The 144,179-nt window shown below is 46.4% G+C and overlaps 1 pseudogene across 1 annotated transcript; it reads right to left on the bottom strand.

Moving 5' to 3' along the window:
- Positions 1 to 40,482: 40,482 nt before the first annotated feature.
- LOC311226722 (elongation factor 1-alpha-like) lies at positions 40,483 to 134,372 on the bottom strand (annotated as a pseudogene). The gene is made up of 7 exons: positions 134,229 to 134,372; positions 126,852 to 127,031; positions 105,914 to 106,210; positions 104,892 to 105,042; positions 68,786 to 69,044; positions 60,341 to 60,575; positions 40,483 to 40,601 (listed from the first exon to the last, which is right to left on the bottom strand). The product of its transcript is annotated as an elongation factor 1-alpha-like (transcript).
- Positions 134,373 to 144,179: the final 9,807 nt, after the last annotated feature.

Genomic DNA, 144,179 nt, shown 5'->3' with positions numbered 1-144,179 from the left:
TATGATGCATGTATTAAGCATCACACTCCCCCACCCCCCTACAAGGACCACAATGGAAATAAGCTCTGAGCTTTTTTGTGTTTTATCCTTGGCAGTATATCCTAACTGTGCTCTTCTGTCACATGTTTATTTTTATATTGTCAAATAAAGTCATTCATTCATTCATTCACTGTCAGAACGCTTAGACGCCTCAGGATCACCTTCTTCTGACGAGCATGGTGTTATCCAAGGAGCAGCTTCCCCAGATCGGACCCCCCGGCGTGCCGGCGCTGCTTCGCTGGCTGCCTACCCTGGGCTAACGCTAGCCGCAAGTAGCAAGCCCCACACCGCATCCTCCTCGGCCTCAGTGGAGACAAAGGGATTGCAACCAAAGAAAAGGAGGCTGACCTCGCCGCAGTTTCCTGATCCCCTGAGACGTGATGAGGAACCTCTTCAACTCCACGGTGAAACGCCACCGTCTCACTGCCCCGAGATTTCTCCAATTCGGCCATATAGCGCCGCTGGACTAGCTGCCTGGTCCAAGACGGTGAAGGGAGACGGGGCTACCTCACGTAGGAAACGCACCTCTGCCGGCAGCAACGTTTCCAGGTCACGGTCTATGTCTCGCTCTCCCTCCGGTAAGCGTACACGAAAATGTTCCCCGCTGGCCCCCACAGCCTTCCTCGATTCCTCACATGCTGATAACGCTGCTACAGCTAGCATAGCTGATGCTAGTCATTTACCTCCTCAGGCTACCGCAAATAATGGCAAGCCCTCTTTCTTTTCTCCTCCCGAATACATCCTCGTGGGGGATTCCATCGTGAGAAACGTCCCGATTCCCAAGGGCATCTCGTACTCCTTTTCTGGTGCAAAAGTTCTTGATCTAATCCAACATATCCCATCCATTGTGGAGCGCTACCCATCTGCTCATACAGTAATCGTGCATGTGGGAGTGAATGACGTCAGCCTCAGGTGTAAACAATCAGTAGACCATCGCGAGACATACGGGCACATAAAACTCACCAAAGACTACGAAGCGCTGGCAGAGCTGATAGAGAGCCTTGGGAAAACCTGTACATTCTCCGGTCTAATTCCCACCCTTAGACGGAGCTCAGAACATTTTAGTCGGCTTTACAGTGCCGATCAGTGGCTGCGACATTTCAGCTCAGCTTGTGGACACGGCTTTATTAGCCACTTTGACTCATTTTGGACTGAGTCTAAACTCTACAAACATGACAATCTCCACCCCAATCACAATGGAATTGCAGCTCTGGCCAAAAACTTTGCATGTCACATCTCCAACATCGTGGCCTGACATAACACCTTCTCTGTGTTGGATGCTCAGCTGGACCAACACCCTTCCTCCCCTGTAATTATTGTGTCCCATGGAAACAGTCGCAGCCTTGCTGGTCATAAAATGGACAAACAAACCATGCCAACTAGACAAAGGAATCCAGTTGTGAAAAGACACAGAAAAACTTAACTTATAGAAAAGCCTACTAGGATAACTCCTACCTCAAAAACTAGAATAGGGGGGCTCCAGTAGCTCACCGCATATCTCGGCGCTATTTCTGTGTCAGAGAAAACCGTGCTGCGTCACAGATCTGGTGGACTCGAGTTCGATTCCCGGACCCGCCGTCATTTACCAGAATGTCTTCCCCTGATCTATATCCCGTTTCACCCTGTATCTGTCGGTCATGCTTGACCAGAAAAGCGATAAACGCTAAAAAATAAAGTAAAAAAAAAAAAAATAATAGAATAGACCTACTGTTTACCAATCGACCGGAAAGAATAACCAAGACCTATAATTTCTTGACCGGTATATCAGATCACAATGAATTTTTTTTTTCAAGAAAGCTAACAAAACAACGATTCTCGAATTCATTCAAATCTAGACCTACTGTATATCAGAACACGGTTCCAAAGAATCAACAGCACCATCTTGAGGCAGCTCTTAAAGAGCAGGATTTGAGTAAAATTCTCCTAAATAAGGACATAGAGAGTGGCTGCGAGTCATTCCTGGCAACAATTAATGAAGTTGTGTCCTCCTTCACCAAGATGAGGAGTCAAAAGAGAAGAAATAAGGACACGTTGCCCTGGTTGAATGATGAATGTAGGAGACAGATGAAAGTAAGAGACCTTCTGCTCAAAACATTTCTGAATCCTGGCCGACAGGCAGACAGACAGACAGAAATTCACTTCAATGAGGAATCAAGTAATAAATACTATGTGAATGGCCAAAGCAAATTATTTCATGGACATGATCAAATATGCTAAAGGGAATGGTAAGATAATTTGGCAACATACTAATAAACTAATTGGTAGACAAAACACATAACAAAAAATTTGAACTCAAAATTAATAATGAATTGGTGAAAACCCCACTGACTCTAGCCACCCAATTCAACTGTTTCTTTTTGGATTCTGTCCAGGAGATAACACAGTGTTTTACCCCATCTGATGCCATCCATAGTACTATTAATCATGCACAACCTATTTTTAATTTAGAGGAAATAACAGAGCTGGAGGTGACCAATATTATTGGTACACTAAACAGTTCCAAAGCTAAGAACGCCTATTGGCTTGATACCAATTTTTTGAAAACCCATATAGAATCTTTGGTCCCCCCAATCACACATCTGGTCAATCTGTCCTTCAGGGAATCAACTGTTCCTTCAGCATTGAAGGTGGCCCCAATCTTTAAATCTGGACAAAAAAATTACATTGCTAACTACCGGCCAATCAGTATTCTCCCGGTCATATTTAAAGTAGCTGAGAAGTGGGTAGTAAAGCTATTGAATGAACATCTAAATAAAAGCTGTACCCTCTTGCACCCCATGCAATTCGGCAGGGACGTGCACAGGACTTTAGAGGGGCAGGTGCTCAAAAGCTGAAAAGGGCACTACACTTGTGTGTATATATTAACCGAGCGTGCATAGCGCTCAAGCGCTATTTTTAAGGGCCCTTTTCGGGCAGGGGGCCCGCTTTTTATACTTTTTGGGGGGTTTTGGTGATCAAATATTGAATATTGAACTATAATAATCAGTGCAGGAGCTCACTTGAGGCAACTGCACCTCCTCATCCATCACCCTCAACATAGGGGCCCCCCAGGGCTGTGTTCTGAGTCCCCTCCTCTACTCCCTGTACACACACGACTGTGTGGCTCAGCGGAGTAGCAACACAATCATCAAATTTGCTGACGACACAGTGGTGGTGGGCCTGATCTCTGCCAACGACGAGAGGGCCTACCTGGAAGAGGTCAAGGTCCTGGCGGGATGGTGCCAGGAAAACAGCCTCTCCCTGAACGTCAGCAAAACAAAGGAGATGATTGTGGACTTCAGGAGGTCGGGGGTCAAGGACTACAGCCCCCTCAGCATCGACGGGGCACCGGTTGAGAGAGTCAACAGCTTTAAGTACCTCGGAGCCTACATATCCGAGGACTTGACATGGACCACACACATTGACAGTGTTGTGAAGAAGGCACGACAACGCCTCTACTTCCTCAGGCGCCTAAGGAAGTTCCAAGTCAGTCAGAAGATCCGTAAGAACTTCTACTCATGTACAATAGAGAGCATCCTGACTGGCAACATCACCTCCTGGTTTGGGAATAGCACTGCACAAGACCGAAGCAGACTACAAAGAGTGACACGTTCAGCCGAACGCACAATCGGAGGGGGGCTCCCCACCCTCCAGAACATTTACAACAAGCGGTGCAGGGGCAAGGCTAAGAGAATCATTAAAGACTCCAGTCACCCGAACAACTGCCTCTTTGAACTGCTGCGGTCAGGCAAGCGATACCGGAGTCTCAAGGCGAGCACAGAAAGACTCAGAAGAAGCTTCTATCCCCAGGCCATCAGGCTGCTTAACGAACAATGAACACTACACAACAACAACCATCAAACGCACATAGCACACACATCCACACGCACACACTCACTTTAAACAAACACACTGTAGCACCCACTCCCCACACTTTATAGCACACACTCACTTTAAACAAACACACTGTAGCACCCACTCCCCACACTTTATATTTATTGATGAAGGATTGCACTACAACTCGTACACCTTACTGTAAATTGTACCTAAATTGTACCTCATCCCATTTCTGCTTTGCACTATATAATATTGTACATTAGTACACTGCATAGTATTGTATATTATATGGTAACTCAGTTACGTCTATTCTGCATCGAACATTGTACATATGTCTATACTGAACACTGTGACCTCATTTTCTACTTCTAATTTACATGCTATACTATGTTATTTGATACTATCTTGTCTAGCACAGTCTCTGGAGCGTAACAGTAAGAAGCATTTTGTATGAAAGTATTCTGTACTTCTGTATGACAACTATTAAAGAAACTTGAAACTTGAAACTTGAAACTTATCCTTGAAAGACACTTTTATCACTGACTTAAAAGGCCCATACATCTCCATAAATGTTCAGGGGGGAGGGAATAAGTGCTTACCCTACAGACCCCAAGAAGTGCTGTATATTCTGTATTGTTTAATATAAATGCATTTTTTCGAGCTGGAGCATATGTGTGTAGGGTTTTAGAAAATAGGTATTATACTATATAAGCATTTGTATAATTGTTAATTTCGCTGGATATACACTGTATACGGTAAAATATTATTATAGACTTTTTTTTTTGTCTTGTTTCTGTACTTGCATGTAATTTTAACCACCTTGACTGTTAGTTTCATTATGCATTATGTGTTGAGTACTGACTTTTAATAATTTCTGTTTTGCAATAAAAAAAAAAAAAAAAATAATGCATTTTTTATTCCAATCCCGATTTGTATTTGAGATTCCCAAATCCCATCGGACTTGACTTCTTCGTGTCCCTCAATGAGTGTAATACCAGCATTCAACAGCGGTTTCTATCATCATCATCATCATCACCACCCACGCTATGCATAAAATATATAGGTCCGCGGAGAGGCACGCTGAGGAGGCTGTGCAAACTGCAATGGAATATGGGGCATCTCTCTCTTTACCTAATATTTTGATTCTATCCTGACATTTTTCAGTTGGAAGGGCAGTATATATGCGTAACGGTAAAAAAAAAAAAAAAAAATCTCTCTCTTTTTTTTTTTTTTTTTTTTTTTTTTCAAAAAGGGCACTTTTTTGATGAGGCTCAAAAAGGCAGGTGCTCAGGCACCCCTTGGCCTCTATGTGTGCACGTGCCTGCAATTCGGGTTCCGCGCCCATCATTCAACAGAATCAGCTAACTGTATGTTCTTAGAAAAAGTAAAATACTCACTGGACACACATTACTGTGTTGGTGCCGTCTTCGTTGATTTGAAGCGGGCATTTGATACTGTCAACCACCAGGTTCTATTGTCCAAACTTAGACATTTTAATTTCTCTGAAAGAGCTCTATTGTGGATGAAATCATATCTATCCAGTAGAAAGCAATGTGTTTGTGTTGATGGTGTCAAATCTCCCTACCTTGACTGTTATACAGGCCTTCCACAGGGTTCAAGTCTTGGGCCAATACTGTTCTCATTATTTATCAATGACCTACCCGATGCATGCCATAACACCAATGTCCAAATGTATGCTGACGACTGTGTAATCTTTACATCTGCTAAATCAATACAAGATGCCTCTGCAACTCTGACATCGGCAATGACCCATGTTCAAAACTGGCTAACAAAAGTCTTTCACTTAACACCAAGAAAACTGTGTATGATGTTCACAAAGTCACCAGTAGAGGTCACTCACTCTAATGTGTTTCTGGGAGAGGCGGAGCTGGACATTGTAAATTAGTTCAAGTATCTTGGGGTCACATTGGACTCTACATTGACCTTCAAAAGTCACGTGAAGAAAGTAACAAATTAAGTAACAATTTATGTTCATATGGCCAATAGAATTGATATTATCGGGTATTTATGATTAATGGGTTATTCAACGTTACCATAGCATTATTCAGAATGGCTAAGCTGAAAACAGACAACAGTTGGCTTGACCGTTGTAACCAACTGAAGTGATCACACACCCACTCTGTCTCACATACACCCCCCTAGAAACCAGTTTCGCCTGATTAACGAGAGACACACACCCTAATGCATGTGACAGAGATTAATGCCGTTAACATTTGAGTGACAGAAACCCCCATCCCAGAGACTCACACACACCCAGACACCCCCACTCAGCCAGAGACCAAACCAGTTTACCCAGGTAGTGATAAACGAATCACATCACAGCATTTAGATTCGGTTGAAACACATATAAGCCACACATCTTTAGATAGAGGGGACACTCGATAGAACCAAACTATCTGTGTCAGGATGGATCACTGTTGCTGTGTAAACTATGCTTGTATGCTGAATTAAATCACTTTCTTCATCAACTGAGCCATTGCCTCTGAAAACCATCTCCAGTCTGAATTCTTCTTGAAACCAGCGCCCAACCCTCATCAAGAATCTACTTCAAATGGTGCCGAAACCAGGGACGCAAAAAGTGCTGTTAAGAACTGGACCCAAATGGATCCAGGCTAGGATTAACAGGTAACGAAGACAAGTTATTATAAGAAAATAGATATGTATATTCAGAGGCCCAGAAACAATGACGTTGGCGGTAATTGAATGAATCCCCGCTTGGACTAACAGGACCAAGTCTGATTGACTAGACCCTGTGTTGTTAGGAAGTGGACGAAGTCTGATAAAACGCATTTCAAGCTCTGTGGATCCGTGCTGTTAAGAAGTGGACCAAGATGGATTCACGCTAGGATTAACAGGAAACGTTATTATAAGAAAATAGGAAAAACATGGATCCATGTATTGTAATACTTATTATGCAGAATAAAGACGTCCGTTCTGTAAATAAGGAAGTGTAAAATGGCACTTTATAATATAGCTTAGGAAACGAATGAATGAAAACGTTAGGTTGTATGTTAAATTACGTTGGAATAAGGTAAATAAACAGCATTAGAGGTATTTCCAGGGTTTACTTCCTGGTACCATGGAGGGTTTGAATGAATGGAGAATGTGTTGTTTGTGCAGTTGACATTGTAGCGCGCGATTACTCTTGGAAAATGCTAGCCTTCCATCAGGGAATCTCGTGTTAATAATGAACTATTATAGTATGTTGGGAATTATATAATATGGATGTAATTAGGCGGAGATTTGCGCCCAGGTTTGAGCCGGAACTAAAGTGGGTGTGTTTTGGTAAAATGTCCGTGCTTTTGAGTACCGGATATACGTGGTGATGCATTTCCGGAACTAGAAATTAATAACCGAAGAAGAAAGCTGACGTTAATATGGAAATATAGCTTGTGATAACGTTAAATACATAGGTTAAACACAACGCCACGCTAGGAACATAATCTTTGGAAACATCATGATTAAGCATGATAGTATGAAAGTAACAAGGTGTGCGCTTAGGCTATGTATTCGACGGAAGAAATGCATATTACATTACAGCTGAAGTATGAAAAGGGTGAGCATATTGGCTAAATAGTAATGTTATATGAGCTGTAATATCTGCATGGTGACGTTCGTAATAAAAAATTCTGAAAGTGGTTTTCGGTAAAATTAGCCATAGTATATTTGTTTAAATGTGGATGGGAGGGGGCCGAGAGGACGTTTTTTGATTATGTGGATAATTAATGTAGGAGTGACATGTGAGCTGATGGGTAATAATTAATGTCATGATGCTGACTGAGTTGAGTATGTGCATTTTGTTGAGACAATATCTATGTAGGCCACTGTGATGAAGTTCAATATTTTAGGCTATGTTGTTTGAATGTGTTTATTTGGTTACTTGGGACATAGTTTATTAAGTTAGAGCAAATAGTGTCATCATAATACACTGCATTAGAACATTTTAGATATACTCAGTACGTTTGACTTTGTGCATATACTGTAGGCTAACAAATCAGCTTGATAGAAGTAAATTTACGTATTAAATACATACATTAAATACATACACATAACACCCATATTTATATTTATAAAACACAAGATACATAAAAGTGTACTCCCCTTCACTTCATCAGTACATTTAACAATCAGAGCTACCATTGGACACACATAAACACATAGAAACGCGTGATTTTGTAAAGTGAGTGGCATTTGGATAGGAACCAGAAGCGATTGAATATATCCTATTTGTTTTTATTGATGGTTTAGATAATGTGTGCTCTTGTTATTTGACTATGTTGTTGTGTAACTGATTTAGTGTTATTTTAATTTTAGATATAATTGTTAGTACTGGATCAAAGTGAATTGATCAATGCAACTATTTAGTTTCACTAAGCTTGTAATGATAGGAGACAGACACAGACTCTGCTATGGTTTGAAAAAATTTCCACCCAAATTGTGAAATAATCCTCACTTGTAAATGAATGGATAGTCCAGTCGGGTCTTCACCGAATTAACTTGTATATATGACTATATTCAATATCCAAACTGTCATAGTTATCATAATCTGAGGAAAAAACATCCTCCAAATAGTTTATTGGATGCCTGTTGTGAGTCCACATCAAATTATGGCATTCAGTTTAAAACAGTAGATAAGTACTGTACAGAGATTGTGATTTACAAATAGATGGAATTATAAATAGATAGATAGATAGACACATAAGTGTTGATTGCAATATTATAATACAGAAGAGATAGAAAACAATCACACAAGTGGTGACTGAGTTGAGAGGGTAACTAATTTACATATATTGACAATAACTACTCCTATGGGAGGTGTGAACACTTACTTATGCAACTGCAGGCTTGACACAAGAGAGGAGAAATTACTTTAAGGAAAACTATATGTCAGATGAAATGTTTTATGATGTGTTCAATAATGCTGTGCTGAATATATACTTGTGACTGTACTAACCAATTATATTGTGCTGATTGTGTGTTTATGTGAAGTAGATATGTTTGGTTTACATTGCATGTCAATGAAGATAATATGCTCAAAATTCCGATTTCTGTGCTCATCAGAAATATAATTCATTTAGAAAAAGATTGTTTTGCATATAGTAAACAATAGTTTAGGTCAGTATAATGTTTTCACAGTAGGAACTTGTGGCAGGATTGACCATGCAAACTATCTATGTGTCATTTTATAGTTAAATAACTGCATTAATTTGGTGACATTGTATACCTTAAGTGTATTATTTTAGATTATTGGAAATGTTTATTTCACATTATAACAGAAGAAATTCTGGCTTTCTTTTAAGTAATATAATACTGTATATTCATATTTTAAGTCTGGCAACAGAAGTGTATACATGACATGAATGGTGTGGAAGTGCTATTGGAGTTTTAAATATTTTTATTTGATGTTATAATGTATGATTGTTTATCCCACTGTGCTAATTAAGCTGGTTCTTGATTTGTTTAGTGGATTATAGTATTCAACAAAAAATGGGGGTAATGGTCCTATGGGATGACTGTTCTTGTTTTGTAAAATGATAATATTATGAGAATATTATGATCAATGCTATGTTTCCAGGTACACTTTTCACGTGTGTTGGGTTGATAAGTTGGTAAGTGGTTGTGACATCGACTTGAAGTCAACCAGGTGTAGACCCCGGATTTTTTTTTAACTGAATATTAAGATAAAATCAAATATTCCCAGTAGGGAAATATAGATACTTGTGTAAGGTAGTAGCCCGTTGTGCAAACTACCAATCATGGATTTCCTTTTTGCTACAGTGTTTCTGATCAACTCTTGCTGTGGCAGTAAGGAAAACGTAAGAGAGGATGGTATGGTGGACAATTTTGATGTCTCCCACCTGTACAGCCTGGCCAAGCTGCACAGATGGGAGAGAGAACAAATTGTCACCGCAATGGCGTTTGTGGTCATGTGGACTCTGAACTAGACAGAGTCAAAGAGAGGATATCAAAATGGACGGTTGATTAATCCGGATGCTTACAACCTGTCAAAATTATGACAACTAATAGACACAGAAGAAATGCAGAAGTAGTCTAAATATTTTATGCTAAATCATTCTAACCTTGAAGAAGCCAGTAAATGGGGTTAAGGGAAGGAATGCATCCGAACGGAAGAGGTGTACTCTAACTGAACGGAGGTTGAAAGGGTCAAAGTGAGAGACTATATTAGGCAAATTCAAACAACTATATGAAATGAATGTTATGAATAACCAAAACATGTGAGTAATTTGTTCTTTTTCTGAGAAAATACAGGTGGAAGTGGCCAGACTAGAAGTATCTTAGATTAGTTTAGAAAATAGGGAACGAAATCCAGGTGCAGAACGAACCAGCATGCTGTATGAACGAGAAGACGACAACGAAAACATTCTATCACAAATTCTCTCAATCAAAATAATGTTAAAAGAACAACATTTATGCTAAATTTAGAAGAAATTGTATCTGAAATTACAGTTGTATATATAGTAAAACATGTCAAGTTTCAAGTTTCAAGTTTCTTTAATAGTTGTCATACAGAAGTACAGAATACTTTTATACAAAATGCTTCTTACTGTTACGCTCCAGAGACTGTGCAAGACAAGATAAGTATGAAATAAAATAACATAGTAAAATTAGAAGTAAAAAAATGAGGTCACAGTGTTCAGTTTAGACATATGTACAATGTTCGATGCAGAATAGACGTCTCTTTTTGCCTTGTTCTGCTTCACAGCGTCTCGCCAGGAGAATGGAGTTTGTGACAACCTCCATCAAGAAAATAAGGTAAAAAATATAACGGATCAAGAGACAGGGAATACAGGCAAAAAACAAGGTCACCTAACTGAAAGCTTGTGTAAGAGAGACAAGGACTATATTAGAAACAATATAAAAACATGCATACATACACACGTACATGTGCACACACAAATTAGGAATACAATTTTTTCTTCTTCTGCCTAATTACAAAGGAAGTCTCTGAAAAACAATCTGAACAGTAATTTGAAAAGGAAATAGGAGAAGCCTACTTAGCGACTACATCACACTTCTGGAGCAAAAAGGAAAATGTTGAGAAATCTCAACTCAGACAATGACAAAGCAGGCCATTAAATCAGCAATGGCAGCGCGCAAATATGCCTCCCCTCAACAAGCGACGCTGTCCCAACGGGTACGCTGAAAACAGGCCGGTATGGAAGAATGATAATGAATTAATTCATTATATAGCCAAAGACGGGTAAGACTGCACGGAGAAACCAGCGGCGACCTAAGGCAGGCACATTCACGATTACAGGAGCCGTAAAAATCACTGTGAGCAAAGACTCACTGAAAGAGTGAACACAAAGAAGGGGAGGTGCAGAGAGTGAAACACCGAATAGTGACATCTCCAGACTCATAGCTCTGAACTACTAATCCACCAGACAAAGTGAATACGAAAAAAAAAAAAAAGCTTGTGGGATGAAAAATGCAAAAAGCCTTCCTGCAATTAGGTTAGCCCTAAACTGGCAAACTATAATCATATTGACTGAAAATGTTTAATGGCAGGAGAAAAAATAAAATAAATACACAACACACAGAGAGTAAGGCCACTTAAGAGTAGGGCACAAATAAAGTAAGAATAGAAACATGACACAGTGAGAGTTGATATAAAAACAAAGTGAACAGGATATTTGTTGCGGACCCTGTTTGCCTGGTGGGAGCTGATGGAAAAGAGTGCACAGGACAAGAGAGGTAAGTACAACGCAAGTGAAATAATAGAAAATTAAGACAAGGTAAAGAAATTAGGAAATATAAACTAACTTAAATAAAAAGCACAATAGACATAGTATACAATTCAAAATAGCATATAATTAGTAATAGGCCAGGGCTGTGCAACTGAGCTGAGGTAATCAAACAGACACTAGAATACACTAATCAGAATAAAATAACACTACAGTGAGAGTCAGCGTCCAGGATGAGACAGATGAACCATGTATTGTTGAAGACGTGTACAATTAATTTTAGAAACAATAAGTAGGAAATAAGAACGTTGAATCAGAAACTTCTATGAGCAAATGGACAACAGAAAAATTGTATGGAGAAATAACTAAAAATATAGATTAATTAGCAAAAGAAATAGTTAAACAGGGCTGAATTCTCAGACTGTATGTTGGTGGAGAAGAGAAACAATCTGGAATAAAAAGTGAAATTATAAAACTGAATATTTAAGAAAGGAAAAATAAATTAAGAAAAAGCACACACACAAGATTGAATCAGAATATGAAATTAGCTGTACTATAGTTAGTTAAGTATTGTTTTTATGAACATAGAGTGAGAGTAGATAGATTAGGGAACAACTAACATGGCCAAGGAGTTTCTACAAATTATGTGTCCACAAGGAAAATACACAGAGCAGAGAGAAGGCGCTCCTCCCAGGCAACCATGCACAGAGACCCAACAGGAGATGACAAAAGCGTGTCAAGAGAGGTGGAGCCAGTGACAAGAGAGGTGGAGCTATATACCACATCGCATCAGAAACTCTTGGGGGCCGAGACGACCTGGTGATCCTGCAACAATTGGCACGATCGCCCACGTGGTCCCAGGGTGGCACACTGCAGGAGGTGGTCCCAGGGTGGCACACTGCACCAGACGACGGATAACAGCAAAGAGGCTGTCATTGAGAGCAGCCCTCAGCCAGAAAGACCATCGGCGGAGAACAACGGTGGAGATCGAGGGCATGGCAGAGAGGAGACACATGACCGACAGCTGTCGGGAGAAAGAGAGGAGGACTCAGACGGAAAACGAGGGCTTCACTACATTGGATTCTGACGACACACCTGTCAGAGTGCAAAGACATCGAGAGGCCATAGGCCACAAAGAATGACAACTAGACCCAAAAGATACAGCGAGCCTTGATGAAAAATCAAGGAAGCCTCTATCCCGATTGATTGGGGGGTAAGATCCACCTCTCAAGAAACAAGAGAGGTAAAAAAATATATATATTATGAAATTTCATATTTCATTAAAAAATATATATTGTTATGAAATTTCATATTTATATATAAAAAAAAAAGAGAAAAGCGCCAGTCAGGGCCCAACAATGGGGTACCGCATCGCCACATCGGGTACCAAGGGACCAGGGAGGAAGCCCAGCTCTCACAGATTGAGAGCTCCGGCCAACGCACTGGCCAGACGGAGGAATCAGGGGGAGGCATCACTGAGGCCTGCGGTCATCCAACCGGGGTTCCGAGCCCCGCCCACAACAGGCTGCCATCCAACCGGGGTTCCGAGCCCCGCCCACACAACAAGCTGTCATCCGACCGGGATTCCGAGCCCCACCCAACATCAGGCTGACATCAGACAGAGGCACCGCACCTCTCCCACCTGCCCCAAGAGAGGAGGAAGTTTGTGGGCCATGAGACGGTGATTGCCTGCATGACAAAACACAATGTAAGAGAAACAAAATACTATATTTCTCTTAAAGAGAGGAGATGGACAGATGAACTACAAACACTACAAAATGAATGACAGATGACCAGCAAGACCAGATCGTGAAGAAGATCAACGGCAAAGATCGACCACAAATTTTTACTTTACATTTTTACAAATTCAACTTATGACAAATGGACTATAATTCGTTTACTAAGGTTTTGGACTATTATTTCTTGTATTATTTCTATTGTTAAACATTCTTTCTTTATTTCCTTTCTTTATTATCTTTCCCGATATTATTCTTAGTATTATTAACTTGATTGGTAGTTCCTTCTGTTTATTTTTTATTATTATTATTTCTGTTATTATGAATTTTAGAAATTACTCTTCTGATTAATATTAATTTTCATTTAAAAAATGTCTAGGAAAACTGAATATAAATGTTATCTTACTATTGATAGGTTACATACATTGAAATATATTAATGGTTTAATTTAGTTAAGCTAAATATAGGAATAACTTAAAAATAACAGTAACCAATATGGAAAAATACAAATTAGGATATGAGATTAAAACTATTGATCCACAAGAGAGGAATGAAGTAACAATTTATGTTCATATGGTCAATAGAATTGATATTATTGTGTATTTATGATTAATGGGTTATTCAACAGTATCATAGCATTATTCAGAATGGCTAAGCTGAAAACAGACAACAGTTGGCTTGACCGTTGTAACCAACTGAATTGATCACACACCCACTCTGTCTCACATACACCCCCCCTAGAAACCAGTTTCGCCTGATTAACGAGAGACACACACCCTAATGCAGTGGTCACCATACTTTTTAAGCCCAAGATCACTTTTTTTTGGTGAAGGCAAGATCTACCTATTGAAGCGTTGAGAGAAAAAGACAGCCAAGATTGTACTTTAAACTAAATGACTTTTATTTGCCTGTATTGTGAGGTTTCTGTCCTTGCCTTCTCACTCGTTCTGTTCCTTTAACCACCCTCGCTTTGTTTTCATTCATTTTTTCTGTCAAGTATTTAAATTCCCTCGTTCACACGTTTCTCCCCGCTGACGTCATCTGAGACGTCGCTGATTGGTTCCCTCACTTCCCCACGCTTTTCAATCACATTCCCCAGCTGTCACTGCCTTTCAATCAATCGATCCCTCATTATTTATACCCCGTTTTCCCCACCCTAAGTTGTTTGGTTCGTCTTGATTTGTCGCTGGATGTTTTTCCCCGTTGCTTCTGTTTCACTGTGCTATTCTCCAGGAAATTCCTAGAAGCCTTCGCTTGGATACCTGCTCCGTGGCGCGCGCTCGCCTCCACTGTTTGTTCCTGTTCCTTTACGCAGCTCGTCTGGGTGAGTTTTTCTAGATTGACTGTCTTGACCTATTTCCTATTTTCGTGTGTAACCTTTACACTGAAGTCTACCACCTTTTTGTCAGACAGTCACTCACCCAGCCATTATCGTTTTTGCCCTTTCCTTTATGGAATAATATTTCGGGATCTTCCACCTCCCACTGTGTATTTACACGAAGATATTATTTCACATTTGGACTGTGTTGGATTTTTGCTCACTGTGTATTTACACGAAGATATTGTTTCACATTTGGACTGTGTTTGGATTTTTGCTCACTGTGTGTTTACACGAAGATAGTATTTCACATTTGGACGGTGTTTGGATTTTTGCTCACTGTGTGTTTACATGAAGATATTTCACTTGGGCTGTTTTTGGAAGATTGCACATCACTGTGTTGTTTAACACGAAGAATATAACACCCTGTCCTCCAGCTCGTTTCAAGTCTGCTCTGTCACTGACCCGTTCCCTCTCTCCCTCTCTCGGTCTTGCACAACATCTGAGAGGTCCGCCGTGAGAGTCTGCAGAGCGGTACAGAGGTCTGCTCCTGCTTCCCAAGACTACCCTTCCGGGAGAAGCTGCAGAGCAGCAGAACTTTGCCCCTTGTTCTTTGTACCTGTTCTTGTTGACCTGCTTTCCCTGTTTCACTTATTCCTATTATCAAATAAACAAGCCCTTGTATTTGGCAACTCTGAATCCAACTCTCTTGTGTCGTTAGCGTTTGGGGTCGGTGTCAAACCATAACATTACGAACCAACCATGACGACCCCAGCCGACACAGAGGGGGTCAGAACCGCACTTGCATTTCAAGTCGAGTTGACCAGGGATCACGGTCTCCAACTAGAGCGGTCTGCGGCTGCGGTGCAGAACCTCAGGGACCAGGTCCTGCCTATGCAGGGTTCAATGGCCGCTATGGCGGGACAACAGTCCGAGATTCTCGCCCAGCTTAACTCGCTGGGCGACGCCGTTAATACTTTTCATCTCTCACACCCTCCAGGAACATTCCCCGCAGCCCCAGCAGATCTCGCACCTCGGGAACCCCTTCTCTCCGTCCCACGGCTGTTTGACGGTAATCCCGAGGAGTGTGCCACATTCATCATGCAATGTGAGTTGGTTTTCCGTCATCAGCCAAGCCGTTTTTCAGCTCATGGGTCCCGAGTGGCTTATATAACCAACCTCCTTTCAGGCCATGCTGCCCAGTGGGTCACATCCTCCTGGGCAATGGAAGCAGATTTTTTGTTCTCCTACCCAGACTTCGTGGCGGAGCTCCGCAGAGTGTTCCACCATCCAGCCCGAGGTCTGGACCCTGGAGCCCGGTTGGGGACCTTCCGGCAAGGGAGCAGCAGGGTGACGGACTATGTCATGGAGTTTCGACTGGCGGCGGTGGAGAGCGGATGGAACGAACCTGCTCTTCGCCTAACCTTCATAAGGGGGCTCAGTGACGCAGTCCGGGACCAGCTCGCTACCAGGGAGGTGCCCGACTCCCTCGAGGAGCTGTTTAGCCTTGTCATCCGTATTGACGGACACCTCCTGGAGAGAAGGCGCGAGAGGGCCCGACTGTCACCTCCTGAAGCACCCCGGACTCCTGGACGCCCCGTCCCCAACACTACTGTGGGTAACAGGCTTCCCCGTCCGGTGCGCGAGGAGGAACCCATGCAGCTGGGACGCTCTCATCTGAGCCAGGCGGAGCGTCAGGCAAGGCTCAGGTCCGGTCTCTGCCTCTACTGCGGAGGTGCGGGACACCGTATCGCCGACTGCCCTACCCGGCCAAAAGATCGGGCTCACCAAGACCCCGGGAGATCCTGGTGAGCCGTTTTTCCCATTCCCAGCGCCGCGCACCACCTGACCATCTGTTGAGCGTCACCCTGGCCTGGGGGGACCAACGTGCCACGGTGGAGGCCCTCATCGACTCTGGGGCAGACGAGAACTTCCTCGACTTCGAGTTTGCCACCCAAGCCAACATACCTCTTGAGGCCCTTGTGAGGCCCTTGGAGATCTTTTCGTTGGACCAACACCGCCTGGCCGACATCTCTCAACGGACCGGCCCAGTCTTGCTGACCATTGCTGGGAACCACGTAGAGAGGATCCAGTTCCTCATTACCCAATCCCCCCTTGTCCCGGTGGTCCTGGGTAGGCCCTGGCTCGCGCTGCACGAGCCCCACATCGCCTGGGCCTCCGGTACCATCAGGGGCTGGAGCTCCTCCTGTCACGCCCGCTGTCTACAGGCGGCGTCTTGTCCCCCGCCCCGGAGACCGGCTGGTGAGTTGCCCCCGGATCCCTCGTCCGTTCCTCCCGAGTACCACGACCTCATGGAGGTATTCAGTAAGACCAGGGCTCAGTCCCTTCCACCTCACCGCCCCTATGACTGCGCCATCAACCTCCGCCAAGGGGCTCCCCTTCCCGGCAGCCGCCTCTACAGTCTGACTGCCCCGGAGAAGAAGGCGATGGATCTCTACATCTCTGAGTCATTGGAAGCAGGACTCATTCGGCCTTCCTCCTCCCCGGTGGCGGCCGGGTTCTTCTTTGTTGGAAAGAAGGATGGGGACCTGCGACCCTGCATCGACTATCGTCAGCTCAACGAGATCACCATCAAGAACAAATACCCCCTACCTCTCATGAGCTCCACCTTCGAGCCACTGACCCAGGCCTCGTTCTTCACCAAGCTGGATCTCCGAAGTGCCTATCATCTTGTCCGTATCCGTGAGGGCGATGAATGGAAGACCGCCTTCAAGACCCCCAGGGGCCACTATGAGTACCTTGTGATGCCGTTCGGTCTCACCAACGCCCCGGCGGTATTCCAGGCACTCATGAACGATGTCCTCCGTGACATGCTGGAGGTGTTCGTGGTGGTGTACCTGGACGACATTCTTATCTTTTCCAGGACCCTCGAGGAACACATCCTGCATGTCCGCCGGGTGCTGGAGCGCCTCCTCCACAATCGGCTCTTCGTCAAGGCGGAGAAGTGCCGTTTCCACTCCAACTCCGTCGACTACCTGGGCTTCATCGTGGAGAAGGGCTTGACCCGAGCGGATCCTCGCAAGATCCAGGCTGTGGAGGATTGGCCGGAACCCACCACTCGGAAGGAGCTACAGAGTTTCCTCGGGTTCGCAAACTTCTACCGAAGGTTCATCCGGAACTACAGCCAAGTGGCGGAGCCTCTTACCAAGCTGACCTCCCCCGCTCTGCCGTTCGACTGGTCCCCAGCGGCATGCGCTGCGTTCCGCTCCCTCAAGAGAAGGTTCACTTCCGCTCCTATCCTGCTCCACCCTGACCCCAAGAGACAGTTCATCGTGGAGGTGGACGCCTCGGATTCTGGCCTGGGCGCTGTCCTATCCCAGCGTTCTCCTTCCGACCAGAAGGTACATCCTTGCGCCTTCTACTCGCGTCGCTTCCTCCCCGCCGAGAGGAACTACGACACCGGCAATCGGGAGCTACTGGCGGTCGTGGCGGCTCTGGAGGAGTGGCGTCATTGGCTAGAGGGTGCCGAGGAGCCTTTTACCATCTGGACGGACCACAAGAACCTAACGTTCATCCGCGCTTCCAGGCGCCTCAACGGTCGGCAGGCGAGATGGGCCAGTTTCCTCAGTCGGTTCGACTTCTCGCTGACCTTCCGCCCCGGTTCCCGCAACACGAAGGCCGACTCCCTGTCCCGGATGCACTCCAAGGGGGCTCCACCCTCTGAGGACCCATCTCCCATCATCCCGGAGGCCCGAGTGGTTGGAGCCATCACCTTGGGCATCGAGGGTGTGGTGAGGCGTGCCCTACGCTTCCAACGTGCTCCAAGCAACGTCCCTAGGAGCCGTCTCTTCGTCCCTGACTCTGTCCGGTCCCAGGTACTGCTGTGGGGCCATACCAGCCGGTTCGCCTGCCACCCAGGCGTCCATCGCACGTTCTCCTTCCTGGCTCGTCGTTTCTGGTGGCCCACCATGCGAAACGACGTCAAGGAGTTCGTATTGGCCTGCGCGGTCTGTGCCCGCAGCAAGGCCTCTCACCAGGCACCCTCCGGGCTCTTGCAGCCACTTCCCGTTCCAAGCCGTCCGTGGTCACATGTGGCGCTCGACTTCGTCACTGGACTACCCTCCTCCCAGGGGAACACCTGCCTTCTGACCGTGGTGGATCGATTCAGCAAGGGGGTCCACCTCGTGGCCCTCTCCAAGCTTCCCTCAGCAGCCGAGACGGCGGACCTCCTGACGCACCACGTGTTCCGCCTTCACGGTTTCCCCCAGGACATCGTCTCTGACCGGGGGCCCCAGTTCACCTCCCAGGTTTGGCGGGCTTTCTGCAAGGGATTGGGGGCAACGGTCAGTCTCTCCTCCGGCTACCATCCCCAGACAAACGGGCAGACGGAGAGGATGAACCAGAGCGTGGAGTCTGCTCTTCGGTGTGTGGCAGCCGAGAGGCCGGCATCCTGGAGTCGTTTCCTTCCCTGGGTTGAATACTCGATCAACTCAATGGTCAGTTCCGCCACCGGCCTCTCCCCCTTTGAGGCCTCCCTAGGCTACCAGCCCCCTCTTTTTCCCGCACTGGAGACGGAAGTGGCAGTTCCCTCCGTGCAGGTCCACCTCGACCGCTGCCGTCGCGTTTGGGAGATCACCAGGACCGCGCTGCTCCGGACATCTGAGCGCGCCTGTCGTGGTGCCGACCGGCGCCGGGTTCCCGCGCCGACTTACCGCCCTGGGCAGAGGGTGTGGCTCTCCGCGAAGGACCTCCCGCTACGGTCCTCGGCCAAGAAGCTCAACCCTCGCTTCGTCGGTCCTTTCGAGGTCCTGAAGGTACTCAGTCCGGCGGCCCTGCGCCTGAAGCTTCCTGCATCCATGCACATCCACCCCGTGTTCCATGTCTCCCGGGTTAAGCCCGTCTCCCTCAGTCCCCTTATGCCTCCGGCTCCTGATCCACCGCCTCCTGTGCTAGTGGATGGTCACCCCCAGTGGCAGGTCCGCCGGTTGATGGGCGTTCGTCGGCGGGGCCGGGGATTCCAATACCTGGTGGACTGGGAGGGTTACGGCCCTGAGGAGCGTAGCTGGGTCTCCCGGCAGCTCATCGTGGATCCCGGCTTGATCACCGACTTCCATCGGGCCCATCCTGACGAGCCGGGTCGGCCTGGTCGCCGGGCGGCTCCCGTTGAGGGGGGGGTACTGTGAGGTTTCTGTCCTTGCCTTCTCACTCGTTCTGTTCCTTTAACCACCCTCGCTTTGTTTTCATTCATTTTTTCTGTCAAGTATTTCAATTCCCTCGTTCACACGTTTCTCCCCGCTGACGTCATCTGAGACGTCGCTGATTGGTTCCCTCACTTCCCCACGCTTTTCAATCACATTCCCCAGCTGTCACTGCCTTTCAATCAATCGATCCCTCATTATTTATACCCCGTTTTCCCCACCCTAAGTTGTTTGGTTCGTCTTGATTTGTCGCTGGATGTTTTTCCCCGTTGCTTCTGTTTCACTGTGCTATTCTCCAGGAAATTCCTAGAAGCCTTCGCTTGGATACCTGCTCCGTGGCGCGCGCTCGCCTCCACTGTTTGTTCCTGTTCCTTTACGCAGCTCGTCTGGGTGAGTTTTTCTAGATTGACTGTCTTGACCTATTTCCTATTTCCGTGTGTAACCTTTACACTGAAGTCTACCACCTTTTTGTCAGACAGTCACTCACCCAGCCATTATCGTTTTTGCCCTTTCCTTTATGGAATAATATTTCGGGATCTTCCACCTCCCACTGTGTATTTACACGAAGATATTATTTCACATTTGGACTGTGTTGGATTTTTGCTCACTGTGTATTTACACGAAGATATTGTTTCACATTTGGACTGTGTTTGGATTTTTGCTCACTGTGTGTTTACACGAAGATAGTATTTCACATTTGGACGGTGTTTGGATTTTTGCTCACTGTGTGTTTACATGAAGATATTTCACTTGGGCTGTTTTTGGAAGATTGCACATCACTGTGTTGTTTAACACGAAGAATATAACACCCTGTCCTCCAGCTCGTTTCAAGTCTGCTCTGTCACTGACCCGTTCCCTCTCTCCCTCTCTCGGTCTTGCACAACATCTGAGAGGTCCGCCGTGAGAGTCTGCAGAGCGGTACAGAGGTCTGCTCCTGCTTCCCAAGACTACCCTTCCGGGAGAAGCTGCAGAGCAGCAGAACTTTGCCCCTTGTTCTTTGTACCTGTTCTTGTTGACCTGCTTTCCCTGTTTCACTTATTCCTATTATCAAATAAACAAGCCCTTGTATTTGGCAACTCTGAATCCAACTCTCTTGTGTCGTTAGCGTTTGGGGTCGGTGTCAAACCATAACATGTATTCTAATTACATGCAATGCTTTGGTCCAACATTAAAACGTCAAAGTAGAACTGTAATATGTACTTTCTCAATCAGTGTTTTCACACCAAAACAAAAGTAGAACTGTAATGTGGACTTTCTCATATTATTAACATTGACAAACATATTTACAATTAGCATTTTATAAAGTAGAACTGTAATGTGTACTTTCTCAGTCAGTGCTAAGTGCAGTCATCTTATGCAGCATCACTTTTCACATCAAAACAAAAGTAGAACTGTAATGTGAACTTTCTTATATTATTAACATTGACAAACATATTTACAATTAGCATTTTATAAATTAGAACTGTAATGTGTACTTTCTCAGTCAGTGCTAAGTGCAGTCATCTTATGCAGCATCACTTTTCACATCAAAACAAAAGTAGAACTGTAATGTGGACCTTCTCCTATTAATTAACATTGCCAAACATATTTACAATTAGCATTTTATAAAGTAGAACTGTATTATGTACTTTCTCAAGCAGTGCTAAGTGCAGTCATCTTATGCAGCATCACTTTTCACACCAAAACAAAAGTAGAACTGTAATGTGGACTTTCTCATATTATTAACATTGACAAACATATTTACAATTAGCATTTTATAAAGTAGAACTGTAATGTGTACTTTCTCAGTCAGTGCTAAGTGCAGTCATCTTATGCAGCATCACTTTTCACATCAAAACAAAAGTAGAACTGTAATGTGAACTTTCTTATATTATTAACATTGACAAACATATTTACAATTAGCATTTTATAAATTAGAACTGTAATGTGTACTTTCTCAGTCAGTGCTAAGTGCAGTCATCTTATGCAGCATCACTTTTCACATCAAAACAAAAGTAGAACTGTAATGTGGACCTTCTCCTATTAATTAACATTGCCAAACATATTTACAATTAGCATTTTATAAAGTAGAACTGTATTATGTACTTTCTCAAGCAGTGCTAAGTGCAGTCATCTTATGCAGCATCACTTTTCACACCAAAACAAAAGTAGAACTGTAATGTGGACTTTCTCATATTATTAACATTGACAAACATATTTACAATTAGCATTTTATAAAGTAGAACTGTAATGTGTACTTTCTCAGTCAGTGCTAAGTGCAGTCATCTTATGCAGCATCACTTTTCACATCAAAACAAAAGTAGAACTGTAATGTGAACTTTCTTATATTATTAACATTGACAAACATATTTACAATTAGCATTTTATAAAGTAGAACTGTAATGTGTACTTTCTAAGTCAGTGCTAAGTGCAGTCATCTTATGCAGCATCACTTTTCACATCAAAACAAAAGTAGAACTGTAATGTGAACTTTCTTATATTATTAACATTGACAAACATATTTACAATTAGCATTTTATAAAGTAGAACTGTAATGTGTACTTTCTCAGTCAGTGCTAAGTGCAGTCATCTTATGCAGCATCACTTTTCACATCAAAACAAAAGTAGAACTGTAATGTGGACCTTCTCCTATTAATTAACATTGCCAAACATATTTACAATTAGCATTTTATAAAGTAGAACTGTATTATGTACTTTCTCAGTCAGTGCTAAGTGCAGTCCTCTTATGCAGCATCACTTTTAACATCAAAACAAAAGTAGAACTGTAATGTGGACCTTCTCCTATTAATTAACATTGCCAAACATATTTACAATTAGCATTTTATAAAGTAGAACTGTAATGTGTACTTTCTCAGTCAGTGCTAAGTGCAGTAATCTTATGCAGCATCACTTTTCACATCAAAACAAAAGTAGAACTGTAATGTGGACTCTCAGGGAAAGATAAAAAAAATTACATTTATTTTTTTCAGGGAAAGATCTACAGGGAAGGTCTCAAAGATCGACCAGTCGATCAAGATCGACGGGTTGGTGACCACTGCCCTAATGCATGTGACAGAGATTAATGCCGTTAACATTTGAGTGACAGAAACCCCCATCCCAGAGACTCACACACACCCAGACACCCCCACTCAGCCAGAGACCAAACTAGTTTACCCAGGTAGTGATAAACGAATCACATCACAGCATTTAGATTTGGTTGAAACACATATAAGCCACACATATTTAGATAGAGGGGACACTCGATAGAACCAAACTATCTGTGTCAGGATGGATCACTGTTGCTGTGTAAACTATGCTTGTATGCTGAATTAAATCACTTTCTTCATCAACTGAGCCATTGCCTCTGAAAACCATCTCCAGTCTCAATTCTTCTTGAAACCAGCGCCCACCCTCATCAAGAATCTACTTCACAAACACAGTCAAGTTTAACATCGAAAACTTCAGGCAGATCAGGCCCTGCCTACCAGTTAATGCTGCAAGGATGTTTATGCATTCAATGATTTTATCACACATTGAGTACTGTTTTATCAACTGGTCTCTTTCATATGTCACTACTCTTACACCAATAGAATTACTCTACAAAAAAGCCATAAAAGTATTTGATAGGAAACCAAATTAATTTCACCACTGTAATATCATAAAAACATAACATGCTAAGTTTCGTGAATTTCCAAGTTTTTAAATATACTTGCTTCATGTACAAGGTTCTGCATGGACTTGCCCCTCCCCCATTGAATGAGTTCATCCAACAAAAAGGAGACACTGGCATTACCACCAGGGCCATCAGTAGAGGGGACTGTAAGGTGCCTTTTTGGTATACTATCTTTGCAAAAACTGTGTTCTCTGTTAAAGGTGGTAACTACTGGAATACCTACCTGTTGCGATTAGAGAGTGCCCCACATACTCCATGTTCAAGACCCATCTTAAACTGCATAGAACTGTGATAATCTTTTATCTAATTTAGTTATGTAACTTGTTTTTATTGTTGTTTTTATCATTGATTGTCACAATGATTTTACCTTAAGCAGGCTATTTATTTATTGAAAGAGTTTTTTATGTCTCCTGTTTAGGGACTACGGGTGTAAATTAGCTCTTGCTACAACCCTGCATGTCTACATTTTGTATTTTGCACTTGATGTTCATTGACATGTGTTGTCCCTACCAAATAAACTATCAAATCACAAAGCAAAGAGGCCTAGAAGCGTGGCTAATGCTAATGGCACACATACCAGCGAGGCTAACTGCCTAAGAAAACGAGCACAGAGGCACTGCAAGAGGATTTCACACACTAGACATATCAAGATGTATCCATCAGTGGACAAATTGCATGCTTTCGCAGAGGACAAGAAGCCTTCAGTTGACTTCTTCAGACATTAACTCATTGACTGGCTACAAAAATGGTCAATCATTTTCACCGTCAGCAATCCGTTCACCGGGAGGTGAAACCAGATGCAGTCACTTTTTCCAAACTGACGCTTGTTGGCTGTTGGGTCTTATAACCCGAAATTGGAAGCAGGTAATAGGCCAAGTATGGTGTCAATCAAACAGTGGCCATTTTAGCTTTCAAACAAAGTGTTGGTTCATAGACAATAACACAACCTTGACGCCGACAGACGAGGGCAAATGTACTGCGACGTGCGACGGCCCGCAGGCTGCTGCTCGCATCTAATAAATCACCACACAACATATTCTGGGAATCATTTTTATTGTGGTCTGGAGACAACCAGTATTTGATTAGAGATTACATATATCGTTTATATACAATATGCATAATTGTGTGCAATATCACAGTTTAGCTTGGAAAGGAGTACAGATCCCAGAACACATTAGACCTATGGCTAAACAGACAAATCCAGGCCTGGGCCCTCATTCATCAACGTGGACGTAGAACTTGACCTACTTCCACACGTAAGCACGGAATGTAGAACTAGCGTACGCACAGGGAAGTCGGCATTCATCACACGTGCGTACGCAGGCTCTATGGTCCTCCGTGTTGATGAATACCACTTTGTTCTACCGTCAATGCTCGTGCATGATTATCCATATATGGTCATGAAAATGAGGAAACACCCCCCATGGGATGTGAAATAATGGACGGACCCGAGCGGAACCCTGAGAAACTCCACGAAGATTGTTCACTGCTGTCGAACCAAGAAGACACTATCGCGTATTGTGGGATAAATAAAAGGCGGACTCGTAAACGGTGATGTCAGATATCAACGGCTCCCTAAGACCATTGCTGCAATTCTGCCTGGACAGCTCAAAATACTAATAAAGACCGTTCGTTGACCACTGTTTGGCGTTGGTTGTGTGTCATTATAACCGTGCTGTAATATGAATGCCTTTATTAGTTGTGTTCGATTGGCTATATGATTTTTAGATGCATCTATTTTGTTGTCGGCTAATAAAGACCGCGCTGGAATATGACTGCCTTTTCCCGTGTTGTTTGATTAATACCCCAGGGATTAAAGTTCTCCTCAATTTTATTCCAAATCGCGATGGATCTCCCGTCAATTTTCTACCTGCTGCATATGATTTCTAGAGGCATACTACAATATATTTTGATGTCAGTATTGGGTAGCCTATATAAACAATATAATACGAGAGCATATACAAGAACAATGAATCTCACTGCATGTATGATAGCCTGCCTTTCAATACATGAACTTGAATTCCATCATGTTTGTGTGCGGGACTCACAAGGCTGCTGTCACAATGGGTGGTACCGGTGTACAGTGATAATAACAGTCCACACAATATCACGATCCATGCCATAGCCTATGTTCTATTAGGACATGATCTGTGACGACAAATGTTCTGACAGCATGCCTATGAGCAACAAAAACGCGAACTTGAATCCCATCATATACATAATCTGTCCACTATAGTGTCATTGCAATGCGTTTTCTATTCTTTCTTATACAGTAAAAAGGGGGAAGAACACTATATTCATATGACTTGTATTCTGCTTACAGCTTCGAAGTTCCACTTGTTTCGTTTAACGTAAAGCCTTTTAAATATAATCAAAACGTTCCCGTGTTTCTGCGGTCTGCGCAGAATAATAATGAGTTGAGCTTTATGATTTATGATGAATTGAAAATGGGGGACCCTGATGTAAACAAGACGAAAGTTGGTCTGCATCCCCAATTAACAATTGTATGTACTGAGCTGTACTGTACCCATTCTGCAATCTGTTAATAAACTTTTCAATCAATCAAGCTACGCGGAGCGCAGTCAGTCAGTAGCCTACACCCCGTATATTCCGATAACGCTATATAAACCATGCTGCATTCATTCTGAGAGAAAGATCTATTATTCCAAATGCTATTTATAGGGTTTTGACCATAATTACACTACTGTTGCTATTTTACAATGAACTATAATGAACTACGGTTCGTACAGAACGTGCCAGTGTTATTATGCACAGAAGCTCATTTCCTTGTTGTAATAATATATTCTACCACTGGGCGCTAGGTACGCCAGGTCTGACCTGTGCGTAGATGTACGCACGAAGTCAAGTTCAAGTTGAAATTGATGAATCCCACTCTTTGCTTAGAAATGATCGTACGCACAGGGTAAGCACAGATCTGTGCGTAGAACACGTTGATGCATGAGGGCCCTGGTTCCAGTTCAGCAATCCAATTGTAATGTATGCTATGTGTTACAAAGGGTCAGATTAAATCGAATATATATATTTATTGCTTGAGATGCCTTGTATAATATTTGTATATCGTTTGATATCCCTTGTATATTCTTTGTATATATACACGGAATATCCCTTTACCTGGGTACAAACCAGACCATAATATTCGCTCTCCTATTGGACAGCGACCCCTAGGCGCCAACGACCATACCGGCAAGTTCAAAGGCAACGCCAAGGCATGTCTCAACATGTCCAGGTTTGCGCAGTAATACGAGACAGAACTGAGGTTGGCACTAGATAATTCACCTTACGTATAAATACGGCGCAGGTGGAAACAGCAGCAATTCGTTCATTACTAGTAAAGCCTTCACCATGAGACAACATGCAGTGAAGTGGGCAACTTTGCCTCTGAATAGAGCCTTGAGAACCGCGTGCGAATAGATTGCTAAAGTGTCAGAGTTTAACGCAGTACCGTTGAGTTCGACTTATTCTAATGTGAAGTAATAGTCTATCATTTATAGTGTATCGTGCGGCTACCGTTCTTCAGTGACCAGCATTACCACCGGTTCGTCGTGTATATAGCTAGTGCACTTATCCAGGCTGGGCGGCCTAAACTCGTGCCCCCACCCGAGGAGTCCTAGACGAGAACCGTTGGATATGTACACCGGAGAACCTACACCGGCGACTGCAGAACCTTTTCTGGTTGGATTATATTGCTTTGGTACCGTGACTGCTGGAGCAGAGAACCGTCTACCCCACTATCGTGTGGGATCTACCCCCCGTGAGGAGCATCCCTCGAGCCCGCCTCTAGGAAGAGGCTGGCTAGCTTTCATCCATGCTGTCGAGCATACTGGATTATAGCTGTTGCTTTGTCTACTGATCAAGGGAGTACTGCACTGGCTCCTGTATCTGGAGCCTCGTTATTCCGCATTGACGCAGACTTTGCACCCAAACATTCCTCTACCCTGCCGGCCTTACACCCGGAGGGAACCCCCCAGTGTCTCCAGCTGGTACTAGTGTGCCTTATGTAATTGCTATGCTACGGGTGGCGTCAGTTTAGACCAATCTTACTATTCTCATTGACTTACGCTCTTGACCTACTTTACGTGTGTTCTTCGCCTTACAAGCGCAAGTATAATTCTCAATCTGTAACCTAACGTTGCTTGCTCTGATAATAATAAATACCTTCCAAATAGAACTTTATGTGTCAATGCCGTGTTCTTGTGTGGGTGTTCACCATATATATTCATGTACTGTATGGCCAGTAATTAAAGTACATAACTAAGTAGTGGTTTAATATACCATACTCTCAATACAGTCAGGGAATTGTACCCCTCAGTTACAATTGGTCCTTCGAGCTGGAGGGTATCAGTGTAATATCTAATATAATATTGATATTAACCATGGCCAGCGGTGAACACTCCCCAAGCGGCTCTCCCAAGCTAGAACGCCCGCAGCGCAGACATCAGCCACCTCCCTATCTGGAGGAATACGCTGTCAGTCTAATACCTAGCTTTAAACAGACGTTAAATGCGGATAAAGCGGATAGTCAAAGCATGTCAAATCCTACCGACCAGGCGACCCTGCCAGTAGAGACCCTAGTGGGTTCTAACGAAACTGACCAAGCTCACGGGGGGGACCAGGGGGGGCATGACATGGCTATACCCCCAGACAACATCAACGGTATAATTCCCGGAGAGCTCCAGGATAAAGAAAGCGCTCCAGGGACAGAACCCGACACACGACCAGAAGAGAAGCGCACCCAGGAGATGGACCTCGGGGCGCGCCAAGAGAACAGATCTCCAACGAGCACTGTCAGAAGCCGATCACCTCCGTCAGTGTCATCCCCCAGCGAAGCGGACCGGATGCTGGCGCAGGCATTCATCGCCACCCTGGCAGCCTCCACTGAACGCGATCGACTCCAAGCACAGACGCTTAGTGAGCGCGAACATTCTTCCATGGAACAAGAGCGCCTCCGGGCGCAACAACTAAGTGAGCGCGAACACTCTACCATGGAAAGAGAACGCCTTCAGGCTCAACAGACGAGCGAGAGCGAACAATCTGCAGACCAACGAGAGCGCCTTCACGCGCAACTCCAAGCGCAAGCCCTTAGTGAACGCGAACACTCTGCAACCCAGCGAGAGCGCTTCCAGGCGCAACAAAGGAGTGAAGACGACCGCATACGACTGGAGACCAGACGCCTCCAGACGGAAGAGAACATTGAAAGAGACCGCGCCGATGCACAGCGCGCCGCGGCCAATGCACAGCGCGCCGCCGCCAATGCACAGCGCGACGCAGCCCATGCCCAGCGCGAAGCAGAGCGCGACGCAGCCCACGCCCAGCGCGAAGCAGAGCGCGACCGGCTGCAGGCGCAGATAATAGAACAATTTATTGCCAGGGCGACACCCCCTCTCTCCGCACGGAGCTCCAGGACATCATCACGACAAGGGTCTAGGGCACCTTCCCCTACCCGACCAAGTGACCCGGAACCCGGCCAACAGAAGGATCCTATCTACGTCTCCGAACCCCCTCCCCGACCGGTCCATACGAGACCCAGCAACCGGGAAGAACCGGCCTACGCAGCCGAGAGACTGAATAGAAGACTTCAAGACCTAGAAGACCTAGAAGAGGAAGAGGAAGAGGAGGAAGGTCAAGCCCACCAGCAGCAACGTACTCAGGACCAGGAGGCCCAGTACAGCCCAGACTTCACCCCCGAGTCACTGCGCTACAAACCCCCGACTCAACTCACGGGTGAGTTTGACGCACAGTCAGCACCGAGGAACAGCACCTGGATACCCGGCCTCTGGTACCCACCAAGTACCAGCCCACGACAACACATACGGGGAGACTCGCCCAGGAGGCCTCTTCCCCAACGCTCACCGATGTGCCAGCCATCCATGGCATCGTACCTTGGCACACCGACGTTCCCAGACTTTACGCACGAGGACAGAGCACAGTACACGGAATTACGGATGTGCTTAGAGACTATGATGTCCGACGTCCCTGATGAGTCGTACAAATATGCCATCCTCCTCAAGCATCTCAAGGTGCCCAGAGCGCATAATATAGCGCTGGCATATTCCAACTCAAGCACCCCATACTCCGCGGCTCTAGTGGCCCTCGACCAGCGTTATGGACGCATATGGGACTACGTGATACAAGAAATAAGAAATATTGACCGTCTCCCCCCAGCCAAAGACAATAGAGCATTGGATGACCTCTCTATCAAGGTACAATCCCTGGTAGGGATGCTGGGGTCCCAAAAGGAAAAAGGGAGACATGAACTAGCTAACTCTAATGTAGAACGAATACTAGAGAAGCTCCCTCCAGCCCGCCAAGAGCGCTTTCGGCGGCAGAGAGACCACCGTGATCCAGACGGTCCCGAGCCATCCCTCCTAGACCTGGCCGACTTCCTCACGAGAGAAGTCAGCAGCCTACAACTGGATACGTTCGTGTGGAGTGGACCAAGCCCAAGAGATGGACCTCAGAGATCTAATGATAACCGCCGGTCGGTGACCGTTATGCACCAAGCCGAATCAGTACCGCAGCACAAGAACCACAACACCCCCTCGACGAAAGAGAAGTGGAAGATTGTATGCCAGTACTGTGAGAAAGTTCATTGGCTGTCGCAATGTGACACTTTCAAGAAGATGACCGCTGACGAGGTGAGTCAGTGGATCAAAGCCAACCTCCGCTGCGCGCGCAGCCATATGGCAGCCGAGTGCCGTTTAAAGAAGAAATGCAGCAAGTGTGACGACGCCCACTTGGATGTCTTGCATGACAGCAACTAGAAGAAACTCGCACCCCCAAGTAGCTCGAGAGTGAACGTCATGTATATCGACCCCGCCAGCAGCGGGAGCTCCCGAGTGCTCTTGAAAGTGGTCTGAGTGATATTAAGCTACGAGGACAAGGTCATGGACACTTACGCCGTCCTGGACGATGGGTCAGAAAAGACTCTCCTCCTCGCATCCGCCGCAGCCCGGCTGGGTCTGCGGGGGAGCGAAGAAACAATGACAATCCGTACTATAAGAAGAGACATGAAGACCATAAAGGGTGAAAATGTCTCCTTCACGATCGCAGCAGTCGGGCAGCCCGAGAAGCAGTATAGGATTACTAACGCCTTCACCAGCCAAGACATAGGCCTGTCACAGTACACCTACCCCATCCCCAAGCTGATGGAAAGATACGTGCACCTACGTCAACTACCTATACCGCTCATCGACGGCGCCACCCCGACCCTGCTCATAGGATCCGACCACGCACACCTCATCGTCCCAACGGACCGGGTCCACATCGGGCCCAGAGGCTGTCCAGCAGCAGTCGAGACCCGCCTAGGATGGACACTACAAGGCCCCCTCTCCAGGTCTCCCAACCGACCAGCAGCCACTCGCTGCCTCCACTCAAGAATAAAAGAAGAAGACACCACCCTCTTACAGCACGTCGAGAGGCTATGGACATTAGACGCAATGCCCTTTAAGAATGAAAACAAACTCGTTCGATCAAAGGAAGACACTTATGCCATAACCCTCCTCGAGCAGAGGACAAAGAGAGTCGAGGTCAATGGAGTGATGAGATACGCAACTCCACTCTTGAGGCGAGAGGGTATGCCCACCCTCCGCGCCTCAAAAGAAGCGACGGAGCGATATCTACTGAACACCGAGCGGCGTCTAGCCAAAGACCCCACTCAAGCCACTGTGTACCGCGCTGAGATTGACAAGCTAATCACAGCGGGACACATAAAGAAAATTGACATTCAAGAGGCCGACCAGACGACCGAATCATGGTACGTGCCCCACCACAAGGTCCACCACAACGGCAAGGATCGTATTGTGTTCAACTGCAGCTACCAGATCGGACTACAGAATCTGAATAAAGAACTCTTGCCCGGCCCAACACTCGGCCCCTCTCTACTAGGCGTGTTGCTACGTTTCCGCCAAGACAAGGTGGCCATCAGCGGCGACATCAAAGGGATGTTCCGGCAGGTGCGACTAGTGGAAGAGGACAAGCCCCTGCTGCGGTTCTTATACTCAGGCTCCGCGCCTCCCTGATCAAAGGCGGCTTTGATCTCCGGCAGTGGGCCAGCAGCGACCCTCAAGTACTGCGCAGCCTCTCCCCAGAGAACAAGGCAGCAAGCAGCGAGACCTGGATGGCGACCATCCCAGGTGAAGCCCAAGAAATGACATTAGGACTAGTCTGGCGCTTCAAAACAGACTCGCTCCATTACAGATACACACCCCTGACCACGGAGCAGGGAAGGTCGACTTCTCTACCGACCACCAGACGGAGTGTATACAGAACACTCGCCAGACAATATGACCCGTTGGGATGTATCCTACCTTACACCACCAGGGCAAAAATGATTGTACGAGAGCTGTGGGACAAGGAACAGGGCTGGGACGACCCCATACCCGACCACCTCGCTTCCACCTGGAGAGAGTGGGAAAAAGAACTCAACTCGCTCCCAAATGTGAACATACGCCGCAGCTACTTCCCACCCACAGTGCGGCTGGAGACGTGCCAGATGGACCTGCACGTCTTCAGCGACGCCTCAGAAGTAGCCTACGGCTCGGTGGCCTACTTGCGGGCCCGAGAGGAGGGAGGAGAAATACACACAGCCTTCATCCTGGCTCGCTCAAGGATAGCCCCCCGCAAGCAACAATCGATCCTGCGTCTAGAGCTCTGCGCAGCCCTGGTAGGTGCGCAACTCGCCACGTTAATCCAACGTGAACTCACCATCCCGGTGCAAAGAACAATCCTGTGGTCAGACTCCATGACCGTACTCACATGGATCCAGTCCGATTCGTGTAGATACAAGGTCTTCGTGGGAGTCAGAATCACAGAGATCCAAGACTTAACAGAATCAGCATGCTGGAGGTACGTGGACACGAAACAGAACCCAGCAGATGTCATCACACGGGGGATGTCCCTAGATGACCTCACACGTCACAATATCTACAGTGACGGTCCCGAGTTCCTCAAGCTCCCGGAAGAAGAGTGGCCTAACCCCACCCCACGGGAGGCTAGTCAAGAGGAGGCAGAGATGAAGAAATCTATGTTCTGTGGGTTGACGCACACACCAGTCCCCACCGACCCTAACATAGACGACTGCCCCACCCTTGAGAGTGCGCAGTTGGAGACATTCCTGTGGCACCACCCTGAGGTTCCCTCCACTACTGACATTAACGCCGCTAACTACGAAGAAGCAGAACTCCTTCTGCTACAGCGAGCCCAAAGAGACTCGTTCCCCGAGGAGCTAGACTGTCTGCAGGGATCAAAGCCAGTCCCGTCAGACAGCAGACTGCTCCACCTGGCTCCTGAGCGCGACGCCCATGACCTCATCAGAGTGGGTGGTCGTCTGAGACGAGCCCCGGACTTAACGGATGACGTCAAGTTCCCTATAGTCCTCAACAGCCGACACAAGGTCACCGAGCTCATCATAAAGAAATACGACGAGGATGTGCACCACGCTGGGGCAGAGAGAGTCTTCGCTGAGATCCGACGTCGCTATTGGATACTGAATGGAAGAGAAGCAGTACGACGCTTCCAGCGGACCTGTCTAGACTGTCGCAAGTGGCGAGCACAGCCCAGTATACCCAGGATGGCTGACCTGCCTCCCTGTCGCCTCCGACTTGGCGACAAGCCCTTTCACTCCACCGGCATGGACTGCTTCGGCCCGCTTTACGTGAAGAAAGGAAGAGGGACGGAGAAAAGGTGGGGCATTGTATTCAAATGCATGACCACCCGAGCAATACACATAGAACTCCTTCCGACCATGAGTACGGACTCATTCCTCATGGCCTTCCGGAGATTCACAGCGCGAAAAGGAAAACAATCTATATTATTGTCTGATCATGGGACAAACTTCAAAGGCGGAGAAAGAGAGCTGAGAGAGAGCTTCCAAGCCATGGGCCCAGAACTTAAGACCCACCTCGCTCCCTCTCAGATTGACTTACAGTCTAACCCCCCGAACGCCCCTCACTTCGGGGGAACCTGGGAACGAGAAGTACGTTCAATAAAGACAGCCCTGTACGCCGTGCTTGGGGCCCAGACCGTGGCTGAAGAAGTCCTCACGACAGTCCTCACAGAGATCGAGGGAGTATTGAACTCAAAGCCCCTCGGTTACGTCTCAAGTGATGTAGCTGATGTCGACCCAGTCACCCCCAACACTCTCTTGATGGGGCGGCTGGACCCCGCGCTCCCACAGACGGTGTACAGACATGAAGAAGCGAACGGCCCAAGAATGTGGAGGTACAGTCAAGTATTGGCTGACAAGTTTTGGAACAGTTTCCTCCTCCACTACCTACCGTCTCTACAAACCCGCCAGAAATGGGTAAAAGATAGAGACAACTTGATGGAGGACACAGTCGTCATGATCGTGGACCAATCACTACCCCGAGCTATGTGGCCGGCCGGCCGCGTAAGCAAAGTGATCACTGGTGCCGACGGAAAGGTCAGAGCGGCAGAAGTTCTTGTCCAGGGACGGACATACACCCGACCCGTGGCGAGGCTGATAGAGTTGCCAAGGCTCCCTGACTCCCTTGATGACGATCATGACCCACTGACTTTGTGAATTGCCCTACTCCCCACAACAGACATTGAGTAGTTGACAAGACGATTAATCTGTCTTTGCTTTATCTAATTAGGTGCGGACTAATTAGGAGGCGGCTGTTACAAAGGGTCAGATTAAACCGAATATATTTATTTATTGCTTGAGATCCCTTGTATAATATTTGTATATCGTTTGATATCCCTTGTATATTCTTTGTATATATACACGGAATATCCCTTTACCTGGGTACGAACCAGACCATAATATTCGCTCTCCTATTGGACAGCGACCCCTAGGCGCCAACGACCATACCCCCAACGGCAAGTTCAAAGGCAACGCCAAGGCATGTCTCAACATGTCCAGGTTTGCGCAGTAATACGAGACAGAACTGAGGTTGGCACTAGATAATTCACCTTACGTATAAATACGGCGCAGGTGGAAACAGCAGCAATTCGTTCATTACTAGTAAAGCCTTCACCACGAGACAACGTGCAGTGAAGTGGGCAACTTTGCCTCTGAATAGAGCCTTGAGAACCGCATGCGAATAGATTGCTAAAGTGTCAGAGTTTAACGCAGTACCGTTGAGTTCGACTTATTCTAATGCAGCAGCGGGAGCTCCCGAGTGCTCTTGAAAGTGGTCCGAGTGATATTAAGCTACGAGGACAAGGTCATGGACACTTAGGCCGTCCTGGACGATGGGTCAGAAAAGACTCTCCTCCTCGCATCCGCCGCAGCCCGGCTGGGTCTGCGGGGGAGCGAAGAAACAATGACAATCCGTACTATAAGAAGAGACATGAAGACCATAAAGGGTGAAAATGTCTCCTTCACGATCGCAGCAGTCGGGCAGCCCGAGAAGCAGTATAGGATTACTAACGCCTTCACCAGCCAAGACATAGGCCTGTCACAGTACACCTACCCCATCCCCAAGCTGATGGAAAGATACGTGCACCTACGTCAACTACCTATACCGCTCATCGACGGCGCCACCCCGACCCTGCTCATAGGATCCGACCACGCACACCTCATCGTCCCAACGGACCGGGTCCACATCGGGCCCAGAGGCTGTCCAGCAGCAGTCGAGACCCGCCTAGGATGGACACTACAAGGCCCCCTCTCCAGGTCTCCCAACCGACCAGCAGCCACTCGCTGCCTCCACTCAAGAATAAAAGAAGAAGACACCACCCTCTTACAGCACGTCGAGAGGCTATGGACATTAGACGCAATGCCCTTTAAGAATGAAAACAAACTCGTTCGATCAAAGGAAGACACTTATGCCATAACCCTCCTCGAGCAGAGGACAAAGAGAGTCGAGGTCAATGGAGTGATGAGATACGCAACTCCACTCTTGAGGCGAGAGGGTATGCCCACCCTCCGCGCCTCAAAAGAAGCGACGGAGCGATATCTACTGAACACCGAGCGGCGTCTAGCCAAAGACCCCACTCAAGCCACTGTGTACCGCGCTGAGATTGACAAGCTAATCACAGCGGGACACATAAAGAAAATTGACATTCAAGAGGCCGACCAGACGACCGAATCATGGTACGTGCCCCACCACAAGGTCCACCACAACGGCAAGGATCGTATTGTGTTCAACTGCAGCTACCAGATCGGACTACAGAATCTGAATAAAGAACTCTTGCCCGGCCCAACACTCGGCCCCTCTCTACTAGGCGTGTTGCTACGTTTCCGCCAAGACAAGGTGGCCATCAGCGGCGACATCAAAGGGATGTTCCTGCAGGTGCGACTAGTGGAAGAGGACAAGCCCCTGCTGCGGTTCTTATGGAGAGAGAGGATCGGGGATGAGCAACCATCCATCTACCAATGGGAGGTCCTCCCTTTCGGAACAACATGCAGCCCATGCTGTGCTACGTTCGCACTGCAAAAACATGTCGCAGAGGACCCAGCAGCTGACGAGGAGGTCAGACAAAGTGTAGAGAGGAGTTTCTACATGGACAACTGTCTGCAAAGCGTCTCGACGCCAGAAGAAGCCGAAGCCCTCCTACTCAAGCTCCGCGCCTCCCTGATCAAAGGCGGCTTTGATCTCCGGCAGTGGGCCAGCAGCGACCCTCAAGTACTGCGCAGCCTCTCCCCAGAGAACAAGGCAGCAAGCAGCGAGACCTGGATGGCGACCATCCCAGGTGAAGCCCAAGAAATGACATTAGGACTAGTCTGGCGCTTCAAAACAGACTCGCTCCATTACAGATACACACCCCTGACCACGGAGCAGGGAAGGTCGACTTCTCTACCGACCACCAGACGGAGTGTATACAGAACACTCGCCAGACAATATGACCCGTTGGGATGTATCCTACCTTACACCACCAGGGCAAAAATGATTGTACGAGAGCTGTGGGACAAGGAACAGGGCTGGGACGACCCCATACCCGACCACCTCGCTTCCACCTGGAGAGAGTGGGAAAAAGAACTCAACTCGCTCCCAAATGTGAACATACGCCGCAGCTACTTCCCACCCACAGTGCGGCTGGAGACGTGCCAGATGGACCTGCACGTCTTCAGCGACGCCTCAGAAGTAGCCTACGGCTCGGTGGCCTACTTGCGGGCCCGAGAGGAGGGAGGAGAAATACACACAGCCTTCATCCTGGCTCGCTCAAGGATAGCCCCCCGCAAGCAACAATCGATCCCGCGTCTAGAGCTCTGCGCAGCCCTGGTAGGTGCGCAACTCGCCACGTTAATCCAACGTGAACTCACCATCCCGGTGCAAAGAACAATCCTGTGGTCAGACTCCATGACCGTACTCACATGGATCCAGTCCGATTCGTGTAGATACAAGGTCTTCGTGGGAGTCAGAATCACAGAGATCCAAGACTTAACAGAATCAGCATGCTGGAGGTACGTGGACACGAAACAGAACCCAGCAGATGTCATCACACGGGGGATGTCCCTAGATGACCTCACACGTCACAATATCTACAGTGACGGTCCCGAGTTCCTCAAGCTCCCGGAAGAAGAGTGGCCTAACCCCACCCCACGGGAGGCTAGTCAAGAGGAGGCAGAGATGAAGAAATCTATGTTCTGTGGGTTGACGCACACACCAGTCCCCACCGACCCTAACATAGACGACTGCCCCACCCTTGAGAGTGCGCAGTTGGAGACATTCCTGTGGCACCACCCTGAGGTTCCCTCCACTACTGACATTAACGCCGCTAACTACGAAGAAGCAGAACTCCTTCTGCTACAGCGAGCCCAAAGAGACTCGTTCCCCGAGGAGCTAGACTGTCTGCAGGGATCAAAGCCAGTCCCGTCAGACAGCAGACTGCTCCACCTGGCTCCTGAGCGCGACGCCCATGACCTCATCAGAGTGGGTGGTCGTCTGAGACGAGCCCCGGACTTAACGGATGACGTCAAGTTCCCTATAGTCCTCAACAGCCGACACAAGGTCACCGAGCTCATCATAAAGAAATACGACGAGGATGTGCACCACGCTGGGGCAGAGAGAGTCTTCGCTGAGATCCGACGTCGCTATTGGATACTGAATGGAAGAGAAGCAGTACGATGCTTCCAGCGGACCTGTCTAGACTGTCGCAAGTGGCGAGCACAGCCCAGTATACCCAGGATGGCTGACCTGCCTCCCTGTCGCCTCCGACTTGGCGACAAGCCCTTTCACTCCACCGGCATGGACTGCTTCGGCCCGCTTTACGTGAAGAAAGGAAGAGGGACGGAGAAAAGGTGGGGCATTGTATTCAAATGCATGACCACCCGAGCAATACACATAGAACTCCTTCCGACCATGAGTACGGACTCATTCCTCATGGCCTTCCGGAGATTCACAGCGCGAAAAGGAAAACCGTCTATATTATTGTCTGATCACGGGACAAACTTCAAAGGCGGAGAAAGAGAGCTGAGAGAGAGCTTCCAAGCCATGGGCCCAGAACTTAAGACCCACCTCGCTCCCTCTCAGATTGACTTACAGTCTAACCCCCCGAACGCCCCTCACTTCGGGGGAACCTGGGAACGAGAAGTACGTTCAATAAAGACAGCCCTGTACGCCGTGCTTGGGGCCCAGACCGTGGCTGAAGAAGTCCTCACGACAGTCCTCACAGAGATCGAGGGAGTATTGAACTCAAAGCCCCTCGGTTACGTCTCAAGTGATGTAGCTGATGTCGACCCAGTCACCCCCAACACTCTCTTGATGGGGCGGCTGGACCCCGCGCTCCCACAGACGGTGTACAGACCTGAAGAAGCGAACGGCCGAAGAATGTGGAGGTACAGTCAAGTATTGGCTGACAAGTTTTGGAACAGTTTCCTCCTCCACTACCTACCGTCTCTACAAACCCGCCAGAAATGGGTAAAAGATAGAGACAACTTGACGGAGGACACAGTCGTCATGATCGTGGACCAATCACTACCCCGAGCTATGTGGCCGGCCGGCCGCGTAAGCAAAGTGATCACTGGTGCCGACGGAAAGGTCAGAGCGGCAGAAGTTCTTGTCCAGGGACGGACACCCGACCCGTGGCGAGGCTGATAGAGTTGCCAAGGCTCCCTGACTCCCTTGATGACGATCATGACCCACTGACTTTGTGAATTGCCCTACTCCCCACAACAGACATTGAGTAGTTGACAAGACGATTAATCTGTCTTTGCTTTATCTAATTAGGTGCGGACTAATTAGGAGGCGGCTGTTACAAAGGGTCAGATTAAACCGAATATATATATTTATTGCTTGACATCTCTTGTATAATATTTGTATATCGTTTGATATCCCTTGTATATTCTTTGTATATATACACGGAATATCCCTTTACCTGGGTACAAACCAGACCATAATATTCGCTCTCCTATTGGACAGCGACCCCTAGGCGCCAACGACCATACCCCCAACGGCAAGTTCAAAGGCAACGCCAAGGCATGTCTCAACATGTCCAGGTTTGCGCAGTAATACGAGACAGAACTGAGGTTGGCACTAGATAATTCACCTTACGTATAAATACGGCGCAGGTGGAAACAGCAGCAATTCGTTCATTACTAGTAAAGCCTTCACCACGAGACAACGTGCAGTGAAGTGGGCAACTTTGCCTCTGAATAGAGCCTTGAGAACCGCGTGCGAATAGATTGCTAAAGTGTCAGAGTTTAACGCAGTACCGTTGAGTTCGACTTATTCTAATGTGAAGTAATAGTCTATCATTTATAGTGTATCGTGCGGCTACCGTTCTTCAGTGACCAGCATTACCACCGGTTCGTCGTGTATATAGCTAGTGCACTTATCCAGGCTGGGCGGCCTAAACTCGTGCCCCCACCCGAGGAGTCCTAGACGAGAACCGTTGGATATGTACACCGGAGAACCTACACCGGCGACTGCAGAACCTTTTCTGGTTGGATTATATTGCTTTGGTACCGTGACTGCTGGAGCAGAGAACCGTCTACCCCACTATCGTGTGGGATCTACCCCCCGTGAGGAGCATCCCTCGAGCCCGCCTCTAGGAAGAGGCTGGCTAGCTTTCATCCATGCTGTCGAGCATACTGGATTATAGCTGTTGCTTTGTCTACTGATCAAGGGAGTACTGCACTGGCTCCTGTATCTGGAGCCTCGTTATTCCGCGTTGACCCAGACTTTGCACCCGAACATTCCTCTACCCTGCCGGCCTTACACCCGGAGGGAACCCCCCAGTGTCTCCAGCTGGTACTAGTGTGCCTTATGTAATTGCTATGCTACGGGTGGCGTCAGTTTAGACCCATCTTACTATTCTCATTGACTTACGCTCTTGACCTACTTTACGTGTGTTCTTCGCCTTACAAGCGCGAGTATAATTCTCAATCTGTAACCTAACGTTGCTTGCTCTGATAATAATAAATACCCTCCAAATAGAACTTTATGTGTCAATGCCGTGTTCTTGTGTGGGTGTTCACCATATATATTCATGTACTGTATGGCCAGTAATTAAAGTACATAACTAAGTAGTGGTTTAATATACCATACTCTCAATACAGTCATGGAATTGTACCCCTCAGTTACACTATGAATACAGGCCTTGAAACCAGGAGGCAAAAACGAATTGGTCATGACTGTTGGCAGGCTGGCGAGGTAACTGCGTGACTTGTATAATTCAGCGCTGTGGGCTTTGAATCTGGTCACCCTCTCCACTCCCAGTTGGACTACCTAGAGCCAAACAAAATTGCATAAAAATTAATGGCCAATTACCAGTCTCTTGAACAGTACTAGGTGAGTACTGTGCAGGTTCTGTGTTTATGTTTGGTAATACATGTGTTTTTGGTGGGCGTGGCCACTGACAATTATCCATTTGTGTTTGCACAATTCATGTAGCATATATTCTACAGCACTCTATTATATTATATTATATTCTTAAACCTACAATAATCTCTGTTACATTGCCAAACAGATAGCCAGTTTACTAAATGATTACAATGTTAATTCCACCACCCTCCATTTGGGAAGAAAAGTACCACTTTTTGGTCAGCTGTCAAGAAAATATAATTTTTAGCTGAGTCACAGTGTCAAGTAGTTTCAAATTGTCGCTCTCATTTGCCCTTGGCCTTTATGGGTGCCTTGGTGCCTTTGCCATCCTTGTTCTCAAAATCCACAGACTTGATGACACCGACAGCAACGGTCTGCTTCATGTCGCGCACCGCAAAGCGGCCTGTAGGAAAGAGAGAGAGAAATTATCAACCTATTAAACATAATACCTCTCCCTTTCTTGTCTCTCAAAATGTACTGTAACACTTGGTGACGTATAACAGATGCACACATGTCATGGCCTGTGAATGGGGAGGGAGGTTAAGCCTACTGGCCTCCTGGGGCCCATTTACCAGTGCTGCTCCTCTTTACCGTAACTCTTGGAGTATTTACCACTGCTGTTTCTCTTTACCGTAACTCTTGGAGTATTTACCAGTGCTGCTCCTCTTTACCGTAACTCTTGGAGTATTTACCACTGCTGTTTGTCTTTACCGTAACTCTTGGAGTATTTACCCCTGCTGTTTCTCTTTATCGTAACTCTTGGAGTATTTACCACTGCTGCTCCTCTTTACCATAACTCTTGGAGTATTTACCACTGCTGTTTCTCTTTACCGTAACTCTTGGAGTATTTACCACTGCTGTGTCTCTTTACCGTAACTGTTACAAAGGGTCAGATTAAACCGAATATATATATTTATTGCTTGAGATACATTGTATAATATTTGTATATCGTCTGATATCCCTTGTATATTCTTTGTACATATACACGGAATATCCCTTTACCTAGGTACAGGCCAGACCATAATATTCGTTCTCCTATTGGACAGCGACCCCCCTAGGCGCCACGGCCATACCCCCAATGCCGAGTTCAAAGCCACCGCCAAGGCTTGTCTCAACATGCCCAGGTTTGCGCAGTAATACGAGACAGAACTGAGGTTGGCACTAGATTATTCACCTTACGTATAAATACGTCGCAGGTGGATACAGCCGTAGTCTTGTCTTATCCTAAAACGTTCGTTCAACGTATCGTTCGTTCCTTACAAGTTGAAGCCTTCACCACGAGTCAACGACCAAGTGAAGTGAGCAACCTTGCGTCTAAATAGAGCACTTAGAACCGCGTGCGAATAGGATAGTAAAAGTGTCAGAGCTTAGTGAAATAACGTCAAGTTCGACCTAGAAGTACCGTGCACAGGAGAATCTACACCGGTGAATGCAGAGCCTTTTCCGGCTGGATTATTGCTTTGGTACTGTGGCTGCTGGAGCAGAGAACCGTCTACCCCACTGCTGTGTGGGATTTACCCGTGAGGAGCATCACTCGAGCCCGTCTCTAGGAAGAGGCTGGCTGGCTTTCATCCATGCTGCCGAGCATACTTGGATTATAGCTGCTGCTTTTGTCTGCCGATCGAGGGGAGTATATGTACCGCCTCCCGTAGCTGGAGCTTATTGATTCCTTGTTGATCCAGACTTTTGCATTCGAACATTCCTCTCCCCTGCTGGCTTACAACCGGAGGGAACCCCCTTAGTATCTCCAGCTGACCTACGAGTGTACCTTATATAATTCTTATGCTACAGGTGGTATTAATTACCCCCATCGTAATATGCTTATGGACTTACGCTCTTGACCTATTCATGCACATTCTTCGCCTTACAAGCGCAACTCTAATTCTCAATAATATGTAAGATAATCTTGATGCTCTTCTAATAAATATTACAAACAGGACTTTCTTTGTTAAGCTGTGTTATTGTGTGGGTGTTCATCACATATACCTGCGTACTGTATGGCCAGTAGTAATGTACATAACTCAGTAGTGGTTTAATGATACCATACTTATTCAATACAGTCAGGGAATTGTACCCCTCAGTTACAATTGGTCCTTCGAGCCGGAGGGTAATTAGCGTAATATTAATATAATATTAATATTGACATGGCCAGCGATGAACACTCCACAAACGGTTCTCCTAAGCTAGATCACCCGCAGCGCAGACGGCAGCCACCTCCTTACCTAGAGGACTACGCTGCCAGTCTACTACCTAGCTTTATACAGACGTTAAACGTGGAAAAAGCGGATAGTAAAAGTATGTCAAACCCTACCGACCAGGCGACCCTGCCAGTAGAGACCCTAGTGGGTTCTAACGTAACTGACCAAGCCCACGGGGGGGACCAGGGGGGACATGACATGACTATACCCCCAGACAACGTCAACGGGACGGTCCCCGGAGAGCTCCAGGATAAAGAAAGCGCTCCAGGGACAGAACCCGACCCACTACCAGAAGAGAAACGCGCCCAGGAGACGGACCTCGAGGCGCGCCCAGAGAACAGATCTCCAACCAGCACTGCCAGAAGCCGATCACCTCCGTCAGTGTCTTCCCCCAGCGAAGCGGACAAGATGCTGGCGCAGGCATTCATCGCCACCCTGGCAGCCTCCACCGAACGCGACCGACTTCAAGCGCAACAACTAAGTGAGCGCGAACATTCTACCATGGAAAGAGAACGCCTCCAGGCTCAACAGAGGAGCGAGCGCGAACACGCTGCAATCGAGCGAGAGCGCTTCCAGGCGCAACAAAGGAGTGAAGACGACCGCATAAGACTGGAGACCAGACGCCTTCAGACGGAAGATAACATTGAAAGAAGCCGCGCCGATGCGCAGCACGCCGCCGCCAATGCCCAGCGCGACGCCGCCAATGCACAGCTCCACGCCGCCCATGCCAGCGCCAATGCACAGCGCGCCGCCGCCAATGCCCACCGCGAAGCAGAGCGCGACCGGCTGCTGCAGGCGCAGATGGTAGAACAATTGATCGCCATGGCGACACCCCCTCTCTCCGCACGGAGCTCCCGGAGATCATCCCGACAAGGGTCTAGGGCACATTCCCCTACCCGACCAAGCGACCCGGGACCCCCGCCAACAGGAGGATCCTGTCTGCGTCTCCGAACCCCCTCCCCGGCCGGTCCATACGAGACCCAGCAACCGGGAAGAACCAGCCTACGTCGCCGAGAGACTGAACAGAAGACTCCAGGACCTAGCAGAGGAAGAGGAAGAGGAAGAGGAGGAATGTCAAGCCGACCAGCAGCAACGTACTCTGGACCAGGAGGCCCAGTACAGCCCCGACCAGCAGCAACGTACTCTGGACCAGGAGGCCCAGTACAGCCCAGACGTCAGCCCAGAGTCACTGCGCTACAAACCCCCGACTCAACTCACGGGTGAGTTTGACGCACCGTCAGCACCGAGGAACAGCACCTGGGTACCCGGCCCCTGGTACCCACCAAGTACCAGCCCACGACGACACGTACGGGGAGACTCGCCCAGGAGGCCTCTCCCCCAACGCTCACCGATGTGCCAGCCATCCATGGCATCGTACCTTGGCACACCGACGTTCCCGGATTTTACACGCGAGGACAGAGCACAGTACACGGAGCTACGGATGTGCTTAGAGACTATGATGTCCGACGTCCCCGATGAGACGTACAAATATGCTATCCTCCTCAAGCACCTGAAGGTGCCCAGAGCGCATAATATAGCGCTGGCATATTCCAACTCAAGTACCCCATACACCGCGGCCCTAATAGCCCGGACCAACGTTATGGACGCATATGGGACTACGTGATACAAGAGATAAGAGATATCGACCGCCTCCCCCCAGCCAGAGACAACAGAGCATTGGATGACCTCTCTATCAAGGTACAGTCCCTGGTAGGGATGCTGGGGTCCCAAAAGGAAAAGGGGATATACGAACTGTACGCTAACTCTAATGTAGAAAGGATATTAGAGAAGCTCCCTCCCGCCCGACAAGAGCGTTTTCGGCGGCAGAGAGACCACCGCGACCCCAACGGCCCAGAGGCATCCCTCCTAGACTTATCTGACTTCCTCGCGAGAGAAGTCAGCAGCCTACGACTGGACACGTTCGTGTGGAGTGGACCAAGCCCAAGACCAGGACCTCGGGGATCAAATGATAACCGCCGGTCGGTGACCGTTATGCACCAAGCCGAATCAGTACCGCAGCACAAGAACCACAACACCCCCTCGACGAAAGAGGAGTGGAAGATTGAATGCCAGTACTGTGAAGGGGAACATCGGCTGTATCAATGCGACACTTTCGGGAAGCTGACCACGGACGAGGTGAGTCAGTGGATCAAAGACCACCGCTGCTGCTTCCGCTGCGCGCGCAGCCATATGGCAGCTGAGTGCCGTTTGAAGAAGAAGTGCAGCAGGTGCGGCGGCGCCCACTTGGAGGTCCTGCATGATATCAACAGGCGTCCGCCAGGACAACAAAGTGGGCCCGTCACGGTAATGTACCAGGCCGAGGCGGTGGCACCAGTACCGAAGAGCCACCAGACCGCCCCCTACTGTACCTACTGCGACGGCGGACACTGGCTGGCACAGTGCGCCGAATATAAGACACTGAACCCCGTCCAAGTTGACCAGTGGCGTGAGGCGGCCCAGGCGGGCGCCGCTTACCGCGCAGCACTGTGCGGGGCCCACCAGCAGATCCAAGGCAACCGACCAACAGGAGTGCTCCATATAGACCAGCATAGCGGGACCCCCCGAGTGCTCATCAAAGTGGTCAGAGTGCTCCTGAGCTACGAGGACAAGGTCCTGGACACTTACGCCGTCCTAGACGATGGGTCCGAAAAGACTCTCCTCCTCGCTTTCGCCGCAGCCCAGCTGGGTCTGCGGGGTGCCAAAGGAACAATGACCATACGTACCATCAGAAGAGACCATAAAGGGTAAAAATGTCTCCTTCAAGATAGCAGCGGTGGACCAGCCAGAGAAGCAGTATAGTATTACCAACGTCTTCACCAGCCACGACATAGGCCTATCACAGTACACCTACCCCATCCCACAGCTGATGGCGAAGTATGTGCACCTACATCAACTACCTATACCGCTTATCGACGGCGCCACACCGACCCTGCTCATCGGCTCCGACCACGCGGACCTCATTCTCCCAATTGAGGCGGCCCACATCGGACCCAAAGGATGCCCAGTCGCGGTTCAGACCCGACTGGGGTGGACGCTCCAGGGCCCCCTCTACGGACTTGACAGTCAACCCACGTCTACACGCTGCCTACACACAAAGGTGAGCGACACCGGCCACTCTCCCGTACAGCCCGTTGAGAGGCTATTGACATTAGGCGAGAGGCCTGTGAGAGAACCGTGGGCACAAGAGGGAGTTCGGAATTCCACCCCCCTCAGCTGCGCTCCAGACGTAGCTGACCTCGAACCCAGCACCCCAAGCGACTCCTTGATGGGGCGGCCGGAACCGGCCCCTCCTCAGACGGGGTACAGACCAAACAAGAGAAACAGACGGAGGAGGTGGAGGCACAGCCAAGCACAGATCAAAGCAATCTCAGGCCCGCTTCCTCCTAACCCCCCCTCCATCCCTTCCAGCCCGTCAGAAGCGGGTCAAGGACGGGGACAACTTAAAAGTGGACACAGTCGTCGTGATCATAGACCAGTCACTACCCTGAGCTGTGTGGCCGGCCGGCCGCGTAAGCAAAGTGATCACTGGTGCCGACGGAAAGGTCAGAGCGGCAGAAGTGCTCGTCCAGGGACGGACATACACCCGACCCGTGGCGAGGCTGATAGAGTTGCCAAGGCTCCCCGACTCTCTTATTGACGACCATGACCCCCTGACTTTGTGAATTGCCCTACTCCTCACAACGGACATTGAGTAGTGGACAAGACGGTTAATCTGTCTCTGCTTATCTAATTAGGTGCGGACTAATTAGGAGGCGGCTGTTACAAAGGGTCAGATTAAACCGAATATATATATTTATTGCTTGAGATACATTGTATAATATTTGTATATCGTCTGATATCCCTTGTATATTCTTTGTACATATACACAGAATATCCCTTTACCTAGGTACAGGCCAGACCATAATATTCGTTCTCCTATTGGACAGCGACCCCCCTAGGCGCCACGGCCATACCCCCAATGCCGAGTTCAAAGCCACCGCCAAGGCTTGTCTCAACATGCCCAGGTTTGCGCAGTAATACGAGACAGAACTGAGGTTGGCACTAGATTATTCACCTTACGTATAAATACGTCGCAGGTGGATACAGCAGTAGTCTTGTCTTATCCTAAAACGTTCATTCAACGTATCGTTCGTTCCTTACAAGTTGAAGCCTTCACCACGAGTCAACGACCAAGTGAAGTGAGCAACCTTGCGTCTAAATAGAGCACTTAGAACCGCGTGCGAATAGGATAGTAAAAGTGTCAGAGCTTAGTGAAATAACGTCAAGTTCGACCTAGTTAATGTGAAGTACCGTGCACAGGAGAATCTACACCGGTGAATGCAGAGCCTTTTCCTGCTGGATTATTGCTTTGGTACTGTGGCTGCTGGAGCAGAGAACCGTCTACCCCACTGCTGTGTGGGATTTACCCGTGAGGAGCATCACTCGAGCCCGTCTCTAGGAAGAGGCTGGCTGGCTTTCATCCATGCTGCCGAGCATACTTGGATTATAGCTGCTGCTTTTGTCTGCCGATCGAGGGGAGTATATGTACCGCCTCCCGTAGCTGGAGCTTATTGATTCCTCGTTGATCCAGACTTTTGCATTCGAATATTCCTCTCCCCTGCTGGTTTACAACCGGAGGGAACCCCCTTATTATCTCCAGCTGACCTACGAGTGTACCTTATATAATTCTTATGCTACAGGTGGTATTAATTACCCCCATCGTAATATGCTCATGGACTTACGCTCTTGACCTATTCATGCACATTCTTCGCCTTACAAGCGCAACTCTAATTCTCAATAATATGTAAGATAATCTTGATGCTCTTCTAATAAATATTACAAACAGGACTTTCTTTGTTAAGCCGTGTTATTGTGTGGGTGTTCATCACATATACCTGTGTACTGTATGGCCAGTAGTAATGTACATAACTCAGTAGTGGTTTAATGATACCATACTTATTCAATACAGTCAGGGAATTGTACCCCTCAGTTACAGTAACTCTTGGAGTATTTACCACTGCTGCTTCTCTTTACCGTAACTCTTGGAGTATTTACCACTGCCGCTTCTCTTTACCGTAACTCTTGGAGTATTTACCACTGCTGTTTCTCTTTACCGTAACTCTTGGAGTATTTACCAGTGCTGCTCCTCTTTACCGTAACTCTTGGAGTATTTACCACTGCTGCTCCTCTTTACCGTAACTCTTGGAGTATTTGCGCTATCGAAAAAAGCTCAGCGCCGTCTGAGTAGGTAAGACACTGGAGAAGCGTGATATTCTTTTTCCACTTTGACTTGTTAACACTATTCAATAATAAGACAAAAATAAGTTTTTGTTTCTTCCATTGCCACGTACATAACTGTTAGGGTTTGAAACCGACCTCAAACGCACGGCACAGACAGGTAGTTCAGAGTTAGCCAAATACTAGGGCGTATTTATTTACAGAGTCAAAAAGGAGTCAAGTAACAATTTCGAAACAACAAAAAAGGAGACTGCCTTCGGCAGAGTATCTGCGGCTCTGCAGATCCTCTTGGTGTTAGAGGTGGGGAATCGGCGTTAACGCCGTAGCGGCTCTGCAGATACTTCCAGCTTCAACTCTTGGTGGAAACGGAGAGAGAGAGATCAATAACAGTCCAACAGTACACAGAGGCAGTGCAGTTCCCTCCTCCCTTAGCAGAGTCCAGTGCAAACAAAAACGATACTCTTCAGTGTCTCCTTTAAACACACAATTTAGCTGAGTCCAGTGCAAACAAAAAATGATACTCTTCAGTGTTCTTCAAACACACAAAACAGATAATCCAAAAAAGGGTTTGGTTCCAACTCACCAAAGCGCAAACGTGTAAAGCGGGCAATGAGGCGCAGCTCCAAACGGGGGAACAAGGTATTCACCAGCGGCAATCCACAGATGTCCTGGAGGGAAAGTAGACGAGGCACAGCAACGAGGGAAAAGCAGGTAGAAGCAGAAGTACTCAAAACGACCCGACATCAAATGAAAGAAGGTCCCAGTATAAGAAGCCTCTGGGGCGCTAATCACAAACTATGACAGGTGCGTGCTGGAATTGATACTTGCTCCAGAAGCGTGTGGCGGGGAATGCACCAATCAACACAGTACCTTAAAGGAGCGTGTGGTGGGGAACGAACCAATCCTCACAGTACCCCCCCCTCCACGGGAGCCACCCGGCGACCAGCCTGACCCGGCTCGTCCGGATGGGCACGATAGAAGTCGGTGATCAGGCCGGGGTCCATGATGAGCTGGCGGGAGACCCAGCTCTGTTCCTCCGGGCCGTATCCCTCCCAGTCCACCAGGTCCTGGAACCCCCGACCCCGCCGTCGAACGCCCATCAACCAGCGGACCTGCCACTGGGGGTGTCCGTCCACCATCTCGGGAGGAGGCGGGTCCGGAGCAGGAGGCATCAGGGGACTGAGAGAGACAGGCTTAACCCGGGACACATGGGACACAAAAAAAAGGACCGACGAACCGGGGGTTAAGCTTCTTGGCCGAGGACCGAAGCGGAAGGTCCTTTGCGGACAGCCACACCCTCTGCCCAGGGTGGTACGTCGGCGCAGGGACCCGGCGCCGGTTGGCCCCACGACTGGCGCGCTCCGATGACCGGAGCAGCGCAGTCCTGGCGATCTCCCAGACCCGACGGCACCGGTCGAGATGCTCCTGTACGGAGGGAACTGCCACCTCCGACTCCTGTGCAGGGAAAAGAGGGGGTTGGTAGCCCAGGGATATCTCAAAAGGTGAGAGGCCGGTGGCGGAACTGACCATGGAGTTGATGGAGTACTCGACCCAGGGAAGGAAACGGCTCCAAGAAGCAGGTTTCTCGGCAGCCACACACCGAAGAGCAGACTCCACGCTCTGGTTCATCCTCTCCGTTTGTCCGTTAGTCTGGGGATGATAACCAGAGGAAAGACTGACCGTTGCCCCCAATCCCTTGCAGAAAGCCCGCCATACCTGGGAAGTGAACTGGGGCGCCCGGTCCGAGACGACGTCCTGGGGAAACCCATGGAGGCGGAACACGTGGCGTGTCAGGAGGTCCGGCGTCTCGGCCGCCGAGGGAAGCTTGGGAAGGGCCACGAGGTGAACCCCTTGCTGAACCGATCCACCACGGTCAGTAGGCACGTGTTCCCCTGGGAAGAAGGAAGTCCCGTGACGAAGTCCAATGCCACATGGGACCAAGGGCGGCTCGGAATGGGAAGCGGCTGCAAGGGTGGTGGGAGGCCTTGCTGCGGGCGCAGACCGCGCAGGCCAGTACGAACTCCTTGACGTCGTTCCTCATGGTGGGCCACCAGAATCGACGAGCCAGGAAGGAGAATGTGCGATGAACGCCTGGGTGGCAGGCGAACCGGCTGGTATGGCCCCACTGGAGGACCCAGGACCGGACTGAGTCGGGGACGAAGAGGCGATGAACCGGTACATTGCCTGGAGCGCGATGGAAGCGTAGGGCACGCCTTACCACCCCCTCGATGCCCAAGGTGACCACTCCCACCACCCTGCCCTCTGGGAGGATGGGAGTCGGGTCCTCAGTGGTTGGAGCCCCCTTGGAGTGTAACCGGGACAGGGAGTCGGCCTTCGTGTTGCGGGAACCAGGGCGAAACGTCAGCGAGAAGTCGAACCGACTGAGGAAGCTGGCCCATCTTGCCTGCCGGCCATTGAGGCGCTTGGAAGCACGGATATACGTCAAGTTCTTGTGGTCCGTCCAAATGGTGAATGGCTCCTCGGCCCCCTCTAGCCAATGACGCCACTCCTCCAAGGCAGCCACAACCGCCAGCAGCTCCCGATTGCCGATGTCATAGTTCCTCTCGGCAGGGAGGAAACGACGTGAGTAGAAGGCGCACGGATGTACCTTCTGGTCCGTTGCCGACCGCTGAGATAAGATAGCCCCAGTCCGGTATCCGAGGCGTCCACCTCTACGATGAACACACTCTTGGGGTCTGGATGGAGCAAGACTGGGGCGGTAGTGAACCTCCTCTTGAGGGAGCGGAACGCAGCACCCGCCGCTGGGGACCAGTCGAACGGCAGGGCGGGAGAGGTTAGCCTGGTAAGTGGTTCCGCCACCTGGCTGTAGTTCCGGATGAATCTTCGGTAGAAGTTGGCGAACCCGAGGAAGCTCTGTACCTCCTTCCGAGAGGTGGGTTCCGGCCACTCCTCCACGGCCCGGATCTTGCGAGGGTCAGCCCGGGTCAAGCCTCTCTCCACGATGAAGCCCAGGTAATCGACGGAGTCGGAGTGAAATCGGCACTTCTCTGCCTTGACGAAGAGCCGATTGTGGAGGAGGCGCTCCAGCACACGTCGGACATGCTGGATGTGTTCCTCGAGGGTCTTAGAGAAGATGAGGATGTCATCTAGGTATACCACCACAAACTCCTCCAGCATGTCACGAAGGACGTCGTTCATGAGCGCCTGGAATACCGCCGGAGCGTTGGTGAGGCCGAACGGCATTACCAGGTACTCGTAGTGGCCCCTGGGAGTCTTGAAGGCGGTCTTCCACTCATCGCCCTCTCGGATACGGACCAGATGGTAGGCACTCCGGAGGTCCAGCTTGGTAAAGACGGTAGCCTGGGTGAGAGGCTCGAAGGTGGAGTTCATGAGAGGAAGAGGGTACTTGTTCTTAATGGTGATCTCGTTGAGCTGGCGATAGTCGATGCAGGGTCGAAGGTCTCCGTCCTTCTTCCCAACAAAGAAGAAACCAGCCGCCACAGGGGAGGAGGAAGGCCGAATGAGGCCTGCTTCCAAGGACTCAGAGATATATCGATCCATCGCTGCCTTCTCAGGGACGGTCAGACTGTAGAGGCGGCTGCCGGGAAGGGGAGCCATTGAGCGAAGGTCGATGGCACAGTCGTAAGGCCGGTGAGGTGGAAGGGCCTGAGCCCGGGACTTACTGAAAACCTCCTCGAGGTCGTGGTACTCGGGGGGTATAGTCGAGAGGTCCGGAGGCGGCTCACAAAGGGGGCTCCGGGGCGAGGGACAGGACGCCGCCTGAAGACACTGGGCATGACAGGCGGAGCTCCACCCCCTGATGGTACCGGAGGACCAAGCGATGTGGGGCTCATGCAGCGCGAGCCAGGGCCTGCCCAGGACTACTGGGACAAGAGGAGATCTGGTGATGAAAAACTGGAGTCTCTCAACGTGGTTACCAGCAATGGTGAGAAGGACTGGACAGGTGTGTTGAGTGATGTCAGCCAGGCGGTGTTGGTCCAACGCGAACACCTCCAAGGGTCTCACGAGGTCCTCTAGCGGAATGTTGGCCTGGGTAGCAAACTCGAAATCCAGGAAACTCTCGTCAGCACCCAAGTCGATGAGTGCCTCCACCGTCGCCCGTTGGTCCGCCCAGGCCAGGGTGACGCTCATCAGACGACTAGGTGGTGCACGGTTCTGGGAACAAGAAAAACGGCTCACCAGGATCTCCCGGGGTCCCGGCGAGCCTGGTTTTTTGGCCGGGTGGGGCAGTTGGAGATACGGTGCCCATCCCGGCCGCAGTAGAGGCAAAGGCCGGACCTGAACCTGGCCGCCTGTACGTTAATGCCAAGCAAGCAGTGCAAAAATGCTTCCGCATTCGTCACCGCACGCTAGTGCGGTAAAGCGCCCTTCTTTTCAGACAAATGCTACCGTGCGTGCACCGGCGGCGGCGTGCTCGCTCAGGTGCGTGCGTGCGCCGGCGTGCTCGCGCGAGGTGCCCGCGCATGCGACACGAGCGGAGCTCAATATATATAAGTCACCGCCCCTTATTCAGTATCCAACAAATAGCTCAATTGGCTAGGACACATGGCTGTGGATCCTATGGCTTGTTTGCTGGCGAGTTCGAATCCCATCGAAAATATTTTTTAACGTGATTTTTTTTTAACGTGTATTCTTTCGCCGATTAAGGTTAGGCATTGTTTTGGAGTTGGTTAAGGTTAGAACGGTTAAGTTTAGGCGCTGTTAAGGAGCTGGTTAAGGTTAGAGTTTGTCAAAGAGAATGGCAATATAATTTCTATGGTTAAGGTTAAGGTTAGGCATTGTTTCGGAGTTGGTTAAGGTTAGAACGGTTAAGTTTAGGCGCTGTTAAGGAGCTGGTTAAGGTTAGAGTTTGTCAAAGAGAATGGCAATAGACAGCCTATTTCCGCGAAAATGAAAGGCGCATTACTGCATGCCACTACGGTAAATTTTTGCACTGCTTGCTTGGCATAAAGCTACACGCAACCTGGCCTCTCGTTCAGCCGGGCTAAGGTGAGAGCGTCCCAGCTGCATGGGTTCCTCCTCGGGCACCGAACGGGAGGGGAAGGAACCACCAGTTGTGGTGGAAGCAGGACGGACTGCAGTTCCGTCACGAGTGCGGGGGGTCTGGGGAACCTCTGGAGGTCCCAGTCGGGCTCTCTCACGCCTTCTCTCCCGGAGGCGTCCGTCGATGCGAATGGCGAGGCCGAATAGGTCCTCGAGGGACTCCGGTTCCTCACGGGTCGCGAGCCGGTCCCTTACAGCGTGGTTGAGCCCCCTCATGAAGGTGAGACGAAGCGCTTGGTCGTTCCAACCTCTCTCCGTTGCCGCCAGTCTGAACTCCAGCACGTAGTCGGTGACCCCGCCACTGCCCTGCCGGAAGGTGCCCAACCGAGCTCCTGGGTCCTGGCCACGGGCTGGGTGGTGGAAAACCCTGTGGAGCTCTGCCACGAAGTCTGGGTAGGAAAAACAGAAATCAGCCCCCATTGCCCAGGAGGCAGTAACCCACTGTGCTGCCCGGCCTGAGAGCAGGTTAGTCATGTAAGCCACTCGGGCTCCCTCTGAAGTGAATCGGCTGGGTTGATGAAGAAAAAACAATCCTCGAAGTTACCATTGAACAACCGTGGTTCGGAGAGACGGGGCTCCCGAGGTGCGGGATCGGGAGGCGCGTGGCCTGCCACGGCTGCGGGTGGTGCTCTGGCCGAGACTCCTGAAGCAGGTGGGGTTACAAGCAGGGCGGTAATTGTGTCACTCAGAGTTCGCAATTGGTGAAGAATATCAGCCTGCTGATTACCCTGGGCTGTCTGCAGGGTAGCCAGAGAGCCAAGGGACTCCTGAATAGGCAGGACCTGGTCTCGGAGCTCCTGTACAGCAGCCGCAGCCGCACCTAACTGTAGGCTGTGGTCGTTGGTTAATTCAATCTGGACCGCCAACGCGGTTCTGACACTGTCTGTGTCGGCTGAGGTCGTCATGGTCGGGTCGTAATGTTAGGGTTTGAAACCGACCTCAAACGCACGGCACAGACAGGTAGTTCAGAGTTAGCCAAATACTAGGGCGTATTTATTTACAGAGTCAAAAAGGAGTCAAGTAACAATTTCGAAATAACAAAAAAGGAGACTGCCTTCGGCAGAGTATCTGCGGCTCTGCAGATCCTCTTGGTGTTAGAGGTGGGGAATCGGCGTTGACGCCGTAGCGGCTCTGCAGATACTCCCAGCTTCAACTCGAGGTGGAAACGGAGAGAGAGAGAGAGATCAATAACAGTCCAACAGTACACAGAGGCAGTGCAGTTCCCTCCTCCCTTAGCTGAGTCCAGGACAAACAAAAACGATAATCTTCAGTGTTCTCCACAACACACAATGTAGCAGAGTCCAGTGCAAACAAAAACGATACTCTTCAGTGTCTCCTTTAAACACACAATTTAGCTGAGTCCAGTGCAAACAAAAAATGATACTCTTCAGTGTTCTTCAAACACACAAAACAGATAATCCAAAAAAGGGTTTGGTTCCAACTCACCAAAGCGCAAAAGCGTAAAGCGGGCAATGAGGCGCAGCTCCAAACGGGGGAACAAGGTATTCACCAGCGGCAATCCACAGATGTCCTGGAGGGAAAGTAGACGAGGCACAGCAACGGGGGAAAAGCAGGTAGAAGCAGATGTACTCAAAACGACCCGACATTGAATGAAAGAAGGTCCCAGTATAAGAAGCCTCTGGGGCGCTAATCACAAACTATGACAGGTGCGTGCTGGAATTGATACTTGCTCCAGAAGCGTGTGGCGGGGAATGCACCAATCAACACAGTACCTTAAAGGAGCGTGTGGCGGGGAACAAACCAATCCTCACACAAAACAATGGTTGTTATGTTACAGGTAGCCATGTTGGAAGACTACACAAACATGGGCTCAATCTCATTCCACCCTCGTCTTATCCACTCTGTTTGAGCGTTTGTGTGGAAGGTTCTCCATACTGAAGGGCATCACCAAACCGGGTAGCAGGGAGAGGGAGTGGATGATAATTAATTTATAAATGTTTAATGATAGAAGCCTCTGTCAGCGAGTGATGCATCGATGCTGACTTCTGAAACACCACTACTCCTTAAACAGTTGACAAACAGAAATGCAGGAGGGTGACGGAAACAAATCCTACAAATGTTAGTTCCCTGTTGACTGTAATTTAGTCAAATAATATTTTGTGAGGACGTGCATATAGGTAACTTGACTAATTGCCGTTCATCTTCCTTTGTCTTAATTTCATGTGTTTAATTTTCCATAAAGTGTCTTTGTTTCTTGTATATATATCATTTCTTTTATGGTTTTTGGTGGTGTTTTTTTAATTGCCGGTAGACATGGTGATGGGCTCCTTTTTGTTCCAGTAGATTCAGTTCAATGACAGTAGTGTCCCAAAGTTTGCAGTTTCTTTACACCCCTCCCCTTAATAAGGAGTACCCTCCCCTATGAGTGTGGCTTCATACAAGGATGACATCTTTTCGGGATTCCCACAAGATGGGAGTCAATTTCACTTTGAATCCCGTGATTGGGCAGGACCGGGAGTAAAAGTCAATGGGAGCAGAAGGGAGTGGGAACTATGACAACAAAATCAACGGGATTTGGATGGGAGTGATACATTGGTGCATCACTAATGTAAATGTTTGGTGGTTGTATATTTAACTAAGGCAGACATCAGGGCTGTACAGCGTGCTATGAAAAAATCGGTCTGTGCAATGAATGAATTTCAGTGATGGGAATAACGGCGCTATAAGTAACAGCGTTACTAACGGCGTTAGTTTTTTCAGTAACGAGTAACGGATTACTCTTCCAAACTTAATAACGCTGTTACCGTTACTGCAAAAAAATGCGGCGCGTTACTATGAATGAACCTGTTTATTTCATCAGACAGATCTCTGTGCTGAGAGGCATTTTCTGTCCTTCCTTGTTTAGTGGGCAGTGCTGACGATTGGCTGAGGTTGAGTAAAATGTCATGGTAAGCCAATCAGAGGTAGAGGTGGGCGGGTGCCTTCAGAGTCTGACACACGAGCGACTCAGTCAGCGTGAGACCGCGGGTCCGTGTAGTGTACGTTTTGAGCCCAAATAATCCAAAACGAATCCAACGGAACAACATAATAAGCGAGCAGTCAGCGTGAGACCGCAGGTCCATGAGCGTTTTTTGTTCACTCTTGTTGTGTTGCAGCGCAGGGCAAGTAGTAGTGGCTCTACTGCTGACAGCCTTATCAACAGTGCTGCACTTCCTGGTTTAATAGCACAGTCTGGTGCGCAGAGATATATATATCTGTATGTCATGCATGTCTTAAATGTCATGATTCGATTAGTTTAGATGATTAGATTAGATTCTTATATCTGTATGTTGTGTATGTCATACATGTCATGAATTGAAAATGGGGGACCCTGATGTAAACAAGACGAAAGTATTTCTCTGATCTGCATCCCCTTAACAATTGTGTGTATTGAGCCGTACTGTATTGTACCCATTCTGCAATCTGTTAATTAAAATGTTCAATCAATCAGTATATATTTGTTATTTATTTTTGGTATAGTGCTTAACAAGCATAATTTAATGTTGCCCAGTTGTGGTGGCCTGTTGAGGGGCAATACATATCAAAAGTTCCAAAACATCTATTGTGTTTGTATTTGTATGATCCACTATATAAACATAGTAATTATAATATCTACATACATGGCATTTGATTGGAGGCTAGTCTCACTTTGTCCCACAGCAACATTAAAATAGTTTAGATTTGTGTATGTTGTTTATGTAAAACGCAATAGTTACTTTCTGAAGTAACTAGTTACTTTTATCATTTGTAACTGAGTAAGTAATTTAGTTACTTTTTGGAAGAAGTAACTAGTAACTGTAACTAGTTACCTTTTAAAAGTAACTTGCCCAACATTGAATTTACTGCACTAGCACCCGTGCGATAGGCATTCGGTTCATATCGATACTCTTATTTTGAAAATCCTGTGGCAAGTCTCATTTCCGCCCAAGCGCAGCTCCAGCCATAATATCTATGGCTCCGGCAGCTAGCAACGTTCGGTTCATATCGATACTCTTATTTTGAAAATCCTGTGGCATTTCCTCCCAAGCGCAGCTACAGCAGCCCAACAACAACAGCGTGCTATGTTATGTTAGAGTGCGCATTTTGCGACCAGGAAATACGTCCCTGCCTGTTTTTCCCTGCAACGCTTCCAATGCATCTTACATGCTTTGCATCCTCACCAAAACTAACTAGTTAGCTGCTACCCGTAACTAAACTAAGCTAACCTGGGTCAGAGGCAGAGAAAACAGTGAGGAAAGGGAGGGGGGGGGGGGGCCTCAGCCTCTCTCTGTCCCTGTCTCTACGTCAATGATTTTATGTAGGTGAGGTCAAAGGAGTTTGATAGTATTTACTGAGGATGGCCAGATAATGTTGATATTTAAACATAACAAATATAATACATAATAAATGTATACATGATCATGCAACATAAAAAAAATTAGGAACTGTTTAGGAGTGGGAGGTAGGGAGGGGTTTTAGGTTGTGTGTTGTGAGTTCCAAAAAGTTATTTCAAGTTTAAAGCTCAATATATCAAAACGTGGTACTTTACAGTGAACAGGAGGTCTATTTCTATTAAAACAATAGATTGTTTTTCATTTAAATGTCTGGAAGAGCTACATTTATTTCTTTCAAATTATATTTTCGTTACCTTTTTTGAGTTGATCTAAAAACCAAATTACAAACATCTCAAAACAAACTAGTCAGACTACTGCTTGACCTGACTCCTAGAACCCACCTCACCCCTGCCCACTTTACCAACCTAGGATGGCTTAGAGTAGACGACAGAGTACAGCAACTTGCAATGGGCCTGGTCTACAAGATATACTACACGACCAAGGTACCCATGTACATGTCAAAATACTTCCCAAAGGTCAGTGAATACCACGATCACAACACCAGAGGGAGCTCCACAAATCATGTGAAACCCAGATTCGGCTCAAACAAGGGACTAAACACGTTTCGCAATTATGCCACATCAATGTGGAACGCCCTACCCAAAGCTGTAAAGGAATGTGAATCACTACCCACTTTCAAAAACATTCTCAAAGAACACCTACGGGAGATTGCAATTCGAAACTGGCCCCTACAAATGTCCTAACCCAGTTGTACAGTAAAGACCAAGTATGGCTTTGTCAGTATTCCAATGTACAGTGTCCCCCCCCCCTACCCAACCCCCCCCACCTCCAATGTACAGCCCCACCCAACCCCACCCCACCTACCCAACCTCCTCCAATGTACAGTTTTTATGTCAAATGTATGTCAGTATTCCAATGTACAGTGTACAGTGTGTCCCCCCTACCCAACCCCCCCCCCCACCTCCAATGTACAGCGCCACCCAACCCCACCCCACCTACCCAACCTCCTCCAATGTACAGTTTCTATGTCAAATGTATATACACTCTTTTTCTGGATTTTTTTGTATCACAAACAGTACTGTATTTGCAAATCTGGTATGTCATAAATGTATAGATGTAGCAGTACTGTCTATCTGTATGTCGTGTGTGTCATATGATGAATTGAAAATGGGGGACCCTGATGTAAACAAGACGAAAGTCTTTCTCTGGTCTGCATCCCCTTAACAATTGTATGTATTGAGCTGTACTGTACTGTACCCATTCTGCAATCTGTTAATAAACTTTTCAATTAATCAATCAATCAATGTTACTGATTGTGTTGAATGGGCTTATGATATTGTCTCATATCGATTGCAGGCACCTGCATCGTATCGTATCGTGGCAGACTTTGTGATATTGGCAAATATCGTTGTCCAAAGAATCGATATCGTATCGTATCGTGATGAAACTGGTGATTCCCACCCCTAGTAGAGTCCATACATCCAACACCGAATCCCATAATTCCTTACACGTAACGTGTCTGGCTGTGTGACGTCAACTTGTCAGCATGAAAACGACAGCCAAACATGGCACTGCAACTAAATAACACAAAACAATAGGCACATTTGTGACTGTTACAAATATAACACGTTTTATACTTGTGCTACAAGATTTTGGCCTGTGCTACAAAACTATCAACCTCTGTAGCACCAGTGCTATGTGCAAAAAAAGTTAACGTACAGCCCTACAGACATGATGTGACCCATGTACTGCATATTTTATACTGAGGAAGAAAAACAGAGCAGGATTGGTAAACGGAGTGGGATGGGAGTGGGATTCTATAAAAGTTTGGCTCGGGATTGGGACGGGATTGGGATCAGTCCTCTGTGGGAGTGGGAGGGAGTGGGATTTTTTTCGAAACTCTCATTTGGGATTGGGATGGGATGGGATTATTTCTGTGGGAGTGGGAAGGAGCGGGAGTCAAAATCCACTCACATGTCAGCCTCTATTATGGAGTGACCTAGTGAAATGCTACTGGGGAGGGATCGGTTTGAGAAAGGCCCATTATGTGCAAGGCCTCCATCCCTACATCAAACGCCCCATGGGATTCCTGCAGTAGCGGCTCGTGAATTCTTCACGGGGGGGGGGCGGAATTAATTAGTATCCCCCTCTATCCCTCCTTCTCTCTCTTTCTCTCTCTCACACACAGCGCGATGTGGAATCGATTCGTTACACAATCAGACCTAGTGTATGTGTAGTATTATATACCAAGAATAACTTCAGTATGAGTACAGGGCTGTACACATATTTTGCATATTGTTAAACGAGCCAAGGCTAGAGAGAGAGAGAGAGAGAGAGAGAGAGAGAGAGAGAGAGAGAGAGAGAGAGAGAGAGAGAGAGAGAGAGAGAGAGAGAGCGAGAGAGAGAGAGAGAGAGAGAGAGAGAGAAGAGAGAGAGAAGAGAGAGAGAGAGAGAGCGAGAGAGAGCGAGAGAGAGAGACCGAATTAACTCACTGTTTACGTGGTCGAGACTGCATCCAGCTATTAGCTTGTTAGCATTGATCAAGTATATCCACTCCACTGTTCAGACTGTGTTGATGTCCATTGTCCATGCATGTCCACACTGCATCCATATATAGCTATACTACCTGGTGTTCCTATCGCCATGCTCTAAGACAAACTCTAACCTTAACCAACTTTGAAAGAGTGCCTAAGCTTAACCGTCGAAAGAACTTGCCGTCACGCTCTAAGACAAATAGCTGCATCACAACAACACAAGTCAGCTACAACAGAAACTGACGTCGGCCAATCAGAGAGCGTCTCCGCGAAATGCGGCTACGGAAATTATAGACGCTGCTGCTTAGACCGCTTCAAAACCCGCCCGTGTTCCATCATAATACATCATATTTCAACGCACAGCGCGCTACGCACTGATTGGCTGCGACGGATACAGCGATGAAACAGTGCATGGCGTGCATGCGCACTCAGAGCGCTATTGCGTCTAGCCCGAGAGAAATACGGCGAGGAGAATGCGGCTACGGTAACGGAACGTATTCTCTATCAGACAGTGAGTCACTTCCTGTTCAGGAAAACGATTATTTTTATTTGATATATTAACGTTATATTGTGCATTGGAAACACAAACATACTTAAAATTTAAAATGAGTAAATATTATTCATTTTAAACATGTTTATATTATTTATAGGGCTATAAAACAAAAAAAACTAAAAAAAAATCTTATTCTCCTCTCTTTTAACCAGGGTTAACCAGGGGGGTCGGCGCCCGAGCGCCCCTAGTAGCCAGCCGCCACTGGATTCCTGTGTAGTGTAATTCTGTTGCTCAAATGATGGTAATTATGAGCTTTAAATTTGATTGAAATACAGACTCACCCAGTGGACCGAACTCGGCAAAGGCTTCCACCACCATAGGTTTGGAGGGGATCAGCTGAACCATACCGGCATCCCTGCTCTTCAGACACTTAGGGGATTCCTCCAACGTTTTGCCACTTCGCCGATCAATCTTCGCCTGAAGTTCGCTGAACTTGCAGGCGACGTGAGCTGTGTGGCAGTCCAACACGGGGGTGTAACCTGCATGGATCTCGCCAGGGTGGTTCATGATGATGACCTGAGGAGAGCCAGGGCAGACAAAAACAGTAATTTCCGCACTCTGCTGCACAAGAGAATACAGATGATTTAGAAGCTCTGAGATCTGTGTCTTTTAGTTGGGTGTACAAACATGGGCACATTGCGCAGTGAATTCATATCTGAATATCAAAACTATTATTGCTAAATGCATTTAGAAACCTAGGAGCAGAGCAGATCTGGTAGATTCTTGCAGAAAATACAATATAACAAATATTGCACTTGCCAAGAAATGTACCTAGACTTACCTAGTCTTGTATCTAGACTTACCTAGTTACCTAGTCTTGTACCTAGACATACTACCTAGTTACCTATTATTGTACCTATACATACCTAGTCTTGTATCTAGACTTACCTAGTTACCTAGTATTGTTCTCTTCTGCTTCACTCATTGGATATGCTCTCATTTAGATAATTATGTGTAAAACTGTATTCTGTATAACAACGGGATCACAGGAAGAATATGCCAACTTGGGTTTAGGCTAGATAAATCACACTTGAGCAAGATATCATGTATGACAGACGTGCGGTGCATTATGACATTGATAGCATTACATTTTACTTTCAGAGCTATTTACAAATAGGGCTTTAGGTCGGACCTCAGTAGGTCTGACAATTAATTTATCTCACAAACCGTTTCAGAAGGCAACATCTTTAGGCAGGAGTCGGAAAATAGCTGTTAAAACTATAACAGCAGACCCTGCACACTTCTGTGGTCCAGTCTAGTTAATGCCTGCACCCTTTGTTAAAGCCTTAAGCAATTATTTTTGTTTGGTTTTGTTTCCTAGTCATTGCGCCCAGGGGCGTAGCTGTAGAATCTGGGCCCCATGAAAGAATGTATTTGTAGGCCCCCGGTGAATGCAAGTGCGCTCAAGCGCTTAATTATTTTTTTGGCCATTTATTTATTGATGAAAACGCATAATATGGTTTTTACCTATACATTCGGATCAGCAGTTCAGCACCTGCACTGTTGGTGGGTGAGCCTAGTAAAGGATGTCGCATTGCGTTCATCTTCAATGAATGGACCAATGCAATAGTCTACCAAAGCCCCCCCTCTCTCTCTATATATCTCTCTCACACACACACACACACACACACACACACACACACACACACACACACACACACACACACACACACACACACACACACACACACACACACACACACACACACACACAGACACACACACACACACACACACACACACACACACACACACACACACACACACACACACACACACACACACACACACACACACACACACACACACACACACACACACACACACACACACACACACACGTCAGAAACAAACATAGTATCAATGAGAGCATCAATAATACACCTGAGTGATGTCTAGTAAAAACAATTTTTTTGGGCCCCCCCCCCCCAGTGTTGGGCCCTTGGAATCATCCCTGATACACCACTGTGATGCAGTAATGTGCTGACTGATACACCACTGTGATGCAGTAATGTGCTGACTGATACACCACTGTGATGCAGTAATGTGCTGACTGATACACCACTGTGATGCAGTAATGTGCTGACTGATACACCACTGTGATGCAGTAATGTGCTGACTGATACACCACTGTGATGCAGTAATGTGCTGACTGCACTGTGATGCAGTAATGTGCTGACTGCACTGTGATGCAGTAATGTGCTGACTGCACTGTGATGCAGTAATGTGCTGACTGCAATGTGATGCAGTAATGTGCTGCAGTAATAGCGTGTAGTCGTTCAGTATTGACATTACTAAATGAGATGTCATGCTAATATGTCATGCCAATATCACTTCGATATGACAGACATCCGTGGAATTAAATAATTATAATGATAATAAATACGACACTATTTGTATCATTAACAATTATGTTTTACATTTATAGTCATGACTCAACGAACCATGTCCGAAAATAAATAAATAAGACTAACTAAACCAGATCGCTGTGGATATAGCTATAGTGGAATAGACTATTAATATTCCATATACCGTGTTGTTATTATGATATTATTTATTGTTGGTTTTATTTATTTATTACATTGCTTGCGCACATCTAAGAGCCAGTGTAGAAACGTCTTGATTATATGTTACTATTGTACTTACATTTGCACTCTGGTTGGATGCCAAACTTATTTTCGTTGTATTGTACTTGTGCTGTATGATGACAATACATTTGAATCTAATCTAATCTCATTTTGGGAGATTATGGATTATTTGTATAATTTGGAGTTGCAAATCATTGTCACGCTACAGAGTGTGCACGCATGCGTGTGTGTACAGTACAGTATCAGCTGCTGCATCGTTAATGAACTATAGATTTATATGGAATTCGTTCATCTATTCTTAACAGTGGCTGGGTACTTCGCCACTAGGGGCGCTATACCAAACGTTTGGTAAAAAAAGCCCAACACAAACACGCACAGCTCTCTCTCTCTCTCTCTCTCTCGCTCTCTCTCTCTCTCTCTCTCTCTCTCGCTCTCTCTCTCTCTCAGATGATGTCAGATCCATTCAATAATAAACACATTTGTAAAGCTCGTTATTTTAAACAAGTTACCATTCATTGTCTGAGTGGTTATGTCCCACATGCGGCGAAATTAGAGAGAGAGAGAGAGAGAGCGAGAGCGAGAGCGAGAGAGAGAGAGAGAGAGAGCATTTTAGTAAAGTTACATTTTCAACAATATTGCTGCTATTTAAACACTTCATGGAAACGGGGTAACGTTAACCTTATGTCGACTGTAGTATTGTATGACCTCGACATAACGTTTAAACGTTAACGTTACTCCGTTTCCATGAAGTGTTTATAAAAGTGGCCAGCTAAGATGACGGAGCTAACAGCTAGCAGTAGCTGTAACGTTACAACGTTATGCGGCATCAGTAGACAACGTATCATGTATTAAACTAGAGTTAAGATCGCTAATCTACCTTGTTGTTGTTGGCTTGTTGATAAAGTATATCCACTCCATGGCATTGTCCATCCAGCCTGTGTTGATGTCCATTCATTGTTGTCCCTCCGCATCCATATAGCTTGTTGTTAGCCAACAAGCTGTGTGAGTGAAGAGCTGTGTCTTTGTCCATTTCCGCCTCGAACAGCCTGCAAACTACCTGGCGTTCTATCGCCATGCTCTAAGACAAACTCTAACCTTAACCAACTTTGAAAGAGTGCCTAAGCTCAGTGTAGTTGCTGTTGTTGTTGACGAGTCGACTGAACTGCTGTTGCTGTGTTGCATTAAGCCAACCCGAGAAATGCGGCTATGGAAAAAAACTGGCATCGCGTCGGCCAATCAGAGAGCGTCTCCACGAAAATGCGGCTATGGAAATTCTTCACGGAAGTTCACGCTGCTGCCTAGACCGCTTCAAATCGCGCTCGGATTCCAACATAATAGTCATATTTCAACGCACAACGCCGTATGCACTGATTGGCTGTGACGGAGACAGCGATCAAACTGTGACGCGCACTCAGAGCGCTATCGCTTCTAGCCCGGGCGAGAAATACGAAAAAATTAAAAAAAAACGTCACTTCCTGCTCATGAAAACGATGTTTTTTTAATTTAGATAATAACGTTATATTGTGCATTGGAAATACAAACATACTTAAAATGAGTAAATATTATTCATTTCAAACATGTTTATATTATTTATAGGGCTATAAAACACAAAAACGAAAAAGTTTTATTGTCTTCTTCTCTGATTTAACAGCAGCTGGCCAGCAGGTGGGTCGGCGCCCTTGCGCCCCTAGTGGCAGAGCCGCCACTGATTCTTAAGGTGCTCCCATAGTCGAGCAGACTGTACACAGAGCAGACTCCGCGGAGGTCCGCGCGGCTCTTTGAGCTTTCATAGTCGAGCAGATCTCAGCGGACGTCCGCGGTCTATTTCCTACATTTCTCGCACCAGTTTTACTACATTTCCCACAAAAAAAGTTTTACGCACTTGAATAACAGGTATATAGGCATCGAGATGCAATGTACCGTATAGGCTTGAGGTGGACAGCGCGTGGTGCTGAAATGAAACAGCATTGCATGAAATAAAAGCACCAGTTTTATTTAAAAATATTGGAAACGGAGATAACATTCTATGTTATCTCCGTTTCCAATATTTCGAAATAAAACTGGCAATTTTACACACCATTTAGAAAAGCCATTCAAACATCTCTCTTGGCACGGAGCGAGTGGTCAGAGTAAAATGCAGATCGGCGTCACATTAAATGCAGTTCGATGTCAACCAAAACGCCGAGCAGCGTTTTGTGTGACACCAAGTCAGCGGCGCGGATGTCCGCGCGTCAGGAAATAGGAGCTTCGCATCTGTGGGTCTGCTGTCCGCTGAGATCAAAGCTCAAAGAGCCGCGCGGACCTCCGCGGAGTCTGCTCTGTGTACAGTCTGCTCGACTATGGGAGCACCTTTAGTCTATCCATTTGTTTACATTTGGATTACAACTTGCACCTTTAAGGTGGGGAAAGCCTTAGCTAGATTCACACAGTTGCACTCTTTCACACACATATATATATATATATATATATATATATATATATATATATATATATATATAAGTACAATACATTTGTAACTAACCTGAGAAAGGAAAGACTTGGCGGCACGGGGGGGGGGGGTATTTTTCATGTCCCCCGCCACGTTTCCACGTTTGATGTCCTTAATAGCGATGTTTTTCACATTGAAGCCCACATTGTCGCCAGGAAGTGTTTCAGAGAGGGATTCATGGTGCATCTCCACCGTCTTCACCTCTGTAGTGGTCATCGGAGGGGCGAAGGTCACCATCATGCCTGGCTTTAGAATGCCACTCTCCACTCGGCCTACAGGGACAGTTCCAATACCTACAACAAAAGCCATGGAAGTTAGTGTACACCTTGCATTTAATGAGTCACTTTTATCTTCCAATTTGGTTTAAAGATGTGTATTCTATCTACATAAAGGTGTTTAATTATATATATTTTTTAAATCTTTTTATACATTTTTTGCGCTCCTAGCTTAATCTGCGGTTCACAGATCAACTCATTCAGTGCCAGCTATATAGTCTTGGCCTTGTAGCTAATGTGCCAGGTTTCCATTACATATTTTCACTGTGTGTCACTATGTTTGGAGAGCTATATCTATATTCTATATTATAGCTATGGGGACAATACTATGGTCATTTGACAGTGACTTTCTTCCGTCCAAGATGCAAAAAAGAGAAAAAAATGTCATGCATACGTTCGCGAGTTATTCCGTGGTGAGTATAGTTTAGGAGTGATCCGGGATAATTCATGAAACGCTGAGTTATAGGGCGCTACGCGTATTCTACTATAAGCGTTTCTTGCCTGGACACGCTACTATTTCCAAATCAAATATATATAATAGGTATTATGTTTCATCATGAATGCATGAAAGGCGGGGGGGGGGGGGGTCGTTTCTGATACTTTGATTGCCAGTAACGGCATTCGTTTTGAACACTAAAAACACTGATCAGCTGGATCGGTATGAAAACATTGCGCGATCAAGCTGGAATTGATGTCAGATAGTCCTTACCTCTGATCGGGGGTATTCCAAAAAGAATATTCCAATAGTTTGATCGCCATCCAGTCCATCTGATGTCCATCTTGTCCACGACATAACCCACCACAACACATGCATCGGGGGCATTTGACGCCCTTCAATGCGATCGGGCAAACCGCTCGACTCGCCTGACCCGGAAAACTGCACCCGGAGGGATTTGAACGTAACACAGGGTAAGATATAAGGTTTCTCGATACTGCCGTCTAGCAGGATGCGGCCGGTATTGCACTTTGGCGATCTCAGACTAATTTCCTATGGTAACACCGAGGTCCATGGATGAATAATGAATAAAAATATTGAATAAAAGAATAAACGACCAAAACCCGAGATATCTCGGGTCTGGCAGCGAGTTTACCCGACTTATCTCGGGTTTGGCAATTAAAGAGTTAAAGACATACTCTATAAAATATAAAATGTATTCCTCTCATGGAAATGTTTTTTTTTTAACGAAAGGTTATCTATAACCTAGTTATATGAATACTGGCTGAGCGTCTCGCTCTTCGCCATAATGAGATCTCTTATCTCCAGTACCTACTGTACTCATGAACAAAACAATTGCACTCTCATGCACGTGACCAGGCCACGCCCCCGCGTCCTACTATATGACGCCGGACATGGTCACACTCCCCCTAAATTTATTTATTACATTGCTTGCGCACATCTAAGAGCCAGTGTAGAAACGTCTTGATTATATTTTACTATTGTACTTACATTTGCACTCTGGTTGGATGCCAAACTTATTTTCGTTGTATTGTACTTGTGCTGTATGATGACAATACATTTGAATCTAATCTAATCTCATTTTGGGAGATTATGGATTATTTGTATAATTTGGAGTTGCAAATCATTGTCACGCTACAGAGTGTGCACGCATGCGTGTGTGTACAGTACAGCATCAGCTGCTGCATCGTTAATGAACTATAGATTTATATGGAATTCGTTCATCTATTCTTATGGCGCTTTTCCACTGCATGGTACCTACTCTACTCTACTCTACTCTACTCGGTATTTTCGGTTTTCCATTACCAAAGTACCTGGTACCAGGCTGGTACCAGGTACTTTTTCGGTACTTTTTTAGTCCCTGCTCGAGTCTGGTTCCAAGCGCGAGCCAAGCGGGTAGAACTGGTACTATAAAAGTCACGTGAAACACTGCAGACCACTGATTGGTCAGAAGAGAGACGCGTTGGAGAGTCTGAACTGGTCTGAACGAAAACAACGCCGCCATCTTTAATGTCTCGCATAGGATTTCATTATGGTTGCAGCAGGCACAAGTTCAATAAACAAATGATACAGTCACTGTGTATTCTGCCTCATTTATTGATTAAACAAAACCGACATCAACACAATTTGCCACCGAGCGGAGAGTTTAGTCTCGCAAAAAGATCGCTGACTTGTTAAGGCTTAAGCTCCACAACGGTGGACGGAATGTTCTGTTGTGCTAGCGTTTTAGCATGGCTATCGTACATAGCGGGATCAATATAACTCGCTATTGATTGTTTGTATGAGTAACGTTAATGCTAGTAGAATAGACACAACGCGAGGTAATCACCATCCATTTTAATCCGGTTATTACCTAATGCTAACGTTAGCAAATAGACGCGACTGGTAACGTTACAGCGTTGTTGTTAGCCTAATGCTAACGTTAACGTTAGCATATATAGACAGCCTAGCTGACGTTAACGCTTGTAGAATAGACACAATGAGGGGTAACGTTAGCGTTAGCAGAATAGACACAACGAGAGTCTCGTTAATGTTGTTATTGATTGATTGAAAACTGTGTTTTACTCTGGCTTGCCAAGCTCATAGCCCCTTTCGTGACTGTGATGCACCGAGTGGATCCACAGTCACTTGCTCCTTAATAGGAAACCAACCTAGATTTACCATGAAGGACTGGTTCTGGCCGAACCGTTCGTTATACAAGTATCACAGAGACATTTCAAAGGTACTCACAGTTGCACGAGGATTTCGGACAGAGATACGGGATGGTTTGAAAGCTCGGCGTTGCTAATAAACATTTTAAATATTTTTTATAAACTGCTCAACACTGCATTATTTCCGGCGTTGGCTGCCTGGTGTGATCACAGCGCATGCGCATCATGCACCCAACGCCGGAAATAATGCCGTTTTGAGCAGTTTATAAAAAATATTTAAAATGTTTATTAGCAACGCCGAGCTTTCAAACCATCCCGTATCTCTGTCCGAAACCCTCGTGCAACTGTGAGTACATTTGAAATGTCTCTGTGATACTTGTATAACGAACAGTTCGGCCAGAACCAGTCCTTCAGGGTAAATCTAGGTTGGTTTCCTATTGAGGATCAAGTGACTGTGGATTCACTCGGTGAGCTCTCATGCTGATCACCAGCAGCCCCGCCTCCCCACACGGAGACAAACTGAGTACTTTATTTTAGTACCTGCAGTGGAAAAGCAACATGGTACCAGGTACCTAAAGCAAGTAGAGTAGAGTAGAGTAGAGTCGAGTAGGTACTATGCAGTGGAAAAGCGCCATTAGTCTATCCATTTGTTTACATTTGGAATACAACTTGCACCTTTAAGGTGGGGAAAGCCTTAGCTAGATTCACACAGTTGCACTCTTTCACACACATATATATATATATAAGTACAATACATTTGTAACTAACCTGAGAAAGGAAAGACTTGGCGGCACGGGAGGGGGGGTATTTTTCATGTCCCCCGCCACGTTTCCACGTTTGATGTCCTTAATAGCGATGTTTTTCACATTGAAGCCCACATTGTCGCCAGGAAGTGCTTCAGAGAGGGATTCATGGTGCATCTCCACCGTCTTCACCTCTGTAGTGATCATCGGAGGGGCGAAGGTCACCATCATGCCTGGCTTTAGAATGCCACTCTCCACTCGGCCTACAGGGACAGTTCCAATACCTACAACAAAAGCCATGGAAGTTAGTGTACACCTTGCATTTAATGAGTCACTTTTATCTTCCAATTTGGTTTAAAGATGTGTATTCTATCTACATAAAGGTGTTTAATTATATATATTTTTTAAATCTTTTTATACATTTTTTGCGCTCCTAGCTTAATCTGTGGTTCACAGATCAACTCATTCAGTGCCAGCTATATAGTCTTGGCCTTGTAGCTAATGTGCCAGGTTTCCATTACATATTTTCACTGTGCGTCACTATGTTTGGAGAGCTATATCTATATTCTATATTATAGCTATGGGGACAATACTATGGTCATTTGACAGTGACTTTCTTCCGTCCAAGATGCAAAAAAGAGAAAAAAATGTCATGCATACGTTCGCGAGTTATTCCGCGGTGAGTATAGTTTAGGAGTGATCCGGGATAATTCATGAAACGCTGAGTTATAGGGCGCTACGTGTATTCTACTATAAGCGTTTCTTGCCTGGACACGCTACTATTTCCAAATCAAATATATATAATAGGTATTATGTTTCATCATGAATGCATGAAAGGCGGGGGGGGGGGGTCGTTTCTGATACTTTGATTGCCAGTAACAGCATTCGTTTCGAACACTAAAAACACTGATCAGCTGGATCGGTATGAAAACATTGCGCGATCAAGCTGGAATTGACGTCAGATAGTCCTTACCTCTGATCGGGGGTATTCCAAAAAGAATATTCCAATAGTTTGATCGCCATCCAGTCCATCTGATGTCCATCTGGTCCACGACATAACCCACCACAACACATGCATCGGGGGCATTTGACGCCCTTCAATGCGATCGGGCGAACCGCTCGACTCGCCTGACCCAGAAAACTGCGCCCGGAGGGATTTGAACGTAACACAGGGTAAGATATAAGGTTTCTCGATACTGCCGTCTAGCAGGATGCGGCCGGTATTGCACTTTGGCGATCTCAGACTAATTTCCTATGGTAACACCGAGGTCCATGGATGAATAATGAATAAAAATATTGAATAAAAGAATAAACGACCAAAACCCGAGATATCTCGTGTCTGGCAGCGAGTTTACCCCGACTTATCTCGGGTTTGGCAATTAAAGAGTTAAAGACATACTCTATAAAATGTATTCCTCTCATGGAAATGTTTTTTTTTTTAACAAAAGGTTATCCTATAACCTAGTTATATGAATACTGGCTGAGCGTCTCGCTCTTCGCCATAATGAGATATCTCTTATCTCCAGTACCTACTGTACTCATGAACAAAACAATTGCACTCTCATGCACGTGACCAGGCCACGCCCCCGCGTCCTACTATATGACGCCGGACATGGTCACACTCCCCCTTCCTCAGAAAAGTTTCCAACACAGAAAACCCAACCAAAGGACCTCAGGGCGCTAAGAGCGAGACGCTCAGCCAGTATTCATATAACTAGGTTATAGGATAACCTTTTGTTATATAGCATTACTGGCAATCGCGTCTCTCGCTGTTCGCCATAATGAGATATGGGGCAGAGCAGACACGTGGCCTGACAAGTGTACCCCCTGAGGACCCGCAAGCCCTACTATCAGGGGGGAGGGGAGTCCCGTCCACGCGCCCGTCCTAGTGAAGGGGGGGCGGGAGTCAACTCCACCAAAATGCGAAAAAGAGGGAACCAGAGACCCCTAAAAATGCACAGTACAGGCGGGACCACGTGTGACACAACACCCTATGGCACACACCCCTGCTAACCCACCGAGAGGCAGGACGCAGGGGAGGTCCCAGACCTCAGAACCGCCTGGGAGACAGAACCCCCAGTCATGTCCATGATGTAAAACTTGACGAAAGGACCCGGGGAGGACCAGGAGGCCGCAGCACACATGTCCTCCACCGAGGCCCCCCCTAAAAAGGCGGCAGAGCGCCACCCCACGAGTGGAGGGCGCCCTGACACCCCCAGGGGGGGCCTGTCCAGCCAACGTGTAGCAAAGGTCAATGCCCTCGCACAGCCAATGCGACAGGCGCTGCTTGGACAGTGCCTTACCAGCACGAAGGCCAATGTAACAAACAAAAAGCTGATCGGCAGCCCTGAGATCCCGAGTCCGACTGAGGTAAACCCCCAAAGCCCGGACGGGACACGACAGGTGAAGGCTCGCCTCTAACCCACTAGCGTGAGTAGGCGGATGAAAACGCCTGAATCACAATATCCCTGGAGCGAAAAGAGCTCAGGATATTTTTTGGCACGAAGACTGGATTAGGCCTCAGAGTCGCACCGCTATTGGCATGAATAGACAAGCACTCAGGCTGCACCGAGAGAGCACACAGCTCACCCACGCGCTTAGCGGAGGTGATGGCCAGCAGGAACGCAGTCTTGAAAGACAGCTGCTCCAAAGACGCCTGCTCAAGAGGCTCAAACGGGGCCTCAGACAACCGGCCGAGGACCAGTTGGAGGTCCCAACTCGGAGACAGAGAACGTTCCACCGGCCATCAGGCTGCTAAACGAACAATGAATGAACACTACACAACAACAACCACCAAACGCACATAGCACACACATCCACACGCACACACTCACTTTAAACAAACACACTGTAGCACCCACTCCACACACTTTATAGCACACACCCACTTTAAACAAACACACTGTAGCACCCACTCCCCACACTTTATATTTATGGATGAAGGATTGCACTACAACTCGTACACCTTACTGTAAATTGTACCTAAAATTGTACCTCATCCCATTTCTGCTTTGCACTAGATAGTACTGTACATTAGTACACTGCATAGTATTGTGTATTGTATATTATATGGTAACTCAGAACATTGTACATATGTCTATACCGAACACTGTGACCTCATTTTCTTCTTCTAAATTCATGCTATATTATGTTATTATGTTATTTGATACTATCTTGTCTAGCACAGTCTCTGGAGCGTAACAGTAAGAAGCATTTTGTATGAAAGTATTCTGTACTTCTGTATGACAACTATTAAAGAACTTGAACTTGAACTTGAACTTGAAGCCGAGCGCCAAGCAGGAAACGCTTCACAAGAGGGTGGCTGAACAACGTACCGCCCTCAAACCCCACATGACAAGAGGATATAGCCGCGGCATATACCCTCACCGTCGAGGCTGACAGTCTACCCAAAATAGACTGTAGGAAGGAAAGGACAGCGTCCAGGGGGCAGGACACCGGGTCCCAGCCCCCCACCTTACACCACTCTTGAAAAGTATGCCACCTACCCGCGTAAACTGCGATAGTGGAGGGAGCACACGCATTTCGGATGGTGTCGACCACAGAAGGGTCCAGACCCATCCCCTCCAGACTCACCCTCTCAACAGCCAAACCATCAGCGGCTGTCCCAGAACAGGGAACAGCCACAGAGACCCATGTGCCTGAGAGAGGGCCCGCGATGACCAAGGAACAGGCCACGGCGGGGCTACCAAGAGCTGGATCAGGACCGGGAACCACACAACCGTGCCCCGGTCCGGCGCGATCAGGATCAAGGTCCTGCGCTCCCGACGTATCCGCTCCAACAGCTGAGCTATCAGATGTATGGGGGGAAACGCGTACAGAATCCCGGGCGGCCATGGATACATCGAGAAGGCATCCACCCCGACTGACCGAAAACCATAAGGGGCACTGGTGAGACTGTCTGCTCGCAAACAGATCCACCGTGGCTTCCCCGAACCGGTCCCAGACTTGTCTGACTATGTCTGGACGTAGTCCCCATTCGTCGGAATGTGGACCGCCCCGCACCCACATTCTGCTTGCCAGGGATGTGGAGCGCCCTCAGGCTGCGCAGATTGAGAGACGCCCATAGCCAGAGCTCGACCGCCGCCTGATGCAGACGGATGGAGTGTACTCCACCCTGTCTGTTGATATACAAAGCTGTCGTCGTGTTGTCCGTCCTGACCAACACGTGCTTGCCCACCACCAAGTGGCCGAGCCGCTTGAGGACCAGAAGGACCGCCTTCAATTCCAACACATTGATATGCAATAAGACCGGGCAGCATGGCACGTCCAGCTGCCCACTACTGCGTTGGTCCGACATGTCCCCCCCTATCCCGTGAGGGAGGCGTCGGTGAAGACTGTGACGTGTGATAGCCTGTTGCCCATGGAGACCCCGCTGGTGAGGGTACCAGTCCTCCCCCAGTGGTCGAGATCCCCCAGTATTGACATGGGAACCTTCAGACGTTTCCACTTGCCTCTCACCAGGTCTATTCCCATACTGGAAAACCACCTCTGTATCCTCCTCATGAAGAGGAGGCCAAGAGGGACCACAGAGTGAGCAGATGCCATCATACCGAGTAGGCGCATCACGGACAGCGCCGTAACCGTCCTGCCAGGACGGAGCCCCCTGAGTGCCACTCGCCGCCGCTCCGAGAGGGTTGCCCTCATGGGCCTTGAGCTTAGAACCTAGCCCAAGTACTCCACCTGTTGACTGGGAAGAGGAGTACTCTTCTCCCAGTTCACAGCAAAACCCAGATTATTGAGAAATTCCACCACCAGCCTGGTATGAGACCTGGCGACCTCCTCCGACCGGCTGAGGAGCAGAATGTCGTCGAGATAGAAAATAACTCGTATCCCCTGGCGACGTAGAGGCTCCAGCGCGGTCTCTACGCACTTGGTGAATGTGTGGGGGGCCAGAGAGTAGCCGAACGGCAGCCTCTGGTTTTCGTACGCCACACCCTGAAAAAGGAAGCAAAGGAATTTCCTGTGAGGAGGGAAGAAAATACGCATCCTTCAGGTCTATGGAGGTGAACCAGTCTCCCACCCTGACAGAGTTTATCAGGTGTTTGACATCCTGAACCGCCTCATCACAATCAGCCAATTGAACGCAGACAGATCCAGAATAGGTCTGACACCTCCCGATTTCTTGGGCACCAGAAAATACCGGGAGTAAACACCACACATCGCGTCCTCCCTTGGGACCACGACTATGGCTTGCTTCGCTAACAGAGATTGGATCTCGTCGGCCAGAGCTGTCACTGCTGCTGACCCTGACAACAAGGTCTGCACCAAACCTGAAAACGGAGGGCGGGGCAGCGCAAACTGCAACACAAGCCCCAGCCTCAACATTCTCTCCATCCACCTCGACATACGGCACTTCTGTAGCCATATGTGATGATAATCCCAACGCGCACCCGCCGCCACTTGGCGCTGGTCCACTAGGAACCGTAGATAGGCGGCCAGGTCCCACCCGCTGTGCGTTGCCAACCCTGGACTCGCTAACCGCGCGAGCAGGGCGTCTCGTGGAGTCGGGATATTGGACCCTGACACTACCAACGAGGCAATCGCACCCAAGGGGGGACCCCGACAGAAAGAGCCGGTTTGATACGGGGGAAGCTGACATCACACTGGGTGACAAAAGCTCCCCCACTGAACACCTCGCCAGCATGGATTGCCGAGGAACTGTTCTACAGCTGGACATGCAAGGTGGTAGGCCCCCACACTGCCCGATAGGGTGGGTTCCTACACACCGTAGCCCTGCAGTGATATTACTACCACCTAACTCACGCGCGCCTGCCAGACCACTGCCGGTCATCCGGCCGTGGGAGGCACTAATGTGATACCCGGCCTGGCGAAGGCGAGGTTGGGGGAACCCAGACTGTGCCTCAAGAGGCCTCGAGCCCCCCTGCTGACATCCTTTGTTGTCAACAGACGTAACACCAGGATCACCAACCACAGACGCAGAACGCGTGGCATGGGAGCCGCTTGACAGCACAACATTCTCATGGACAGACCCAGGCCTAGCCATCAACTGGGTGTCAGCCCCTGTCCCCATGAGAAGCGAAACGTGGGGCCGCTTGCGCTTCATTGAAAGCATGCGGCCCGCAACCAAAGGAAACAAATCAGAGCCCTTATCCCGCTGGTGTTTGGGGGGGGGGGGGGGGTGACCGGAGAGCGAGCTAGACACAGCTAGACGGCGACAGTTTTTTAGGGCGTGCTCATCTAATGTAGCCGATCCCTCGGCCGCCAAGGCTGTCGGCCTTGTGGTCACCTGTTTTCGTTGTGTCCAGGGTACCTCAGGCGGGGGAAACATGGCCGCTGGTTGAGGGCCTCGCCACAGTCGTTAACGAGGCCGCGCTCTCACCTCTGGCTGCATGGTGCGAGGCGGTGTGGGGCCCAGGTCAAATACCGCCTGCGAATAGTCCATCTGCGGAAAGGGGAGCCCTAAGGAGGAGACACCTTTTCTCCTCCCCAAGGGAAGACTGCTCCAACCAGAGATGCCTGTGAATAAGAGTTGATAGCATCCTGATTCTCCCTGCGGTTATAGCCTGCGACTGAGTTAAAAGTTCTATAACCCCAAAAACATGTGCGATGTTTTCGGCGTCGGCTGGCCCTACAGCCCCACTACCCGACACCAATGTGGACAGAAAAACAGTCAACTGAGCAATAACACTGGCCGCTGCTAAATTCCATCCTGTGGCGGTATAAACATCATCAGCCCATACCGCCACCTGCCGGGCCGACTTGCCCTCAGGCGTCGGCTTCCGGGTGGGACACCGTTCAACCATGCCAGGGCAAAGGATCGATTCTACCTGGCTCTCAAGCCAGGGCACACCTGCCTTGCGCCCTGTTGTCAGCCCATTCACCCATAAAAAGGGTAAATAAGCCTCAGCAAAACCCCCCACATTAGCTACCGACTGACCTTCATCAATGAACCGGTTAAGAGGAGGGAAAAGTGGTGACCGCTCACGGCGGGGAACAAATGAACAGTGACCCAGCATCGTAGCATTAGCATTAGCCACGCGCTCCAGGATAGCTGGGAAAACATCCAACGGGACAACGAGCAGTATCACAAATGCTAGCATTGATGCCTGGTAGCGCAGGCCCTACCTGTGCGCGACCTAGCCTGACAGCTAGCCGCCGCGCGACGTCCCTCGATCCGCTGTCACGAGACGAGGAAACCCCAGGACAGGCCCGATGCGCTGTTAGGATGTGCCGAGAAGATTCCAGGGGCTGGCGAATCTCCAGCGAAAACCCAACATTGTTCAATTTCTCTCTGCATTTCATAACAACTAGTTCATGGAGTGCACTGCAGCGTCCATGTTGGAAGCAAAAAAGAGGAAGTGTGACCATGTCCGGCGTCATATAGTAGGACGCGGGGGCATGGCCTGGTCACGTGCATGAGAGTGCAATTATTTTGTTCATGAGTACAGTAGGTATTGGAGATAAGAGATATCTCATTATGGCGAAGAGCGAGACACGATTGCCAGTAATGCTATATAACTTTTATTTTGAAGCAGCAATTCAACTTTTGAAAATGTTTTAAAATGACATTATTACATATTTTAGCAGCAGACTTCCTATTAAGCGCATTTGAAATGATAAAGGAAAAAAAAGTTATAATGGAAGGGCATGCTGTTAGCGATGTTTGCGAGCAGTTGAACAAATGAACCACTTAGGTATTAAAAGTTTGACATGCTAAAAGTGCTCTGAGAGAATACAGGTGATATTAGGGCTGCCCGCTCATAATCAATTACTCGTTTGGTTTTAGTCGACCAAGACTTTGTTAGTTGACTAGCTGATTTGTATGCTTTTCTCCAGGCTCATTGAGTTATTTCCTAGTTGATTAGCTGAATTGTATGCTTTTCTCCAGCTGATTGAGTTATTTCCTAGTTGATTAGCTGAATTGTATGCTTTTCTCCAGCTGATCGAGTTATTTCCTGAACAATGTTCTTTGGTTACATTCAGATTTACATTAGTGCAGGTAGAGAACTGTGTGTTTCTACAGATTTGTAAAATAAATGAATGAATGTGCCAATGAAAACCCCTACTGTAGGCTATGTGTTGCTCAATTGGGAATGGATACTGAATGAAAACATTAGCTTATCGTCAACTATTTACCTACAACCTGCGGTCACTTGTTGATTTTCCTAAAGCTCATAACTTCTTTCAAGTGTGTTCCCATCTACTGTAGCAGTTGCCAGCTCAAAGGAAGGCCAGAGAGCTGTCTCAGGGACAGAGGCACAGCCATGATATGAAACAGAGGTTAATCTAGAGCACTGTGGCCTCTCATGTGATTGCAGGTTATCAGTGCCATATGGCTGTACCCTGCTGGTGAAAATGGGAATTAATTCTGTGACTATTGTACCATATCTAACAACAGGCCATTATTATTATTATTATTATTATTATTATTATTATTATTATTATTATTATTATTATTATTATTATTATTATTTTTATTATTATTATTATTATTATTATTATTATTATTATTATTATTATTATTACAAAGGGTCAGATTAAACCGAATATATATATTTATTGCCTGAGATCCCATGTATAATATTTGTATATCGTTTGATATCCCTTGTATATTCTTTGTATATATACACGGAATATCCCTTTACCTAGGTACAAACCAGACCATAATATTCGTTCTCCTATTGGACAGCGACCCCTAGGCGCCAACGGCCATACCCCCAATGGCGAGTTCAAAGCCACCGCCAAGGCTTGTCTCAACATGTCCAGGTTTGCGCAGTAATACGAGACAGAACTGAGGTTGGCACTATATAATTCACCTTACGTATAAATACGGCGCAGGTGGAAACAGCAGCAGTTCAGTTCATTCAGTTCATCATTCGTTCAAAGTAACGTCTAGTTGAGTACCAAAACGTTAAAGCCTTCACCACGAGTCAACGACCAAGTGAAGTGAGCAACCTTGCGTCTAAATAGAGCACTTATAACATGTGCGAATAGGATAGTAAAAGTGTTTAGTGAAATAACGTCAAGTTCGACCTAGTTAATGTGAAGTACCGTGCACAGGAGAATCTACACCGGCGAATGCAGAGCCTTTTCCGGCTGGATTATATTGCTTTGGTACTGTGGCTGCTGGAGCAGAGAACCGTCTACCCCACTGCTGTGTGGGATCTACCCTGTGAGGAGCACCATCGAGCCCGCCTCTAGGACCACCGAGGCTGGCTGGCTTTCGTCCATGCTGTCGAGCATACTTGGATTATAGCTGCTGCTTTGTCTGCCGATCAAGGGGAGTACATGTACCGCCTCCCGTAGCTGGAGCTTATTTATTCCTCGTTGACCCAGACTTTGCTCCCGAACATTCCTCCCCCTGCTGGCTTACAACCGGAGGGAACCCCCCTAGTGTCTCCAGCTGACTACGAGTGTGCCTTATGTAATTCTTATGCTACAGGTGGCGTCAGTTATACCCATCTTATTATGCTCATGGACTTACGCTCTTGACCTACTTAAGTGTTCTTCGCCTTATAAGCGCAATTCATAATTCTCATTCTGTAACCTATCGTTGCTGCTATAATAATAAATCCCTCCAAATAGAACTTTAGTGTCATTGTTGTATTCTTGTGTGGGTGTTCACCAGATATACCGTGTACTGTATGGCCAGTAATTAAAGTACATAACTAAGTAGTGGTTTAATAATACCATACTCTCAATACAGTCAGGGAATTGTACCCCTCAGTTACAATTATTATTATTATTATTATTATTATTATTATTATTATTATTATTATTATTATTATTATTATTATTATTATTATTATTATTATTATTATTATTATTATTATTATTATTATTATTATTATTATTATTATTATTATTATTATTATTATTATTATTATTATTATTATTATTATTATTATTATTATAATGAATTACATTTGTAAAGTTTTCACATATCAAAACACAATCTAGGGATGTATAGGAATAAAATAATCACATCTAGAATTTGTCCACCCAGATGGTACCAAATCGTTTGTCATGTCATCCCCAAATAAGTTTGAGCAGACCTGTCCATGGTGCTGCATCTTTCGGCTGAAGTTAGGCACCGTGTGCCAGTGAACATAATGTCAGATTTAGGAATAGTCTTAGAGTGAGAAATTAAGTTGTATTTCATGTTTAGTTAAGAGAATAGAACCTACATTCTCATATACTCCAGAATACGTTTCATTGGCCGTGTTTCCAGCGTCTACTCCTCATGGATCTGACAAAACCTGACGAAAGGTTTATTCCTATTCTCTTTATTGGGATTATTACCCAACGGATCACCGGAGATGTTGGCCAATAATGCGCTTAGTTACCACCAATTCTCTGAAGACGTAAATAGCGTCACTTTAACTGCACGGTGGAATTAGCGCCGACCTTTGTGAATTGGAGTGTTTTTGCAATGAGGCTAATTTGCATAGAAAGGGGAACATATTCCGCATTTAAATACCCGAAAATATCACGACACACAGAGATGCAATGCTGATGGCAACGCAGTTAGCACGGTATTTCACCCTTTGAGCTTGCTTTGTGAATAGCAAGGTGTGTTTTCGGAGCTATTTGCACAGGCATAGCTTCAGAAAAAGCTGCGCTATCCCTTTGTGAATTCGCCCCTAGTTGTTTTGAAGTATCTTTCACTTCATTTATATCTATTCTATGATCATATAGTCTTTACTTTTCTCTCTGCATTGTTTTGTATTTCTGGTGTTCGGTTCTATTAAGGAAAACGCAGACGAGGTGATCTAAATAAAACAAACTGGTGTGTTTATTCCATTGTTAATAAAACACAGCTATGCGTCAAACAAGTACAGGATCTTCATTTCATATCTAATCGTCTCTTTGGTGTGGCAGTTTTGTCCATGATCTGATCAGCTGGGGCCGATCAGAGCGTTCTTCTCCGGTGTGGTTCTCTGTCTCGGGTTGTCCATGACAACACGCGGCTTCCCTTTGTGTTTGGTGGTCGCCAAGGCAACCTTGGTTTTCGGATCCTCGGCGGGTTGGGAGCGCTTGGTTTCGTCTACGCTCTGTGGAGTCTGGCTCCCCTGCTGCGAGGCGATCGTCTATCATCGTCTGGGTCCATAGCTCTGTGCGTCTCCGGCTCGGCTCTCGAGTCTCTGGTTTCTCCGTCTACCTCCAGCGCTCTCCTCCTCTCCAGGTCTCCAGGTCTGTCTGTCTCGCTCCAGGTCTGTGTGTTTCTTCTCTGTCTTCTCGCCTGCCCGTTTAATGAGATAGAAAAGACCTTTCCCCTGCCTGTCTGGTGACGTCACCCCAGCGATCGAGCTTCCCCATTGGCCAAAGGATCTCCCCGCTGAGTGACACGTCAGCCTAGTCTGTTGACACAACGTTACACAGTAGAATCCGACTGGCTGTTACCTTATTTGGGGCTCCTTTCAGCTCTTCCCTCCGTGAACAGATAATTGCATACGTCCTTTTCAACAGAAATAATATACTGGCTTCTTGATTAACCATTGACCAATACTGTATAGTTTTATCTTTTAGCATTAAGAGATTTTATTCTTTATTGTGACTACCGTTATCCTAATAGTTTTAAGTTATGCCCACATTGTAACTCATGTAATTGTCTTATTAACTGTTTCCATCCTACTGATGGTTGTCTATTCTCTTAGTAATAACCTTTTCTTTAATCCTTAATTTACTACCTATGTTTTCTTATTTTCTGGCTTGCTAAACCTATTTATCTAAGGTGATTTGGTATGACAGCTCCCTTTTAGTACATTATTGATTGCACTGTTTTCTAAGGACATCTTAACTAATCTCTCTGACAAAGCCATCCGTTTTTATCTATTTCCTCAAGGTCTAAAACCGTCTAGTCTATCTATTCTATAGTTAAATGTGTAACTGGGGGCCTTCTGCTTAAATTCCAATATCCTTGAGCCTGTGTGGTATGTCTTAAGTCAATCAAATCTGATGTGTAAGGGGAGATTCCAAATGGTCTCGTGTCACCTCTCTGACCTCTGGGCCTTAGTCTTCTGACCAGCTGCCTTTTTCTATTTCCTCAAGGGCCCAGTTTGGCTGACGAGGTTTAACAGCACCCTGACCTCACTGTATTCTAAGTTTTATGATTGGAGCTAGTTCCTGTTTCTTTAACGACCCTATCTCTCCCTGACAGAAGGTTCTTGCCAAGGGGGGTTTTTTCACAATGGTTGGTTACTCGCTTATCCTAAAAATAAACAAGACCTCCTGCTTGATCACCTCCATATAGTCTGGAGGGGTCAGTTTATGACCTTAACGCAATCTACTTTGTTGGGTGTGGCGAGAATGTCAGCTAACCATCCAAGGTCTACTTGCCCTTACTTGTACCTATTTTTGACGAGCGAGGGTATTTCTGCTTAACAGCTGTGACTTATTTTCTTTGAGATCCTGTTTCTTAAATTCATTACTTAGCACTAGATCATACATTTTAATTTTAATTAATTTACGACACTGGGGCCACAGAGGAAGTGGCCCTTCTGTCAAATCAGCATTTCCGTCTAATATTATTTTGTACAGTTTAGTTGCTATTTTCATGTTTCATTTTGATAAATTCACGACAATCCACCCTTAGTGGGTTTCATAACCCACTATATAGCACCAATATGTTCTAAATTAAACATGTTAAAACCATAATTACCATTTTTGCTAATATTTTCTAAAATTTCAAAAAAATACAAAATTTACACAAATCGAACTACCAAACCCATTCCCCTCTGTACAGTTACAAAATTCATCATTTCACCTACCTTTTCTTCTTGCACAGTTATACACATTATCAGTTATTCATACGACATCCAGTCTAGGTCCGTTTCTTTATACAAAAAGAACATCGTACCATTTTATCAGCTTTTCTAATTATGACTATACATTATCCATGTAATTAGCTTCAATGTGTCTGTTTTGTGTAATTGACTCTGCAAGAAAAGATTAATACATCATACCCAAAAGATTAACACTCTAAACATCGAGGGAGATTCAAACAAGCAAACATAAATCATCTCTTCTCCTTGAAAAGACCACTGAGGCCTCAATTATTCTTTGCTTTCATCCCTGTCAGTTATCCCTGTTCAAACCTCCTGAGGTCTTTACTGCTAACTTGTTTTGACTGTTTTTCTTCTTGTTGTATTTTGTGCTAACTACAGCCTCTTCTTTGTTGTGGGCAGTTCTTGGTACTGCTCCAATTTTCCACAGAAGGAAAAGATTTTCCCTCTGTCCTTTTTGCATTTTGGATTGTTATTTACAAACACACAATAGATTGGAAACTTTTATTTTCGCAGATACATCTTTACTGTTCTGCATTTTACAATAAATTTTTCTCCAAATTAGTTATCTATATATTTCACCGCTTCTTAAGTTATCATTCAATCAAATCACCTTTGTCTCATTTGTTTTTGTGCTGTACTACTTTACTAGATCAAATATCTCAAGTTCAACACAACTACTACTTCCACCCTTGAAAGTGGAATAACCATTTTATTACACTATCAATACCTTGTTTCCAGACAGCCTCCTCGGTCCAGGCAGCCAGCTCTAGACGAGGCCAATCACCAACAGAACCTATGTGCATGGCAACAAACCACAGTCCCTTTAACCTGTTCCACCCCACGGGGTCGGTACCGACCCCTTTATGACAACACATCATAAATCAATCTCTCAAAAAGAGATTTGAAGTTTTTTTTTTTTTTTTTTTTGTATTTTTGAGTTAAGACCCTAACCATGTCAAAAACAACAGTCAAAGTGTATATTTAGTGCAATACGTTTGTTTAGCAATGATTTTCCATGACATTAGTTAAATATGAGCTTATTAAAAAAGTCGCATATCACATCACACAACTGCTGTTTACATTAAGAACCGAGGGGAATATGACGTATGTGTGTAGTCCTAATGACCGGGAGACTCAGGGCTTTCGAATGACACAAGAGGTAAAGAGAACTACAGTTCCCAGGGCACACCATCCATTGCTCAATCCAAACAATGCTTTCATTAGTTCAACCGAAAGAGTGACAATACGTGTTTATATCTCAATTTCGGAACAAACAACACGGCGGTTGTCATCAAATGCAATGTTTAATTGATTCCTTACCTTTCTGTCGTTCGTTTGAGCCCATCCACAAGTAAATCCGATATGAAACACGAGAGCAGTTATCAAAATGCTGTTGCCTCGTCTGAAAAACTAAAGTGCACACACGCTACTCTGTTGCCATCTGCTGGCCGGGAGGTGTTACAACAGCTCGAATGCAGACGTAGCGTTGTACCTTGTATCGCGGCCTTTCAAACGATATCTGACTTGACGTGTTTTGTATTTAGGAAGGTATTTGAATGTCCTTGCGCAAACGACCGATAGGCATTTGGAATTTTACCTCTGCGACGCACGGAGACGCACAGATAGTCGAATAGGCCATCAACACGCTATAACAGCAGTACAACATACGTTTTTGTGCTTTTCTTCGTTTTATTTGACATTTAAAAATGTCTAAGAAGATATACAAGACACTGCATGAGGTTTTGGAGGAGATATTGAGGGTTTCTGATACAGAAGTGATAGATTCGGGCGACAGCACAGATAATTCTGAAGATGAGATGTAAGTAATTCTTTATTTTGATCATATAATATACTTTGTGTTTATTACATCATATTGATTACATCATATTGATTACATCATATTACATCATTATTGTATTTTTGTTATAGTGATTCTGATTCTGAAGAGGAGATTAGGTGGACAAAGGCCACAACTGCCCCCCCCCCCTCCCCCAAGCTCAAGGTACTGTATATGCAACTTGATCTATGTAGCCTACTGTATACAGTAAGATAATATATTCCTTTAGTGTGGAACTTGGTCTCACTGTCAAGTCAACTATAATACAATATGATACATTTGACTGTACTTACTGTTTACATACCTGTAATTACTGTATATGTTTAGTTCAAGTACATTTATTTGTCACATACATGTACTGTACAGTGAAATGTTCTGTCCTGTATACAGTAAGATAATATATTCCTTTATTGATCCCTGATAATTGCTTCATACAGTAAAACTAAGAATAAAATTATATCTGCATTATTTTATTTATAGTGATTCTGACGGCGAAAGGATAACCCCCTCTACATCGTCTGGGCCAACAGCACAGAGGCACACATCGGGCACCGCCCCCACCCCCTCCCCCTCCAGACGACCACCTACTACTCGATCGGCACGCAGGCCAACCCCCGAGCAATCAGCATTTTCAAGGTGTGTAACTTGGTCTCAACTATAATACATACTTTTGTGATACATTTGACTGTACTTACTGTTTACATACCTGTAATTACTGTATATGTTTAGTTCAAGTACATTTATTTGTCACATACATGTACTGTACAGTGAAATGTTCTGTCCTGTATACAGTAAGATAATATATTCCTTTATTGATCCCTGATAATTGCTTCATACAGTAAAACTAAGAATAAAATTATATCTGCATTATTTTATTTATAGTGATTCTGACGGCGAAAGGATAACCCCCTCTACATCGTCTGGGCCAGCAGCACAGAGGCACACATCGGGCACCGCCCCCACCCCCTCCCCCTCCAGACGACCACCTACTACTCGATCAGCACGCAGGCCAACCGCCGAGCAATCAGCATTTTCAAGGTGTGTAACTTGGTCTCAACTATAATACATACTTTTGTGATACATTTGACTGTACTTACTGTTTACATACCTGTAATTACTGTATATGTTTAGTTCAAGTTACATTTACTCCTGCTAACTACCTGTGTTGTGCAATGACTATATTTTAATCAAATGTATCACTCTGTTTCCATATGATAGTGGGCTTGAAGAAGACGATGATGGGTACATGCTGCCTACTTCACCGGAGCGCAGGTCATCTACTCAAGCCAGTGATCCCTCTTCCCCCACCCAACCACCGCCAAAGAGGGGTCGTGGACGCGGTCGTGGACGCGGTCGTGGACGCGGTCGTGGACGCGGTCGTGGACGTGGTCGTGGACGTGGTCGTGGGCAGTAGCTGTTGGCTACTGGAGATGCTGAGGAAGAGAGGTGGTGTAACAAGGAAGAGCCGGATGTGGAATATCCAAGGCCACAGTTTGCACCTAAACACCCACCTGGCCCCAGGATCGACACCACTGTAGCCTGGTCTCCTCTCAGCCTCTTCAAGCTGTTCTTCAGCTCTACGCTTGTGAACACACTAATCAGAAACACTAACGCCAACGCAGAACGACAAGTGACAGCAGGGGGCAAAAAGTACAAGTGGACAACCCTCACGGTTGACAGCTTCTATATTTTTCTGTCGATCATCCTCTTTTCTGGCCTATTACAGGTTCATACAAGGGCTGACCTTTGGAGGACGAGGTGGCCATATAATATACCATTCCCCAGGAGCAGCATGACCTGGCAAAGATTTGAGACCATCTTCTGGTCTCTTCATCTCTCTGATATTACAGAAGATGAAGAGAATGAAAGAAAAAAAGGCACTCCCGGGTATGACAAGCTATTCAGAATCAGGCCAATGTACGACCAGATTGTGAATGCCTGTAATGCACATTTCCAGCCATACCGGGAGATTAGCATTGATGAAAGGATGGTTGCCAGTAAAGCCAGAATTGGATTCAGACAATACATGAAAGACAAGCCGACCAAATATGGTTACAAACTTTTTGTATTGTGTGACTCTAGCACTGGCTACACTTTCAACTTCTTTATCTATCAAGGGAAAGATCTTATAGCCAAGAAGAAGGGAGAACTTGGTCTCAGCGTCACCTCCGTAATGGATCTAATGAACTTTGACCATCTTGGTAAAGGCTACCACTTGTATGTTGATAATTTCTACACAAGCCCCCTGCTTTTCAAGAAATTAGTAGAGAATCATACGATGGCTTGTGGAACTGTCCGTGCGGACAGGCTAGGATTTCCCCGAACCAGGGTCAATGACCTGCAGCGCAAGCCTACGAGGGGAGACATGAGGTGGATGAGGAAGGGCAACCTCCTCTTTGCCAGGTGGATGGACACTAAGGTGGTGAGCGTGTGCAGCACTATTCACAGAGCCTACAGCCAGGCCACTGCAGCGAGGAGGGTGAAGGGAGCGGATGGAGTGTGGGGTGTGGCTATGCTCCCTATTCCGGACGCCATCAAGGACTACAACATACACATGGGAGGGGTGGACCTGTCAGATGCCCTGATCCAGTAGTATTCGGTACGTGGCAAGACCATGCGATGGTATAAGACCTTCTTCTACCATTTCTTGGACATTGCCATTGTCAACTCCTTCCTCCTGCACAAGCAGTTGCTCAAAAGTGCAGGTGAGACTCCCCTGACTCAGAAGCGGTTCAGGGAGACTCTGATGGAGGAGTTTGTTGGCGAGGCCAGGGCTGTGGTTACTGCTGCTACCCCCCGCCCCCCCCGCTCCCCCCTCGGCTGTATGCCTGTGTACTTGGGGGAAGATGCCACGACTGGCCGCAGGAGGTGCGTGCTCTGTATGGAGAAGGCTAAGGAACAGGGGCAATTAAAGACCACAGTGATCAAGACCCCTGTCTCCTGCACCAACTGCAAGGTTGCATTGTGCTTGACATCAACCAGGAACTGTTTCTTGGAGTACCACGAGAGGCTCCACTCAGGGGTGATGTAGTGTGCAGTAACTAATTGTACTTGTAGGGCTGTCAACGAATATTCTATATTGAAATTAATAATCCACTTGTAAAGACCCCTATTGTATATAGTAGGCTTTTTGTTACATTTTTTATTGCATTATTTGCACTTTGTTTAGCATTTTATCTTTGTATTTTTGTGTTTTCGTACATTTGCCAAGCAGAGGTGATGCACCCAGACTTTACTGAAACCTATCCCTGAAGTTACAATTTTATTGCATTATTTGCACTTTGTTTAGCATTTTATCTTTGTATTTTTGTGTTTTCGTACATTTGCCAAGCAGAGGTGATGCACCCAGACTTTACTGAAACCTATCCCTGAAGTTACAATTTTATTGCATTATTTGCACTTTGTTTATCATTTTATCTTTGTATTTTCGTACATTTGCCAAGCAGAGGTGATGCACCCAGACTTTACTGAAACCTATCCCTGAAGTTACAATTTTATTGCATTATTTGCACTTTGTTTAGCATTTTATCTTTGTATTTTTGTGTTTTCGTACATTTGCCAAGCAGAGGTGATGCATCCAGACTTTTACTATTTTAATTTTTACAGATTTATAATAAACAGCCCCATTTGGAGGCAAAACTATACAAATTTGTAGTTTTTTATTGATTTTATACTGTGCACAATGGTAGAATATGATGATGCACAGGGTACATGTCATACTCAAAGTCTGCATTATGTGGCAATAACCTCCTGTAGTGATCATAAGTGTTTTTTTCCAGCCAAATTCCATTGAAACCCATTTGGCACATTTTGGGCACTTTTTGGGTATCATCCCAGATGTCCTTTGAGTGTCCGCCTGGTACTACACCTATTAGAACTGCTCTGGAAGCTATGTCCTTTGTTCAATTGCTTAGCCTTTTGGTACAGTTGTTGTCAGGAAGTTGCTGAATGAGCTCAGTGGCATCCTTTCAGGTTTGGACATTGTTAGCATGGTGTTATTCACTGTCAAACATGAGGGAAAAACAGGCGAGGATGTAAATCTATATTTCTTCTTTGGTTCATCACAATTTACTCATAGCATATTACCAGACACAATATTTATAACACTGGGAATACATTCCCTGAGTTCCATAGATGTTCCTAGATACCAAGAACATGCAAATGGTCCTTGTAGAACTGGAGCAATCTTCCATTTTACTTGGGTATGTACTTTTGGCAAATTTTCGAGAAATTTGGCTGGGGTGGAACAGGTTAAACACACATCCCGCACACTCCGCCAGCCTTCAACAAGCCGGTGCAGAGTCTCCCATAAGTCAATTATCAAATTCACATGTCTGCACCCTACATGAACACTATTTGGCCAATGGTGACCAAAAACCTACAGAGCTTACCCATAGACAGAGAAACACGTTTCCCCAACACTTGGTGACACAACCCCCCAGATTCTACATCTGGACTCTCAATGAGCGGAAAACAAACCATGAACCAGCTCTCGTCCACTCTTAGTTTCCAGCCCATTATATCAGACTTCCTACCAGTCCCGCTGTGTCACCACCACCTGCTATCCCTGACCGGCGAGAGATCCCTCCCAGCCAGCCAGTTCCTAAACAAAACAGAGTGTCAAAACAAAAACAAAGAAAATTTCAAACAAACAAAAATTGTGAGTGTCTTCATGCAACACACCCATCCAACAGAATTAAACTAACATCTAGAGGCATAATTACCCCCGTAAAAACTAAGACAGAAAAATTAAAAATCCAAAAAGAAATAAAAAAGTAATAAAATAATAATGTTTTTTCTTTTTTCTTTTTTTTTTAGTCTCCTTGACCACCCTTGGATCAAGTATGTATAATCGCTACTATAAATAGTCCTTTGTTTTTAACTCTGTCTAATATTAAATGTTCCATTGTTCCTGTTTAAAACCATCATTTTTTGTTAGTACTATTAGCCCATGCAATTTCCAGTTACTTCATCCGCCCCAACTTACCCTTGTTAGTCTTCCAAACCGTTTTAGTAACTTGCACCCCTAATCAAACCTTTTAACCTATCTATGTATCTTCGTTTCTATTTTTATTCTAATCAGTCGCATTTTCCATTTTCATTTATTAATAACTCTATTTTCTCGAGCACTTTCAGCTTTGTTTGTGCATTCCCGCTTCGCTCTTATTCAACCTATGACCTTTGCAGACACAACCTCTTTACACTCCTTCTGAGAATGACCCAACATTCTGCAAGTCCAGCAGGTCTATTTTCTGATGAACTCATGCTGTCCGTTGGACTCTCGCCGTCTATTGGACTCTTGCCGAGCCCGCCACCCTTTGCCACATGATCGAGCGAGATGGCCGATCTCTCCACAATCCCAGCACTCAGCCGATGCCGGCCATCCAGGCGGTCCCAGCTTACCACGACCCCAGCAGTCTCTCGGCTGGCATCCCACAGCTCCCGCCAGGTCTACCCATCTCCTGTCCTCTGGTTGTATGTCCTGTTGCCTGGAGGAGAGAGGTACATACCTGTCCTTTTCTGCTGCCGTTTCTCGGGCCTTTTCTTGTTGGGAGGGGCCTGGAAACTCACCCCTCCTGCGGTTCTGTTCACCCTGTCGCCGCCCAGTTCCCTGTCCGGGCAACGGAGCACAGGGCACTCCTTGATCACGGCGGCCTAGGTCTGACGCCCGAAGCATGACATCACGAACTGTACCACTCAACAGTTCATTCTTTTTAGCCAGTTCTTGCTCCAGTCTCTGCATCTCGTGTGCGGCTTGACCAAACGCCCGCTCTGTCTTCCTCAAGTCACGATGAACCGCCTCATGTCGTTCGAGCGCTTCTATAAACACTCTCCTTTGCTTGTAGATCTGCCCCCCTTCCTCCCCCTCGGCGCTGGTGGTCTGACTTCCCGTCTCTGGGCCCCGCCTCTCATCTTGGCTCTGGCGCCGGGGAAGATCTGGGCATGGGGCACTTGAGGGCTGAGACAATTCCTCATGTTTATGTCCATACCTGTTGTCGGTCTCTTTTCCAGCCGTATGGCCAGAGTGGACTTCGTGGGACTGCTGTAACAACGCGGCTCTTCTCAGTCGCTTTCCCTGTCCCTTGGTTAAACTGCAGTCACCTGCAATGGACACTCCAGCATGGATCGGTTCTGGTTGGAGTAATACCGTTGTCTCTGGTTCTCTCTCATATGAGACCCCCTGTATTGGAACCAAAGTCATCATTTCAAGTCCTTCTATCGTACTGGTCACATGAGAGAAGTCCATCCTATTCCAATCAATCAGATTATCATCACTGGTAAAGTCTATCTGGGAAATGTCTGCAGAGGCTCTCGGCTTTCTCCCACCACCGGCCTGACTACTGTGGGCCATTTCTATATTGCTTTTTTTTTTTTTTTTTTTTTTTTTTAAATACTACGGGTTATTGAAACAGACTGATTGTTTACTCTTGTTTTTGTTATTCTATTGTTATTGCATCTAACGCTTCAGTTGTTCCTATCAATGTTCCACTAAGGTGAACTTCCTGTGTAACCGTCATTCTCTCCACTTTCAAACACTCCTGCAATAACCGTTTGAAAAAACAAGTTTCTCTGTCTCTAAAACTACTTCTACCTACTTGAGTTAAACCACTCACACTGTCAAATTTTTACTGTGCAGACAAGGATTGATAACTGGCTTATCATTCATACTTATACCAAGGCTTATATAGCCGTTTCCCCAGTTGGTTATCGAAATCGTCAGAGCCCCCTCTGTCCTGCCGAGCACCTGTGCAGAAAGAAAGCAAAAACACCCAAACTTAACATCAGTGGCATTTCCCTTGTCATTTCCACTATTTGTTATGCATTGGAAATGTCGGGCAACACTATACTAATATTTTTAGAGAGATTTGGTGTGATCTGTTTGAATATAACGATACAGCTTAGCTTGTTTTCGTCCGTTGTTCCAACAGGAAAACTGGAGGTTTCCAATCCTCTGTGTTACAAAGGGTCAGATTAAACCGAATATATATATTTATTGCTTGAGATCCCTTGTATAATATTTGTATATCGTTTGATATCCCTTGTATATTATTTGTATGTATACACGGAATGTCCCTTTACCTGGGTACAAACCAGAGTAATACTCGCTCTCCTATTGGACAGCGACCCCTAGGCGCCAACGACCAAGCCCCCAACGGCAAGTTCAAAGGCAACTCCAGGCATGTCTCAACATGTCCAGGGTCTGCGCAGTAATACGAGACAGAACTGAGGTTGGCACTAGATAATTCACCTTACGTATAAATACGGCGCAGGTGTACACAGCAGCACTTGTCTTCTAAAACCTTGATGCCTTCACCACGAGACAACGTGCAGTGAAGTGAGCAACTTTGCCTCTAAATAGAGCCTTGAGAACCGCGTGCGAATAGATTGCTAAAGTGTCAGAGTTTAACGCAGTAACGTTGAGTTCGACTTATTCTAATGCGAAGTAATAGTCTATCATTTATAGTGTATCGTGCGGCTACCGTTCTTCAGTGACCAGCATTACCACCGGTTCGTCGTGTATATAGCTAGTGCACTTGTCCAGGCTGGGCGGCCTAAACTCGTGCCCCCACCCGAGGAGTCCTAGACGAGAACCGTTGGATATGTACACCGGAGAACCTACACCGGCGACTGCAGAACCATTTCTGGTTGGATTATATTGCTTTGGTACCGTGACTGCTGGAGCAGAGAACCGTCGACCCCACTATCGTTTGGGATCTACCCCCCGTGAGGATCATCACTCGAGCCCGCCTCTAGGAAGAGGCTGGCTAGCTGTCTTCCATGCTGTCGAGCATACTGGATTATAGCTGTTGCTTTGTCTACTGATCAAGGGAGTACTGCACTGGCTCCTGTATCTGGAACCTCGTTATTCCTCGTTGACCCAGACTTTGTACCCGAACATTCCTCTACCCCGGCCGGCCTTACACCCGGAGGGAACCCCCCAGTGTCTCCAGCTGGTACTAGTGTGCCCTATGTAATTGCTAATACCACAGGTGGCGTCAGTTTAGACCCATCCTAGTATTCATACTATTCTCATTGACTTACGCTCTTGACTTACTTTACGTGTGTTCTTCGCCATACAAGCGCAAGCATAATTCTCAATCTGTAACCTAACGTTGCTTGATAATAATAAATACCCTCTAAATAGTACTTTATGTGTCATTGCCGTATTCTTGTGTGGGTGTTCACCATATATATTCATGTACTGTGTGGCCAGTAATTAAAGTACATAACTAGTAGTGGTTTAATATACCATACTCTTTAATACAGTCAGGGAATTGTACCCCTCAGTTACAATTGGTCCTTCGAGCCGGAGGGTATCAGTGTAATATTTAATATAATATTAATATTAACCATGGCCAGCGGTGAACACTCCCCAAGAGGCTCTCCCAAGCTAGAACGCCCGCAGCGCAAACGTCAGCCACCTCCCTATCTGGAGGAATACGCTGTCGTTCTACTACCTAGCTTATCTAAACAGACGTTAAATACGGATAAAGCGGATAGTCAAAGCATGTCAAATCCTATCGACCAGGCGACCCTGCCAGTAGAGACCCCAGTGGGCTCTCACGAAACTGACCAAGCTCACGGGGGGGACCAGGTGGGACATGACATGACTATACCTCCAGACAACGTCCACGGGATAGTCCCCGGAGAGCTCCAGGATAAAGAAAGCGCTCCAGGGACAGAACCCGACACACAACCAAGAGAAGAGAAGCGCGCCCAGGAGATAGACCTCGGGGCGCGCCAGGAGAACAGATCTCCAACGAGCTCTGTCAGAAGCCGATCACCTCCGTCAGTGTCATCCCCCAGCCAGGCGGACCAGATACTGGCGCAAGCCTTGATCGCCACACTGGTAGCCTCCACCGAAAGAGACCGACTTCAGGGTGAACGCGACCGGCTTCAAGCAAAGACGCTTAGTGAGCGCGAACACTCTGCCATGGAACGCGAGCGCCTCCAGGCTCAACAGACGAGCGAGTGCGAACAACGAGAGCGCCTCCAGGCGCAGCAACAGACGAGCGAGCGCGAACAACGAGAGCGCCTCCAGGCGCAACAAGCAAGCGAGCGCGAACAATCTGCAGCGGAACGAGAGCGCCTTCACGCGCAACTCCAAGCGCAAGCCCTTAGTGAACGCGAACACTCTGCAACCGAAAGAGAACGCTTCCAGGCGCAACAAAGGAGTGAAGACGACCGCATAAGACTGGAGGAGAGACGCCTTCAGACGGAAGAGAACATTGAAAGAGACCGCGCCAATGCACAGCGCGACGCCGCCAATGCACAGCGCGACGCCGCCAATGCACAGCGCGACGCCGCCAATGCCCAGCGCGAAGCACAGCGCGCCGCCGCCAATGCACAGCGCGACGCCGCCAATACCCAGCGCGAAGCAGAGCGCGACGCCGCCCATGCCCAGCGCGAAGCAGAGCGCGACCGGCTGCAGGCGCAGATGATAGAACAATTGATTGCCATGGCGACACCACCTCTCTCCGCACGGAGCTCCCGGAGATCATCACGACAAGGGTCTAGGGCACACTCCCCTACCCGACGAAGCGACCCGGGACCCGGCCAACAGGAGGATCCTGTCTACGTCTCCGACCCCCCTCCCCGACCGGTCCATACGAGACCCAGCCACCGGGAAGAACCGGCCTACGTCGCCGAGAGACTGACTAGAAGACTCCAGGACCTAGAAGAGGAAGAGGAAGAGGAGGAATGTCAAGCCCACCAGCAGCAACGTACTCTGGACCAGGAGGCCCAGTACAGCCCCGACCAGCAGCAACGTACTCTGGACCAGGAGGCCCAGTACAGCCCCGACGTCAGCCCCGAGTCACTGCACTACAAACCCCCGACCCAACTCACAGGTGAGTTTGACGTACAGTCAGCACCGAGGAACAGCACCTGGGTACCCGGCCTCTGGTACCCACCAAGTACCAACCCACGACAACACGTACGGGGAGACTCGCCCAGGAGGCCTCTTCCCCTACGCTCACCAATGTGCCAGCCATCCATGGCATCGTACCTTGGCACACCGACGTTCCCAGACTTTACGCGCGAGGACAGAGCACAGTACACGGAATTACGGATGTGCTTGGAGACTATGATGTCCGACGTCCCCGACGAGTCGTACAAATATGCCATCCTCCTCAAGCATCTCAAGGTTCCCAGAGCGCATAATATAGCGCTGGCATATTCCAACTCAAGCACCCCATACTCCGCGGCTCTAGTGGCCCTCGACCAGCGTTATGGACGCATATGGGACTACGTGATACAAGAAATAAGAGATATCGACCGCCTCCCCCCAGCCAAAGACAATAGAGCATTGGATGACCTCTCTATCAAGGTACAATCCCTGGTAGGGATGCTGGGGTCCCAAAAGGAGAAAGGGAGATATGAACTATATGCTAACTCTAATGTGGAACGAATACTAGAGAAGCTCCCTCCAGCCCGCCAAGAGCGCTTTCGGCGGTAGAGAGACCACCGTGATCCCGACGGCCCCGAGCCATCCCTCCTAGACCTGGCCGCCTTCCTCACGAGGGAAGTCAGCAGCCTACGACTGGATACGTTCGTGTGGAGTGGACCAAGCCCAAGAGATGGACCTCGGAGATCTAATGATAACCGCCGGTCAGTGACTGTTATGCACCAGGCCGAGTCAGTGCCGCAGCACGAGAACCACAGCAACCCCCCGACCAAGGGGGAGTGGAAGATTGTATGCCAGTACTGTGAAAAGGAACATCGGCTGTATCAATGTGACACTTTCAAGAAGCTGACCACTGACGAGGTGAGTCAGTGGATCAAAGCCAACCGCCGCTGCTTCCGCTGCGCGCGCAGCCATATGGCAGCTGAGTGCCGTTTAAAGACGAAATGCAGCAAGTGCGACGGCGCCCACTTGGAGGTCCTGCACGACATCAACAAGCGTCCGCCAGGAAACCAAAGTGGGCCCGTCACGGTGATGTATCAGGCCGAGGCGGTGGCACCACTACCGAAGATCCATAGGACCGCCCCCTGGTGTCCTGACTGCTACAGCAGACACTGGGAGTCACAGTGCTACTCGGACTACCGCGAGTCGGCACCACTACAGAAGATCCAAGGCAACCCACCAACAGGAGTGCTCCACATAGACCAGCATAGCGGGACCCCCCGAGTGCTCATCAAAGTGGTCAGAGTGCTCCTGAGTTACGAGGACAAGGTCCTGGACACTTACGCTGTCCTAGACGATGGGTCTGAAAAGACTCTCCTCCTCGCTTCCGCCGCAGCCCAGTTGGGCCTGCGGGGTGCCAAAGGAACAATGACAATCCGTACCATTAGAAGAGACCGGAAGACCATAAAGGGTGAAAATGTCTCCTTCAAGATAGCAGCGGTGGACCAGCCCGAGAAGCAGTATAGCATCACCAACGTCTTCACCAGCCACGACATAGGCCTGTCACAGTACACCTACCCCATCCCACAGCTGATGGCGAAGTACGAGCACCTACGCAGACTACCTATACCGCTCATCGACGGCGCCACACCGACCCTGCTCATAGGCTCCGACCACGCGGACCTCATTCTCCCAATTGAGGCGGCCCACATCGGACCCAAAGGATGCCCAGTCGCGGTTCAGACCCGACTGGGGTGGACGCTCCAGGGCCCCCTCTACGGACTTGACAGTCAACCCACGTCTACACACTGCCTGCACACAAAGGTGAGCGACACCGGCCACTCTCTCGTACAGCCCGTTGAGAGGCTATTGACATTAGACGAGAGGCCTGTGAGAGAATCGTGGGCCCAAGAAGAGGGAGTTCCGAACTCCACCCCCCTCAGCTGCGCTCCAAGCGACGTAGCTGACCTCGAAACCAGCACCCCAAGCGACTCCTTGATGGTGCGGCCGGAACCGGCCCCTCCTCAGATGGGGTACAGACCGAACAAGAGGAACAGACGGAGGATGTGGAGACACAGCCAAGCACAGATCAACCAGTCTCAGGCCCGCTTCCTCCTAAGCTCCCTACCATCCCTTCCAGCCCGTCAGAAGCGGGTCAAGGACAGGGACAACTTAAAAGTGGACACAGTCGTTATGATCATAGACCAGTCACTACCCCGAGCTGCGTGGTCGGCCGGCCGCGTAAGCAAAGTGATCACTGGTGCCGACGGAAAGGTCAGAGCGGCAGAAGTTATTGTCCAGGGACGGACCTACACCCGACCCGTGGCGAGGCTGATAGAGTTGCCGAGGCTCCCTGACTCCCCTGATGACGACCATGACCCACTGACTTTGTAGATTGCCCTACTCCCCACAACAGACATTGAGTAGTTGACAGGACTATTAATCTGCCTTCGCTTTAACTAATTAGGTGCGGACTAATTAGGAGGCGGCTGTTACAAAGGGTCAGATTAAACCGAATATATATATTTATTGCTTGAGATCCCTTGTATAATATTTGTATATCGTTTGATATCCCTTGTATATTATTTGTATGTATACACGGAATGTCCCTTTACCTGGGTACAAACCAGAGTAATACTCGCTCTCCTATTGGACAGCGACCCCTAGGCGCCAACGACCAAGCCCCCAACGGCAAGTTCAAAGGCAACTCCAGGCATGTCTCAACATGTCCAGGGTCTGCGCAGTAATACGAGACAGAACTGAGGTTGGCACTAGATAATTCACCTTACGTATAAATACGGCGCAGGTGTACACAGCAGCACTTGTCTTCTATTGATGCCTTCACCACGAGACAACGTGCAGTGAAGTGAGAAACTTTGCCTCTAAATAGAGCCTTGAGAACCGCGTGCGAATAGATTGCTAAAGTGTCAGAGTTTAACGCAGTAACGTTGAGTTCGACTTATTCTAATGCGAAGTAATAGTCTATCATTTATAGTGTATCGTGCGGCTACCGTTCTTCAGTGACCAGCATTACCACCGGTTCGTCGTGTATATAGCTAGTGCACTTATCCAGGCTGGGCGGCCTAAACTCGTGCCCCCACCCGAGGAGTCCTAGACGAGAACCGTTGGATATGTACACCGGAGAACCTACACCGGCGACTGCAGAACCATTTCTGGTTGGATTATATTGCTTTGGTACCGTGACTGCTGGAGCAGAGAACCGTCGACCCCACTATCGTTTGGGATCTACCCCCCGTGAGGATCATCACTCGAGGCCGCCTCTAGGAAGAGGCTGGCTAGCTGTCTTCCATGCTGTCGAGCATACTGGATTATAGCTGTTGCTTTGTCTACTGATCAAGGGAGTACTGCACTGGCTCCTGTATCTGGAACCTCGTTATTCCTCGTTGACCCAGACTTTGTACCCGAACATTCCGCTACCCCGGCCGGCCTTACACCCGGAGGGAACCCCCCAGTGTCTCCAGCTGGTACTAGTGTGCCCTATGTAATTGCTAATACCACAGGTGGCGTCAGTTTAGACCCATCCTAGTATTCATACTATTCTCATTGACTTACGCTCTTGACTTACTTTACGTGTGTTCTTCGCCATACAAGCGCAAGCATAATTCTCAATCTGTAACCTAACGTTGCTTGATAATAATAAATACCCTCTAGTCTAAATAGTACTTTATGTGTCATTGCCGTATTCTTGTGTGGGTGTTCACCATATATATTCATGTACTCTATGGCCAGTAATTAAAGTACATAACTAGTAGTGGTTTAATATACCATACTCTTTAATACAGTCAGGGAATTGTACCCCTCAGTTACACTCTGTGTGTTCCTTTCATATGATTATCTGGAGGACACAAACATTAATTCCACACAGCCTATCAATTGTCTAATAATCTTTGTAAACTTGGTCCTTCATCTGTTCCAATTTAATTTTGCTTTGATGAATCCGTCCATTCTGATCTTATTTCATACTTTAAATGACCGCATAGCGTATTGACTAAATATAAATGTAATATTAACTTTCGCTTCACCGCTTCATACAACATTATTCTCATTTATTTTCTCACACACACTTACATTCTTACACACTTCCACTTCCCCCTCACAACACTAAAAAAATCCTTTAGTGTTGTCTTCTGCTTCCAACCACCATCAAGGGATTTTTTTTTTTTTTAACAATTCAGATCACTAAACCCCTGACCGTCATATAGCCCAGTTGTTCATGTTATTAAACTCATGGACACCAGCACTATATCTACTGCAATATCCTCCCAGATCCTTGAATTCACAAAGAACCGCCTTCTCACAGCCCAAAGCGTTTTACCCTTCAGTTTCGAACCCGAACGGAAACACCCCAAGCTCCTTTTCCCAAGGAATATTACAACTCATCCTACCATCACCTGTACCTAGACAGGCCAGCGCCCATCCGGTCCCTACTCCACATACACAATAACAACGCAGCTCAAATAAACATCCAACCCAATAACACACAACATGCCGCAAAGCTAACCCTGCTTCCAAGGACCCCAACTGACGGGTCCACCACCCAACCCAGCAATGGCCTGCAGCCCACCCACAATCCATTCTCAGGCAAGCCATTGAGGGGGGGGGCACACCTGGAGAAAAGAAGGGAGGAAAGGAGAACCACAGGGAGAAATACAAGGAGAGACAGAGGGGGGGGGCGGAGGGAAGAGAAAAGGGAGGGAGGGGGAGAGGGATGCAGGGACGGAGGAAAGGGGGGGGGGGGGTGGGGGGCTCTCAATTCAACACTAACCTTAACAAAAACCTTCTATACTTAATTAGCAGACTTTACCGTATCGCCTGGTCCAGTTAACCCACAGGACTTCAAACACTATCTTCAGCATCTGCTGCCAACTTTAACTTAAATCAAACCCTACTTTAATCAGACCAAAAGAGTCTGCACGGATCTCCTAATATCTAACACTATACTCTAAATCACACTGCAGGGGCACTACAACCTGCATTAAAACACCTATGCAAACCTGGCAGCCCAACAGTATCAAGCAGGGAGCTAGGGATAAGGGAGGGGGAGATACCGGGAGGGAGGGAGAGAGAGATAGAGGGAAAGTCAGACAGAGACAGCGGGAGGGAGGAGGGGGGGAGACATAGGGGAGAGAGAGTGGGAAGAAGGGAGAGAGAGTGGGAGGGAGGAGGGGGAGAGACATACAGAAGGAAGAGAGGGGGGCCTCCCATGTAATCCTAATTTAGAAAGTAAACACTACATTAATATAACCAATGCTCCAAGCCTCACCATAAAGGCAATCTACCTTGAACAAAACTTCCTTTGCGAACCTGTCATCTCAACAAAGTCAAGCTGGGAGAGAGGGATAGAGAAGAGAGAGGCAGGGACGGAGGGAGGGAGGGAAGGAGGAAGGCAGGGAGGGAGGGGAGAGTGAGAGAGAGGGGAGAGTGAGAGAGGCAAGGAAGGAGGGAGGGAGGGAGAGAGGGATGAAGGGAGAGAGGGATTGAGAGAGAGAGAGAGATAGAGAGAGGCAGGGAAGGAGGGAGGGAGGGAGGAAGGCAGGGAGAGTTCAATCATGCTACATTGTTAGCCCAGGTAGATTAGCATTTTAGCTTCGTTAGCTCAGTACTGCTAGCTTCGTTAGCCTAGTTTAGCCACCACCATAACTTCTCCTATACGGCGCATTATCCTGTTGATTCGAGCGGCACAACACATCGCGACGTCTGCACAACCCTGTTATACCCTGCAACATAACTTAAATCCTATTTAGCCCCAGTTTACAGAACATATATCATTATCTTTATTCTAGTTCGCTCGCCCGTTTGGCCCCGCCTGGCCGAAATACACAGTATTTTTAATCCAACGCTCCCAATGTTCAGACGTTCCTAGTGACGTCATCAGCTCCCAAAACTCAGTTTATTTTGATACCTACTACATTAAATTTAGACCTTTATACCACAGATTTAAAAAATGTCAACGAACTTCACACATCATTTTGGTACCATCACTCTCGCCATTCATTCAATTCACTCGATATCGCAACACAGCGTCCATACGTTACTGCTGTCGTCCCGCGGCTAACGGAGCCAGCTAAATAAATGCCCCGTCCCACGGACAGTGTTGTGGTTTCTCCGCTGCCGTTTTGGTCTCTAGAGCTTTATAATAATTCAAAAAATACATTGGCATTCACTCAAAACCTCTAACACACATTCATCCAAAGATATATACTTAGCAAAACATTGTCCTATTCATAAGCACACTATTCATTTGGCCACATTCATTCTAAACGCATTTCCTACCTCGCCCATTTCACACCATTCTTTCCTATGTTCTAATCACAAGCAAGCGCAGTTCCTTCTTTCAAAGTGCTTCATATATCTACCGAGTTCTAGAAAATCCGTCTTGCTATACCCCGAGAAACCCGCTCCATTCATGTATAGTAGCTCGTGGAGAGTTTTTGTAGCGCCTCTTGATGGCTTGAATCGGAGGTTTATATGGTCAAATCGTCCTTAACCATAATTTCCATATTTCCTACTTGTAGAGCCACCTGTCGGCTTGAATCGGAGGTTTATGTGGTCTATCGTGCTCCCCGTTTAAACCACAATTTCCATATTTTCTACTTTCCTCATTCCTCCACGAGTTTGATGTTCTTCAGATCTGGACCATAGCCAATCTGAGCCTAAATGACGTCGGATTTGTCTCGACAATTCGCATATGGAACGTCTTCCAAAAGTCCATTGTTCAGCATACCGATTCTAAGAGAGTTCCTTCCCGCTAAGCAAACTGGCACGAATCCCTAACCCTCGGCTGTGCGCGATCTGAACTAAATACAGACATCTATATCCTCTCATTACTGGTAGTCACAATACTGTTCGATGAAGGGCTTGAAAATCCACAATGGTACTCTTATTCCTCCGTCAGCCGTTTCCCAGAGCGGGCCCGGTTCTGACGAGTGAAAACAGTGCCTCATTTAACCCGTTCATCAACCACAAACGTCACTTATCCCCAGACCTTCAATTGTTTCCTTGAACAATCCCTTATTTATAGCTCCATAGTTGCTTATAAACACTTCATCTTTCGCCTCACTACTGTACCGTTCACTCGGATTGCACCCCTTTTCTTCATTACATTAGTATCGATTCCACCTAGACTAGTCTTACCACATCTGGCATTGTACCAATCTTAGGCATTCTAACCGAATACCCCTCAATACCCTAACCCATCTAAGTGCAGCTGGTGCGGCCGAGACCAGAGACAGGTTGTGAATCCTGGTCTCCGGTGCCTACCGACACCAACATTTTCCTGGTCCATTACATCATTCACTTCTACCCATAGCAACCCCAATTTGAGACCGCTCGACCTCCACCAAATTTTAAATGCATCTTTATTACTTACCTTCAAACTCGCTGTCCTCGGCTGAAGAGGTGAAGGGTTAATCAGTCGCAGAGGCGTCGATGAGGGCGAGAATCTCTCGGTCCATTTTCCAGAAGTAGCTTTTCGTCGTCTTCAACCGGCTTTGGTCGAATACAGCACGGGTCACGGACCAATTGAAGTATCTTTCACTTAATTTATATCTATTCTATGATCGTATAGTCTTTACTTTTCTCTCTGCATTGTTTTGTATTTCTGGTGTTCGGTTCTATTAAGGAAAACGCAGACGAGGTGATCTGAATAAAACAAACTGGTGTGTTTATTCCATTGTTAATAAAACACAGCTATGCGTCAAACAAGTACAGGATCTTCATTTCATATCTAATCGTCTCTTTGGTGTGGCAGTTTTGTCCATGATCTGATCAGCTGGGGCCGATCAGAGCGTTCTGCTCCGGTGTGGTTCTCTGTCTCGGGTTGTCCATGACAACACGCGGCTTCCCTTTGTGGTTGGTGGTCGCCAAGGCAACCTTGGTTTTCGGATCCTCGACGGGTTGGGAGCGCTTGGTTTCGTCTACGCTCGGTGGAGTCTGGCTCCCCTGCTGCGAGGTGATCGTCTATCATCGTCTGGGTCCATAGCTCTGTGCGTCTCCGGCTCGGCTCTCGAGTCTCTGGTTTCTCCGTCTACCTCCAGCGCTCTCCTCCTCTCGCCATTCATTCAATTCACTCGATATCGCAACACAGCGTCCATACGTTACTGCTGACGTCCCGCGGCTAACGGAGCCAGCTAAATAAATGCCCGGTCCCACGGACAGTGTTGTGGTTTCTCCGCTGCCGTTTTGGTCTCTAGAGCTTTATAATAATTCAAAAAATACATTGGCATTCACTCAAAACCTCTAACACACATTCATCCAAAGATATATACTTAGCAAAACATTGTCCTATTCATAAGCACACTATTCATTTGGCCACATTCATTCTAAACGCATTTCCTACCTCGCCCATTTCACACCATTCTTTCCTATGTTCTAATCACAAGCAAGCGCAGTTCCTTCTTTCAAAGTATAAAACAAACTGGTGTGTTTATTCCATTGTTAATAAAACACAGCTATGCGTCAAACAAGTACAGGATCTTCATTTCATATCTAATCGTCTCTTTGGTGTGGCAGTTTTGTCCATGATCTGATCAGCTGGGGCCGATCAGAGCATTCTGCTCCGGTGTGGTTCTCTGTCTCGGGTTGTCCATGACAACACGCGGCTTCCCTTTGTGGTTGGTGGTCGCCAAGGCAATCTTGGTTTTCGGATCCTCGGCGGGTTGGGAGCGCTTGGTTTCGTCTACGCTCGGTGGAGTCTGGCTCCCCTGCTGCGAGGCGATCGTCTATCATCGTCTGGGTCGATAGCTCTGTGCGTCTCCGGCTCGGCTCTCGAGTCTCTGGTTTCTCCGTCTACCTCCAGCGCTCTCCTCCTCTCCAGGTCTCCAGGTCTGTCTGTCTCGCTCCAGGTCTGTGTGTTTCTTCTCTGTCTTCTCGCCTGCCCTTTTAATGAGATAGAAAAGACCTTTCCCCTGCCTGTCTGGTGACGTCACCCCAGCGATCGAGCTTCCCCATTGGCCAAAGGATCTCCCCGCTGAGTGACACGTCAGCCTAGTCTGTTGACACAACGTTACACAGTAGAATCCGACTGGCTGTTACCTTTCAGCTCTTCCCTCCGTGAACAGATAATTGCATACGTCCTTTTCAACAGAAATAATATACTGGCTTCTTGATTAACCATTGACCAATACTGTATAGTTTTATCTTTTAGCATTAAGAGATTTTATTCTTTATTGTGACTACCGTTATCCTAATAGTTTTAAGTTATGCCCACATTGTAACTCATGTAATTGTCTTATTAACTGTTTCCATCCTACTGATGGTTGTCTATTCTCTTAGTAATAACCTTTTCTTTAATCCTTAATTTACTACCTATGTTTTCTTATTTGGTTCACTTGTTGTCAACTTTTCTGGCTTGCTAAACCTATTTATCTAAGGTGATTTGGTATGACAGCTCCCTTTTAGTACATTATTGATTGCACTGTTTTCTAAGGACATCTTAACTAATCTCTCTGACAAAGCCATCAGTTTTTATCTATTTCCTCAAGGTCTAAAACCGTCTAGTCTATCTATTCTATAGTTAAATGTGTAACTGGGGGCCTTCTGCTTAAATTCCAATATCCTTGAGCCTGTGTGGTATGTCTTAAGTCAATCAAATCTGATGTGTAAGGGGAGATTCCAAATGGTCTCGTGTCACCTCTCTGACCTCTGGGCCTTAGTCTTCTGACCAGCTGCCTTTTTCTATTTCCTCAAGGGCCCAGTTTGGCTGACAAGGTTTAACAGCACCCTGACCTCACTGTATTCTAAGTTTTATGATTGGAGCTAGTTCCTGTTTCTTTAATGATCTCTCCCTGACAGAAGGTTCTTGCCAAGGGGGGTTTTCTCACAATGGTTGGTTACTCGCTTATCCTAAAAATAAACAAGACCTCCTGCTTGATCACCTCCATATAGTCTGGAGGGGTCAGTTTATGACCTTAACGCAATCTACTTTGTTGGGTGTGGCGAGAATGTCAGCTAACCATCCAAGGTCTACTTGCCCTTACTTGTACCTATTTTTGACGAGCGAGGGTATTTCTGCTTAACAGCTGTGACTTATTTTCTTTGAGATCCTGTTTCTTAAATTCATTACTTAGCACTAGATCATACATTTTGATTTAATTAATTTACGACACTGGGGCCACAGAGGAAATGGCCCTTCTGTCAAATCAGCATTTCCGTCTAATATTATTTTGTACAGTTTAGTTGCTATTTTCATGTTTCATTTTGATAAATTCACGACAGTTTACATTAATCATTATTCACAAACACAAACACAAACCACACTGGCATGTATTGGAGTCCGGCTTAACTAGTCTTGTTTAGTCAAGGACAGTCCTGGTTGAAATACAATAGCTGATAGAACTAAAGGGCTTACAATGCATTATTCTCTGAATTGGCTATTCCCTTTTGTGTGAGAAGACTTTTTGTGTCACTATCAGACTTATAGTATGTAATTTCTCTGTCCAATAAGCAGCTACTGACATGATCGTCTGCCCTCAGACAGCTGCTAAAAATGCATTGCAGTAATCAACTGTTGTGTACTTGAAAGACCTTTTTGACTGACCTTACATAATTAAGTTCACAGGTAACGCACTAGTACTCTATCCCCCTTGCACCTGGCTATATAAGATATCTAGGTGGTCTGGGCAGGCGTTGCCCCCATCCTAACTACTGTTCATATTAGGGATGCACCGATATGCAAACTTTGGGCGATACCAATAACCGGTATTAGCATTTCTGTTATGGCCGACATGATCAATGTCGATGTGATCTGTATAAATAAAACAGATTTCTATGACAATCAAATATTTTACATAACATTTTTTGTACATACTGAAACAATGATCATTGTCACATGCAAATAACGTTACCCAAACAAACTCTGTGTGGACCAAAAAAGAAACATAAACACACACACGACAGCTAGACTTACTCATGAGAAATACTCATCAGTTGTTCATCAGGCTTTGATTGATTGATTGATTGAAAACTTTATTAACAGATTGCAGATTGCAGAATGGGTACAGTACAGTACAGCTCAATACATACAATTGTTAAGGGGATGCAGACCAGAGAAAGACTTTCGTCTTGTTTACATCAGGGTCCCCCATTTTCAATTCATCGTAACATATATGACATACATGACATACAGATAGACAGTACTGCTACATCTATACATTTATGACATACCAGATTTGCAAATACAGTACTGTTTGTGATACAAAAAGAGTCCAGAAAAAAAAGTATATACATTTGGCTTAGGAACTGTACATTGGATTGGGTAGGTGGGGGGGGACTGTACATTGGAGGTGGTTGGGTGGGGGGGGGGAGGGGTTGGGTAGGAGTGAGGGGGGGGGGGGTTGGGTAGGAGGGGTGGGTGGGGGACACTGTACAACTATACAAACAAAACTGTACATTGGAATATTGACAAGACCATACTTGGTAATTTACTGTACATTGGAGGGGGTTGTGTTAGGACATTTACAGGGGCCAGTTTCGAATGGCAGTCTCCCGTAGGTGTTTTTTGAAAGTGTTTTTGAAAGTGGGTAGACCATCACCGATATACGAAGAAATCACATGAATTGTAGCATATCACCTAGGCTTTACTAAATACAACAACATGGGTCTGTGCAGTATCTGCACATTGTTTTTATTAGGAGAAGCGAGAGCAGTAGCTTCATACCTCCAATCTTGTACACATCCTGCAAGGGCAGTCTCAGAGGCAAGGCGATAGGGTGGTCTGGAGGAATGATGGCATTCAGGGCGTCCACCAAAGTGTCGCCGGACAGATGTTTGCCACCGCTGACAATACTCCATCCTTTGTACCATGGCATCTGTAAAACAAACATGTAATTTGTGAAAAGCTGTAGGAAACCCCCCATCCCTACTCTTTCTCGCTGCCTTGATATGTGCTTCAACCCAAGCACCGTAGCCATTATATTTATGCAATTATCTATCAAATGTACCTGATGGTGAAACACAGTGTCACGATGGCCCCTTGTCATGGATTCTGGCAAAACAAATATATCCTTTTTGCAACATCAGTGTCACGCCGATCTCGCTTAGAATATGTAAAGAAGTAAGTACTAATCTACCACAGGAAAAGAGGTATATATTGTACATTATGTTATAGTCATAAGTAGTATATATTTTTTTTTTAACATTTTCAGAAAACATTTGAGTTCCCCTGCTGGGATGCAAACCCATGGCGCCCACATGAGAGATAAGTGCCTTTACCTCAAGACTACCAAGACAGACCTTTCTGATAGCTTCGCCCAAATCCTAATGCTAATCTTAACCACACCGTTACCTTAAAGTTTTTAGCGGTTCTCAAACTACGGGTTGCGACCCAAAGTGGGGTCATGGGTAGGTGACAGATAATTAAAAGATAATCGAATATTTTTTACATATTTTGCCTAAATATGCCTTGTTTTATAAATGTGTATTGATAACATAGTGCTGTAATAAAATGTTCTAATAAATATGCATGATCAAGTTCAACAACGTGTGCTTTTATTTTGATATTCCTTAATTCCATGTTGAAATTACACGATACATTGAGTGTGGGGTCGCCAAAAAAATTCCTAACGAAAATGGGGTTGTGGTATAAAAAGGTTTGAGAACCCCTGCCATAAACTAACCATAACTGTCAAACCTTAACCCTAACCTTAACCACACTGTTACCTTAAGAGGTTAAAAACTTACATTTTGACTCCGTTCCACCATGTTGTCCCCACACCAGCCACTTATAGGCACGATGGCGATGCTATTGAGGGTATAGCCGATGTTCTTCAGGTAGGCGGAGACCTCTCTTGTGATTTCGTCGAAACGTGGTTGGCTGTAAGGGATCTCAGTGCTATCCATTTTATTGACAGCCACAATGAGTTGTTTGACTCCAAGTGTATATGCCAACAGGGCATGCTCGCGGGTTTGGCCTGCTTTGGAGATGCCAGCCTCAAACTCGCCTTTCCCGGCAGCGACGACGAGTATGGCACAGTCAGCCTATAGGTGGGACGTGACGTTTAAATGGGTTGTAATCTCATTTTGTGAATGAACCCTTTCACTACCACACTACAGAAGGTTAAGCCTTTCACTGCCACAATACAGAAGGTTAAGCCTTTCACTGCCACATTACAACCTTCTGTATTGTCGCAGTGAAAGGGTTAACCCTTTGGTAGCGTGGCAGTGAAAGGGGCATGGGCACACATGACAACAATAGTTGGTAAATTGATACGGAACGTACATGGAGAGACAAATCACTTACACTGCGTCTCAGTATGAAATCTATGCACCTGTGATATAAGCAGGGGTGTAAAAAGTACCCAGAAATTATACTTAAGTGAAAGTATGGGTACGGTCTCAAAATCGTACTCAAGTAAAAGTCAGAGTATCTGGCTAAAAACACACTTGAGTAAAAGTAAAAAAGGTTTCTACTTTTAAATGTACCTAAGTACTGAAAAGTAAAAGTAAAAACATTTTTTTATTCCGGGGCAATGACATGTTCCGTTTCGTCCTCTCCATCACTCGTACTATCGGTTGTGACCATCTTCTGTAGCTTGTCACTCTGACTGTCTATTCTTCTGATAGTAATATAATTGTGATATAATTTTCCATTGATAATAATAATAATAATAATAATAATAATAATAATAATAATAATAATAATAATAATAATAATAATAATAATAATAATAATAATAATAATAATAATTCATTTATTTTGTATAGCGCTTTTCAAAGACCCAAAGTCGCTGACAATAGGCAAAAAAGAAACAAAGAAACAGAACCATAGGGAGACGGGGGACAATAAGAATACACAGTCAACATAAAACCACGAGTAACGGATAACAAATACGGGAGTGAGTAGGGGAGACAGTCGGGAGGAGAGTAAGGGAAAACCAAGGGGGTTGGGGGGGGGGGGGGGGGCAGGAGAGGAGAGAACGTGGGGCAGGGGGAAATGGTGGCGAGTTGGAGGAGGGTGGTTATGGGTAAGGACGGTTGAATGCTTGGGAGAACAGGTAGGTTTTGAGTCTGGATTTGAAGGTGGAGAGTGAGGGAGTCTCTGATGGTCTGAGGGAGGGAGTTCCAGAGTCGGGGTGCAGCTCGTGAGAATGCCCGGTCACCGAAACTTTTGAGTTTGGATGACGGGACAGTGAGGGAAAGAGTGGAAGAGGACCGGAGGGAACGGGTGGGGCGGTAGGGGAGAAGGAGGTCAGTCAGGTAGGGGGGGGGCCAGGCTATGGAGGGCTTTGAAGGTGAGGAGTAGTGTTTTGAAGTTAATGCGTTCCTTGAACGGGAGCCAGTGGAGGGAGTGGAGGACAGGAGTGATGTGTTCGCGGGACCGGGTGTTAGTGAGGAGGCGGGCGGCTGAGTTTTGGACCATCTGCAGTTTATGGAGGGAGCGGGAGGTGATGCCAGTGAGGAGGGAGTTACAGTAGTCTAGGCGGGAGGAGATGAAGGCGTGTATGAGGGATTCAGCAGCAGGGAGGGAGAGGCAGTGATGGATTTTGGCAATGTTGTGGAGGTGAAAATATGAAGTTTTGAGAGGGTGGGGTCGAGGATGACACAGAGGTTGCGGACTAGGGGGGAGGGGGTGATGGTGGAGTGATTGATGGTGAGTGTGATGGGTCCGGATCTGGTGAGGGTGGTGTTTGTGCCGATGATGAAGAGTTCCGTCTTGTCGCTATTTAATTTGAGGAGGTTATGAGTCATCCAGGTTTGTAGTGTCGTATCTTAAATCAATACATTAGTGTAACTGAGGGGTACAATTCCCTGACTGTATTAATAAGTATTGGTATCATTAAACCACTACTACCGTCTTATGTACTTTACTACTGGCCATACAGTACATGTGTATATGATGAGAACACTTCCCCACAATGAAATCGGTTCCACACAAAGTTGTATTTAAGTATTTATTGCAGCAAAAGGTACATAATATACTTCTCTATTTTACTTTGAATGCTCTTGTAAGGCAAAGGAATGTGCGTAGGCAAATCAATAATGAATGTCCATTCTCTGGTTACGCAGGAGGTAATCATACAACATGAATATTAAGAATTATATCTATGGTACTCTGGGGAGGCAGCGGGAGATTCTGGTAGGGGGGTTCCCACCGGTTGTAAGCCAGCAGGGGGAGGAAATGTTCGAATGCAAAGTCTGGATCAGCGGAGACTCAATAAGCTCCTGCTCTGGGAGGCGGTATATTACTCCCTGATCGGCAGATGAAAAGCAGCAGCTGTAATCCCAGTATGCGTGCAGCACAGGTGAAAGCCGGCCAGCCTCTCCAATAGAGACGGGCTCGAATGATGTTCCTCACGGGTAGATCCCACAGCAGTGGGTGTAGACGATTCTTCTCCGCTCCAACAGCCTGGTCCAAAGCAATAAGAATAATAATCCAGCCGGAAAGGGGCTCTGCATTCACCGGTGTAGGTTCTCCGGTGCGCGGTACTTCACATTAACTAAGTTGAACTTGACGTTATTCAACTAGGCTCTGACACTTTACTATCCTATTCGCACGCGGCTATAAGTGCTCTATTTAGACGCACAGTTGCTCGCTTCACTTGGTCGTTGACTCGTGATGAAGGCTTACTAGTAAGGAGCGAACGATACGTTGAACAAACGTATTAGGATAAGACAAGACTCTATTTTGGAGCAAAACGGGCCCACTTCACAGCACGTTGTATCGTAGTGTGAGGCTTCAACTTGTTACTAAGACTACTGCTGTATCCACCTGCGCCATATTTATATGTTAGGCGAATAAACTAGTACCAGCCTTATTCCTGTCTCGTAGTCTTGGGCAAAGCCGGGCATGTACAGACATGTCTTGACGGTGGCTTTGAACTCGGCTCTGAGGGTATGGCACTGGCGCTGGTGGAACGCTATCCAATAAGAGAACGAAATATTATGGTCTGTACTAGGTTAAAGGGATATTCCGTGTATATGTTCAAAGAATACACAAGGGATATCAGACGATATACAAATATTATGCAATATATATCAATCAATAAATATATATATTCGGTTTAATCTGACCCTTTGTAACAATTAGATTAATCACAGTACAATGAGGTTGCTATCTGGAAGGAGGGAAAGTCATAAGTGATAGAATGGTCTCCTCATCTGACTTCCAATATAGCCAGCAAGGAATAAACGTGCAGTCAAGACCACAGAGTTCTTAATTCAAATTCAGATGATTTATTGCCGCGGGGCCCAAAAGGTGGATAAGCAGGTTACTTACATACAGGGATTATTCATCATTTTTCATAAGACATGATTGTACAACAAGGTTGATGAGGTTACATAATCATAGCCCATTCACGGTGGCTCTTCACATCAAAACAAGTTTGCACATAAAAGTAGTCATGTTTATCAATGGAATAGACTATCTTACTCTTGCCACGACATGGTTAAACCTGGTCTAAGATAGGCATTTTACTCTATATATCACAAACAGTGATTATTCTATACAGTTTACTCACGTCGCGGCAAATAGCAGTACAGTATGTGGCGGGGTGGAGACCAGAAGACCCCCTGGGGTGGGTTGGAATATCTGTCTGGCCTCCCTCTCAAACACTGCGCTCTCTCTTAAATACTTAAATGATTTTCCACCAATCCTAGCAGTCTAATAATACGTTTGGTCCAATTGGATTTGTTGCTTCTAGGAGGCGGTCCCAGTCAGATGATCTCCTGTGTGGGGGGGGGGGGGGGGGGGGGGGCTGTTCCTGCTCCTGTCCCTCCTCGGGGTATATGGGCTGGTTCCTTCAGCCCCCGTCGCTGTGGCTTCTTGATGAGCACAGAGTTAACCCTAAAACCTTTTCTATATTTGTAGCTTTTAATGTAATGAGTTACATATGTATTCAGCATTTAACCCATGTGGAGTTTGTCTATATTTTAATACCAGATTCCCTATATAAAGTATACTGAATTAATAGTTCCTTGGTTTTAGATTCTAGCAACCTTTACAACCAGAGTGAAATAGCTTTATAACTTAACCAGTTTGACATTCCTAAATGGTATTCAAATACCTTTTACTCTAATACCTTTTAAATTGATATGGTTTAGTTTCCTACAGACTTAAGGCATTATTTGAACTGTGTGTTTTGTCTCTAATATATTATTGTATGGATTCAAACAGTTTTACACATTGGTCTTGTTTCACAGAGGCATATCAGCTTCATTTAGCCTCTTGTTCTGTGGTTCAACCGTCACACCCTAGAAGGTGTTTCTTGTTCTATAGATTAGCAGTTGCTTGCGTGGGGGGGTTTGGAATGGCTGTGTCCTAAATACAGTTGAGTAAACAGTCTTAGCCTGAGGGGGTTTGCCTGAAGGCTCCCCAGGAATGTCACACAATACTGACGCCTGCTATTGTTTGTTCCAACTAATTTATACATACATGGATTTGTTATGAAATACCAGTCAAGGATACCATAGTAGTTCAGTGATGCAGGATTCAATGTGACTGAGGGGAGGGCTGTGGGGGGATTGTGTAGTGATGTAAATTTGGGTGTCGTCAGCATAGCAGTGGAAGTTGAGGTTGTATTTGCGAATGATGTGACCGAGGGGGAGAATGTAGCAGATGAAGAGCAGGGGGCCTAGGACTGAGCCTTGGGGGACCCCCTGTGTGACTGGGGAGGGGGATGAGGTGTGGCCGGAGAGGGAGATAAATTGATGGGGATTTGATTGGCTGTTTTTAAATAAAGTGCGGCCGCAGGATTAATAATGTTAACGTTAGTTCGGCCAGAGAAACAAATATACTAATTAAAATAGTTGGACCTGTGAGATTTGTACTTTGTAGGTCTGCATTTTAAATGTAAGGAGTAAAAAGTATGTTTTTTTCTCTCTGAAATGTAATTGAGTAAAAGTACAAGTATACAAACCTAATAATACTAGCGTAAAGTACAAATCCCCCAAAAAAGTACTTAGGTATTGTAACTGTTACGAAGGATCAGATTAAACCGAATATATATATTTATTTATTGATATATATTGAATAGTATTTGTATATCGTTTGATATCCCTTGTATATTCCTTGTACATATACACGGAATATCCCTTTAGCCTACTATAGCCCATAATAGTTCATTCTCTTATTGGACAAAAGGACCAGGCGCCAGGGGACCAGCCCCTGGCGTCAAGTTCAAAGGTACCGACGAGACATGTCCGTACTAGCCCCGGCCCCGCTCAGGGATACGGCTACCGAAATGACAGTGGCACTATTTGTTCACCGTGCATATAAATATAGCGCAAGTAAATGTAGAAGACCCTTTTTAGTCCTTTACCCTTCTTCCAACTTAGTAACAGAACGTGAAGCCTCACCCACGATACCACGTGCGGTGTAGTATGGCCTGTTTGGCCTTAGAATAGCATCGAGACCTCGTGCGAATTAATAACTGAATTGTCAGAGTTTGGCACTGTACCGTCGAGTGCGACGTATTTCTATTAAGTAATAATAGTCTATCGTGTATGGTGCATCGTGCGGTTAGAGTTCTAAAGTGACCAGCATCTCCAACGCTTCCTCGTGTTATCTAGAGTCTTATCCGGGCTGGGCCGACCACATGGCGCTTTCATCCGAGGAGATCTAGGCAAGGACCGAGGGACATGTACACTGGATTACCTACCCGACGACTGCTGAGCCCTATGCGGCTGGAATATATATTTGCTTTGGTACTGTGATTTGTGGAGCGGATAATCGCCGACGCCTGTGAGTGTTGGATTTACCCCCGAGAGGAGTCAAGTTGAGTCGGCGCTCAGAGAGACTGAGGTCGCCTAGCTTCTTCTTCATTGTGGAGCTACAGCCTACAAGAGAACCAAGGTGTATTCATCTGCGGATCAAGAGTCTACTGCACTGTCTTCTGTACTTGAAGTCTCCCTAGATATCGTTGACCAGACGGTCTACTACCGACGGCTCTCCTACCCCCCCTACCGGCTTACAACCGGGAGGACCCCTTCCAGAACATCCCGCTATATCATTAAGTGTACCATAGATCTAATTCCCTAAGAGCCAGGTTGTATACTTGCTTCCTGCGTAACCAGAGATTGGACATTCAGTGTTGATTTGCCTACGAGTACTCATTTGCCTTACAAGTGCATTCAAATCATAAATGTAATAGTAAATATCATATGTACCTTTTGCTATATTAAATATTTGATTATTACCTTTGTCTGGAACCGATTTCATTGTGGAAAGTGTTCATCATATTTAGATATCGTGTACTGTATGGCCAGTAGTTAAAGTACATAAAGCGGTAGTGGTTTAATGATACCATACTTATCAATACAGTCAGGGAATTGTACCCCTCAGTTAGAATTGGTCCTTCGAGCCGGAGGGTAATTAGTGTAATATTAATATAGTGGTATTAATATTGAAATGGCCTATGATGAACACTCCACGAAACGGTCCTCCTAAAGTAGAACGCCCGCAGCGTAGACGGCAGCCACCTCAGTACTTAGAGGACTACGCTGCCAGTATACTACCTAGCCTTCTACAAACGGTAAACGCGGTAAAAGTAGAAAGTAAAATTATGTCCGACCCTATCAACCAGGATACCCCGACCACAGAGGCCCTAGTGGGTTCTAATGTAACTGACCAAGCTCACGGTGGGGACCAGGAGGGAACTGACACGACTTTACCCCCCGCCAAGACCGAAGAAGTAGTCCCCCAAGAGCTCCGGGAGGAAGACAACCCTCCAGAGATGGAACTCTGCACGGAACAAGATGAGGAGAGCGCCGAGGAGATAGAGCTCCAGGACTCCCCGCAGGGGAACGCATCCCCAACGAGTACTGCCAGGAGCGGATCACCTCAACCAGCGTCTTCCCCCAGCGAGGCGGACCAGATGCTGGCACAGGCGTTCCTCGCCAGCCTAGCAGCCTCTACGGAGCGCGATCGACTCCAAGCACAGACGCTTAGCGAGCGCGAACAACTCCAAGCACAGACGCTTAGCGAGCGCGAACAACTCCAAGCACAGATGCTTAGCGAGCGCGAACATTCTACCATTGAAAGAGAACGCCTCCAAGCGCAGCAACGGAGCGACGAAGAGCGCATACGTCTGGAGATGAGACGCCTTCAGGCGGAAGAGAATATGGCAAGAGACCGGGCCGACACCCAGCGTGCCGCTGCCGGTGCCCAAAGAGAAGCAGATCTCACCAAGCGCGAAGCCGAGCGCGACAGACTACAAGCGCAGCTAATGGAGCAGCTGATCACCAGGGCAACACCCCCTCCCTCCACAAGGGGTTCCAGGGCCTCGTCAAGACACGGGTCAAGGGCACCCTCCCCTAACCGATTAAGCGACCCTGAGCCCGACCACCAGAGAGAGCCTATACCCCCCTCCGAACTCCTTCCCCGACTGGTCCCAGTGAGACCCAGCTACAAGGAAAGAACGGCGTACACCGCGGAGAGGCTAAATAGACGACTACAGGATCTAGATGACCTGGCAGAGGAAGAAGAGGGAGAAGAGGAGAGTCAAGCCTGACAGCAGCACATTACTCCACAGGACCAGGAGGTCCAGTACAGCCCAGGCTATACCCCGCGGCTCTGCGCTACAGACCCCCGACTCTATTCACGGGTGAGCATGACGCACGACCAGTCCCGAGGAATAGTACCTGGACCAGCGGGCCATGGTACCCTGCCGGTACCAGCCCACCGAGAGGCGTAAGAGGAGACTCGCCCAGGAGGCCTCTCTTCCAACGCTCACCGATGTGCCAGCCATCCACGGCGTCATACATTGGCACACCGACGTTTCCAGACTTCACCCATGAGAACCGAGCACAGTACACGGAGCTACGGATGTGCTTAGAGACAATGATGGTGGATGTAGCTGATGAACGCCACAAGTATGCTATCCTATTGAAGCACCTGAAAGTGCCCAGAGCGCACAACATAGCGCTGGCCTATGCCACCTCTACTACCCCATACACAGCGGCTCTAGCAGCACTAGACCAAAGATATGGACGTATATGGGATTACGTAATACAAGAGATAAGGCATATTGACCGCCTACCCCCAGCAACAGACAATCGCTCACTAGACGACCTGTCTATCAAAGTACAATCCCTGGTAGGGATGCTGGGGGCGCAACGAGAAAAGGGTATGCATGAACTATACGCAAACTCGAATGTCGAGAGGATTTTAGAGAAGCTGCCGCCCGCCCGACAGGAGCGCTTCAGGCGGCAAAGAGACCACCGTGATCCTAACGGTCCCGAGCCATCCCTCCTAGACCTAGCCGACTTCCTGGCGAGAGAAGTCAGCAGCCTACGGTTGGATACGTTCGTGCGGAGCACACCAAGCTCCAGAGAGGGACCTAGGAGAGCAAACAATGGCCGAAGATCGGTGACTGTCATGCACCAATCAGAATCAGTACCGAGCAGCAAGAACCACAGTACCCCCTCGATGAAAGAGAAGTGGAAGATGGTGTGCCCGTACTGCGAAAAGGAACACTGGTTGTCACAATGTGACCTGTTCAAGAAGATGACCGCTGAAGAAGTGAGTCAATGGATAAAGTCCAACAGGCGCTGTTACCGATGTGCGCGCAGTCACATGGCAGCCGAGTGCCGCCTCAAGAAGAGGTGTAGTTGGTGTGACGGAGCCCACCTAGATGTCCTACACGGCAGTAACAGAAGAAAGCCTGCACCACCCAGCAGCACAAAGGCAAGTGTTATGTACATTGACCCCGCTAGCAGCAGCGGCGCCCAGGTGCTCTTAAAGGTGGTCCGCGTAACACTGAGTTACCAAGATAAGGTCATGGACACTTACGCCGTCCTTGATGACGGGTCAGAGAAGACCCTTCTCCTCGCGTCCGCTGCGGCCCAGCTGGGGCTGCGGGGGAGCGAGAACCAGATGACGATTCGGACAATAAGAAGAGATCTAAAGACGATAAAGGGCGAGAATGTCTCCTTCACTATCGCAGCAAGCGGGCAGCCCGAGAGACGGTATAGGATTACTAATGCTTTCACCAGCCAAGAAATAGGACTATCGCAGTACACCTACCCCATCGCCAAGCTGATGGATAAATATGTGCACCTGCGTCAACTCCCTATCCCGCTCATAGACGGTGCCACCCCGACCCTGCTGATAGGCTCCGACCATGCAGACCTCATAGTCCCGATAGACCGGGTCCATACAGGACCCAGAGGTTGTCCTGCAGCAGTCGAGACCCGCCTAGGATGGACATTACAAGGCCCCCTCGCCAAGTCTCTTAACCGAACAGCAGCCACTAGCTGCCTCCACTCCAGAGCGACAGAAGAAGACACCACACTCCTGCAGCATGTCGAGAGGCTATGGACACTAGAGACAATGCCCTTTAAGAACGAAAAGAAAGACATTCGTTCTAAGGAAGATATTTACGCTATAGCCCTCCTCGAGCAAGGGACAAAGAGAGTCACAGTCAACGGAGTGATGAGATACGCAACTCCACTCCTGAGGCGAGAGGGAATGCCCACCTTTCACGCCACAAAAGAGGCGACGGAGCGGTATCTATTGAACACAGAGCGGCGCCTAGCCAAAGACCCCGCTCAAGAGGCTGTGTACCGCGCTGAGATTAACAAGCTAATCACAGCGGGACACATAAAGAAAATTGACATTAAAGAGGCCGATCAGACGACCGAATCATGGTACGTGCCGCACCACAAGGTCCACCACAACGGCAAGGATCGTATTGTGTTTAACTGCAGCTACCAGATCGGATCACAAAATCTGAATAAAGAGCTCTTGCCCGGCCCAACACTCGGCCCCTCTCTACTAGGCGTGCTACTACGCTTCCGCCAGGACAAGGTGGCTATCAGCGGCGACATCAAAGGGATGTTCCTGCAGGTGAGACTAGTGGAGGAGGACAAGCCCCTGCTGCGGTTCCTATGGAGAGAGAGGATCGGAGATGAGCACCCAGCCATCTATCAATGGGAAGTCCTCCCTTTCGGAACCACATGCAGCCCATGCTGTGCTATGTTTGCACTACAAAAACACGTCGCAGAGGACCCAGCAGCAGATGAAGAGGTCCGACAAAGTGTGACAAATAGTTTCTACGTGGACAACTGTTTACAAAGCGTCTCGACGCCAGAAGAAGCCGAGGCTCTCCTACTCAAGCTCCGTGCCTCCCTGATCAAAGGCGGCTTTGATCTCAGGCAGTGGGCCAGCAGCGACCCGCAAGTACTGCGCAGCCTCTCCCCCGAGGACAAGGCAGCAAGCAGCGACACCTGGATGGCGACCATCCCAGGAGAAGCCCAAGAAATGACACTAGGACTAGTCTGGCGCTTCAAAACAGACTCGCTCCATTATAGACACAAACCCCTGACCAAGGAGCAGGGAAGGTCGACGGCAATACCGACCACCAGACGGAGTGTATACAGAACACTCGCCAGACAATATGACCCGTTGGGATGTATTCTACCTTACACCACCAGGGCAAAGATGATTGTAAGAGCGCTATGGGACAAGGACCAGGGCTGGGACGACCCCATACCCGAACACCTTGCATCCACATGGAGAGAGTGGGAGACGGAACTCCGCTCACTCCCAGGTGTTAATATACGCCGCAGCTACTTCCCACCCACAGTGAGGCCAGAGACATGCAAGATGGACCTGCACGTATTCAGCGACGCCTCCGAAGTAGCCTACGGTTCGGTGGCCTACTTGCGTGCCCGAGAGGAGGGAGGAGAAATACATACTGCTTTCATCCTGGCTCGCTCAAGAATAGCCCCACGAAAGCAACAATCTATCCCGCGTCTAGAGCTCTGCGCAGCCCTAGCAGGAGCGCAGCTCGCCACGTTAATCCAACGTGAACTCACCATCCCGGTGCAAAGAACAATATATTTTTTTTTTTTATATTTTTTGTATTATTGCAAAACAAAAAATTATTAAAAGTCAGTACTCAACACACAATGCATAATGAAACTTTCAGTAAAGGTGGTTAAAATATATGCAAGTACAGAAACAGGATAAAACAAAAATAGTCTATAATAACATTTTAACCGTATACAGTGTATATCCAGCGAAATTACAATTATATAAATGTTAGTATATAATATACCCCTAATACCTATTTTCTAAAACCCTACACACATATGCTCCAGCTCAACCCCCCCCCTCCCGGACCCCCTCTTGGATAGTACCTCCATTATCCCTCACTCCTAACCAGACACTACCATTATAAGCTAGCTTTTATTCTCTCCACCACTTCTAACCACATTGACATTTTGGATTCATTGAGCCCCAGAATTCTTGCTGTAGATATTTCTTGATATATCACATCGAGATATGTAAGAAACCACACTTTTCGGCACATTTTTTCCGGTTGAAACCAACGTGATGCGATCAGTTTTTTAGCTACTGTGATACCCGATAAAACCAATCTTTTTAGTTGTGGATTCACTGCAAACTCAAAAACATCATTCAATAGTAATACCGCGGGGTGTACAGGTATATTCCAAAATACGAGTATTGATAATTGTTGGGACACATCTTTCCAGAATGCCTTAACTGGTGGGCAGTCCCAATACATGTGCATAAATGTTCCTTCGTCCCCATTTGTACATTGGGAGCATTTGGAGTCTTGTATAAGCCCCATTTTGCACAGCCTTATAGGAGTCAAGTATGTCCTGTGAATATAGTTCAGATTGATTTGTTGATGATCCGGGTTCCTTGATGTAAGTCGGACATTTGCCCAGGCTCCTTGCCAATCAAAGTCATATTCCAGGTCTGGTATATCCCTCCTCCAGACAGTGTCTAGTTGAAGGGTTTCATACGAGGACGTTAGTAATTGATAATAAAAACCTGATACAAAACCTCCCAATGTATCTCTTTCATAGAAAAATTTGTGGTATCTGTGGTGTTCAATTGGTATGAGTAATGGAACACCGTGAGATCTCATACAAAGTCTAACTGTATGTAAAAAAGCCATGTGGACTCGGTGAGGTTAAACTTTATGCATATTTCGACATAACTACAGAGGCCCTTGTTATTAAAAATATCCCCTAATGAGTGTATGCCTTTCTCTTCCCATATAGGGAATCTTATAGGTCGTTTTCCCATTAAGAGTGCATTGTTATTGAATATGGGAGTGTGATTATGCCATTCTTGAGGGTTAGGATATTTCTTTTGTGTTTCCCGCCATGTTCTGATTGCATGGGTAATTATTGGGCCAAATTCTCGCTCACAATGCTTGATTGAAAGTTTAGTGTGTGCTATGTCTTTCAGTCTCTGTGGGGCTACTATGTTTTCTTCTAATTCTCTCCAAGATACCAAAGCCTGGGGGTCAAACCATATCTTCAATGGTCTTAATGTGAAGGCCTTAGAATATTGTAAAAAATCTGGGACTGCCATGCCACCGTCTGCTTTATTTCTCTGTGCGGTGGATCTTTTTATGCGAGGTGGTTTGTTATTCCAAATAAATTTGTATGTGGAGGTTTGTAATCTTTTCCAGTAGCCCTCTGGAGGAGGTAACGGAAGCATTGAGCTGAAGAAATTGATTCTTGGTAATACATCCATCTTAACTATTGATACCCTTGCCTGTACTGAGTTTTTAAGTTTTGCCCACCTGTCCAGGTCGTCTTTGATTTTGTTCTGTATTTTTGTGTAATTGTGCTTCACCGTTTGTCTTATGGTGGGAAATATTTCCACACCCAAGCATCTGAAATGTTTGACCATGGGTATCGCACCTGGGAGGGTTGTGTCTTTTTTTGCACTGGTGTTAAGAGGAAGAAAAGCCGACTTAGGCCAATTTATTTTAAATCCCGATAAATCACCAAAGTTCTCTATCAACTTGAGTATATGCGGCAATGTGTTGTTGGGGTTTTGCATGAACAATATTACGTCGTCCGCATATAAACTAATTTTATGATGTGTGCCCTTGATTACTATTGGTTCTATGTGTTGGGATTGTCTTATAAATTGTGCTAAAGGTTCTAATGATAGATCGAATAGTCCGGGACTAAGAGGGCAACCCTGTCTGGCTGAGCGTGATACCGGAAAGATATCGGAGATGAATGTGCCTGTTGTAATCCTGGCCGATGGGTCCTTGTATAGTACTTTAATCATATCAATGAATCCTTTTCCTAACCCCATCCTTTCTAATACTGCCCATAGAAACGACCATTCCAACCTGTCAAATGCTTTCATAGCATCCAGGGATAGTATCGCCTTAGGTGTGGTGTCCTCTTTGTCTGCATCTAGTACGTGCAGTATTCGCCTTATGTTATCATTGATCAGGCGACCTTTTATGAAGCCTGTTTGGTCCGGATGAACTAAAGACGTCATATGCTTTTGCAATCTGATGGCTAATATCTTAGAGTACAGTTTGACATCGGTTCCGAGGAGGCTTAAAGGACGGTAACTACCGCACTCAGTGGGGTCTTTGTCTTTTTTGTGAAGAACTGAAATGAGTGCGATATTTTGGTGTTTATGGAAGCTTCCCTCTTTGACTGAGTATAAGATCATATTTAGTAATAAGGGTCCAAATATGTCCCAGCAAGAAATGTACATTCCTGATGGGATACCGTCAATTCCCGGAGCCTTGCCGTTTATCATTCCGGATATGGCCTTCTTGAGTTCTTCTAATGTGATCGGTACTTCTAACTGTTTAGCGTCGTCCTCCGTAAGTTTAGGGAGAGTAATTTGATTAAGATATGTGTCTAATTTGTCTTGATCAAAGGTCGTTTCTGAATTATATAAATCGGAGTAGAATTCTTTGAATGTATCGTTTATTATTTTGGGTTCTGTTACTAGAGCTTGTTGTTTCCTAATGGCAGTTATATCTGCAAATTTTGCATTAATTCTTAGTCGCATGGCTAATAGGTGACTAGGTTTAGAGCCTTGGAAGTACTGCTGTTGTCTTGTGCTGCGTATTTGCAATTCCGATTTTTGTCTGTATATTGCTTTGATCTCTGTCTTTAGAATGTTAACTTGGTTTTCTAGTCTAGTAGAGTTGTTGTATTTTAAAGAATTAAAAAGCGTTGAGTAAAGCGTTTCCATTTCAGATAGTTTTGTGTTTTGATTTTTGCGCAATATGGAGGAAAATCTATCCGAGAAATCCTTGATCATAGTCTTTACCGACATCCATAATATTCTGGGATCTTGCACCGAGTTAGCATTATCCCGTAGGAATATTGTGAGAGCTTCTTTAATTTGTGTAATGAATTCATTGTTGTTAAGCAGCATAGAATTAAAACGCCATCTTGGGGCCCGGGAAGATAGTGTACCAAATGTTGCTTTCAGGATTAAGTAGCAGTGATCTGATAGCGCATTGGGTGTCATTTCCACTTCATATTTATCAAATATTCTCGGGGATGCAAAGACGTAATCAATTCTGGATAGTGTGTTGTGTCTCGTCGAACGACAGGAGTACTTGCGGGTCATGGGGTTAAGTGAACGCCATAAATCAGTTACCCCTGTTGATTTCGACCAATCTTTTAATGCTTTAGATGAATTTTTTTGTTCGCTGGAAAAGGTAAGGTAAGTTTTGTCCATCCTTGGGTTCCAAATGGCATTAAAATCCGCACCTATTATATATGAGTACTCGGGATGGTTTAACATTTCTCCGGTTAGTGAAGTGAAGAAACCCACTTTGTACAAATTTGGGGCATATACCGCTGCCAATGCAATTTTCCTGTTATTGTGTATAATCCTAGCTATAGTTATGCGCCCCTCAGCATCCGACCATACCCCTTTCAATTCGATATTTAATTTGCGTCTGACGACTATGGCTACCCCTCTAGTTCTCGTAACAAAAGAAGAGTGACTAATATTATGGTATATGTTATCCGCTAACGTATTTATGTCTTCCTCTAAAATGTGCGTTTCGCTTAATAGAGCCACATCCACATGTTCTTTTTTCATCAGTGTGAGCACGCTTTTGCGTTTGTGTTGTTTGTTTATCCCACCGGTGTTCCATACCATTATATTCAAACTAGCCATAATCTATGCATGTTTTTGTGTAGTTTTTGGTAATGCTTCTGGAGTGTGAAGCTACAATAGATGTACATCCAATTAATGAGGTCCCGTTGAGAGCTGAGCTTAAAAACATATATATATACAAATAAAAATCCCCTATTTTCCCCTCACCCAGAAAGTCGTACAGGCCTGTGTTCCAAGAACACATCCTCCGCGATTGACTTTCTCCCATGGTCCACCGGATTGCCCAAACTGAGCATTGTAATCTTAATCTTCCTATGCTAATTGCCATAGGATCTAACATTTCCATTCTATTGCAATAGAATGTCGCTTTTGGTCTTGCACCTTCCCTTACTGTAATGAAGTATTGTGATAAATGACAGAAAAAATAAAATAAAAAATACAAAAAGAGAATAAACTTTCATCGACATATTCATTTGAACCCTCTACTAACGTGTGGAAAAAAGGAAAAAAGGAAAAGATTGTAGAGCAATATTGACACCTTAATGTGTAGAACATTGGAAAAGAACAATGTAAGTTAAAATATATTTTAAAAAATATAGAGTAATGAGAAGAAAAAATTAAATAAAATAAAAATCAATGGAAAGATATAGATAAGGAATGAGAGATAGAATAATTATCAACGTGGAGAAGCCACTAGAACCGAATTAACAGATTAGATAAGATAGAAAAGCAGCGCCTTTTAGAGCTTCAATGTGCCTTCAATGGAGTGATTACTTAAATTGTTAGAATAACCTTGTAGTGTTCATACGTTTAGGTGTGGTTAATTTTTTAAATATTATCAAGGACTGATTGAACTTCATTTAATTTATTATCTGCTATGTGTATACACACCGGATGTTTATTGTTAGAGTTGTAGGCTTCGTTGTCATGGTGCCTTATATTCTAGAAGGTTGTAGAGTATACTAGTGCCTAGACTATTTTATGTTCCAGAATTATCTAAGAGACCCAGGGCATTTGAGCGATAAACCCAGAATATTCCAGATAGATCTTTTTGCAATGATATGTATTTGTCTCCTCAGAGACCAGAGACTGAAATTATAATGTATTATGAATCGTATTATACACAGTACACATTGTTATAGACGGCTTGCATATCGTCTGCTACCTTGATGAACACAATAAAGTCATTCTAACACTGGTATACATTGAGAAAGAGGCTTATCTGTTTCCGGCATTTTCGTCCTGCCTTGGGTTATTTGCTCCATTTCGATTCAGAAAATCCTCAGCTTCAATAGGTGTGTATATACCTGACCTGCGGCCGTCACTGCCCAAGAATGATAACAGCGCCGGGTATGATAGCCTTGGCTTGTAACCGGCTTTGAACAGCTTTTGCATCACCTCCTTGTATGGTAGACGTCGGATGATGGCATCTTTGCTCAAATCTTCGTAGATAAATATTGGTTTACCACCATAATTCAGATTCCCACGTTGGTTGCGAGCAAATTTGATGATGTCATCCCTTGTTGTAGTCTTCCGCAGAGTGACAATGATGACTCTTGGCCCGTTGATTATTTGCCCCCGAGAACCGATTCTGTAAACTTGGTCCACTTCTGGCACTGTGTTTGGATCGATGTTACCCAAAATCGTTGATAACACTGTTGGAAAGTTGGGATCTTCGCAGTTTACTGCTTCATCAAGCCCTACAATGCGGATGTTATTCCGCCTGTGGTAGCGTTGGGTTTCTAGTAGCCTCTCCGTCGCTTCGTTTTTAAGCCCTTGTATTTCCCTCCGATATTCTTCTTTCACACTTTCCATCTCTTTTCCCATCTCTGTCATGCCACCTTCGTTCGCCTTGACTGCCCGTGTAATTTCTGTCACCGTAAAGCGACCGCTCTCATAACCTCTTCGAATTTAGTATCGATGTGTTCAACGTGTGCTTTGAAAGCGACCATCTGTTCTTTTATCAGGATAGTCAGAGAGTTGAAGTCGGGTTGTGTAATTGAACTGCTTGTGTCAGTTGATGTTATTGGAGCAGTGAGGGATCCGATGGATGTTTTTGCTATTATCTTCTCAAAATCGCCTGCTTTTTCCTTCACGGTACTTTTTTCTGATGTTCCTGTTATGTTGTCATCTATTGTCTCCCTCTCGGGGCCAGTTGTCCTTGGTCCCTGTGTATTCTCCTCTATATTCCCCGCGTCGGGGCTTGTCACCAACGGATCTGCCACAGCGTCGCCTGTCATTTTCCTTGAACGTGTTTCAATCGGCGCCGTTAGAATTGCTGTGTCTTGTTTCCTTCCACCCTTTTTCTTATCCTTATCCATGTTGTCTTTTGATATAGTTAGTAGAGGTTCTCATCAATACATACGATGTGGTCTAATCTCTTTTGGTATTGTCCAAATAAGGTTTTTAAACGAAATTAACGATAACGGGAGCGGAGCTGTAACCAATTGCGTGCGCTACATATTGCAGCTAAACCGGAAGAGATTTGCAAAGAACAATCTTGTGGTCAGACTCCACGACAGTACTCACATGGATCCGGTCTGATTCGTGCAGATACAAGGTCTTCGTGGGAGTCAGAGTCACAGAGATTCAAGAGTTAACAGAAGTAGCGAGCTGGAGGTATGTGGACACCAAACACAACCCAGCTGACGTCATCACCCGGGGAATGTCCCTGGATGACCTCACCCGTCACAACCTATACAGTGACGGACCAGAGTTTCTCAAGCTCCCGGAAGAAGAGTGGCCTACACCCACCCCACGGGAGGCGAGTAAAGAGGAGGCCGAAAACAAGAAACCTATGTTCTGTGGATTGAACACACTCGTCTCCACAGACCCCGACATAGACGATTGCCTCACCCTACAGAGTGCGCAGCTAAAGACATTTCTGTGGCACCACCCAGAGGTTCAGCCCACGACTGACATTTCAGCAGCTGACTACGAAGAAGCAGAACTTCTTCTACTACAACGAGCCCAGAGAGACTCGTTCCCCGATGAGCTAGCCTGTCTACAGGGAGCAAAGCCCGTCCCATCAGACAGCAGACTGCTCCACCTAGCCCCCGAGAGCGACGCCCATAGTCTCATCAGAGTGGGTGGTCGTCTGCGGAGAGCCCCAGACTTACCGGATGACGTCAAGTACCCGATAGTCTTGAACAGCCGACACAAGGTCACAGAGCTGATCATAAAGAAATACGACGAGGATGTGCACCACGCAGGGGCAGAGAGAGTCTTCGCGGAGATCAGACGTCGTTATTGGATACTGCAAGGGAGAGAAGCAGTGCGGCGCTTCCAGCGAACCTGTCTAGACTGTCGTAAGTGGCGAGCCCAGCCCAGTATACCCCGGATGGCTGACCTACCTCCCTGTCGCCTCCGACTCGGCGACAAGCCTTTTCACTCCACCGGTATGGACTGTTTCGGCCCGCTGTATATAAAGAAAAGAAGAGGAACCGAGAAGCGGTGGGGTATTGTATTCAAATGCATGACCACCAGAGCGATACATATCGAACTCCTTCCAACCATGAGCACAGACTCATTCCTTATGGCCTTCCGAAGATTCACATCACGGAAAGGAAAACCGTCTACATTATTGTCTGATCACGGGACAAACTTCAAAGGTGGAGAAAGAGAGCTGAGAGAGAGCTTCCAAGCTATGGGCCCAGAACTTAAGACCCACCTCGCTCCATCCCAGATTGACTTCCAGTTTAATCCCCCGAACGCACCTCACTTCGGTGGAACTTGGGAACGAGAAGTACGTTCTATAAAGACAGCCCTGTACGCCGTGCTTGGGGCCCAGACCGTGGCGGAAGAAGTCTTAATGACAGTCCTCACGGAGATCGAGGGAGTATTGAACTCAAAGCCCCTCGGTTACGTCTCAAGTGATGTAGCAGTTGTCGACCCAGTCACCCCCAACACACTCTTGATGGGGCGGCTGGACCCCGCGCTACCCCAGACAATGTACAGGCCTGAAGAAGCGAACGGCCGAAGAATGTGGAGGTACAGTCAAGTATTGGCTGACAAGTTTTGGAACAGCTTCCTACTCCACTACCTACCGTCTCTGCAGACCCGCCAGAAATGGGTGAAAGAGAGAGACAATTTGACAGAAGGAACAGTCGTCATGATTATCGACCAGTCACTACCCCGAGCTATGTGGCCGGCTGGCCGCGTAAGCAAAGTGATCACCGGTGCCGATGGAAAGGTCCGAGCAGCTGAAGTGCTCGTCCAAGGGCGGACCTACACCCGACCCGTGGCGAGGCTAATAGAACTGCCAAGGCTCCCCGATACTATCGATGACGACCATGACCCCATGACTTTGTGAACTGACTGACCCTCACAGCGGACATTGAGTAGTGGACAGTGCGGTTAATCTGTCTCTGCTTAGCTAATTAGGTGGGACTAATTAGGGGGCGGCTGTTACGAAGGATCAGATTAAACCGAATATATATATTTATTTATTGATATATATTGAATAGTATTTGTATATCGTTTGATATCCCTTGTATATTCCTTGTACATATACACGGAATATCCCTTTAGCCTACTATAGCCCATAATAGTTCATTCTCTTATTGGACAAAAGGACCAGGCGCCAGGGGACCAGCCCCTGGCGTCAAGTTCAAAGGTACCGACGAGACATGTCCGTACTAGCCCCGGCCCCGCTCAGGGATACGGCTACCGAAATGAGAGTGGCACTATTTGTTCACCGTGCATATAAATATAGCGCAAGTAAATGTAGAAGACCCTTTTTAGTCCTTTACCCTTCTTCCAACTTAGTAACAGAACGTGAAGCCTCACCCACGATACCACGTGCGGTGTAGTATGGCCTGTTTGGCCTTAGAATAGCATCGAGACCTCGTGCGAATTAATAACTGAATTGTCAGAGTTTGGCACTGTACCGTCGAGTGCGACGTATTTCTATTAAGTAATAATAGTCTATCGTGTATGGTGCATCGTGCGGTTAGAGTTCTAAAGTGACCAGCATCTCCAACGCTTCCTCGTGTTATCTAGAGTCTTATCCGGGCTGGGCCGACCACATGGCGCTTTCATCCGAGGAGATCTAGGCGAGGACCGAGGGACATGTACACTGGATTACCTACCCGACGACTGCTGAGCCCTATGCGGCTGGAATATATATTTGCTTTGGTACTGTGATTTGTGGAGCGGATAATCGCCGACGCCTGTGAGTGTTGGATTTACCCCCGAGAGGAGTCAAGTTGAGTCGGCGCTACAGCCTACAGCCTACAAGAGAACCAAGGTGTATTCATCTGCGGATCAAGAGTCTACTGCACTGTCTTCTGTACTTGAAGTCTCCCTAGATATCGTTGACCAGACGGTCTACTACCGACGGCTCTCCTACCCCCCCTACCGGCTTACAACCGGGAGGACCCCTTCCAGAACATCCCGCTATATCATTAAGTGTACCATAGATCTAATTCCCTAAGAGCCAGGTTGTATACTTGCTTCCTGCGTAACCAGAGATTGGACATTCAGTGTTGATTTGCCTACGAGTACTCATTTGCCTTACAAGTGCATTCAAATCATAAATGTAATAGTAAATATCATATGTACCTTTTGCTATATTAAATATTTGATTATTACCTTTGTCTGGAACCGATTTCATTGTGGAAAGTGTTCATCATATTTAGATATCGTGTACTGTATGGCCAGTAGTTAAAGTACATAAAGCGGTAGTGGTTTAATGATACCATACTTATCAATACAGTCAGGGAATTGTACCCCTCAGTTACAGTAACGAAGTACAATTACTCAAGTACTTTACACCCCTGGAAATGAAACGGTCTCGCTCACCTGGGAGGTACCGGTTATCATGTTCTTGATGAAATCTCTGTGTCCCGGGGCGTCAATGACCGTGACATCGTATTTTTCAGTCTGAATCTTCCAGAGGGCGATGTCGATGGTGATGCCACGTTCCCGCTCAGCTTTCAGTTTGTCCATCACCCCGGCGTACTTGAAAGAGCCTTTTCCAAGCTGCAAAGAAGACGGTGTGGAAAGGTTTGTGGATTGAGAAATAATGAGACATTTACATTTACATTTAGTCATTTAGCTGACGCGTTTATCCAAAGCAACTTACAAGTTCTGTACGACAAGTCTTCAGGAAGGGCACAACTCTATCAGCTGAGTAACAATGTTCATCAAAGTGTTGAGTGCTACAGTTAATTGTTTTATTCTTTAAAAATGTTTATTTCAGATAATGGTTAAAGAAGTGCGTCTTCAGTCGACGGCGAAAGATTGGACGGGTTTCGGCTGTCCTAACTGGGGTGGGTAGTTCATTCCACCATTGTGTGGCAAGGACTGAGAATAGGCAACTTCTCTTTGATGACCCTCCCGGAGCTTGGACAGGAGTAGGTCTGAGGCGGCCAGAAGATGCAGAGCGTAGGGGTCTTGAGGGTGTGTAGTTAGAGACCAGTGACCGGAGGTAGGCGGGAGCGGTTCCCTTTGCCGCACGGTATGCCAGGTCGAGGGCCTTGAAGCGGATTCGTGCAGCAATGGGGAGCCAGTAAGAAGTGGGGTGACATGGGCTGACTTCGGTAGGTTTGAGATCAGGCGGGCCGCTGCGTTCTGAATGAGTTGAAGAGGCTTGGTGGCAGTGGCTGGGAGGCCAGCAAGCTGAAGCAGTGCGTTGCAGTAGTCGAGGCGGGATATGACTGTTGATTGGACGAGGAGTTGGGTGGCTTCTTTTGTCAGGAAGGGGCGGATCCTTCTGACGTTGCTCAGGAGGAATCTGCAGGTTCTGGTTGTCGCTGCGATGTGAGCAGAGAAGTTCAACTGGTCGTCGAGGACAACACCAAGGTTCTTGGCGGTCGGGGACGCGGTCACAGCTGCATTCTCGATTGTGATGGAAAGGTCGGTCAGGGAGGAGGATGTGGTTGGTCATCATCCAGGCGGAGATGTCGGACAGACAGACCGAGATCCGCTCAGAGACGTGGATATCTGAGGGAGGGAAGGAGAGGAAGAGTTGAGTATCATCGGCATAACAATGATACGAGAAGCCATGAGACGTGATAATGTTACCCAGTGATTTAGTGTAGAGGGAGAAGAAAGGGGTCCTAGGACCGAGCCCTGGGGGACACCCTTCCGCAGGGGGCGGGTGGCCGACAAGCTCCCTCTCCATGACACTTGGTAGGAGCGGTCATTGAGGTATGATGTCAGCCATGTCAGCCCAGAGCCAGCCACTCCCATTCCTGCAAGGGCCGCGAGGAGGATCTGATGGTTGACTGTGTCGAAGGCTGCAGATAGATCTAGGAGAATGTTGAAGTACCACAAAACTACAACTAAACTAAAACTTTTTGTATTTGACATCCTGTTCTTTCTCTGTCACTTGTCACTTGTATGATGTACTTGTGATTATGATATGTACTATTATGATTATGATGCACTTGTATGATGTAATATATTAAGCATTAACATATATATATATAGAGGATTAAATATATGTTTATTGTATATGCTGAAGGACCATGTATTATGGACCATGTATACAGCAGTGCAATTGTTCCGTTCTCTGTTAGAGTGGGTGCTGTTAGGAATGTGTGCTTCCCTCCCTGTGTCTGACCTTGGGCGTCTGCAAGGAAAGTGCACCACTTTCTGCAGCAGTTAACCCTTTCCTATCACACTACCGAGGGAAAAGCCATCATACAACGGGTGATGATTTAACTACATGTGTGATGTGTAAACATATAACTAATGATTAAGTATATGTTTATTGTATATGTCTGTATTGTACATGTATATATATATATCTACATATACCTGTATATATCTATAAGCTCAGACCAGTGCAAATTGCACAGTCATGACATTGATGTATGATGAGAGGACTCTTAGGGGGTTTCCCACAGCACAGTAATCTGTTACTTTTTTTTAGTTACTAACTAGTGGAGTAGCGATGAGCCAATGACAACGACACAAGTTGAAAGAAGGAGTGTTTATCTGTGCTTGCTATAGGACGCTACGGACCTGTGTATATAAGGTACTGCTCGCTCGCTCTTAGGGGGGTTGACTTTTTTTAGCTCCATTCCAGAGTTGAGCGGTGTATGGAACCTGGACATGGCAGTTTTGGAAGAGTATTTCTCCCTCTGATGATACTCGTAGATGATATCTCTTTCTGTTTTAGATTTGAAGAGCTGTGCTAGGCTCTTAGCTAATCTTCTGTGATGATTTTTAAACCAGAGCGTTTTTATTGTTCTTCTTTGTTTATTCTCCTGGATTGGATTTTTCCAAGACAGTATTATTGTAACTGCTTTTTCTAATTAAACCAAACTTTGTTAAATACTTTTATTCAACTCGTGGACCGCGTTCTTCCTTTATCACTCCATCATGATCTTTCAAAACGCTGTCAATGCCCTGCTTTCATCTGAGATAAACGGGAGGTAATTATGTCCTGGTAGCCTGAGTAGATTCAATGCATGGCTGGTTACTGCTTCTAGCTAAAGTTATATCAATGACTATTCAGTACTTCTTACGTCTGTACCCGGGTTGGAGTAAAAAAATATGGCTTCGACGCGCATACCTTTGTATTGAGCGTGTTTTCGACCTGGTCTAATGGAAATGATTATTAATATTATACGCTAATATTACACTATTATTAACACTTTAATCGCCGGAAACGCCGAAACTCGTCATTGCGCGCCATGCTCATTCTGCCGAAGACGCCGTAACACGTCTTTGATATCAATATTTCAAAAATCTGTGATCGAAATCATATTTCTCCTCCGGGGACCTGAGATATACTGCTGAGCTCCACTCAACTCTCTAACGGTTCAAGAGCGCCATCTGGTGGCCGATCGGCAGATCGCCCAACAGGAAGTGACGCGCCAAACAGGAAGTGCTCACCCATATTTCGTCCGGGCACTCGCGATCGTTAGCAGGACTCCATCTCGACACACTGGATAATCAATCGCTCGCCCTAACTCAATAAACAACGTTATTTGGACGTATATAGTATTATACAACCTGGAAATGGTTCATCTAGATCAACATCCCATAATAGAAAACTGTCTACTCCAAGCTGATCGCCCAACGGCCCGAGGAGACTGGGGTAAGTTTCAGCGTTTATTATTACCGTGTTCGATATAAACTGCTCTGATGATCATATCACCCACACTAGATGAATCATCTAACGTTGCCCACGGAATTATAAACGACCCCCCGCCCATCCGGTCAACATCAGATGATAAGTAGTAACTTCTAAAACCACCTCCAGTTGAAATGTTTTATCTGGCACAGATCGCTATCAAACTGTATTTCATCATCAATATAATGCATTGGGGGCTATAAAATCAAGTTCTAGAGAAAGCTGCAGAAAACGATAAAAACATACTTATACTTTAGACCGTATTTTAGTATGAATATGTGAATGAAAAAGTATAACGTTGCTACACCCTGAACAATAGATATAGGACATTGAATGGGCCATAATAATGTCAATTTAGCAATACAATTTAAAAAGTTATAGCCCTGCAAAGAAGGGGAACTTCTCCATAGACAAATAGAGCTGGCTAGGGATGGTAAATTATGAATTTAACCATGGCGATCAAAGTGTTAATAGTACTACCTATTAAATAGTATTGCTGTGAATATGACTATTCAATGAAAGGAGTTTTCCCAAGCAGACATTCTGTTTATTACAAACAATGAAGAGGTTAACAACTCTTATACGCTTATATTTCATATGAAATGGATTAAACTAACCAGTGACTATGAAATAAGCGTGATTAGGATTAGTAATTGACTCGAGAACTTGGCGAGTTTAGCACCTCGCTGGGGGATATCGAGCGGCCACAGGGTTTTTATCTCGAAACGGTGTTGAGATAGATAGAGACACCTGTAGCTCTTAACAGAGAATCAGGACAGAGGAGAGGCCTTTCGCTTTTGCTAAGTGAAGTCCCTCTGTGACCGCAATGAGGGCCGTTTCTGTGGAGTGGCCATACTGATTAGCCAGACTGATTAGGGTCTAGGACGTCATTCTGTAAGTTGGTTGGATACAGCACGTTCAAGTGTTTTAGAAAGGAAGGAGAGAAGAGAGACAGGACGCTAGTTGCCTATGACGGTGGGGTTCAGGTTTTTTTTTTTTTATGAGTGGCGTGACTCTGGCTTGTTTTAGGCAGGTGGGGACCACCCCCGAGTTGAGTGAGTTGATGGTTGCAGTTAGGAATGGGAGGATGTCTGGTGCTATGGTCTGGAGGAGCGGTACGCCAGGTCAAGGGCCTTGAAGCAGATTTGTGCGGGAATGGGGAGCCAGTGCAGGTCCCTAAGGAGTGGGGTGACATGGGCTGACTTCGGTAGGTTTGAGATCAGGCGGGCCGCTGCGTTCTGAATGACTTTTTGCAAAATGGTATTTCACAACAATCTATTATTATTTCCTTAACCCTTTCACTAACCACACTACAGAAGGTTAACCCTTTCACTGCCACACTACAGACGGTTTTATGGTAGTGAAAGGGTTAACCTTCTGTAGTGTGGTTAGTGAAAGGGACAACCAACATACAGATGCTTCTTTATAGAGAAGAGAAATTGCTAGTTATTAGCCTCATCACAGGTGGAAAACGTCTCACCTGGAAGCATAGAGTAGATCCAGCCCTAATGGGCCTGAATGGTTGGTTTTCTGAACGTCTGTGTATTTGCTTCAGGTCAGTTCTGTTAAGTACTTTAATGTCCCAGATGGGACATTCAGCTGACAGTCACATTGCTGGCGGAGTACACTTTGTGTCCTAGTACGAGAACATTTATCTAATAATGCCGTCATTTATGAGTTCTCAACAGGCTAGAAGAATGCACTCATTAGAGTGCAAGCCTTTTCACAGAGGCTTAGAAATATCCACACTTTGCCAGTTTCAACAGACCCAGGCAGTAAATCCACATTTTATGAATCAACAGTGTCACACAACACTGTCGTATGATAAAGACATTTGTCAAGTTTGGTGCAAATCAGACTAAGCATTCACAAGTAACACGTAATTTCTTATTTAACCCTTTCACTACCACACTACTGGTTAACCTTCTGTAGCGTGGTTGTGAAAGGGTTAACCCTTTGTCGTGTGGCAGTGAAAGGGTTAACCCTTTGGTGTGTGGAGGTTGAAAGGGTTAACATGCATTTTTTCCTAAATTGGACCTGGAGGTCAAAGGTTTGGCCTACTGTAGCAACTATATAAATAATACCTTGTTGGGCCCCAGATGCGACACAGCAAGTTCTGTGAGAATCAGGGCCTAGGGCGGCTAGGTGGTGCAGTGGGCAAGGCACTCACCACCAATGCTGGAGATGCTGGGTTCGAGCCCAGCTCTCCACATTGTTTTCAGTTTGGCTGGTCGTCCGTACTAATACAATTGGCAGTATTAGGGGGAGGGAAAACTGAGGGTTAGTTGTAACGTTAGTTTAGGTTCGTGTTAACGTTAGATAATGTACAAAATAAACGTTTTCCGCTGCTATAAACGTCGCACTTTTATTTTGACAACCCCAGAAAGGAAGTCATTATATATGCTTTATTTACCATCCTGATCTGTGTTAGCTCCGGTTAGCTCAGAGCGTCCGGTATAACAATACCAGCCATTGGATTACTGTTTTCTAAATTGGGGAGGCTTTTAATCGTCAAGGTAAGAGGATTTCAAGTCATGGTATCCATAAACTTCAATCGGTTCAGACTCTTTGAATGAATGAGAATGTCAACAATCACGACGACACGTTGAAATCACTGGCTGCGCTCAGAGAGGAGTGGTTGGGCAAAAAAAAAGTATATTTGCTTATAAAACTTAATTGTCTAATTCAATTATTTTTTATTTCTCCACGTGGTGAATACACAGGTCACAACATGTTTACATGAACGTTTTGGAGTTGTATTTGGAGTGTATTCTGCAATCTGTTAATAAACTTTTCAATCAATCAATAAAACTATACACTGTAAGGCTCCGGCCCGCCTCACTTCCAGTGATGAAGCTAAGCTATGCTAACGGAGCGACTGTTCCCTAAGCTAAATGTACGCACAGAGACAAAAAAGGTATGTATCTTCTTGTCTAACTCCAGGGAAGATGTTAAATAAGCTAATTTCCCAAAATGTTGGAGTTTTCCTTTAAGGGTAAAGGTTGCTAGACTACAATTTGTCTGTGAGTTGTAAATTGCTGATTATTATCGATCTCAGTATTTCCTTCTACTTGCTTTCTGTATGACTTGATGCTGAGATATTGCATGATCAACCAATGACAGTGGCTGAAAGGCAACATCACACCTAGCAGCAGGGTACATTTCTGGCCATTCCGAGTTGGTCTGGGCACTTGGGTAAATTACTCTTAAGCTAAAACTACTTGCTAGGAAATGTTAGAGTTAGGAGGTCTCTCAGAGTATTCTGAGGATGTTTGTGAATACGGGTAAACAGCTTAGGAGGAGTAGGGGAAAAATATAATAACTGTTAATGGCATTAGTCATCAGTCTGTATGGCATACATCTTGTTCAAAGACACACAAACAAACAGACAGACAAACAGGTGAAAACATAACCTCCTTCACAGAGGCCACCATTTGAGGTCATCACAGCTATGCAAAGTTACACGTGCATACAGGTTTTGTGCATGGGGGAATATAGGAAGGAGATTTTACTGCATGCTATTACTCTTGAACCAGGCTCCTGGCCTGAGGGGGGAGGGTGTATGCCGTCCAACACACACACCTGGCTCTTTAGTAGTATTATGTACAGACCTGGAAGAATGTTGTACTACCTATTTAGTTTAAAGAATATATATATATCTTTTTTGTATTATTGATTGATGACTCACTCATGATGGAGATATAACTTCTGTCACCAGTCAGGGATCCCACACCACAGAGACCTGTCTCATTCATCTGATTGACTACCATCAAGTAACATTTTGCAATTATGTTGGAATGATCTTGCTCGACCTCCAGAAAGCTTTTGATACCGTGAACCACACTATATTGGCGTCAAAGCTAGAGTGCATGGGTTTTAGTCAGACTGTTGGTCCTCACTATATCTACACAAATCACTGAAACCTTTGTTTTCCAATTCCCAACATTCAAACTAGCCAACTATGTTTCCAGCACTGGGTCACTACATAATTCTGGAAAACTACCAATATAGTTATATGCATTTCATTATGCCCCTGCACAAAGATATAGGAATACTTATGTGTATGTGACTGCAACCAAAGTGTGCCTTACTTCTTGGGCTTCCTTCTCAAATTTGTCAATTGTTCTTTGATCAATTCCTCCCATTTTGTAGATCATGTGGCCTGTGGTGGTTGATTTTCCAGAATCCACATGGCCGATGACCACGATGTTGATGTGGATCTTCTCCTTCACCATGGCTGGCTCTCTGCTGAGACATATTGGCCATAGAGCAAAAGGTTTCACATTATACTGTGTGTAAATCAGAAATCAGAAACACTCATCATTCATTAACAAATAAATACCAACAAACAGATCTTCATTCTATGTCAGTGTGCAGCACTGGGGAGATATGTCTGAAAAAGATATTAAAATAGTATGATCATCATAGTATCTCTTATTATCCTAACTATTAGCTCAATTATTATTGTCTGTTTTTTATAACGACTGTTTCTAGGATCTCCATGGATCCAGTTCTTAGGTCACATATTATGATTAAGGCTGTCGAAGTTAACGTGTTATTAACGCGTTCTGTTCCACACTAGCTCACGCTCAGCGTTCATTGCATATATCTCGCTTCAGCATATATACACTGAATAATTCCACAATGTACCTTTAAATGCCAGCATTCATCTGGCCACACCCCCATCCGCTTACCTATATAAGCAGGGGTGGTGCCACACACTCATCTCCTTCTCAAATTTCATATGCCCACTTGACGTGGAGAAAAATATTGTTTACAAGGAAAGGAAGAACAAGGAGATATGTTGACATCATATCTTTATTTTCTCTCTCACTATTTTCGAGAAAATACGGCAATGTTGTCTTCGTCACTGGAGTGTCTGGAAGATGGTGATCATTCTAAAAACCCTCCACCGGTTTTCGTATTGGGAACACGCCGCTGCATGCTTCTCAACTGCAGTTCCTTGCTGTGTTTGTTGGGGTGAAACCTTTCAGGCCACAGCTGAACTGTAAGACGCGCCGCTGTTGTGAGGAGCGGTGGGTTTCAGGTTGGGTGAGTACTGTCGCTGGCATGCTTCACTTGTCTGTTAGTGCTATGGGGGCTACTTGACAATGTTTATGAAAACCGGCCCCAGGCTAGGGTCCTTTGTTCAGTCTCCTAGACGACAGAAGACCTTGGTCTGAAGCCATTTTAGTTTAACTAGTGGGCCGCGACCATTAACACTGGTGATCCCTGTGTGTTCTGGACGAGTGGATATCTCTCTGTCCCGTGTTAAGCCCCTTCTTTCATATCCAAATGAGAGTATTCCTTCACGAGGAGATATGTGCATGGATGTGCGATAGCGGCAGATCCATGTTCAAGTCAGCTACACAAGCCAGTTTGGTATTGTGCTGATTCCGTCGGGTGTTGGTAAAATCACCGTTGTAAAGCTGTGTGACATCTTGTTTCTCTTTTCGCTTAAAAAGTGAGGAGGGTTTTCAGAACGGCGGCCTGTCTGGGTGAGTGTTATGTCATTGTGTACAAAGTTCAGATGATAGCTGCTTAGCTTACGGTTAGCCAGTCAGCTGTTAGCTGCGGTGTTAGCCTGCTGGGATCACTGGGAAGCGTTAGCTTGCTGCTATCGGACAAGGCCAGCGCGGGGTAGCTCCGGCTCTTCGCGCGCCGCCGCGCGCTTCCCTCTGGTCGCGTGCGCCGTTCGCTCGGCGTCTCGCGAGCAGGGGCAGTAGCGACCGACGGTTGGGGCGACCGTTAGCTTAATGCTACTCTGTTGAACGTGCTTTGATTATAACATGTTTTACACTCTTGACTACGACGTCATCCTTGACAGGGGATGTTCGTCGACCCTGCCCTGAGCCTGGACGGGGATTGCGTCAACAAAGAGGACTGTAGCGACTGGTTGGAGCGACGACGCTGCCCAGTTCGAGCAACACAGGATCGGCTGTGTTGTCTACGGGGTCTTGAGTCTGCACTTCGCTGATCTACGTTCCGGGTAGGACAAGGTTTGACCAGACCTTATAACACGTCTTCTGGTTTTACTTTTCTAAATGTTTTGTGAATAACGATGTTTTCCCAAAACGTGTGTTGCTGCAATGCATTTAGGATACGATGCGAGTTATGTGTGAACTGTCTTTGTCACTGGCAGTTAGCTTCTCCGTGCAAATCGGGTTGTTACAGATGTGAAAATGATCTGGTTGTTGTGTGAGAAACATCATGTGTGTTTATATGTACCGTGTACTCACAACTAAGGTAACTAACCTATGAAGCTATGCTTGGTGACAAATGAGTAAAAGAATGTTCTTTTCTCAGCCTGTGATGACAATGAACAGTGTTCACATATTAACAGGTTTTCCTGTTTTAACTGGCCGTATTAAGGGTAAAATAAGAGGATTGTGTTTCCCCCCGGTTCCCTGGAGACTTTTTCATCCTCCTATCAGACATGTTGCACTACATTGTGTCTTTTGTGTGGTAGGGATGCGATGTAACCCTTAGCTTGATTGCTGAGGTTGTGCTAAAACTGCTGGAGAAACTTTATTTTCCTAAAAGAAAAGATTGTTTGGTCGCTGTCGTGTGTGCTTAGCAAGGCCTGTGGCCGATACTAATCGAGAATTATGTATTCTCTCATTATGAAAAACGGCGTTCCTCTGTAGAGTGTTTTTGCCATTTTTTGTAGGTGATGATGGGTTGTGTGTGTCATGTGACCTACAACTGGGTTGGACTGGCCACAGAAGCACATGTGTATGTTGGACCGGGGCTCTTAGAGCCCTCTCTATTCTGTGTTTTTTCCTTAGTAAAAATCATATAGCAGGTTAGCTCATGCGCTGTGTGGAGCTGTCAAACGCTTCATAGAGCTGACTATGACTGTTTCATATTCTCTTTTTGTCATTACATCGTATCATGGGTGTGGGGTCGTAAAGGGGTGAACTGGTGACCTTTCCTCTCCCCCTTGTTTCTGTCGGTCAGGGGTACACCCCCTGTCCTTCAAGGTTCCCGTCACGTTGCGGTTCGGCACGTTACGTGGGGGGGGGGGAGGGAGTTTCCTGGTACCACGGCCTGGAATATTGGGCGTGTGCACCGCAGAAATTCCCCCGCCATAGAGTACGTCACGTGCGCGTCTCTGTTGGTAGGACTTCCGTGTGCTGTTCAGGTCCATGTGATGGATCTGTTTCAGGGGGGTGGTCAGGGCTCCTCCTCACCAAGCGCCTATTCTGGCCTTCTGTGACTTCGGACTCCTCCTTCCATGTGAGGGAGCCTCCATCAGAGTACAGAGCTTTCCTCCTCAGATTGTCAAAGTGAGTGGACCCTCTAGAAGGTGTCCTATTCTATTGTATATGTATTCGATTCAATTCGATTATTGAGTGTGTATGGGTTCAGTGCCTCTTCCCCGGAGAGCCCTAAAACCAATTTTTTTCATGGCTCAAAGTACAATATATTATTTTCTATCTGTAAAGCTCGCGTGGGAAGTCTCTCTGGGGATCCCTGTCTCCTTCCTATGGGAGGGTGGTGGGATGTAAAAATGTTAATTTTTTTTTTACCCCCGGCTGTGTAGACTGGGATACATACTGTTGATGCTTCCTTCTTTTCTATTCAAAAAGTGTTGGAGTTAGGAAGTGTCACACCCCTCTTGTCGTTCCCCTGGGCGCCTTGGGGATTCAATGACGGGTCTAAATAGCCTGTTCATTGATGGGGGTGTGTCCCGACGCACGTATAGTGCTAGCTCGCTGTAAACAGGCGACTGACTGGCACGCCTTGGTTGCTTGTGGTTAAAACGCCGTTTTTATAAAGTAACTGAGATGGGGGTTTTTCCTCTTCCGACGACCACATCCCACGACCTGGGTTGGTTATCGACGGATTCTCGTTCATGTCTGGGGGATGATGACGGAATGGATCTGAACATATGTAGAGGGGTCTCACGCCCTTGGGGTGGGCCACCAGGCGCGGTTCGCCCGAACGTCTGGGTGGCGCCTTCTTTTCATGTTAAGATCGACACGCATATCTGCCCTTTCTCCTGGAGTAGGCATGTCGGCGTGGTTAGGGCACGGGACTGGTTCTGGTCACGCTGGTCCGGATCAGTTGAACCCGTTGTCCGACGGGGATGCAGATCTGCTGTTCTGGTACCCTGAGGGACTTGGGCTTTTTTCAGGGGGAAAAATGCCAGGTCGGTCCGGGTGTCACAGGGTTAAGCGCTATGGAGACCCTGGTTGGGTACGTTTTTACTCAGCACTGTCGTAATGGCTTACGGCCATGCCAGCCTGTACACGCTCGATCTCGTCGGATCTCGGCCGCTACACAGGTTGGTCCTGGTTAGTACTTGGTTGGGAGACCGCCTGGGAATACCAAGTACGGTGTGCTTAGGGGCTGGTTCTCCATTCTTTTTCGCTCCTCTCTCACGCATGGCGAAGAGGGGCCTGTTGGGGTGGTCTTTGACCTCCTCTGGTGACCCTGTGCTTCCCGTATCGCCAGGCCCGGTCCGAGGTAATGTTTCGTCGACCCGTAGGCCTGGGTTAACCCTTTTTTGAAAACTGAAACACTTGTACTGCGGTATAGCCGGTGTATACCCGCAGGTGTGTTTTGGAGTTTTTTCTTGAGGGGTTATAGGAACAACCATCGCATTGGGTAACGCCAAGGTGGTTGATTCCCTGGTGTGTTGGAGCAGTGTCAACTCTCGGGTTCACCGGTTGAGGGTGCCCCTGCACGTTCATGACGTCTGCCAATCGTGTCAGCCTTCTCTGCCTCAACCCCTCTGGGTGGGGGTTTTTAAATGGAGGCTTGGTCATGCAACGCCGCCAGCTTCCGCTCCTTCCGCCGGCGCGGCTGTGTTCAGCTGTCCCCTCTGGCGCCTGTCTCGTCCGCAGTCTCCAGGCTAGGGTTAATAGCCTGTTGCCTGGTTTTTCCCCGGTGCGCTGCCTGCTTCCGTTGGTTAACCTTTTTTGTGTGCTTACGGCCATGCTGACTGCCTGTTGCAGGGTCAGTGTGCCAGGCGGTGTACTGAGGGGCTTTTGTCCGAATACGCTGGCGTGTGGGGGGCGCGGCACTACGTGCCCACCTGGTGGGGTCTTGATGCTGGCATCATGGACTTCTCCGGGCCCCCATTCCAGGGAGTCCAGTCCTTTTGGTGGGTCTGGGTCTTCCTTCGCGCTCCGCTGCTACGGCCTTGCCACGGGGTTGGGTTTGCCCTTGACCCTGTGATTCTGGGGGCAGTAACGAGGTTGTTTCCCTCCGTTCGTTCCCGGGTGGCATGCGGGTTGTGCGTGTGTGTAGTCGTGGGGTCAAGCCACGGTCTGCTCACCCTGTGCGCTGAGTTGCTTGAGTGCCTCTTCGCACGGTCGGGTCCGTCGCCCTCCCGTGAAGCCACCAATAGGGGGGGTGCCCTCCATTAGGGTGGGTCGGGGGGGCTCGGCCCTCCCTGGTCTGATGGTTGTGGGGGGCCTCAGCAGGGTACATTTGTCGAGCTTCTAGCTCCCGCTCAGCTCCTATTATGCAATGAACGCTGAGCGTGAGCTAGTGTGGAACAGAACGTTAGGTTATGACTATAACCAAGTTCTGTCAACACTTAGTGAACGCTCAGCGTTTAGACGACGCTGCAGGCCCTTGATTTTTCATTCTTTCATTGTGATGAAATTTGTTGGGAAGGAGATGAGTGTGTGGCACCACCCCTGCTTATATAGGTAAGCGGATGGGGGTGTGGCCAGATGAATGCTGGCATTTAAAGGTACATTGTGGAATTATTCAGTGTATATATGCTGAAGCGAGATTTATGCAATGAACGCTGAGCGTTCACTAAGTGTTGACAGAACTTGGTTATAGTCATAACCTAACGTTAACGCACTATTCTTTTTGAGTCATCAGCCCTTGTTTGGGTGAATGTAACAAGTTCCTAACGTTTTCTTTCCCCTATTATTTCATGCACACTTTATTCATTGTTTTAAATTATTATTTTCTTTTAAGTTATTTTGTGCATCACTCTGTTTTGAATTTGATGCAAATTTGCAATGCATGAGGGTCATCCTTTTGTGTTAAATGGCTGCATAAAGCATTATTTGACTCATGTTGATAAGAGTATTAAAACTTGAAAAAGATCTGTTTAATTAAGGTAGATTTAGAAGCCTTAATTATGATCCTTTTCAGCAAGCTAATGGGGTCTCTGAGATCCCTAAAACATGTCTTTGAAGTTTCCACTCAGATGATGCATTCCAGCATGCCTCAGTCCCGCTCTCGACAGGCTGTTTCTGTGTCTGTACGGTACTGTAGCTTTAAATGCATAAGAGCCGCAGGTCCCGGACACTGTGATCCGGACCTCCAGACAAGTAGTGTCAAGTGAAATGCTCTCCGTTTTCACAGACTGGATTTTAACGCTTTCACTACCACACTACAGAAGGTTAACCGCTAGTGTGACAGTGAAAGGGTTAACCTTCTGTAGTGTGCAGTGGTGCAGTGGTGGTCCCACGCGGTACCACGCCGACCCAGCAGTTTTCTGATCAGAAGTACGCGCACAAATGTGCATGCTCGTGCACACAAAAATGCGTTCACAACTTTCACTCAACTCGTCGTGCCGTGCACCAAGTACCCGGCACTTATCTATCTCACGCACGCACGCATTTTTTTTTTAAATGTACCCTTTAAATGCCAGTGTTTGTGATGGGCATCACAAACTATTGTAAAAAAAAATAAAAAATAAACACATATTCAATACATTTTTGAATTGTAACCCTTTAAATGCCAGTTTGTGTGATGGCATCACAAATTATTGTTAAAAAAACACACAAAAAGTAAAATATTTTCAATATATCAAATGCAAAGTACATTTTTCTGGGGGGGATTATTACAGGCTAGGCATGTGTCAATGATTAGCAACAACACAGATTTTGATGGATTTTTTGTTTTTTGTAATGTCAGATTTAACAACAACTCTTTTCAGAATATTTCAGAGTATTTCATTTTTTATCTGACATTACAAAAAAATCTAAAAATAAAAATGGTTATGATCAGGGCTGAAGTTGAATAAAAGATTTATGACTGTTTAGACTGCAATACTCTCTGTCACAGTGATCTCCTGCAGGTTGTTCCCCACCTAGGTTATCTACAGTAACTATCGCGCCGCCGCAACTAGAAACACTGGCCTGGCTCAGTTCAGTCGCCTGACTGCACAATTTTATTTAAAAAAAAAAAAAATGTATAAATCTTTTCAAGTACCACCAGCAGTACCACCAAGTACCACTAGTGGTACGCGTACCACAGGTTGAGAACCACTGACCTAGTATTTGCATAATAATAGGATACCAATAGCATAACAAAGAAAGAGAAGTGCAAAACCAAAATACAAGCCCTGTACCAATTGGTGGGGGTTTGCTTGAGCTGTGGAACCAAATGGTCCCGACTGGAAGTATGAGGCATTAAGTTGTGCTTCAGAATGAAACTGTAAACTGTAAGTTACATTGTTAATTTAGTTTGTATTTACTTTTCTAGTTTAAGTTAATTCAATTAAAGAAATTGTAACTACAATATTGTATCTACAATTACATTTAAAACATTGTTTGTTTTTCAACCATATCTGTTGACAATATAATTTCTTTATATATTGAAGGCTACATCCTGCTACCTTTTTCAGCTTCTCTATTTCAAGGCAATATTTACAAAAACTAAACTAAAACTAGTAATTTCCTATACAAACATGTTTCCTACTATTTATGCATAATAATCATCTGTTCTGTGCGCATGCGAGGGAACATGTATGCGCATGTTCACTTTGACCACTGAATATCTACATAAAAACATTTGATCAGATAACTATCTCCTTACCTTTTACCCAAATAAGTAATAGACCTACTAATACATTCAAGAAAACGAGTGACGTACAAGTGCAACAACAAGCTACCAACATAACACAGAGCCAGAATGAGGAATACTGAGTAGCGAATAAAAAGAGAATAAAAAGCTAAATGTTAAATTTGTCTTCAAGGAGTAAAATAATAATATAATAATAAAAATGAATTTATCAAATCTTGTATGGAGAAATTGCAAATTTGAACTTGACATATATTTACAATTAGCAATAGATTCTACATATTATATCCTTGCATGATGCATCTGCATGGTAACACACCTTCATTTTCTCACAAGACAATAGAATATATGTAAATTTCAGCCTTACTGTCGATGTGCAGGGTATTCCTCAAAGCGTCAGGTCCAAGGTGAGAAGAGTGACTTCCAGAAGTCTGTTCTATCCTCCACCTAGACCCTCCACCAATCAATCACAGCCTTGAAAGGCAGATACTCTACCAAACAAGTATAGTACTACTACGCCAGCCACTTACTCAAACCCCATCCATAACATGACAATATACAGTAAACGAGGGGTTAATATTTACATACATTCTTGAAGAGTTTGATTTGTAGATAATCATGGAAAATAAGCTTACTGTTTTACTCCAGTATCATTACCATTGTAAAAACAATAGACAAAATACAGCCACAGAATACAACAAACACAATCAAAAACTCATATTTAACTGCCGTCTAGTGTTGGTCATTGTATCAAGAGCTCAGTCAATCAACTAGAGCAGGGGTTCCCAAACTTTTCAGGCCGGGGCCCAGAAAATAAGGCGTCAGAGAGCCGCGGCCCAATGCACATCGTCTGGCTTTTTTTTTCTTTTCTTTTTTGCCAGGCGACCGATTTTTTAAGCCAAATATCACTTCAATCCTATTAAGTTAGTTCAAGTTAGTTATTCATTTATATGTGCTATTTATGAGAGGGCTAACTTGTTGCAAAATAATAATGATAATTATAATAGCCTCATTAAAATACTATTGTTGCTTCGGTTGTTTTCAGCGTTTTATGTGCATAATCTGTTATTTAGTTTGAAATGTTCGTTGAAATAAGTAGATTTTTCGTTTTTGTTTATTTATAATAATAATAATAATGCAGGACCTGCTCAGAGGTCTTTAATTGGCATTGGCTATTATCCACAACACACACACACCAGAACACACACGCATGCATTGTCTGTAGGATCGCTGATGCGATTCGTCTCTGCGATTAACCCATCCCGTCGTCCTTCCCCCCAAGGGCAGCCGGGAGCAGACAGGCGTCAACGTGAGCCGCGCCAGGGGACCAATCCAAGTGCTCCTGTCCGTCTTCATCAAGGACGCCACAGCGTTAGCGATCTGTTGTTGTGCATGTTTTTCCATTGGGTTTATCTTATCGGGGGGGAAACCCTTGCGAGCACGGGGAGAACATGCAAACTCCACACAGAAAGGCCTGGGAGATACCCCACCTGGGTACCTGGCATCATGGAAACCTGGTCCCCAAGCGGGAATCGAACCCTGGACCTTCTTGCTGTGAGGCGACAGTGTTAACCACTACACCACCGTGCCGCTATTTATTAAGTTAATATAATATTAATATAAAACCATATAGTCACATTTTAGAATACAATAGAAAATAATTTTAGAATACAACTAGAAACACTGTCCTGGCCTGCTTCTAAGTTCAGTGACCTGACAAAAAAAAATTAAATAAAAAAATAAAAAATAAAAAATTAAAAAAGGTTTTCTTTTCTTTTTTTTAAATCATCTCGCGGCCCATCCGTGGCTGCTCGCGGCCCACCTTTGGGTCGCGACCCCGACTTTGGGAACCACTGAACTAGAGAATGAAAACATGTCTCTATTCCTTCTTTCTCTTTTTATTTTGTGGTGTAGCCGTCTAACTAACTAATTGTTAACATTTGGATTACAGATTGGGACTTTAAAAATATGTGGTATGAATGGAATTGAGCAACTTGAGTAGCCTAAATATAACATGTGAGACACTGGCTGTCCAAAGTAAAGTATTAAAGTATTTCTATTCTATTCTATTCAACATGTATGTTGAGATCACCAACACTGTCTCTCTGCTAATTGTCTGCACCCAAATGCACCTCTCGCTTGGTGGAGGGATATCTACCTTCCCCTTGGAGAAAGGAATACAGAACATTACAACCATTACATCAGAAATACAGCAATTCATCATGAGAGCATTTGCTTAAAAGCCTGAAGTCAACCAGCAA

The sequence above is a fragment of the Notolepis coatsorum genome (assembly GCF_963971535.1).
Source record: "Notolepis coatsorum genome assembly, chromosome: 4".
NCBI lineage: Eukaryota > Metazoa > Chordata > Actinopteri > Aulopiformes > Paralepididae > Notolepis > Notolepis coatsorum.
The sequence above is the reverse complement of the archived record's forward strand: the minus strand, read 5'-3'. Positions and strand labels throughout refer to the sequence as shown.